Source organism: Solanum verrucosum, unplaced genomic scaffold, assembly GCF_900185275.1.
Source record: "Solanum verrucosum unplaced genomic scaffold, falcon-dt-bn FXZP01000036.1, whole genome shotgun sequence".
NCBI lineage: Eukaryota > Viridiplantae > Streptophyta > Magnoliopsida > Solanales > Solanaceae > Solanum > Solanum verrucosum.
Genome location: NW_026020253.1, coordinates 1,154,522 through 1,298,700, shown reverse-complemented (window position 1 = coordinate 1,298,700; position 144,179 = coordinate 1,154,522). Strand labels below are relative to the sequence as shown.

The following is a 144,179-nucleotide window of genomic DNA, read 5'->3' as shown; positions in this document are numbered from 1 at the left end:
ATTATACCTCAATGGTAATGTATTTTTGATTTGAAATTACTGTTATCAATCTTGTGTGTGACTCATATTTGTCATGGAATGCTTAAATGGAAAGAGAGGGAGTCATATTTGGAATTTTTAGAGGCAACAATGTATTTTCTACAAAGATTTTGATAATAATGATGGTTTAAGATCAAGGTAAATGACCGGTGTGGTTATGATGTATCGTTATATTAAGAGTGTTGGCTTCAGTAGAATACTGCGAGAAGTATGCGGGGTTTGATAAATTGAGTATTGTAATGGGGATCAGACTGGTTGATTATAGGTACAAAAAGAATCAGCGAGATAGAGTCAATTGAATGGAAATGTTTGATATAGGCAATATGGAAGGAGTATCTTGTGTTATTCGACCTTGGTTTCGTACTTTATTATGTGACCACATTCTTCGTTCTGAACATTATTTACAATTTGGTTCACTATCTATGCACATGCGTATTTTCACTTCTATGGGTGGATCCCTAGTGGTGGATCAGGTGTACCGATCCTAGGATTGTCCTCTTAGTAGGGTGACATTCTTGGGCAAACTTGGTTGTTTCAAATTTGGTGTTGTTTGGGATAGTTGAAGTATACTAGTGATTCTACACACACAACTTTGCTTATGAGAACTTAAAGAAGAGCTACCATGAATAGTTACAGTTGTATGACAGTCTTAATATTCATGTGGGAAACATTGGGTCTAGTTTTGTTGTTCTTAAGGTTGTCTATAATCACAGGTATTGATCTAGCGCTCTAACATTGTTGTTAGAGGTTCTGTATACTTGGGTATATCGCTCTCTAGGTGGTTACATGATCATTTTATTCTTTTGGTTAGATAAGCTTGATCCTCCCTTGATGAGTACCCAATGTCTAAAAATCATATTTTTATAGCCTAAGCTCGTGGAAAGATTATGTTGTGAGAATGATTGCTTGATAAGATCTGTGATGGTTGATGAACTATAAGTGTGTGGTGGTATTAATGAACTATAAGAATATGTTGTGAGAATGAATGTGAGTTTTCTCAAGTTCACTTCTAGTTGTAGCTAGTATTGATTTAAAATTTTATCATGGTTATGTGAGAAAATATCCATCATGGTGATTATGTTATGATCCAAAAGATTTCAATTTAGATTGGGTTCATGGGTTAGTCTGTGGCTTGATTATCACTCTTGATTTATAGATCTTCCAAAGTTTGATTCGAAAGTTCATTTTTTAGTTGTTGATCTTGATGTAATGATCTTAAGGAGAAGCTCATTTGGAGAAATGACTACTGACTCTAGAAGATCATATATTAGGTTTTTGATAACGGTGGATATCTTTCTTCTTCTTTCTTATGTTCGAGGACGAACATGGTTTTTAATGGTGCATAGTGTAATGACCCGGAAAGTCATTTTTGATTTTTTTTTAAAAATTACCGTTTCACCACTCCCAATAATTGCACCGAGTCATTTATGATAGGTCGGTGAAGTTGGTTTGAGAATTTTACGTTATTCGATAATTACAGTTATTTAATTAATGGGTATTTAGTAAATAATTTATTTAGTTAGTTGAAAATAATGGGTAAAACCTGAAATTTATTTAGGACCCTATACCCTTTGGCCTATATATATATATATATATTAAAATAAGTTAGTAGGGTTTATTTTAGAAAAAGAAAAGAAAAGGGTTCAGAACTTACGTGCGGCATGACGACAGCTTCCAAGTGAGAGCTTCAAATTTCAGTACATTATAGACAATATATATTGTTGTATTATGACTTTGGAAGTAGTTATTATGCAATGATGGCTAATGATGAGCCCATCATTGGTGATTGTAAAATTTTATAGGATAAATTCAACATAGAGGTAATGTTATGCATGCAAGGGCTTTCGTGGATTAATTCTAGTGGTGTATGGTTTAGGCATTTCCACGTTACTTGACTAATTTTGGATTTTTGCCTATAGTTATTACATTATGATTCAAGTTTTGATATATTGAGATAGATAATTGAATATTAAATATATTATATTATATGAATACCATTAGAATTATGATGTCCGGAGGAATTGGAACTCAACCCTAGACTTGGAATTTGGAAATATGGGAGTTAACTTGTTAAATGGCATCAACATTAGGAACTTGATTATAGATTTGGATGAGTTTTATATCATGATATGGGTGTTGTTAATAATGAAATCTTATTGTGATTATTTATTTAAATATATTGTATTGATTTGGAAGTCCAATGAAAGGGGAAGGCTCAAATCCCGGAGTGATCGTTTGATTATTTGAGGCAAGTGGGTGAGCTTTTATGGGTCTAGGCTAGACATATAGTAATATGGGTGTGTTCTTAGCTTCAAAATCTTATTGTGATTACTTATTTGAATAAATTGCATTTATTTGGAAGTCCAATATAAGGGGAAGACTCAAGTCTCGGAGTAATTGTTCAACTATTTAACACAAGTGGATTTCTCAACCCTTGTTAGGTGTATAAAATCGTGTATTTCCTTGTGGAATGTGTTGGGGTGTAATGGGACTTGGTGATGGGTTGGCTTGTCCATATTGAATGATTCTAATGATAAAAAAAGGGGTGATAAAAAGCAATGTGATTAATTATTGGTGTGTCATATGTTGAGAATGGTTTGCAAGGCTTATTGATTCATTGTTGATGTTGTATCACAATTGTGTTGTTGTGAATTGTGCATTGTTATGAAAATGGTCATGTCCTCATTATTTGTGTGAACATGTCATTTGAACTGGTTTTGAGACATGGTTGTGATAAGTGTTATGTGAATTGAGTAAGAATAAGAAATTAAAGAGGATACCATTTAGAGGGACGTGTCGCGCACCGCGATGGATACTATTATTGAGGGACGTATCGCACGCCGTATTGGATAATATTATTGAGGGACGTGTCGCACACTGTGACCGATTCTATTATCGAGGGACGTGTCACACGCCGTGATGGATTTTACTATAGAGGGTCGTGTCGCATGCCGCGATGGATGCATGGACAAATATGTCCCCTATGGGTCCCGGACTGTGAGACAGCGGGTGTGTATCATTAGGTCAAACATGCATAACTATACTTGACATTGCATTTCATTGCATTGGACATCTTTATCATTGGTGAACCTCTTGTATGTTGCTGACCTTGTGAGTGCCCTTTTGTGAAACTTGTGATTGATGAATATTGAGTTTGTTTTTGAGGATATGTAAATGTTAGAGTGTTATTGTTGAGCTGTATGCTATGTAAATTGTGAACTGTTAGGTTGGGCTGGTTTTATGCAGATTGTAGTTGTGGAGGTTCGGTTGGGGTGTCAGGAGTACCCGTATTCTATTTCCTTAGCTTGTGTTTAGAAACTGTGTGGTTTGGTAATCACCTCTTGCTACTACATTTTTGTAGGCTACTAGATCAGATCTTCGTTATACTCTCTATTCTCTCCTTATCTGAGGCTTCGTGTGGAGATCTGTGAGGTACTTGTTTATCATCTCAGTGGACCTTCTTACTCCTATTTATAATATTTTTCTATTCTAGAAACAATGCCATTTAGTACTTTTATCTTTCTTTCGATTCAATTGTAATACTTTAGAGAGTTGTACACGTTACTACTAGGTTTTGAGGTTTTATTTTGAGTTTATTATGACTTCTGCATTAGTAGGTGGTGTTAGTCTCTGTTTCTTGTTTTTACTTCTGCATTCACCGTATTAAATGGGTGTTAGGTTGACTTGTCTTGGTGGGATAACATCCATTTTTGGGTCGTGACAAAATTTGATCACTCCATGTTGGATTCAACCTTGACTCTTCTATTGGTATTTATATTGTTAGCAATCCCTTACTCATTTAATTGTTTCTGTGAGTAATTTTCGCATTATTAAAAGTGGCCCCGTTAGGTGATGTCTAAAAATTTAGTTCCTGAATGTAATTTGTTAACTTGTTTGTTTGTAGTAGAATACATTTACATTTGGTGTTGTTTTTTTTGCCCCATTTGCAGGTGAAAATATGTGTACCAATTAAAGTGACGATGCTAGTCACTTTGGGATAAATGATAACATTGGAGATATGGATGACGTGCATGTTAATATTGTCGCGAGTAAAAGAGCAATCTGGTTACCCCCTACTACTAGAAGAGCTATGTTTCATGTAAATGGGATGGTGTTATAATTACTCCGAATTTGAGGGATATTTAGAGGTCTTGCTCACGAAGACCCTCATGAATATATCCAAAACATTGTGGATATTTTCAGCCCTTTCACTTTCAAGAATATTTCACAAAAGTCCATATGCTTAAGGTTGCTTCATTTCTGCATAAGGGGAGAAGAAACCAAGTGGTTGGACGAACTACCACACGATTCCATAATTTCATGGGAGGAACTAAAGAAGGAGTTCCTTGAAATATTTGTCCCTTCTTAAAAAATAGTAAAACTTAGAGATAACATCCAAAATTTCAAGAGAGTGGATGATGAGCCTCTCCAAGAAACTTGGTTGCGATTCCAAAAGTTATTGTTGCAATGTCAGATGGATGGTATCCTAGACAACTTGTTGCTGCAGTATTTCTATCGTAGCCTTGATACAGTAAACAAAGATTTGGCTGACCAACTCATTCAAGGACGGCTAATGCGACAATCATTTTTATGTGTCAACAATGTTCTTGATTACATGACCAAGATAATCTGAGTATGGCATACTAGGGAAGATCAAGTGTCTTCTCTAAAGTTGGGTCTGACCATGAAATAGATGGAAAAGAACCAAGAGCATTATGAGAACATGGTGAAGATGATGATCCAGCTTAGCTTGCTATCTAACCATTTCAAGATCGGTGGATTCAAATAAGTGAACGCAGTTGGTATAAGCAATGGGCAGTGCTTGGATGATGCCAATTTTAAGGCCTTATACAATCAGAAACTGCAATACATGGAGAACCAAATAGGGGGTTCTCATCCAAACTACCCCAAATCAGGTGGGAACCAATGTTGGAATAACGAGAGGGATAGTGGCTTGAGAGATTGGTGATGTAGAGGAGGAAATTGGAGGTATTGTGAGGCTTACAAGTATAGGTACATACCACCATATGATCGTCCAAAACAAGAAGACCAAGTTGGACCGGAAGGGAATAAAGTTGATGACATGTTGACTAAGATTTTCAACAAGGTTGAAGGTTTTGACAAAGTGTTAAATTACTTGAAAAATGATATCTCTAGTTTGACTCAAATGATGACTTCCCACGGTATGTCAATGAAACATCTAGAAACTCTAATGTTTCAAATATCCTCTCATTTACATCCAAGACAAAAAGGAACTTTGCCTAGTAATACCATCTTGGATTGGTAAGGAGATGATACCTTTTCATGGTAACTTGAATTGGTAAGGACATGATACCTTTTCATGGTAGCTTGTATTGGGAAGGAGATGATACCTTTTCATGGTAGCTTTGATTGGTAAAGAGATGATACCTTTCCATGGATAGCTTGGATTGGCATGATGATGTGCTCTTCCATGGACAATGACTTAGCTTGGATTGGCAAGATGACGTGCCTTCCACAAATAATAAGAACAACTAAGAATTGACTACTTCTCACATTAAGTTAGCACGGTTATGATGAAACGAGGTTACTTCAAAGAAGTATTGTAAGTATGTCTTGAGATGATATTCACTTGCATTGATCATGGTTTATGAATTATGTTTTTTAACTACTATGCTTATGTAGATGTTTATGAAAGCTATCATATTTAGTACATGTTTGTACTAACGCATACTCTTGCCTATATTTCTTATCCAAATGTAGGGTCCGGCGATCTCGACTCTCATTCCCGTGGTTAGGATCTTAGTAGAGGCAAGACTTGAAGATTGGTGAGTCCTGATAGCATGCAAGGATTTAGACATCATTTCTCTTATGTTCTTTTGTTTTATGTTTTGAACATTGTTGTATGGGCTATGTCCCAAAATATTTATGTTTTAGATGGTTTTGAGACAAAGTGTAATAGACTTCCGCTTTTGTTATGAAACGTTGATGTTGTTGAAAATATTTTAAATTTCTGCTCATTTCTATTATCTTATGTTATGAAATCTAAGTGGCTTGTATGAGGCCTCTCGGGGTCTTGTATGCCTTGTTACATCTAGGGGCTACTCCTGGGTTGTGAAAGAATGTCATGTTTATAAAATGAATATGCATCATGTTTCTTATGGCGACAATTTGAGTAGTCAGTGCAATTACCGCGTCAAGCTTTAATTTTCCAGCAGTCTTTTGTACCACATGTCTAGATCCTTCTTTATTCCATTCAAGGTTTCCATGCGAAATACGGTTCAACAGTGTGAACAATTCATCATAAGTCTTTTCTAAAGCCTGTCCACATGCAAGAGAGTGAAGAAGAATTTTTGTGTTTGGTTCTAGACCCTAAATGAATGTATATACTAGTACCTCATTAGCTTGACGGTGATGTGGACAGCTAATCAATATGAATATTAATCTATCTCATGATTGATACATCTTTTTTTCCTTCTTTGCATAAAACTCGGGATTTCTCTTCTCAATTTCTCTATATTATCTTATTAAGATATTACAAGAAACATCATCCCAAGATTTGATAGAGTGTGCTGGTTGTGATGACAATCACCCTTTTTCTTTCCCCAATAGTGAAAATATAAACAAGGTTAGCCTTACATAGTCAAAAAATACCCTAGATGGAGTGTAGCGATCATTATTTACTAAAAGTTTCGGATATGCTTGGGGTTCTTCGCGAGTGATAAGTCTGAGATTTTGAATTATTTGAGGCCTTTTAGTACAACAAATACCGTCCTCAATGCCTATTTTTGTCCTTATCTAATGATATTTTGATGTTTTGCTGCTATGAAGGCTAAAGGACAAGGCAAGGATGAATATATTCAAAAGAGGCCAAAAACGTTGAAAAAAGTGAAAATTCTAAGCTGAGGATTGCCTAATATAGTGGGCAAATCGTTCAATGTGACGGGACCTAATCGATTGTTGCCTTCTAAAAGGACCCAGATAATGCTTAAACCAACGCAAGGTTGTATTCCCAAGGAAGCTAGCATAGAAATAGCCTCAAGTGTCATTGTTCACTTTTGAAAATATTCAAGGCAGGTCGGTGAAGTAATGAGCAAATGGCAATTCATCGAAATAGTTAGGTGAGGTAAGAACCCCATCACCTAAATTGATAGAAAGGCTTGACCAAACTGAAGTCTAAAATAGGCAAACAAAGTGGTCATTAGTGATTTGCCAAATGTGAAAGGCTAACTCAATCAATTTCACCAGCTGAGGTTCAAATACCTGAAGACTGAAGCCAAGAAAGGGAAAAATGAAGAAGAAGAAAACAATCCCTTGATCAAGTAGACAAGCCCAACTAACGTATCCGATCATGTGTGCATGGGATTTCTGACTAATTTTTTGGGAAATTATAAATAGCCCAAGGAGAGAAAAAATATATTTTTTTATCTCTAAAAAATAGTCTTTAGAATATCAGAGTTATTTTTCTTACTTTTTTCATATTTTTTTTGTTTTGGGAGTTTGAACAATTTTATATTTAACAATTGAGGTTTCAAATCAAAGTGGGTATTGAAGATTATTGTTGATTATCAAGATTTGATGGTCGAAAGCATTATTGGTATAAATTATAGGGGTGTGATTATGAATTTGGGTGTTAACTAATTTAGTGGGTTTAGTGTCATGATCTATCTTTCTGCTATTTGTCCATGGTTTTGAGTTATTAAGCATGGGTTCATTTCATGGGATAAGGTTGCAAACTTAGTCGTACCTTAGATCTTTAATTGATGCTTGAAGAAGATTTATTGAAGTGGGAAAATAGCTTAATCTTTGCAAATTGGATTTGATTGTTGTAGTTTGCTCGAAGCAGAAATTGTAATTTCATTTATAATTGCCAAATTTGCTCGAAAGAGAGATTTTGTAAGGTATGTGGTTGTTTTCAACTAACCTCACCCAATGCTTATTTTTCAATGTTGTGCCTTACAGAAAATGGCTAGATGTAAAGTTCCCATCACTTCAAGGACCTTTCCATCTAACTCAGAGACGACTTGTTTGCCTCCACTCACAAGGCAAATGGGAGTGGTAATCAACAAGCCCACATGGCAACACAAATCTAGTCACTCTACGCACTTCTAAGCATCTGAGTGAAAACAAACAAATGAAGGATTTTTCTAGACTAAAAGAAAGAGGTCATATGGTCGATGAGTGAACCTCTTCTATGCCAACCCTTATGAACCCCCACTTGATTATACTTGGATAAAGGACGAAGGTGCGAATGTAACTGAGAGTACGCCAACACCTACTATGGTGGAGAAGGTCGTTCAAAAAAAGAGGAGCACAATTTGCTCCAAAAAGATTCAACACCCTACTCCCAATATTACATCAAGGGTACTTTCAATCATCGCTTCAAGAGCACCTAATAGGTTGACAACTTCTGGTGAGTTTACTATTTTGGAGAAGTGCTTCTTATCTATTGTCGGGTTCATGAGTGACTACCCGATGATCAAGGAGACCATAAAATTTGACAAATTTGAAAAAAATTTACCAGAGCTCAAACTCCTATGTCCTAGTGTGAATATGTGAATTCTACGAGGCCTATGCCAAGGCACTCCCAAAGAAAAGATAGGGCTTTATTTTGAGACCACACGAAGAAGTTGAGGTCCTGGGAAAAAAAATGGTAAAATGTGACCAAATGGTGATTAATGAGATTTTGGGCATTGAAGGGAACAAGGCAGAGTTGTACATGCTTCGAATGAAGCACAACTAGGATTATTTGAAAGGGTGGCTAGCACCTTTGACTTTGGATATACTCCCCTGTGGTTAGTTGAGAGGGTGAAATTTGAGAAGAAAGATATTACATGGTCGATCATTTTTTTGGTTTGGATTCATTAGTAGCAACCTTAGTTATCACAAAATTAGTTGATCCTCCGACATCTAAAAAAAGTCTTTGTTGGGATGATCATTTATCGGGAAGAGGTGAATGTGGGCCGGATAATTGAGGAATCCATACTGATATGGGCTAAGCAAGATAAAATTGCATTGCCCTTCCTAGTTTAGATCACCTAGTTGTGTGAGTCGGATGGAGTTCCCTTCAGAGAGAGGATGGATGTGAGAGTGACTCTTGCCTCGTCCTGTAACATTCAGAGGGTTGAGGCTTATCACTTGAGGAATGACGCGGCCAAAAGAAAGTCATCGCCACCTGAAACCACACCGGTAGTGGTCCCTTCTACCTAGAGTTAGACATTGCTCATCTCACTCCTATTGTGGAGCCCTCAGGTATCACGCCTACACCGTCTATAGTTTCTGGGTCTACTACTCCACCTCCTCTTATTTCTCTTCCCCCTAAATCTCTACCACCATCGACGCAGGCCTCAATATATCGGAGGTGTAGGTTTTCCTATTTTGTGGTGTATAGGGCATCTTTCCTTGGGAAGGAGGTACCAAGGATGATTTATATCGCCATTATGGATGCTCTGACTCCCTTTCAGGCTGAGCTTGTAGATAAGTGAGTTTTTTGACCTCTTATGTGGTGAGACTTTATAACCTTACCGCTCGGGTTGAAGAGCGTGAGAAGAGGGAGGGTAGTTCTATTAAGATGGAGGAGTTAAGATGTGGATGAAAACCTAATCAATTGTGATGAAATTAAATTTGGAGAATTGAGATCTTTTAGGAATTAATCAATGGAACCCATTGATAAATTCCCGCATGCCTTGATGATCTAAGCCCAAAAGCAATGGAGGAAAAGAGATACTTGAAGGTTGAACCGTAGATTTCTCCCTTGAAGCTTGAGAGGATTCGGAGGGAATGAACTTGGATGGGATTTGGGAATTTTAGAGAATGAGAGGGTTTGGGTAGTTTCATTAATAGAAGGGTAGTTATGTAACTTAAAATTAGGGTCAAAACGACATAGTATAGGCATTAAATACATATAAAAAGACCCAATTACCCCTAAGAATAACTATCAAAAAACTTATATGACTTCGACTTACGGTCCACAAGAATTCCTACGGATCATCTTGGTTAATTGTAAGAACAACTATAGAGGGATGAAATATTGAAAAATTTGAATGAGAACCTTTCTACGAGTCGTTGATATATCGACAGTCTGTAGACCTCTTCCCATAGAACCTTTATTCCAAAACAACTACCAATTCTGAGGCAACTTTTTTCGGGCCCTTCCTACGGGTCGTAGAACCTTCAACAGACTATCCTAGTGGTCTTTAGGAAAGTTCAAAAACTCAAAGTTTCCCCACCCTTTCAAGACCTTTCCTACGACTCCCTTCTACGAATCATAGGACCTTTTATGGTTCGTTGGTGGGCTCGTAGGAATTGAACCAATGCTAAATTTCTGCACTTTTCTTCCCAAATTAGTTTTCTAGTTTCCATGATGTTTCATTATTGGAATGCAATGAATTCAAGGTGTTTTCTAAAAAAGAAAAAAACTAGACAGTCTTAAGGGTGCTCATTGTACATTAGAGGTGGAAAGAGTGTTAGAACAATTACGAGGGAGATGGTAAGTTTTCTACATTTTAACTTCTAATTCATACTTTTAAATTAATTAGTTGATTAAATATTATTTGATTAATGTGATCTAAAATTCTATTTATATTTTTAGGAACAAGAATTGAAGCATACTCTCCTTCGTTATGAGGTTTTAAAGAAAACTCCTGTGAAGAAAAAGCTTAATGAGTTGGATACGGATGAGTGGGTGGACCGAATGAACTTAAGTAAGTTGTTTAATTTAGAATTTTAAGATAAAAAATGCATATGTACATATATATATATACTATTTAGGTATAGCTCACGCCTTACGAGTCCACTGAAATTTGGACTTGAAAAGTGGTAAGGGTCATATAAGTGCAAAATCTATAGGATGGGCTCTCGGAACACTGTACAACGACTCCAATCTGGTGTAGCACGTATTGGATCGCCATGCCAAGTTAAGGTACTTGAAGGTGTTCAGATAGCGATTATATCGGCAAAAATAGCATAACTTACACATGCATTGGCAACGTGTGAAACAAAAAGAGCTGCTAAAAAAAGCATAAACAAACCATTGAGAAAATCTAAGAATAAGTGTTCAACCTCATTCATCGGCCTATTGCTTCCTCTCCTATCAGAGACACCGATGACTGTGAGGATGATGAGTTTATAAAATCTACCCATTACCAGTCATCCCTTTAATAAGCAAACATTTTAGATTTTTGTACTAATTTTGAAAGACTTTTTAAGTCTTTAAATTATGATTTGGTGTTTTTGAATGTTTGACTAAGTTTGTTATTATATATTTTGTGTATTGTGTTTCTGTTTGATATGTTATGAATGAGATGAATGAATTAAATTTGATTTGCAAGTAGACAATAGAAACTGCTAGTTTTTTATGTCAAAATTGTGGCAGAAAAGCGACGGATGAAGACCTTTTGTCTGTCGCTTTTCTAATTATTTTTTTAAAAAGAAAAGAAAAGTGATGAACTGCATCACTTAGTCCATCGCTTTGTTCTTCATTATTCTTCAATATGAAAAAAAAGTAGCGGACAACATTGCTTTTTTTAAAAAAAATTAAAAAATAAAAGGTGACGAACAACGTCTCTTTCTTTAAAAAATAAACAATAATTAGTCGAAAAAATGATATCGTCCATCATTTTGGAGTGATGCAGTCCATCGCATTTCAAAACATATTGAGGACAAAAGGGACAGAACTGATTACTTCATTTTCCATCAACTTTGACATAAAATGACACAATCCGTCTCTTTTGGCCATCATTTTTTCGGCAATTTTTAGTAGTGCAATGGGATTAGAAGAAAGGGATAGGAAATAAATGAAGTCATGGAAAAAATAATCACTAAGGTAGAATTGCTAGAAAATCATATGATGTATATGAGGGTAAAAAAGGTCAATGTCATTGAGCATATGCGGATGCATCTATAGAAGAAGAGGCAACATACCTAGTGTTTGTATAAGATGTTTGTTACATGTTGAACCAAGGGGCGGGTTCTTTCTCAAGGTGCTAACCAAAGCCCTTGGCATCATCATGATAAGAATCAAGATTGGAGAGATACAGAAGACAATGGAGAGATCGAGATAGCCAGTGGCGTAATTGTGATCACGAAAGAGTGGGAGATAGATACAACCAACAAAGTGAAAATTTGTATGTGTCTCCCTATAAAACTGATACAACTCCAAACTAACCAAGTGTTTGTGACCTCGCAGGTTTAACGATTAAAGAAATGTTGGCTTGAGTACTAAAATGAGTTGAATTATAGATAATGGAGTGAAAGAGTTAAAGGGTGATGTGTCTAACCTTACCGAAACCATAGGCTCGTATTTGAATCAATCTAGCACCTTGAAGCTCAAATGAATTGCCTACGATCTAAAATTAATCCCTAGTTAAAGGCATGTTTCCTAGTGACACTCTTCATAATCCAAAGAATAATGATCATTGTATGACATTTTTAACTAGAAGTGGTTAAGTTCTTGATGGTATGAGTGATGAACCCCAAAGTGTTTTGTGTGAGAAGTTGAAGGAGTTTATGAATACCCTACTACAAATGTTGGGGTATGTTAAGTTTATGAAGGAGTTGCTGAAGAAGAAGAGGGTTGTTGATCTGGGTATAGTGGAGGGGTCACAATATTGTAGATCTATTATAGAGAGAAACTTGGACACAAGAGAGAATATTCGAGAGGTTTCACCATTCAATTCACCGTTAAAGTGTATTTTTTAACAAGGCATTATGCGACTTTGGTTATAGTATTAACTTGATGCCCCTTGTGATCTTTAAAAAATTGGATCTAGGAGCTCCTAAACCTACTACAATGCGGTTATTCATGGCGGATAGGTCAATTAAATGCCCATTGGGTATTTTTTTATGTGTTGGTGAAATATTACAAGTTCATCCATCCGCTGGACTTTGTGGTATTGGATTGTGATGTAGACCTCTAGGTATCCATTATCTTAAGTCTCTCATTCTTAGCTAACAGATATGCATTGGTTGATTTTGAGCTAAGAGAACACATGTTCTGAATGGGTATTGAGGAGGTCATGTTCAATATGTGAAAGTCAATGAAACCACCAAATGAAGTTGTGTCGATTATTGAATTAAAGAACGGGGTGGTTCAGAGTCTTTCTAAAGAAGCAATACGTCTAGATGTTTGTTGAACCTTGGGGAAGTATTTTTGAGTTGTGATGTTAAATTAAGTGCTTCTTGAAAGGCAACCCAAGTGGTTTTCAAATCATTTAACTTCACTCTTTGTTGTTTTTGGTTTGTTTCAGGGATGAAAGATAATAAGATGTGATAAGTTTTGAAAATATTCACAAGGGGCACATGTGCTATACCTGTGAACCACATGTGTCATGCTTCTTAACACAAGTGGAGTGAAAGACTTAACCAAAATACTTTTAAGAAACATAGGTACCTGCCCACAACCTATGAAATGCAGGTGCGGAACTGCTACATGCATGTCTAGTATAGTGAACTGGCACGACAATGTTGCAAAAATTGCACTCGTGCGATACCTATATGTCGCATGTTCCCACGTGCATAATACACGTGTCAACACAAGTACATGTATGACTCCTAATGAGTTTTGTATTTTATCAACTCATTAGACTCAAGTTCATGAATTATTGCTATGTTTTGATGCTAATTGAGGGGATTTAAAGCCTTAATTATCTTGTATGCATACATTTTTTGGAAAAGTTAAATTTTATTATATGCATGGACTCGGATTATCTCATCCTTGGCTCAAACCCATAGAGTAATTTCAACAAGTCCTCACTATTGAGTCTTATCCAACTTCATTTCGCTTTCCCAGGCCATAATGGTGTTACAAAGATCAATCAATGGTGTTAAAGAGATCAATCAATAGTGGATCTTTCACCAACTCATCCACTAACTCATTCACGGACACCACTCTACACTCAACAGGTGGCTTTGTAGGTATGCACATCTTGAACTTCACCGATTCTTCTCCCATTCTAAATTGAAGTTCTCCAATATCCACATCAACAAGTGCTCCGCCTGTGGAGAGAAAAGGTTAGCCTAAAATTATAAACACCACAAGGTCTACATCATAGTCAAGCATTATAAATTCCACTTAAAAAATAAAATTGTCTACTTTGGCTAACTTGTCAAATAGTACATCAACATCTTGTTGATAGAGCAATATTTATAGCCTTATATGAGTGGGTTTGGGGTTTTCAAAACCCAAATTCTTGAAAATCAAATAAGGCGTCAAATTGATAATTTTCCCCAAATCACGTAAGGCTTTATCGAATTTATGTACGCCGACGGTGCACAAAATGGTGAAAGCTCTCGGATCCTCTTTCTTTGTGGCGAATGAACTGGTCTTCACATCATTGCAATATAGAGACACTTCGATCTGCTCCCATTAACCACCCTCACCATTTGTAGCAACTTCTTCTTGAATTTTGAGTACCCTAGAAATTGAAATATAGTGTCAATTAGTGGATTATTCACGGATAATTTTTATCATCCTTTATGGATAAGGAAGAGGACACTTAGGCTTATAACCCTTAGCGGAGTATTCCATGTTTCTTCCTCAACATCAACAATTTAGGAGGATCGTCGCTTTTCATCACCAACACTAACATTATCTATCCTTGACGATTCCTAATCAACCACAATTTGGATGGGTGTACTAGACTTCACCCATCATCAACCTTCTCACTAGAAACTGTCTTAGGCACATCTTAGGCATCCCCAAGAACTTTGCCTCTCCTTGTGACTATTTAGATTCAGGAGAGTGTAACTTTTTCTCTTGGGTTCATTTGAGCCGATAAATGATTCATTTTGGTCTCCAAGTGTTTGATTGAAGCTAAGTGGGAGCTAACAGTTTGATTCAAATACATCACTCTTCAGCTCTTTGTCTCCATTGTCCGTAGACTCAACCCTCTTTAGAACTCGATTCAACATCTCCTCGATTTTTGAACTAACCAAGTCACTCAAGCTTTCTTGATTCTGGGGAGCACTCGATTCATGGGGAGGCACATACGGATTTGAACTCTTATGATTGCATGTATCATCTCCTCTTGCTCTATCCTTCTCACACCACTTCCTTTCTTGGTCTCTCCATTGACCACCTTGATTCTCTTCCTTGGGACACCAAAGACCAAGGTTGGTCGCTTGATACCCCATTTGAGAACCCCCATCTTGGTTGTACACGTACCTAGCATCCTCATCAAATGAGACATATGCAGCCTCCTCTTCAAGGAAAGATGTATGCCCCAATGGCATTTACGCTTTTTATTTCAGTACCCAACATGTATTTAGCTTGGAGGTCAACACTTGTCATCACCTTGGCTATTTATTCATCTCGTTCCTCCTCTCTCTTTTTTATCTTATTTTTCATTTACGAAGTAGCTACACCTCCTAACTTTGTCCTATCTTGAGTGTTCCATGTCATATTGATATGTTTCATTTGGTTAAGAGAGATGAACACTCAAAGGTACGTGAGACTCCTGAAGGATATTCAAGGCAAGTTATTAACCACCGCTCGATTCACCTCATCCAATGAGCAACAAAAAATTTGGGGTAAAGCTTGGTCAGAGAACATATGGTTTAAACATTCAACCACCTTCTTCTGAAACCTTAGCCACAACTCAAGTATATCTTCTCTCATCAATTGTTCGAAGTTATTTATCTCATCTCTCAATCTCAACATTCGTGAGGGTGGAAGAAATATCTCAAGAAAAGCCTTACTTAAGTCATCCCAAGTTGTCATCAACCCTAGGAAAAGTCCTCAAGTCATGAGGTGACTTCTCTAATTAATGAGAAAGGAAACAATCTTAGTTAGATACGCTTGGATAAAGTTCCTCATCTTAAAAGGGAGGAAAACTTCCACAAAATTTCTCCAGTATCAGTTTGCATCCTCCACTGGTTGACCTCCAAATAACCCCTTCAACTTTAGTAGATAAAGCATTGAACTAGTAATTTGAAACACAACATTTCCTACCTCTGGCGGTAGGCGAAATGCTCTAGCCACACCAAACTTCATGAGTGCTTCATCAACGGCAAATTCATTTGCAAAACCAACATCACCAATGCTTTTATCATCATCCTCTTGGTTCATTAAGCCCTATTTTAGCAAAGTAATAGGAACACAAAATGTACACAAGTTCGAATCTAGAAATCAACAAAAGACGATCGTTAACCAATAGCCACTATTGATGTCATTTCTTATAAACACTTCACTATGTCCCATTTTTTAGGGTATAGGCGGAGGTATGCAAAACTGTACCCAACTTTAGAGGTTGTAGTCGAACCACAAGGATTGGGAGTTGGGATTACCATCAATTTATTTTGCAACTCAAAGCAAACTAACAAATAGAATTCTTGACATGCATAATATATATATATATATATATATATATATATATATATATATATATATATATATATATATATATAACAAAATGGGGAATCAACACAAATAAGATCTAAGGATTGGGGTTTCAACTCAATTAGGCATTGATTAATCTCAACAATATTGATTATACATGGATAATGTTTAGTTTAGGCTACATTCGATATTCTCTCAAACTAGCATATGTACCTTCTCTAGAATTCCAAGACCCTTTCCAACAAAGCACTAAACATCACTTTAGTAGATAGCTAGACTATCCCTACATCATATCATTAAATGAGAAATAAATCGAATTATCCCATCCATGGTTCAAACCCATAAAGTAGTTTCAACAAGCCCTTACTATTAAGTCTTACCCAACTCCTTATGCTTTCTCAAACTAAAACAGTGTTAGAGAGTTCAATCAATGTTTGTAACCACTGATTTTTAGATTAAAATTTCTAGACAATAATAGATATATATCATACAATCAAATTTAGAACAGATTAATCAATACACATTTTTCTTGAGTTTCTCAGATTTTCGATAAAGTATTCATACAAATGTTGTATTAACTTGTGCTTCAAATATTTCTTTAGTCCTACCAAAATACAATTATACATAAGGTGTTTCTTAAGAAAATAACACAAAATATTATATGAGTGATCATTAAAATATTCAACTAAATAATAATGAAATTGCATAAAACAAATCTTGTAAATAAATAAGTTACAATGAAAATAAAAAAAAAGGTTATGTATTATAATTGGCTAAACCAATATAAAAGTAAAGACTAAATATTCAACATTATTTTCATTCTTGGTGTTGAATTGATTTTTTGTTTACATTAGTAATAAATTGATTTTGATCTGAGCTTTGTTAGAATTACTAGTATCTATGGACTAAAGTCGCACTTGAAATAATATGTTTAATGTTAAAAACTATGAAAAAACATAAGAAATATATATAAATATACCATGATAAATATTTTTATCTATAACATAAATTTTCAAAATTATATATATAATGTCAAGTTGGTTTTGCCTCACATTGACTTTTTCAAGTTAAAACAAAACCAACCCAAGTCTAGTCGAATTTGTTTTTTCAATACCGAATCACTAGTCAGATATTTTTTTCTTGATTCACGAATTTTGGTTCGATTTTCGTCACACCTAGTGTTGGCTTTATGGTTGAGTTTAGTGATGGTGGTGATGGAAGTTTGGTGGAAGTGTGAAACCAACTTGAGGTGTATTTGATGTGCTTTCTTCTATCAAATATGGATGTTTGGTGGGAGTGTGAAACCAACTTGAGGTGTATTTGATGTGTTTTATTCAGTCAAATATGATATAATCAGATAGTATAAATATAAGAATATTACTAAATTCATTAGTTTCTCTCCTTATTTACGTTCTTAAATAATCAAACCATTATGGACCGTTTGGTTATTGGTTAGAGTTATGTACGTATTAGTAATACATGTATTAGTAATGCATGTATTAGTAATGAATTATTTATTTATGCAGTTCGTTATACAGGGTTTACTAATTTCTTTGGGTGTACGTTGGTTTGTTATATTAAAAATTAATAAACAATATATACTTCTTAAAAATAAATTATTTTTCATATTGAGATTGACAAGTTTATGATTGTTGACTGTTGCTAGAATCTTTTGCATTGTAACCAAAGTCCCATAATTCCATATTTTCACCAATTAAAAATACACAAAAAGTAAAAGGTAACGCAGAAGAAATAACCAATGGTGAGACATATTCTCATCTATAAAACATACAAAGAATGATTACTCTGTTCAATCTCATGATACCAATTACACACGATATGACAAATTCTAGCAATAAAGAAGCTCAAGTAGATGCTATGGTTGAAATGACTAGAAACATACTATTCTGTTGTACAACATCAAATTCTCAAAGAACGCAAGACTGAAAGTTGTTTCAAACTTTTTTCTTCTGGTAAAATGAAATGTTATTCTAGATCTAGAAATGTGTAGAGAGGATCCAAATGTTAATCTAAAAAGATGAGTATATTTGACTGAGAGTGAAGGGTAAAATGGTCAATTTGTATTTTTATTCATGTATTTTTTTTGTTCAAGAGATAGGAGAGCCTTTGATAGGAAAATGGATTGACTATTGTCGGTAAAGCATCATACATTTGGTAAATTTATTGTCTACCTGAAATATTCCTTTTTAAAAAAAATCAAAAGGACATTAGGCCATTTTATTGACAAAAAATAAGATAAAAAAATAAAACTAAATAGCTGGTCCATTTCCCAGCTACCAGACCCAAACAAGAAGAGAAAAAAGACACCCAAATTAGAAACTCAAGGAAGTCAAAAGGACACTTTTTAGTTTCTTCGTCTTCTTCACAAGCTTGTTCGACGACGAATAGAGGGAAGGGGAAGGCAGTTGTAACTCCAGATCTTGTTCACCTCATGGTCCAAGAGGAAGCTAGCTTGAGTAGAAGATATTGGAGACGCTCAAACTTCTCACAAGCGCCATGACTCTAACTTGTTAAAGACTCCTTCAGCTTAGCTTTATAAGTCCAAAAGGCTCATGAGTACCGCTACCCCTACTCCCTTAAACAATTGATAATTTCATATGATTTGATTCAACTCATCGCTTAACAGATTGAGCTCCCAAAAGAGCTAATAACACTATTCAGGGATGAGGGTTATCATACCTTATGAATTTAATTTTCTTTGGAAGTTGGTATATTTCTATTCAACTAGTTGTTGCTCTAGCTATACCCTGCTTGTTTTGGAATGTTCTTATGTGCAAGTTTGGGATGCTAAGTTTTTCCATTTGTATGATTGCTCTTCTTGCACTTGGAACCTATTCGAAACTAGTATATGTAGTATGATTTGTACCTACAAAAGAGAAAACTATGTTAGCAAAAATATTCAGCAACTTTGTTCCCCTCTCTTAGCGTATCTGTCACCTCAACTTGATTTGGGACCTTTGCTATCCGTACATTGATATTCTTCACCTCCATCGATATGGTTCGAGGGACTTCCCTTAATCTATCAATGATGTTCTTAAGATCTAGTTAATTTGTCTCTAATGTAACAAGAAATAACTTATGATTTATACAATGTTCAAGTCCTAATCTCATTGCAATTACTTCATCTTCTAGTACAACCCCTTCCCATGTTGTTCTTGTTTCAGCGTACACAAATTCTCCACTATCACTCCTCACACAAAAGGCTCTGAACATAGGACCTGGGTTTCCTTTACATTCTCTAGTAGAGTTGTATTTGAAAGTTCCCCTCCTAGGGACATTCCAAGTAACAACTTTTGTGACTAGAAATGGAGTATACTCCTCTAAGTACTACACAATGCAAGGACAACTCTTAGGAATATCCATTAGCCAAGGATACTTAGTAATAGTGAACAAGTAAATGTTCATATTATTTTCTGATAACATGTAGTGAACATACATCCTTCCTCCATGATAGATCACACTCCTTCTCTTCCATATATGCCAAATCACCATGGAAGGTATGATTATAAAGACAATCTTCAGTTTAGGAGCACACTCTGCTTTCCACCACTTATTAATGTTGTTCCTTAATTTTTGAAATGGTCGTTAAACACCAGCTGCAGATGTCACATAATTCGTTACTATTTGAGCACCTGGACAATCATAAAATAAGTGTTGAAATGTCTCCACAACACCTATATTACAACAATATGTAACATTTTCCACAACCCTCATTTGTATAATCACCTCACCAATAGGAATTCTCTTTTTACACATTCTCAACATTAGAAAGGAAATCTTAAAAGGTAATCCCTTGACCCAACTATTTGAGAAGATTTCTCCCCTTTCTGTAACACTCCAAAAAATGCTAGGGTGAGCTAGAGCTTAACATGTAGTCTAGTAGCCTTATGAAGTTACAACTTAAGGTAGGAGTCTTAAACTAACTTACCTAACTTGTTACTAAGGTTCTAGAGCCTATACGTCAAGGCAAGGCTCCCACAAGGACCCTTGATGAGAGCCAAGAGGCTGCCCAGAAAGCTGTCAAAAACCAGCTTGACCCATGAGAGGGAACCTATGAGGGGTAGGTTGACTTATGCCCCGTAGGTGGGGGTCGTGATTCAACACTTATTTTCCTCCCAAGGTCCCCCAAATGGCATGTTCCAGCCCCATTCCACGGACGTGCAACACGGTCTATGGACCAGCTCACGCTCTGTGGAGAGGTCTCGTGAGTTGAGACTTAGTATCCTCACAAAGACCTCAAACAACCCCTCACTGAACCAAACCACAGACTGCTAGGACGGCCCGTGGACCCATCCATGCTTTGTGGTTTAGGGTCCGTGGATCGTGCCTGGGAGAACTGTCTTGGTTCGGCCTTAGAGGAGGGTGCTTTAGTAAATCACTAATTCATTTGTTTAACGGTAGGGACGGTTGTATTTTGTTGTTTCAAGTATATTAAAGTGTTTTTAAATATTGAACAAGTTTTAACTCTCATAACTCCAAGATATTTTCCAAGTTCTCTCTTCTCTCTCTAAGAAGTTCCTCCATTGAAGAACAAAGAAGAAGGTCAAGATTAGGGTTCAAGCTTCAAGATTTTCACTCAAATTTCGTGGGAAAACATCAAACAAGGTATGGGAACCTTGATTCATGGAATACTTTCCTCCATGAAGCCCTCTCAACTCAATTTCGAAAATGGGTTTAAGATTAAAAAAAACTAGGGTTTTCATTCTAGCCATGGGTTCTTCCTAAAAACATTTTCATTATATTATTTTATGTATATTATGGATGATTTGACATTTTAAGGGTGATTTTATAGTAAAACTCCCCATGAACCCATGAACTACCCCATGACCCCAATTTCATGAATTTCTATGAAATTATTGATGCAATATGATTACTAATATGAATTGTGCTTATGTTAATTTGGTTATGAAACCTTGTCTTGTTCATGTTGATAATAGTATATCCTTAATGAAGTTGTGAGACTTGTTTCATGACCTTGAAAAGGGTAAATTGTGAAGGATTGCTAATGATTGTTGCTAGTTATTGATGAATTTATGAACTCATTTGAAAGGATGATGTTGATGTTGTTGTGTAGATTGAAAGGCTAATTCTCATGAAAACACTATCAATAATGAGATGAAAGTTACTCACCCTATAATGATGATTCTAAGGTGAAAGGTAGTTCTCACTAAAATGAATATATGATTTATTTAGTAAATTGTATTAACTGAAAGGTAAAATATGCTTTCACACATGTAAGTACAATTAATGCTAATTATGCATAATTGAGAAGAATGCTTAGTACCAAGTGGATATGGACAATGAGGAAAAGGTCCCTCCACTAATGAAATAGGTTGGGTCATCTATACTGAGATGGAAGCTCATCCACGAATGCAATAGGTTGGATTTCTAGTAGCAATCTCCCTATCCCATAACTATGTGCCAAACGTAGGACTTAGCTAGTGGATCTACTTAGAAGCTAAATATGATTAGTTCTACCTTCGTCAAGTAAGAACTCCTTCTTTCAGTGTGGGCTTATATGACACCGGATTCCATGTAGCTCACATGGTCAATGTCGGTTATGGCTAATCTTCCCTAATAATATTAATAAGATAATGAATACGATAGGAACTATACTATGACTTCTTAATGGGTTTACTTAGTAGGAGTGGGGCTATGGGACTTCTTTCCTACATTGCACAAGTAGATCTATTAGGATATTATGGAATGGTTTCCTTATGGTATGATGACATATGAATAGATGGCTTTCTTTATGTTTAGTTTATGTACTTGTATAATTCCTCATTTATGACTATGGAACATGGTAAGCTTGAAGATGATGTTAATGGATATGTGGTTTCAAAGGGATGCTTAGTAAGGTTGGTATTATGGGATGTCAACCATACATTGAACAAGTGTTCTTAGAGGTTGCTATGGTGTTGGTACGAATATGTTATGAATGTGTTGTGACTATAACTTGTCTTCTCTGTTGAAAAAAATGGATATTGGCTTTCTAAACTTGTTAAATGCATGCTTCCAAGAAAAATGTCTTATTTAGCATATTTAAATGGTTTTATGCATGTTTCCATACCTAGTACTTATTTGTTTTAACCCCTTCTTTTCTACATACTATGAGTGTAGGTCCCGGATGTTAATTCATTACTTCTTTCTTCAAAGTAAAGCTTGGGTCGACTATTCCCTAAGTTTTGGTGAGTCCTCCAGTTTGAGGACCAAATGTTCTATTTCAGTCTTAGTTTTATTAGTACTTTCTTATATTAAGACTTTCATTGATGTAAAGGGGTAAGTCCCTAATTTCATACTCTTATGTTAGATGGTTTTGGATGAGACAAGTCTAGTATTTCCATGAATTTTTATTTATGGGATTTGAAGTTTGACTTCTTTTTATAAATTTTTTAATTTTTGACATTATTTCTTATGACATTATGTGTATGATTATGCTAAGAGCTTGTATGCGACCCCTTCGGGGTCAACTATGCCATGTTACGTCTAGTGGGTAACCCCAAGTCGTGAAAAACTTGGTATCAAAGCATAAGGTTTGGGGAATAATATTTAGGATTGATGTCTCATGAAACCACGTCTAATAGAGTCTTGTTCATGAGTGTGAAGCGTGCCACACTTATGAGTGAGAAGCTATAGTTTGGTTAGGAATTTTCCCCTTTTTTATCACTCTCTATTCGTGCTTGAAATCTTAGCCCTATGATCTCTTTTCTAATCCTTTTCTTATGACTATAGGAAATGAATACAAGAAGAAGTAATGCAAGGCGTGGGCAAGAGGAGAATGTCAATGAAGGGAATCCTCCCCTAGCTCTTCTGAATCTTCAAGTGCTTGATGAAGCGGGAGCTATGACTAATGTGGAGATTAGGACGGCTCTCCAGACTTTGACTCAGGCCTTGACGACCCAGGTTACCAGAGATGCTAGAGTCCAAGCGAACCCCAATGCAGGAACAACCACCTCAAGGATAAGGGATTTCACCATAATGAATCCCCCTACCTTCTATGGCTCCAAAGTGGATGAGGACCCACAAGGCTTTCTAGATGAAGTGTTGAAAGTGGTTGATACCATGGGAGTAACTAATCATGAGAAGGAGGAATTGGCCCCCTACCAGTTGAAGGACGTAGCTCAAGTTTGGGATGAACAGTAGAAAGGGGAGAGAACTGAGAGACACGGCCCGATTGATTGGGAAGCTTTCAAATCGACTTTCCTTGATAGGTTTTTCCCACTAGAATTGAGGGAGAGGAAGATGCAGGAATTCATCAACCTTCGCCAATGAAGTATGAGCGTGAAAGAATATGGCCTTAAGTTTACGCAATTGTCTAAGCATGCTCCAACCTTAGCGGGGATATCTGCTTTGGTGGTATATGAGTGTTGTTCGGCAATGCTCATTCCAAGCATAAACATTTCATGCCTCATGGTTCATGCCGAACAAATTGAGGAAGAAAAGATTAGGTAGGCTGGTAGAGAAGTTAAGAGGATAAAAGTAGATAATAGCAATTCGTCAAAAGCAAATTTGAGGTTCAAGGCAAACCAAAGTTTAAGAAGAGGTTTTCTAATCAAGGTGCCACTAACACTTCTAATGTCAACAAAGAAAGAGTGCCTACTCCTAAGCAACAGGGTGGTAGTGGAGGCCGTTCTTCTGTCGAGAGGCCTACTTGTGCAAAATGTGGTAAGAAGCATGAAGGTAAATGTCTTGTTGGTATAGGTGTGTGCTATGGATGTGGAAAGGGTGGGAATCAACTGAAAGATTGCCCAACCTGTTCGGACAAGGGAAAATAGGGTAATCAAGCCCCTCCAAAAGGTTCTAATTCGCATGCTTCGAAGAAGAGTCGCTTATATGCTCTCTAGTCTCGAAGTGATCAACAGGGATCCTCAGATGTTGTCACCAGTATGTTACAAGTATTTTCCATTGATATTTATGCATTGTTAGACCCTGGTGCTATTTTATCTTTTCTTACACCTTTGGTAGCTTATAAATTTGATGTACTCCCCGAAACTCTAATAGAACTTTTTTCAGTGTCCACCCCAGTTGGTGACTCAGTTGTTGAAAAAAGAGTGTATAGCAATTGCCCTATTTATTTACCTCATAGAGTCACTCTGGTTGATTTGGTAGAGTTAGATATGTTAGACTTTGATGTCATCTTGGAGATAGATTGGTTGCATGCTTGTTTTACCTCCATTGATTGTAGAACTCGGGTAGTAAAGTTTCAGTTTCATGATGAGCCTATTTTTGAATGGAAATGGGGAAATTCAAGTCCTATAGGTCGATTCATTTCATGTCTAAAGGCTTGTAAAATGATTTCTAAGGGTTGTATCTCCATATTGTAAGGGTTAAGGACGTCGAGTCTGAGACTCCTCCTTTAGAGTCGGTCCCCATAGTGAGGGAGTTTCCTGAGGTTTTTCCTAATGACTTACCCGGTATTCCTCCAGAACGGGAAATAAACTTCGACATTGATCTTATACCAGATACAAAACCCATGTCTATTTCTCATTACCGGATGGCCCCGACTGAGTTGAAAGAGTTAAAATCTCAACTCAAGGATTTGCTAGATAAGGGTTTTATTCAATCAAGCATATATCCATGGGGTGCACCGGTCTTATTTGTGAAGAATAAGGATGGGTCCCTTAGGATGTACATTTGATTATCGCCAGCTGAACAAGGTCACTATAAAAAATAAGTACCCGCTCCCTAGAATTGATGATTTATTTGACCAACTCCAAGGGGTGAGTTATTTTTTGAAGATTAACTTACTTCGGGCTATCACCAACTAAGGGTCAGAGATGTTGATATTCCTAAGAAAGCCTTCCAAACTAGGTATGGTCACTTTGAATTCTTAGTGATGTCTTTTGGTCTAACCAATGCTCCGGCAACTTTTATGGATCTTATGAATGGGGTGTTTAGACAATACCTTGATTCATTTGTGATCGTATTTATTGACAATATTTTGATCTATTCTAAGAGTGAGGGAGATCACATGGAGCATTTGAGGGTAGTTTTGTAAGTCCTTAAAGACCAACAATTGTATGGTAAGTTTAGCAAGTGCGAGTTTTGGCTAAGGTCGGTTACTTTCCTCGGTTATATAGTGTCAAGCCAAGGTATAGAGGTTGATCCTAAGAAGACCGATATGGTTAAGAATTGGCCTAGACCTCTAAGTCCCACTGATATACGAAGCTTTTTGGGCTTGATCGGGTATTATAGAATATTTGTTGAAGTTTTATCCTCTATTGTTTCTCCGTTAAAAGCCTTGACTCAAAAGAAATCCAAATTTGAGTGGTCGGAAGGTTGTGAAAAGAGCTTTCAAGAGTTAAAGAACAGACTCACCACTGCTCCAGTGTTGACCTTACTTGAGGGTACTGATGGGTTTGTAGTTTATTTTGACGTTTCTCGAGTGGGTTTGGGATGTGTCCTTATGCAACATGGAAAGGTAATCGCTTACACTTTAAGACAACTCAAGGTGCACGAAAAGAACTATCCGACCCATGATCTAAAATTGACGGTAGTAGTTTTTGCCTTAAAAATTTGGAGGCACTACTTATATGGGGTCCATGTTGATGTGTTCACTGACCAGAAGAGTCTCCAATATGTTTTGTCAGAGAGATTTGAATCTCCGACAAAGGAGGTGGTTGGAACTTTTAAAAGATTATGATATGAGTGTCCTTTACCACCCCCGCAAAGCTAATGTAGTTGCCGATGCCTTATGTCGAATGACTATGGGTAGTGTGGCTCATGTAGAAGATGAGAAGAAGGAGCTAGTTCGCGATGTGCATAGATTGGACTGTTTAGGTGTCCAACTGGTAGATTCCTCAAAGGGTGGATTCATGGTTCACCATAGTTCTAAACATCCGTTGTGGTGGATGTGAAGTCTAAGCAACATCTTGATCCTATTTTGATGGAGTTGAAAAAATCGGTTCTCAACAAGTCCGTTGAAGATTTCTCCCAAGGGGGAGATGGGGTGCTTAGGTACCAAGGTAGATTGTGTGTTCCGGATGTTGATGGCTTGAGGGATCATATTCTAGAAGAGGCTCATGGTTAACAATATTCTATTCATCCCGGATCCACCAATATGTACCGTGATCTGCGGGAGGTGTATTGGTGGAATGACATGAAGAAGGATATAGCGGGCTTTGTGGCTAAATGTCCAAACTGTCAGCAAGTCAAAGCCGAACACCAAAAACCAGGAGGTTTGTTACAAGATATAGATATTCCCACTTGGAAGTGGGAGAAGGTGAATATTGACTTCGTTGTGGGGTTGCCTCGTACTCGAAGGCGACATGATTCTATTTGGGTCATTGTTGATAGGATGACGAAATCAGCCCATTTTTTTCCTGTCAAGATTTCCTTCTCGGCAGAAGACTATGCTAAGTTATACATTGAGGAAGTAGTGAAGTTACATGGGGTTCCTTTGTCCATCATATCGGATCGGGGTACTCAATCTACTTCTCATTTTTGGAAGGCATTCCATAGAGGACTTGGTACCAATGTTAAACTTAGTACCACTTTCCACCCTCAGACGGATGGTCAAGCGAATGGACCATTCATACCTTAGAAGATATGTTGAGGGCGTGTGTGATTGTTTTCAAGGGAAATTGGGAGGATCATCTTCCATTGATTGAATTTACCTACAACAATAGTTACCACTCAAGCATTGCCATGGCTCCATTTGAAGCACTTTATGGTAGGAGTGGTAGATCTCTGATGGGTTGGTTTGAAGTAGGTGAATTTTCTCTAATTGGTCATGATCTAGTTTATGATGCAATTGAAAAATTTCGACTCATTAGAGAGAGGTTGAAGACGGCTCAAAGTCGGCAAAAGTCCTATGCCGACAATAGAAGAAGGGATCTTGAATTCAAGATTGGTGATTGGGTCTACTTAAAAATCTCACCTATGAAGGGTGTGATGAGGTTTGGCAAGAAGGGTAAACTTAGTCCCCGATATGTGGGGCCATACCAAATCTTGACATGTGTGGGAAAGGTTGCATACGAATTGGACTTACCCAGTGAGTTGGCTCCGGTTCACCCAGTGTTCCATGTATCCATGCTCAAGAAGTGTATTGGTGATCCTGTATCCATTCTTCCCTTAGAGAGCTTAGGAGTTGATGAGAATCTTTCCTATGAAAAAGTTCCAGTTGAGATTTTAGACCGGCAAGTTAAGAAGTTAAGGAACAAAGAGGTAGTTTCTGTCAAAGTCTTATGGAGGAATCAATTAGTTGAGGGTGGTACTTGGGAGGCTGAGGCCGATATGAAGTCCCTCTATCCTCATCTTTTTCCTTCTACCCCTACCCCTACTTGAGGTAATTAGTTCTTGACTTGGCATTTTAGATAATTGAACTATGAGTTTTCTTTATGATATTCTTATGTGTACATGTTCTTGTGAGAATTCATGTTTAGCATGTATTGAGTTTTCATGATTTATGTATTCCTTATGTGGGGCTGCACTTTAGTATAATGGTTGCATATTCGGCTTCATGAGGTGAACTATTGAACATGTGTGCTATATTTTTTTATGATATGGCTAGATGGCTCTTTATTGATTGATTGTGTTGAGCTTGTTGCATGGAGAAGGTAGTTCCTCCTAAGATGATATGAAATGATAATGTTGTGTGCATAGTGGGTTGTAGATGTAGTTCCTACCTCCTTGTGATTGCATTGATTATGTCTTGAGGTGGAGTGATGTTCCTCTTATGTTTTGTGCATTGTTAATGTGGCATGTTGTTGGGCTGCTAGTCTTGAGTCGTTACCCCCTTGATGTGTTTTAAAGTATCATTTGGGGACGAATGTTCCTAAGGGGGAGATAATGCAACACTCCGAAAAATGTTAGGGCGAGCTAGAGCTTAACATGTTGTCTAGTAGCCTTATGAAGTTACAACTTAAGGTAGGAGTCATAAAATAACTTCCCTAACTTGTTGCTAAGGTTCTAGAGCCTATACGTCAAGGCAAGGCTCCCACAAGGACCTCCCCAAGGGCCCTTGATGAGAGCCAAGAGGCTGCCCAGAAAGGTGTCAAAAACTAGCTTGACCCACGAGAGAGAACCTACGAGGCGTAGGTCGACTCACGCCCCGTAGGTGGGGGTCGTGAGTCAACACTTAGTTTCCTCCCAGGGTCCCTAAAATGCGATGTTCCAGCCCTATTCCACGGACGTGCAACACGGTCTGTGGACCAGCTCATGCTCCGTGGAGAGGTCTCGTGAGTTGAGACTTAGTCTCCTCACCAAGACCTGGAACAACCCCTCACTGAACCAAACCACGGACAGCCAGGAAAGTCCGTGTACCTATCCACGCTCCGTGGTTTGGGGTCCGTGGATCGTGCCTGGGCGAGCTGTCTTTGTTCGGCCTTAGAGAGAGTGTTTTAGTAATTCACTAATTCATTTGTCTAAGGGTAGGGACGTTTGTATTTAGTTGTTTCAAGTATATTAAAGGTTTTTTTAAATATTAAACAAGTTTTAACTCTCATAACTCAAAGATATTTTCCAAATTCTCTCCTCTCTCTCAGAAGTTCCTCCATTGAAGAACAAAGAAAAAGGTCAAGATTAGGGTTCAAGCTTCAAGATTTTCACTCAAATTTCATGGGAAAACATCAAACAAGGTATGGGAACCTTCATTCATGATATACTTTCCTCTATGAAGCCCTCTCAACTCAATTTCGAAAATGGGTTTAAGATTAAAAAAAACTAGGGTTTTCATTCTAGCCATGGGTTCTTCTTAAAAACATTTTCATTATACTATTTTATGTATATTATGGATGATTTGACGTTTTAAGGGTGATCAATCTATAGTAAAACTCCCTATGAACCCATGAACTACCACATGACCCCAAATTCATGAATTTCAATGAAATTATTGATGCAATATGATTACTACTATGAATTGTGGTTATGTTAATTTGGTTATGAAACCCTGTCTTGTTCATGTTGATAATAGTATATCCTAAATGAAATTGTGAGACTTGGTTCACGACCTTGAAAAGGGTAAATTGTGAAGGATTGTTAATGATTGTTGCTAGTTATTGATGAATTTATGAACTCATATGAAAGGATGATGTTGATATTTTTGTTTCTATTGAAAGGCTAATTCTCATGAAAACACTATGAATAATGAGGTGAAAGTTACTCACCTTATAATGATGATTCTAAGGTGAAAGGTAGTTCTCACTAAAATGAATATATGAGTTATTTAGTAAATTGTATTGAATAAAGGGTAAAGTATACCTTCACACATGTAAGTACAATTTAATGTTGATTATACATAATTGGGAAGAATGCTTAGTACCGAGTGGATATGGACAATGAGGAAAAGGCCCATCCGCTAATGCAATAGGTTGGGTCATCTATCTATACTCATTAGATGGAAGCTCCTCCGCTAATACAATAGGTTGGGTTTCTATTAGCAATCTTCATATCCTATAACTATGTGCCAAACATAGGACTTAGCTAGTGGATCTACTTAGAAGCTAAATATGATTAGTTCTACCTTCGGCAAGTAAGAACGCCTTCTTTCGGTGTGGGGTTATATGACACCGGATTTCATGTAGTTCACATGGTCTATGTCGGTTATGGCTAATCTTCCCTAATAATAATAATGAGATAATAAATATGATAGGAACTATACTATGACTTCTTAATGGGTTTACTTAGTAGGAGTGGGGCTATGGGACTTCACTCCTACATTGCACAAGTAGATCTAGTAGGATATTATGGAATGGTTTCCTTATGGTATGATGAGATATGAATAAATGGCTTTCTTTATGTTTAATTTATGTACTTGTATAATTCCTCATTTATGACTTGGAACATGGCAAGCTTGAATATGATGCTAATGGATATGTGGTTTCAAAGGGATTCTTAGTAAGGTTGGTATTATGGGATGCCAACCATACATTACACAAGTGTTCTTAGAGGTTGCTATGGTGTTGGTATGAATATGTTATGAGTGTGTTGTGACTATCGCTTGTCTTCTATGTTGAAAAATGCATATTGGCTTTCTAAACTTGATAAATGCATGCTTCCAAGAAAAATGTCCAATTTTGCATATTTGAATGGTTTTATGCATGTTTCCATACTTAATACATATTTGTGCTAACCCCTTCTTTTCTACATACTATGAGTGTAGGTCTCGGACGTTTATTCATTACTTCGTTCTTCAAAGTAAAGCTTGGGTCGACTATTCCTTAAGTTTTGGTAAGTCCTCCAGTTCGAGGACCAGATGTTCTATTCCAGTCTTAGTTTTATTAGTACTTTCTTATATTAAGACTTTCATTGATGTAAAGGGGTAAGTCCATAATTCAGTACTCTTATGTTAGAGGGTTCTGGATGAGACAAGTCTAGTATTTCCACGACTTTTTATTTATGGGATTTGAGGTTTGACTTCTGTTTATAAAAGTTTTAATTTTCCGCATTATTTCTTATGACATTATGTGTATGATTATGCTACGGGCTTGTATGCGACCCTTCGGGGTCAACTACGCCATGTTACGTCTAGGGGGTAAACCAAGTCGTGACACTTTCCTTTTCATTTCTTATTCTCCCATGCAGTTGCAACCAAGTCGTGACACTTGTGTTTCCAGCTGATGAAAATATCACCAGTTTCAGCCGCCCTCAAATTTTCTCTTACCACGTCTTTGAAATCTGCAGCTTCTGTCCAGAACTTAAGGAATTTAAATGGCCTTGCAACTAAGGGCATTGGTCCCCCACAAGTTAACAATAATGGAGCATGGTCTGAACCAGTTCTTGCCAAATGTTCAACCTCAACATTTAGAAACAAACCTAACCGCATTTGAGTCATAAACACCTTGTCAATCCTTTTAAACAATCTCCAGAAGCTCTCCCACTCCAACAAGTAAATGGACTTCTCTTATATCTTATATCAAATAACTCACATAAATTTATAAAGAAAGCAAACTCTTCATATTCTTGTGGATAAACAAGTAAACCATCAATTTTCTCCTCCTCATGTAGAACGACATTAAAATCCCCTCCTATCATCCAAGGAAATGTCATATCATGACTAAGTGTGTAAATATCATTCCACAAGTGTGTCCTCTCCCCTGCATCACACTTTGCATAAACAGCTGTGATAACCACCTTTTTACCATCCAACATGGTTAGTTGAGTAGTCGATTGTTGGTCAGAGTCAGTAATAATAGTAATCTGGATATCATCAGGCATAAATATCCAAATCTTTCCATTCTTATTAATCTCTCTATACTTCATTCTTAACTTTCTCATGTACCTCTGTATCTGACCTTGTTCTTGAAATGGTTCTATCAAAGCTATGAAAAAAACTTGTGATGTTTGTGTAACATTTGAACTCTGTGAAAAGCATGATGAGTTCTCACAGATCTAATATTCCAAAACAATGCCTTCTGTCTCATTGGGATATTGCTTTCACCGCCCTCACAGGCAATAATCAAGAAGGTTTAGTACCGTCAGTCCTAGGTTTACTTGTCTTCCCTTTAGCATGTGTTCCAGGTGTCAAACGTACATCTTTGTAAACTTGCAACATAAAATTATTATTATCCTCTTGTCCCTGGTCTTCAATTAACTCTAACCTCTCAGGTGCATCATTAATGTTGTAAACTATTTGATCAAACACCTCTACATGATGTGACACTAAATCATGAAAGACTTGAGAAGGACAAGCCTAATTTCCTCTAATCCGTATCTGTTTATCCATATTTTAACCACTAAATTGGCCTCCCTAGTCGTTATACTGAGTTAACAAAAGGGTTTTTGTTGGGTGATCATTTAACTCACATGTATTGGACCAGTAAACTTGTTATGGTTGATGGAATTCTACCTTTGTTAATTCATGTAACACATGTGCTTTTGTAAGATTCATATTATCAATAGTTACCTCCTCCATAGCCTGCACCCTAATTCCTACAACTTGTTTCAACCACACCTCTGATTCTTCTATCCTTTCAATATCCATGTGGACAGATGACCTTATCCCTTCTTGATCATCATGTTGTTGTTGTGAGTTATTGGTGGTACTGAAATCCCCTGTAACATGTTGTTGTTGTTGATTCTTGTTGCTGGTACACTATGACACCACAATATCCCTTTGTATTGCACCCAAAGAACTAGTCCGTTGTTGTAGCATCTCCTTGGTGAGGTGATCATCCCAATCAAAAGTTTGTCTCCGATTTGACAAATTTTCATTATTTCTTTCTGAAGTTGCTCCATCCAATCTTGTTCCTCTGCGTCTACGTCATTTTTCTCCACTCTGCTCCCTCCCGCCCTCTTTCCTCTCCTGTGAAAAACTTTTTAGACCCATCTTCTAGTGTTGTTGCTTTGTTGTTTTCCCTTACATAAATTAATTTCCTTCTACTGGTAAGCTTGTTTTAGTTCCTCTTCAATCTTCTTTTCTTGACTTAGTAATGAGTCAAATTTATTGTAAGTGATCAAACCTTCTTTCACTATTAGATTACTTTCTTTGTTGATACCATGCTCTTCATTCGATGGATTGATTATCCCTTTATTAACTCTTTTTCTTTCCTTTGAAGGACTTCTACCATCCACAATTGCCCAAGCATCTGGATATTCAATACCTTTGCCACTCGTCAATGTTCTCGGAGGGAAAGCACTTGTCGAAAAGCTTTGATTATTTGACTTATCAATATGATATGTGGTGCCCTTTTCTTCTGTATCTTTGTAGTAGTTCCTTAAGTGAGGATTTAATTTCCCGCACCCCTCCTCATTGTGCCCTTGTAATCGATATTCCATATATTATTTTGGCAGTGGATCATACTGAATCTTAATATTATTTATACGTCTAACTCTAGTTGATTCATCTACAACAACCATTCGTACAAATTTGGGTAATTTTACCGTGAGTTCAATTTTCACCTTAACCTTGCACAATTTGGCCTTGTTTTATGTATTGTAGTCATATCCAGTTGTAGGGGCTTTCCTACAGCAGCTGCCAACAAAAATAATGCCTCTTTGACGAAATATATAGAAGTAGGGAAAGAGATCCAAGTTATAACTTGTGTGGTCTTTGCATCAACTCGAAAGCCTGAATCATATATTAGTGGTCTCATTGGAAAGGCTATTTCATGTTTGTTCTTCATGTAGTGTAAATTTTTTGGAAGCATATTAATAAAGTCCTCCATCAGTGCAAACCTTATCAAAATATGCCTATACCTCAATAGGCCAATCTTGCAGTCTCTCACGATACCCTACTGAGAGGGTAAATTCCTCCTAATATCGTCTAGTTTAGGCCACCCTTGAACAAATCTACCCACAAAAGAATATTGTAGGCAGTCTATCTTATTCATTCGTGTAACTTCTGCTTCCGTCCATTCTACAGTAGGCATACCATTATCATAATTGATTGGTTTATTTAGGATTGGTTCTATGTCCTTTGATACAAAAAAAATGATTCCAATGTTTTTGCACTAAAAACCTTGCCATAATCTAATGGTTTGATTATTGGTTCATTAATAGTGGTAGGCAAAGAAGAATTTGAGAGATGGGGAAATTGAGATGAGGAGGAGAACCCCACCAATGATGGTGGCTGGCAGGTAGATTGCAAATATGACATGATTAGGTCGTCGTCCATCTCTGTAACACCTCAAAAATCAGAACTAAGATTGAACACGAGAGAAGGAAAAACCACGGAGGGGTCTATGGGCCATAAAGAGGACCAGGACCCCTCAACCTTCTCGTGGTTGTCCAACCAACAAAAGGTGAAAGACCACAGACCACTAAACGGTCTCTAGAGCTCCACACGGACCGTGAACTGGCCCGTGAGGAGTACACAGAACCACCATGGATACTGTGAAGTACCACTGACCACTAGACGGTCCGTGGAGCTTTAAACGAGCAGTGAAGTGGCTCATGAAAGAGGCTTGATTGACTTTGAGGTTTTGGTCAACATCAAATGATCATATCTTTCGGCCCAAAATGATTTAGGTTTCCCGCAACCTATCAAGTTAAAGGTATTTTAGTCCTCTTTCCAACACCACCAAGTTTGCCTAATTTCGAGCCAAAGTTATAGAAGTTATGCTCTTTTTACTGAAGCCCTGTCAGGCAGAGCATCTTCATGACCCACTTGACGGGTCGTGGTGCTCATGACAGCCCAAGAAGCTTGTATTGAAGTCAATTCAATAGTGTTTAAGTGAGGTTTCACCCCAAAGTCACTGGTTAAGCACCACAGACGTCTAAATGGTCCGTAAAGATCCACATGGACCGTAAAGTCTTCCATGAAATAGACTTATCAGACTTAGAGTTTAGGGTCAACTTCAAACGATCATATCTTTCCGCACAAAATGAATTAGGTTTCACATGACCTATCAAATTAAAGATCTTTGAATCCTTTTTCCAACACAACTGATTTTGCCTAATTCTAAGCTACAAGAAAAAAATTATGCCTATTTTAGTGAAGCTATGTCTGGCAGGGCATCTTCATGAGCTGCTAGATGGGACATCATTATAATGACGGCCTCTGAATCCCCTTTTAAATTCAGTTCGACAACATTTAAGTCAGGGTCGCATTAGTCTATTCCCCTATGCATTTGATACTTAAACTACGTCGTTTTACTCAGTATAAGCTTAGAAAACTAGCTAGAAACTACCTGAAACCGTTATTCTCCTAAAATAATCTAACTTAGAACGAAAAGAAGAGAAAAGAGACGATAGTTTTCCCAAGAACGAGCAGAGGTCTTCTTCAACTTCAGCCCCAAAATCCAAAGGATTTCTCTGTAGATTTCACCATCAGGTATGTGGGATTTCACTAGTGGGTTCCTTTCATCCACTAGGTCCCTAGAATTGAGTCAGTTCCTTGATTCCACGTAACTTGTTTAGACCTAGGGTTTGTAAAATATTAGGAATTGTGGTGATCTCAGTTGTTATAGTATCCATAGTCTAAATAACATGTTTTCTTGGAAACGTTGCTTAATTCCTATTATCAAACTTAGAACACTAGTTTGTGTAAATTCTGTTTGATCATGAATTATACTTGCTAGGTTAGTTAGACAGAAAATCATGCTCCAAATTTAGAATGTCACATTCCCAGTATATAAATGTTGCATTCTCAGTAAGCATGTCAGTATTTTGCGCTATTCAGTATTTAGGGCATTTTAGCTATTCATCCAGTTAGGAGTAGATTTAGCACCGAATTGGACTAGAGTTCAGCGTACCATCATAGTCCCAGAACTACGCGCCTGTGTAGGTTTATAAGTTCCCTCTATTAGGCATTAGATTTAGTGATCACGCCACAGTCATGCCTTTATACCCCCGACAAGGTATATTGGGTCCTCTCGATGGGGTTTATACATCAAACTCCACGTTTAACTAATGTAGTTTATGTTAATTAATAGTAGCTCCCGCAATTAGACTCTTAGTGCATTGACCTGATTTTCAACAGTTACTTCAGTATACAGTTCCGCATGTTATCTTCATGATTAGTACTTGGTCATTGCATTCAGTTTATCTTTCATTTATACTTCAGTAAATATCCTTGTCCAGATTATATCATTGCGCAACTTATACATTTTGTTCACCTTAGCAAATTTATATCCTACATGCTCAGTACATTTCAAGTACTGACGCATACTTTGCGCTACATCGTTTCATGATGTAGGTTCAGGCACACAGCATCCGAAGATCACGCTTAGATCAATCCACATTTAACAACTTCAGTGGTGAGTCCTCATACTTTGAGGACAATAGACATCTTCCTATTTCAATCTTTATTTTTAGTTTTCAGTTGAGTTAGTTGGGGGCATGTCTCAACAACTCAACTTAGTTAGGGGCTTTTGAGACATAGTAGTAGATTCAGCTTGAATTAAGTGGTTGTTTCAGTTATCACTAAACTCTTACTATGTTATATATATTCAGACTAGTTGGGTTTTTCCCCATTTCAGATATCCACTGTTTTACTCAGTTTTTTTCAGTATGCTTGATATATGCCAGACTCAGGGTTAGCTTCGGATCACTCGTGATCCTAGGTCCCGTGTTACATCTAGGGGGTAGTCTTGGGGCGTGACAGTCTCCACCCAATCAATTCCATTTTCTTATTGTATTTAGGTGTTTTTTATTCAAATATAATTTATTCCAAATAATACATAGATCAACTCATAACTTATGCATGCATTAGTTATGTGGTTTTCTAATTTTCTAACCAAACATAACATTATGTGTGTTGAATTTTATACCGGACATAAAAATGCTACCAAACACGTAAAGCTTATGCAACATTTTATACATGAATAACTCAAGTCTTATCCAGTGACCGAACGGGCCCTTAATTCTCAAATTCTTGCTTGTAAATTTCTCATCTAATGAAATGAGAGTTGAATCAGAAAAAATGTACAACACATGTCTTTTCAGTTGGAACAAAATTTGTTGTGTACTTTATCTAATCTTTCAGCTGCAACATTTAGTGCTTGAGCTTCCAACAGTCATCCTCAGTGTACAAGTCTGAGAGCTTACTTGTCACGTATCTCTCTTTTTGGAAGTAAATCAGCACGTCTGAATCTGAAACTGAATCTTATTCCTATAAACAAGGCACCAACAAAAAGCATACATCAGTAATACTAGAATTCAAAGCTCAATCCTCTTAGGGGAACAACATGTTGAATATTATTACCTGAATTTCGAGAGAAGAACTTCAGTATTTCATCAATTAATATCACCTAACAAGAAAAAGTAGCAGTAGTCATGGAAGGGGGAAATCCACTTCATGATAAATGGCAAGAATATTTATGAAGTAGCACACAAGAACAAAAGCTGCTGGCAAACATGAAGGAGAAAGGTCAAACAAAATGTCAACATGAACACAGGCATATAAATTGATAATGAGCAATTCCTTTTGCCCCCCTTCCATTTTTTAAGCTTGAGGAACTTGGCCATAATGCACAGTTTTTAAGGATATAATTGATAATGAGCAATTCCTTTTGCCCCCCTTCCTTATACTGTATCTATGACTATAATACCTGGAACTAAACAGAGACACTCTATCAAGGCAGCAAGTGGGCACATACTCTAGCTGCATTTATGATGGACGCGAGCTATAGAGATCAGCGAAAGGTCACACCTTTTTGTATCCAAGAATGACACATTTGCTACATGTGGCACCAATCTTAACAATACTTATCCTCATTTGAACTATAGCATATCTCCAGTTATACAAATCACGCTTTCTTCCAAAAATTATGATAAACGAATTCTCCAGTAGGATACAGAAAAAATGATTTTTGCAGTTCACAAACATAAATATGAAAGGGAGTCCATAGTTAAGGACTTTGATGGTCAAATCTCTTACAGGAAATGAAAGGTATAGCACAACTGTCCACTCTGCCCAGCTTAACGGTGTCACCTGCAATTCTCACACATCAGGATCATTAACTAACATGTCCAGCATAAGGAGGCCATCACACAACTGAAAAAAATTATGCTTCAAGTCAGAAGAAAAAGAGACTACTTACAGAGAATAGAGCGGATAATGGTTGCACATAAAGAATGAGAATGTGAAGGATCATGGTGAAGATAATCGAAGCAACAAGCCATAGATTACTCCATGGAGGGATGACACTAAAGAACAAATTGAAATATAGTCAGTCCTGAAGGACTTACAGTTACTTTGATGTAATTTCAATATACTGTCTCGGTAGAAGGCATTCTATACAGATATTGCAAGACAACAGAGTTTGGAAACACTATAGAGCTTCAGCAACAATGTCTCTAGAAGATTATAAAAGTTCAGTCAATTTTGGATAGCATATGAGTTATGACAAGATGCAGAATGCATTCCACATCTTGAGAAGGAGAATATCTGGACCTTGTACATACATTACTTATTGAGGCCCAAAACGTGTAGATTACAAGGTATTTGTTTATCTAAAGAACAAAAATTATATTCATCACTAAGAAAAAATTGGCAGAAAAACCTAGACCCACCTTAAATAAAATCCTAACATAATATTTTGTAATAAACAGATTTTTAGAGGGATTTTGGAATGTGGGAAGGGGTTATGGATCAGTGAAGAAATCTCTTAAAAATTACTGTATTTTCTAGAATGGTTAAAAGGACTACTAAGCCGGTGAGGTAGCCAGGACTTTGAGTGGCTTTGCAAGAACTTTCAGACCCAAGCTGTAAGCATTCAACATTAGGAATTTCTGATAAAATGTCAATCAAATAATTACTGTAGACAAAGTAATTTTGACAAATTACTGATACCTTTGTCAAAAAAAAAGTAATTTTGACAAAGAACAGAACTGGAAAGTTGGTAAGAACGGCTAAATATTCAGAAGCAGTAGGACAAATGCCAATAGAACTTCCCATGAGATGCATCAAGAATTTCAAGGTTCAGAAGAAGAAAGGCATATGTTAAATCTGTGTAGCTGCAAATCATTTTTACTACAATTCTATCTGAAAAAGTAATTGCATATAAGTTTTTCTAAGCAATAGAGTTCACAATAAGTGGAAGGTGGAGGTATTGCCTTTGAAGAAATTCTTAAAAGAACAGTTTTCCATTTCCTCAAATAAAAGGATAAAAAAGTGTGGGCCTAAACTTTTTAACAAAGCAAAAGTAACAAATCAGATAAACAACAGTTTCAGTATCATGCTTACAGTAAAGATTGATTTTCACTGAGATTATTCAATGCATTGAACATCTCAACAACAACAAGCACCGTCATTGAAACAGTAGATGGGTGGCGATCACTGAATATACTGCAAGCATAATTTGTTTCCCTTGTTGAACAACTGTCAAAATGCATCTGAAAACAAACACAAACGAGTTAGTTTTAATCTAAGTCTATTCAAGGAGATATACTCCCAAGTTTTCAAAATCGTAAGTCCCTGAATCTGAATATCCCCCCCAAACCACACATTAACACTATGAAACCAATTCTTCAATGCAGCCCTCTAGATGAACAAATGGGAAGAGAAAGAAGTGTGACTCACCCATAACTCATAATTTTTCCCTTCTATGCTCACGAGGTGTTGGAGGTAGATTCTTATTAATAAAGGTTTGAAGCTGAAGGAGCTTTTGCAGGTTCATAACGTACTAACTTTTGTGACCACAGAGGTACTTGTCAACACTCCAACCTAGTGGTGGCAAATGGGTGGGTCGAGTCAGATATGGGTGGGCCAAAACTAAGGAAAGTGAAAATGGATAAAATGGGTAAACAACCGGATATTATGGATATAAATATTATCCATGGCTTCTTATTATGTGAAGAAACAAATACCCTAGATTACAAGCATTTTTTCTTTTTAGATCGAGGCTATGAATTGATTGCAGTCGAGATTGAAAGTCGCATCCCAATCGGGGCGAAGGTCGGGTCGGGAACGTAGTCGGGAGTAGGGTCTTGGGTTGGAGCTGGAAGTAGGATCTTGTGTCATGGGTTGAGGTCGAAAGTCAGAAGTCGGGTCTAATTTAAGGGAAGCTTTGAAAAAAATTCCTTGCTTTATGTAAGGAAGTCATTTTCCTTAAATTAGAGGAAAATAAATCTATTTGAAAAATATTTTCCAAAACATTTAAGCCAGCCAAACATGAGAAAATTGGAAAAAAAATTTCTTCATACCAAACACAACCTAAATAATTGTACATTATAGAGGTTCCTACACCCTTGCATACTTTTAAGGGGCATGCAATTGGTAGATATCCATGGTTTATCCATATTTTATGATGGATAATATGGGTTGTGAGAAATATAGAAAAAGAATATTATTGAATTGTTGTTGTGTCTACATCATTACATTGAGACCCAATTTATAGACACTGGACTACAATCCTTTACAAATTAGGATACTATTTACTATTCCTATTTCTATTTGTATTCCTATTCCTATTCCTATTCTAAATAGGATTGTATAACCTATTCCTATTCTAATAGGATTGTATAAACCTATTCCTATTCTAATAGAATTGTATAAATAAACCTATTCATGTTCTAACATGGGTTGATCCATATTTGACCCACTTTTAAATGATTGGATACCCGATCCTCGAACGTATAACCATTAATTTTACCCATTTTGCCAGCCCTACTCCAACCCCATCAATATAAGGAACATCTTCGAGTGAACTTACCAATTCAGTATATGGGAGTTTCGGTCCATTATCATAATAAACAAACCACCATATAAAACCTGCAACAGTGGCAAGTCCAACATATGCTGCACGAAAGAGAATTACAATCAACAAAAGTCAAGGAAAACAAATGCAGGACAGGTCAGGTATCATATAAAGAACTAACAACTACAAACAAATTTTATCTCCAAATGTCAGTGTTTACTGTATGCTAATAACATTCAAAATATTCACCCTCACTTCAGCGAGTAAGAAGTACTTTCGATATACTATTCGACTAAACAGAGGCCTTAAACTTCCAAATACTAGGTACGCAACAAAAGTAAATAAGGAATGTGTCTACCTCCAATAACTAGATAACGGAAAAACAGCCACCCACTAACCACTGCTTCATTGACCTGTCATAAACAAGTGAAAGGAGGTTTCAGATTTGACTTTTTTTCAACACCTAGCTTTCTAATTTTTGGAAAAGGTTAAAATATTAACGCATTTGCGAGGCAAGAAATTAAGATAATGAGCAAACATTTTATGGAAGATAAAAAAACAGAAAGATCACAATTAACTTTAATATAGTAAGGGCACTTGACACTTCACTGTCACAGCCAGTAAAGTTGAACAATACCAAAAAAAAAAAAAAAAACATTTAACAAGTGCAATTTCCACCTTCCATGTCGTGCTGACAAGCACGTGTCCCAAGCATTTAGGATGAACTTAATCAAATAACTAGAAATGTCATCGAAGATATTTGTGAAAGGAAAAGCTACAAATGCTTGTTTCAGAAAGATGGACACTGTTAACGAGGGAGAGAGAGAAGAAACTAGGAAAGCAGAGTGATAATTCTATTCAAACTTGGCAAACTTGGGTGATTCATAAGTTCAACCAACGACCATGATTCTTTTCTAGCAAAACAATGTATAAGAAACAATTTATATAAGTTTGTTAAGAAAGGTGAAGTACATAAGCTATCTGTACTATAACCAGTGTTGTCAAATGCAAGCTTAAGCCTTGAAGAGAGGCTCAAAATGTGTTGATGGCTTCGTCTAGCTTAATGTGCTCTTTGTTTATTAAAACAGCATCAGATGAACCAGTCTTAATTTTGTATCCTTAAATCCTGTTAGATAAATTCATTGTATAATCATGCAACGACACTGTATCACTCTGAAGGGATTCTCCAATTATTTTATGCTTGATTGCATTTACATATCACAAAGAAATCAGTTCTCTCTTACTCTAAAGATGAAGTTGGAGAAACAATGTCGTGACTCAGGCTTAACTGCCAAGGTTTGTCTGCATTAACCCGACCCCTCCGGCAAGCACAAGACATTTGGACTACATGGATCGCCTAAGATAAGTTTCACAACAAAATTCCTTTTGCATTCAATTGCCAGCTGTTCCATAGGCTGGTCCACTTAATCAACACACACACACTCTTTTAGGGACTCCGCGTACTCGCTATGATTTACCCCACCCTCGTACTAGGGGAAGTACTGATTTTGATATCACCTGCCATGGCCTAGACCCAATTGCCAAGGTATTGTTTGTTTTGGACCCCTGTAGGCCACCTCAAGACTTTGGCCTCACATTTTAGTATGAGCTTTAATGTAAAATGGGCCTTAAAAATTGAATCCTAAACACACCCTTATATAGACCCCAACATCCCATCCCACTCCTATGTGAGATTTGTCTAAGGCAAGTTTCACCATGAATCCCCTTACTAGTTCAACCACTACAGATCCATAGGTTGTTATATTCACCCTCCCTTATGGACTCGGTGTATTCACTGAGGCATGTCTCACCACCGTGTTAGGGGTGGTACCAACTCTAATACAGCCCAGGCCTAACTGCCAAGGTATTGTCTAATTTGGTATGTACTCTTTGGGATACCCAAGGCTAGTGGGCCTCATGGTTGAATAATGAACTCACCTTATATAGCCCCTAACCTTTCCCTCCCATTCTGATATGAAATTTTACTACGACAACTTTCACTGCAAATTCCCTTTCGAGTTCACCCACCATCGGTTCGTGGGCAATACGCTCAATCCCTTAAAAAACTTGACATCCTTGAAGAGATGCCCTACCACCTGAGAGATACCAACTCCAATACCAGGCCAAACTACCAAGATATTGTAACGCTTTAACCCAATCCATCTAGGTCACCTTAAGGCGCCTTTTGGGTTAAAATACTAGGGAACAAAACCGTGAGCAGTGTTTTGGGAAGCGAGAAGCGGAAAAAAGCGACGAGGGCTCGCTTCACAGAAGCGAGAAGCGAGAAGCGAAGCGCGCGCTTTTTTTAAGTAAAGCGATATTTAGTATAAAAATAAAAAAATATTAAATAACTGAATAGAGGTAATATATTCTTAGATTAAAAGTAAATAGATAGTCAATAATACTCATAAGTCATAACATATAAAGCAAAAAATCAAAAACATAATTAAATCACAAAAGAATCAAACTCCTATTCTTCAACAAGATCCTCAAACTCTTCAAGTGGAAAGAAAACAGAGCAGCAAAAGAATTGGAAAAAACAGAGCAGTAATATTAATTGAAAAAAAAAGCAGGTCAGTAATAGAGATTGAAAAACAGAGCAGCAAACAGAAATTGGAAAAAAAAAATGCAGCAATAAAAATATAGATAACACCCAGCAGCAACCAAAAAAAAAAAAGCAGTAGCAGCAGCCTCAAAGAGAAGAAGAGAAGGAGGAGAAGAAGAAGAAGAAGAGAACTTACAGCAGTGGCAACCTGGCAGCAACCAAAAATAGAAAAAAAATCGCAGATCAGTTGCAAAGAAGAAGAGAAGAAGAAAACTTACGCAGCAGAGAAGAAGAAGGAGAAGAGCAGTCGCAGCAGAGAAGAAGAAGGAGAACTCATGCAGCAGAGAAGAAGAAGGAGAACTCATGCAGCAGAGAAGAAGAAGGAGAACTCATGCAGCAGAGAAGAAGAAGGAAAAGAGCAGTCCAAAAAAGAATTTGAAGTCGCAAAGAGTATATTAAGTCGCATAAGGATTTCAGCAATTAAAAAAAAAAAAAAACTTACAATTTTAAAAAAAGAAACCCTAAACTGTTACCTTGTCAAAAAAAAAAAAAAAAAAACCCTAATTTGCGCTTTTTCAAATTAAGCGCGCTTTTTTTACGCTTTTGCTTTTCTGCGCTTCTCGCTTCTACAGTAGAAGCGAGCGCCTTTTCAATGTCGCCTCGCTTCACGAAATAAAAGCGCAAGGGCCTCGCCTCGCCTCGCTTCTCGCTTTAAGCGCGCTTTTTTGCGCTTTTTACAACACTGACCGTGAGGCCCAAAATCCTTGAGCTGGCCCAAAGAGGTCGTGCCAAAGACGAAAATACCTTGACAATTGGGACTTATTCGTGAACAGGCAATTTGTTAAATGTGATCACCCTAAAAAAGAACATGTCATGCTTTATCATTTTTAACCAGAAATTTGACCCTAAGTTTTTCATGTAATATCTATTCCAAGTGTTACAAACCACTTATAATCAAATATAAGTTTGACCTAGGATAGAAGATCACATGAATTATGAACACTCATCCTATACAATCAAACCTTGTAATAACATTGCTTCACTATAACTGCCTGATTTATTCCAAAATCGATTTTTCATGTTATATTTTACTTCTCTATAACAACATTCTACCTATAACATTAGTATCATTCATTATAGCGGTACACACTTTGTAAAATTACCCCGCCATAATATGTTGCAAGAAATATTTTTTCTTTTTGTATAACAATAAAATATTAAAATATTTATGGTAATCATCATTAATATCACACACATAGTAAATTTCAAGTGTGAATATCTAAAAGGAAAGAAATTGTATTTAAATGGTGCCCATCTGTTATGGTCATAATTTCACGAGGAAAGGCTACATGAGTTGGCCTTTTTTACATTCATACTCTTTCTATATTTTTGTTTAAATGATTAACACATACATTTCTTCTTCTTGGTACAAAATCATTAAACTAATCATTTGCATGCTTTATAACAGCTAAATGAGATTTAATTATCAATTGTCAGTATACATATATAGCACCACTTCACAATAGTAACCATGAAATTTTGAGACAAACACTGCCATTATAATGAGGTTTGATTGTATCTGGATGCTCTGCTTCCAACATCTTTCTGATATATGATATAGATCATAAATTTGAACTAAAGAAATGAAAGTTGAGTAAGAAACTTGTAAAGCAATAGTACCTGAACTTAACTTCCAGAATTAAATTATTCAGTCAAATAGCCTCTGTTTAGTTTTAAACCAGGAAGAACAGAAAGTTCCGCATCAGTTCCCAGGCAGGCTGTCTCTGTTCATGACACCTTAAAATGTATGCTTCATGCTTTGGGTTAAATAATAGACCATTAAGATCTCCTAACTTAACAAGACTATCACATAGTCCATAATCAACACAAACTTATATAAATAACAAGCCTGATTCGCCAGCAAGGTAGCATAAACAACAAAATAAATGCATGCGAAGTGGAGCTGGTAAGCTCAAAGCTAGTGTACCATCTAAGCCTTATAGTAAACAACAAAAGAGCAGTAGTAAATGTAAACAAAAGGATCATATTATATCAAACCACGACAGGAGAGAAAATAATACCTTCCGAGGTTTGGACTTCATAACATCTGAGTCTTGTTTATTAAACCCAATAGCTGTGGCAGGTAATCCATCAGTGACCAAATTTACCCATAGCAGTTGGACCTGCATATTAACAAAATCACCTAATAAATCTAAATAAAAAGTAAATTCACGAATAATTAGGGAATCACAAAGAAGGCAACCTAACATGCTTAGAAGAGAAACAAATAAAGCATCAAACAGTTGTGAGCTAGTTTGGATCAAACAGTTGCTAGGAGAGCTAAAATTTGGCGAAATCAACTAGATGGAACTTGTGTGTGATAATCAAGCAGCCCTTCATATTGCATCAAATCCAATGTTTCATGAAAGGACTAAGCACATTGAGGTTGACTGTCACTTTGTCAGAGAAAAAATAGTCTCAGGAGATATTGTTAAAAAATTTGGGAAGTCAAATGATCAGCTTCCAGATATCTTCACCAAGTCGCTCACCGGTCCTCATATTAATTACATATGTAACAAGCTAGGTACATATAATTTGTATGCACCAGCTTGAGGGGGAGTGTTAGAATAGGAATAAAGTATATACAAATCCTACTTAGAATAGGAATACTAATAGGAATAGGAATAGGAATTGGAATCCTAGTTAGACTAGGAGTCCAATGTAGTGTCTATAAATAGGGTCTCAATGTAATAATGTAGATACAAACAACAACATACAACATACCCAGTGAAATCCCACAAAGTGGGGTCTGGGGAGGGTAAAGTGTACGCAGACCTTACCACTACCTCGTGGAGGTAGAGAGGCTGTTTCCGGAGGACCCTCGGCTCAAGTACATCCAAACCAAGTAAAAGAAGAGGAAACAATATATAAAACATAACATCCAATAAGAAAAATAGTGCATAATCAACAACGGAGACAATAACATCAAGAAAATACTGTGAGAGGTGAAACGCAGTAAACAACATATGACTATAGGATCACAGACAAGAACTACAAGTGCCAGGCTAGGACTACTACAAACGCTACCAACCAATACCCTCGCAAGGAAAGACAACACGCTAACCCTACTAACCTTCAACCTTAATACGCGACCTCCACTCCTTCCTATCTAGAGTCATGTCCTCGATAATGTGAAGCTGAGCCAAGTCCTGTCTAATCACCTCTCCCCAATACTTCCTAGGCCTACCTCTACCCCTCTGCGTACCCTCTACAACCAGCCCCTCGCACCTCCTCACTGGGGCGTTTGCGCACCGTCTCTTCATATGCCCAAACCATCTCAGTCTCGCTTCCCTCAGCTTGTCCACCACAGGGGCCACTCCCACCTTCTCCCGGATAACCTCATTCCTAATCTTATCGCTCCTAGTGTGCCCACACATCCATCTCAACATCCTCATCTCCGCAATAATGTAGATACAACAATTCAATAATATTTTTCTTATAATTCTCACAGTATTATAGTGGTTTATAATAGGAACTTTGTGTAATAATGTATATACAATTCAATAATATTTTTCTCCAATATTTCTCACATAATATCATAGCATTGGTGAAATTAACTGCGAAGACTGATTTCGGTCATCATCTTATTCTGTTAAGTGCTTTTTAATAACCACCACCACCACTGGGTCTCTCAATCTCCAGCGACAACCCCAGTCAACCCACCGAAAAAGACCACCTCACGCGCCGATTAGAGGTTTGAATTTTTCGGCGAGATCTGACCATGCGCCGGTGGATGAGGTCTATTCTGACTACTTTCCTACAAATTTTTTCTTGGTTACTCTTGAGTTAAAGAAGAATATCGTTGCTATTCACCTGATCTTCGTCGATACATTATGTCCGCTAATGTCACACTCGTTTAATCTCAACCTTACTATACATCTTCTGATAATTCAGATGTCTCTAAGGTCTTACCCAGGTCTTACCTGTTTGACTTTTAAGGAATCTACCGTTACATCTACATCTCTAGTTGTAGTGCCACCACTCCTGACTTATCATTGTCGTTTGCACCCAGTACTAGTCCTAGTTGATTCATGTCATGCGCCGAACCCTACTCCTACTGCAGACTTGCCTCCTCCTAGCCAACCGATTGCACTTCAAAAAGATATACAATCACTTGAAATGTTAATCCACATTATACTTTCTTGAGTTATCATCGCTTATCATGGCTCTCAACCAACTTCATTGACCACTAGGCCACTTACTTGGATGCGGAAGTAAGCAAAATATGACTGCTTAATTCAGATAAGAAAGGGAAAAATGTGTACTTGAGATGCTTAAAAACAGAGATGAACTCTAGAAGTTATAGACTACCAACTCACAGGCACAAGAGTATCAGGAATCCCAAGCATAGCAGCCACAAATATACAGACCACTTCACCAATGTTTGAAGATATCATGTATCTAATAAATTGCTTCGTATTGTTATATATAACCCTTCCCTCAGCAACTGCCTGCACAGAAAACATAATTCAATTAACCAAAGGAATATAATTTTAAGGACAAAAAATTTAGCAGAATTTAATGAAAAAGAATATAAGCTTACTGCAACAACGGTGGCGAAGTTGTCATCTGCTAAAACCATATCTGAAGCACTCTGCAAGTTGAGACCACATGAAAGGGATTCAAATGTCTGATTTGGGAGTCCAATATAAACAATTACGGACGGACAGAAAAGTGAAAAACAAAATCCACTTTGTGATCAAACAGTGAAATTCTTGCTAAAATCATCTTGAACTGCAGAGAAATAACAAAAAGCTTGTTGCACCAATGTACAGTAGGATACAAATATTGTTTTACAAATTCACTAAATTGTTTCCAGCAGTGGCAACATTTTTCCAGTTCGGCAAATTAAATTGTGAAAAGAAATATATGAAGAAAAAATGTCACTTCACATGTTTCCAGAGCTATTCATATCATGAAATGATACAAGTCTTGAATAAGAATCTATGACATACTAAAGCATCCTTGTTGAAGATCCTTTACTCCAATATCTAGGGTTCTTTGAATTGAAAGATGTCAATAGAAATTCAATATTTTGCAACTACAACAATGTAAAACACAAGTGTCAGAAGGAATTGGTATTAAATTATTAAAGGGAATTTTTAATAATTTATCTATTTAGAAATTACGTAAAAAAATATTATAAATCATAATAATTATAATTAACGAATTAAAATATCTAAACATATATTAAAAAATTTAATTGACTCTCGAAATTCCATCTGCACCACATAAATTGGAAAAAAGGGAGTAACATATACTATGTGAAAATTACTTTAAAATTATTATATTAATAACTTAATTATCTAAAACCTTATAAAAAGAATTGGTTACTCTTGAAACTCCATGTGTACCGCATAAATTGGGACAAAGAGAGTATCATATATTATATGAAAATTATGTAAAAATTTACTATTTACCACAGTAATTAACAACATAAAATATCAAATATGAATATGTATATGTACATATGCATATATATTACTCCTTATATATAAGGGAGAGTTGAGCTCCTTATTTACCCTGGATTAGGGGCATTTTAGGCATTTCCCTTATTATCTGCATTGTTGTATTTGTACATTTTAGCTTTTAAAGTTGTACTCTGCTTTTAATGGTCAAAAAAACCTAAGCCTAACCAGCTGATTTAGGGGTGATATAGGTATTTCATATTTTCAGCTGCTGCTGCCTTTTGTACATCCTGAATAAAATCTTCAACTGCCTCAATTGATTTATCTAATCATCCTCAATACTGCTGTACATTTCACATTTATTGTGTGGTTAGTTAATGTTTTAGACTGCTGCAACTTTTTGATTTACCAAAGAGTTCTTTTTGGTCTGCTTCAATGGATAAACTCAAAAAACTTTTTGTCTGTCCTAAGAGATTAGCATGGAAAAAATTGGCTTCTCCTGTCATTTTTGGGTGCTGCAAATATCATATTCCCACAGGCTCATATTGTTCTCTAAGAAATCTGCTCTCAAAAGGTTCAACTCTCCACTATTTCAGCAAGAAAAAAGTTTTGCCTTTTCATCTTCTGGCCTCTTGGTTTCCATCGTTCAAGCTTTTGCATGTGAGGTCTTTCGCTTCGTCTTCTTCATCTTTGTTTATCAGAGTTTTTTTTGATGTGATAATTCTTCACAAGAATTTTGAGAATAATATATTTCATTTGTTATCCCTATGCCATAATTTTTCACTCAGATAGTTAACGTATGAAATAATTCAAAAATTGGTAAGAGGGGTTTGTCCTTTTGAAATGAATGGTGGATTTGGAAAAGGGGACAAATCTGTATGTATGTATAGGTAAGAATATCGATACAGTATAGATATTGAACAGTGGGGGTATAGGGAGTGGGGTTAAAGAATGAAAGTTGGGGAAGAAAGGAAAGAAAAAGTCTTTGAGAGAGACGTAATTGTCAGAAAGTACCTCGATTTAATGATGATCGAAAGTTCTAACCAAGATACTACCGTGTTCGGATTCGCTGCTTTCTTATCTTTTTCTGCTTTATCTATCGAAGTTTTTTTGGTGTGAGTTTGATATTAACAAGTTTCGAGAATAGTACTGTGCTTATAAAGAATCTATTCTTTTGGTTCTTGATTTGATATTTCTATCGTAATTGATCATTCTAAGAGGGTGCCTCTTTGCCATGATCGTCAGCTAAGTGTTCCTCGCTACTTTTGAAAATACGTATGCTGGCGTTGAAGGAAATCAGTTCTAAAGATAGACTGCACCATATGGTATGGTTCTGTTTGTTTGACATGAGAAGTGTAGAAAAGCTCTGTTCTTTATATGGTACTTTTAAGACATTGTTGAGTAGTGGCATGGAACTGTTTTAGATGGAGTATAAAGTAGATAGAGGATTTATATTAGCTGACCTGTTAGTTAGTGATTGAGCACTATTTTTGTGGGTTTTTTTTCATTGTATTAAGCTTATCCTGTTCGATTTGTTGAATTGATTAGTGAACTTTGATGTTTCAGAGTAAAAGAGTTACTGATTTCTTGGTTCGATTTGTTTAATTGGTTGGTGAACTTTGAAAATTTAGGAGTAGAAGTCTGTAAATAGAGAGGTTGGTTTTGATATACTTTGGCTTAAGAAAAGAAGAAAAGGAACCAGTAACAACAACAAGATAATAAGATAAACGAAATGGAAGAAACAAACAAGTAGTACCATAGATAAACTAATACTAACACCTAATTTCATGCAACTTAAGTATGGTACAAAACACAATAATTATTTATGAAGATAAAAGCTTTCATATGGAATATTAGGTATGTTAGACCCAAAAGGCTTTTCGCAGGTTACAGATCAAAGAAAATTAAGAATGACAAAAGCTGGACATAATCGCAATAGGAAGATATGATTTTTTGTAAAGAAAGTTCACTGTTTCTGAACTACATAGGAAAGCTTACACATTCACCTTGATGACGACACTAAAACGCATATTAAGCGAGACGAAGCGCTCAACACGTTTTGAGCCTCACTTCAGGGCTTCAACGTACCTTTGACAACACTGGTTTGTGTCTATTTGAACTAAATATTTTAGCCCAAATAAAATTACAATTTTTTTTATAGAAAATCAAATCAAAGAAGTCTAATAGAGAGAACACACAAAAAAAAGAGAAGAAAAAATATTCAAAAATAATACTCCCTTTTTCCATCTTTACTTGTCCACTATACTATTTTTTATTTCCAACAATACTTATCCAGTTTATAAAACCAATCAGTACTTTACTAATTTGTGTCTATTTTACCCTTGCTATTAAATACTATTCATTTTCAATGTTTAGATGACTGATATTTAATAAGGGTAACTTGGTAAAATTACCCCTATCATTTACAGCTTCTTAATCTCGATGTCAAGTCAATAGTGAACAATTATGGTTGGACAAAGGGAGTAATAATAAACCAAGATGAAAGATTAAAAATTTGAGCCTAATGAACTCCTCTATTTATAGCCAACAAAGGGCAGTATGAACATGTGCTTATTGTGCCTTATCAGAAAATCACAACTCTTTAAAGTGCAAAGATGTCTGCCTTAAATATAATATAAATAAATAAATATAAATGTAAAACATAGCACATATACTAAAATGGGTGTATTATAGTAATTTAATATTCAAGTTAAGATTTTTTAGTTTGGGGTACTATAATAATTAAACATTCAAGTTACCTATGTTTAAAAATGAGAGGAAACTTCTATATTTACCGCCAGCAAAGGGTGGTATGAACATGTGCTTATTTTGTGTCTTATCAGAAAAGTCACAACCCTTTAATGTGAAAAGGTATCTGCTTTAAATATAATATAATCTAAATAAATAAATAAATATAAATGTAAACCATAGCAAATATACTAAAATGGGTGTAATATAGTAATTTAATATCCAAGTTAGAATTTTTTTAGTTTGGGGTATTATGTTTTTTTTTTTTATGACAAGGGAAACCCGCAGCCGCTAGCCTTTGGGTGCGCACAGGGTAAAAACTCCGCTCTATGCAATAGCTCACAACGACATAGGAGAAGTAACCCGCATTAGGCAAGCCTGGTACGACGAGCTCGACCTAGAAGGCAAACCCCTTGCTTTCGCTGGCAAGAGGTTTCGAACTTGAGACCTCCAACATGGAAGTCCCAAGTCCAAACCACTGGGCCACCACGAAGGGTTAGTTTGGGCTATTATAATAATTAAACATTCAAGTTACCTATGTTTAAAAATGAGAGGGCACTTCTAAATTTATAGCTAGCAAAGGGTAGCATGAACATGTGCTTATTGTGATATATGTGCTTATTGTGTCTTATCAGAAAAGTCACAATCCTTCAAGAAAAGTCACAATACCTTGAAAAATTCACAATCGTTCAATGTAAAAAGGCGTTTGCTTATTAAACATTCAAGTTACATACTGTTCACAAAAAAAATTCATAGCGCTAAAAATTAACTTCAATTGGCCTAAAGTGTCAATGTAAAAAGGTGCACCTAATTGGCCTCTCAACTCCTTAGCTCCATTGTTTTTAGGGATTTAAGTCACATAAGTAGGACTTAAGCTTTTTACTAACATCTCCTAGGAATGAAAATTTTTGGTAGTTGTCATTATATTTGTCTTGACTACCTCCCAACACTTGATGAAAAAACACATGGCACACCAATCATATCCAGAAGCTTTGATCACTGCACATAGAGTTGAGCATTGAAGGACTTCCTATTCCTCAGTCGAAATTGAAGGGTAATTACTCATATTATAGCTAGGCCGCCATTCTCAATTACAGAATAAAGCTTCTAATAAAAGGTGGTTTTTCCCTTTGATATCTTCTGGCACTTCCATAATCAAGTCAAGCTTTCTAGGACCTCCTATTCCGCAGTAGAATTGTTCATATTATAGTTAGGCCGCCATCCTCAATTTCAGAATAAAGCTTCTAATAAAACGTGATAATCTCCGTTGTGATATCTTCTGGCACTTCCATAATCCCTCCCTCCACCACCAGTTAATAAATAATATTGTTTCTCTTGTGTACATTGACAATTCTTGAAGGGAACTCCGTCTTCCTGTCTCCCTGTTTAAGCGATAATGCCTTGGATCTTTTCTACATGTTATTTCTTCCTTTCTGGCATACTCCTTAAATTCTAGACAAAGATTAGCTTTCCTGAAAATCTCCTCCTGATTCAGACATATCTTTATTGTTGTATAGTATCCAATTATGAGATTAGATTTAGAATAAAAAGTTTCATCACTAATGTTACCAGTTTCAAAAAAAAAAAAAAAAAAGTTCATCACTTCCATATTACTATATGATTATTTAAGCTCCATTCTTTCAATTTACGAATTTTGAGCTTACTTGCAAGAATGTTATCTGGCATTCCTTCTGTAACAATGGAGGTCTACTAAGTCTTAACTCTGTCATTGAATCTTTTGGTCTCCAATTGCCAATTTTATTACATGAAATAGGACTTATTATATTCCCAGGAATTTTGAATTAACTCTTGCTAGGATTTCTTGCTTAATCCTGCAAAAGTTGTCATTCCATTCCATATAATAATTAGCCTATCAACTCTGGAAGATATTTCCTCTTTATTTCCTTTGGTCCATGTGTAACTGCCCCTTCCAGCTCAGCTCAATAGCTTCAACGAAATATGAGAACCCCCCCCCCCCCTCCCCTGAACCCCCATCTCCACCAAACATCATGTCTTGCTCTGTTTGCAATTTGGAGCATAAACCCCTGTTATGTACCAACTGAACTTCTGAGTTTGGGACAAACATGTGCAATTATCTTCCCATAGTAATGGCGTAAGACTTGAAAGCCACAACAAAATGTATCATATTCTCCCCCATATTGGATCTCCAGTAGTTATAAATTAATCATTACTACATGATTAGAGAAAAAACTCTAAGGAGATGCGGGATAACTCAAGTCTATCACCGGAAAAGAAGTGGTCTTTTCTGGCCTCAATAAATGTATCTGGGAGCCTTCTTTGTTGTTGATATAACATCTTTTTTCACCACTTCAGCTACCCAGGCAATTTTTTTATTTTCTTACAACTAGATACAATCTCCTGAACCCTCAGAAAGAAAAAAGAATTCCAAACTCTTCCTTTCGGGAAGGAAGGGCTAGGGAAACCTATGGTTTGATACATAATCAATTGTCCATTGTTATTTTACAGACAAACAGAATAAGTTTGATAAATAATAACCCTCCCCCCCCCCCCCCCCCTCTTCTCCATTGTACTTCCTCAAAACAGTGATTGGAAAATGTAACTCAATCCGTATTCTTATACCATGAGGTGAAAAAGGCAAGAAGACCTTCCCGGAACAATGACCAGAAATTCAATGTTGAGGGACTCAATATCCAAACTCTGATATTAAGAAGAAAAAAGAAGAGAAGATATATTTTTATAAAATGACCGAAAACTTATGTTTAGAGGAAGACTTAATACCCAAATACTGATCCCCTGAAGACAGAAGAAGCTTTAGAAAATGTTTTACTTGTAAATTCACCTGAAAAATGGTCGGGTCGAAGGAGAGATGATGCCACAAAAATAATCACCAAAAGCTGGCATGGTGTCATCAGAAATAAAACTAATGCCATTAGAATGGTAACTGAAAAAGTCAACTATATTATGGAAAAAGGAAAAACTTGGGCAATTATGCCTTCTGCCAGTAAGTGGAAGCTACTTATGTTTACTTAAAGATTGTAGAGACTCTGATTCCATATAGTGAAAGAGAAAAACTCTTGCTGAATTGATTTTAGACAAAATATACATGAGTATCCATGATATAGGAGTTCAGACTACATAAAATAAGAACAGTTTAAGCTAAGAAAACTTTCCTAATAACTGGATTCCTAATGATGGGCATCCATAAAGAATAACCATATTACTGAGCTAGAAAACATAACAACCTTAAATCTCTTGACTATCTAAAGGGGAAGCTTTAGAGTGCATCTGGGAAATCTGAAATTCAATTCTCAGTGGAAGTATTAATATAAATCAGTAAAGACTTCTAGCTAGCTTTTTTAATTCATCACCAGAAATAAGCTACACAGAAAAAGCAAGTACCTTTGCAACTGCAGTTCCAGATCCCATGGCAATTCCAATGTTTGCTTTCTTCAGTGCAGGTGCATCATTTACTCCATCTCCAGTCATTGCAACCTTTGAATTAAAATATATATAAAAAAAAATATATATATATATGAAAAGAAAAGAGAACGAACTAAGTTTGTTAACACAGGAATAATTCAGAAGAGAGAGATTTCATAAGCATGGAACTAAAAGCAGAGGTTGCTTCCTGCAATTTTATAGTGCATTTCAACAGAAGAATTTAAGCAAGATTAGGTAATCCAAACACTTAAGGACAAGGCAAAGAGACCCCTGTCCATTTAAATAAGGATGAAAAAAGTTTCACGTGCAAAGGATTAAAAAGAAGTAATAACAGAGGTAACAACTCAACATGGTTATGGTCCATTTCAATGATAACAATGTTAAGCAAACTCAGGTAGTGAAATGCTTGAGAAGAAGGCTATAAGATCAGAACAGATTTACACAAGGACATGAGAATATTTATATAATAGGTTCAGAATCTTACATCATTCAATACTGAAGATGTAAGCTCAGAAAATTGGACATGAAAAGGCACAACATATCAGAGAAAAGCCAAGGAGCATTCGAGATGCCAAAATACCCCTCATCATAGAGATAAATAAGCACACAGTTAACGGGCAGAAGGAGAAGTCTCCCCAGCATATAGACAAAGTGGTAATGGTTTGAAATCAAATGATTGGGTGTACAAGTGCAATTTCACCAGCCTCACTACATGCATCACACTACCTGTTCAAAACAGCTTATCATGATTCATACTTTACCTAAAACTATTGTACTCTTGACAAAGTTACAAGCCACATTTTTATGTGGTTCCTTTCTAGTATAAACAAAATAATTGTGAAAGGCCAAACTAACTTGAGGAAAGATCAAAAGCAACAACCAAAAGAGGGGAAAGGTACCACTTCATTTTGATTCTGTAATGCTTCAACCAGCATCCTTTTGTGGGATGGTTCGACCCTAAGAACATGGAAATCAACCATTATAAATGACAAAAGGATAAGTTGGAAACTAGGAGTCAATAAGTTTTATAGACATAAATTAAAGAATTTAAAGGGGATCCAGTAACAATAAGAAGCAATGTTATTACCTGGATAAAATTGTCATTCGTTGTAATGCCACTGATTTCTGCAATGCCGGGAGTTCTTCAAACTCAGAGGCAGTATAAGAAAACCCAGTAAAATCTCCCAAGTGATCAAAGGCACCAATTTTTTGGCACAAGGATTCTGCAGTTGTCTAAAATTATGTAGATATTAAATTGGGTCCAGAGCAGATCATTGCAGATTGAGATATTCATTATCACAGGACTATTCATTTTACCTTGTTATCCCCAGTAACAATGATTACACGTATGCCCGCATTCATACATGAAAGGATGGCATTTCTTACTTCATCCCTTGGTGGATCAAGCATCCCAACCTTTAATTAAGCAAATATAAGAGTAGGTACATAATCATATGGTCAACATTAAAATGAGAACCACTTAAGTGGATAGGGGCAATTAAAGCGCTGCACAACAGAGCACGGAATTTTATGAAGGAAGCGCAAATGAAGAAAAAGATAGAAAGATCGATATATGTCTGATAAAGAGTAATCGATATTCTTTCTCAAAAAGAGAAATTGATATTAACCCAAGCAGTGATAACTTAAATAAAATATAAACAACTACAATCAGGTAAAATATTTCTTGTCAGTGCTGCACTTCAAGACATAACCCATGGGCGATGAAGCACATGCGTTCAAGTCTTGATGCCTGCACCTAAGTGCAGCCCAAGCAAGGGACGTGGGAAGGGAACAACTTGTTTTGCACCTAACTTCAGGATTCAAGCGAGGCTTTGACAACACTATATTTATATGCAAAAAGTTATTATGTTTACAAACTGCAATTATGTGAAATATATGAGTGACAACAACATACCCCATGAAATTCCACAAAGTGGGGTCTGGGAGGGTAGAGAGGTTGTCTTTGAAAGACCCTCGGCTCAAGTGAAGCAAAACAAAGTGGTAATAAAAAAAAGGGCAATGAAGACTTTATGACAACTCATATGAAAGCAGTGCACAGCATACAAGCTAGATACAGTAACATCAACAAAATAGTGCAATCCCCTAAACATAATAAACAACAGATGGTAACATATAACAAAAGCAAGAAATTACATGAATAAGGATGTACTACGACAGACAAGGCACTCCAGACTACCACCAAACCTAATACCATCGAAAAACAAGACGACGCTCAACTATCTACTAACCTTCTACCCTAATCTATGGCCTCCATACCCTTCTATCTAAGGTCATGTCCTTAGTTAGCTGAATTTGCACCATGTCTTATCTAATCATCTCTCCCAATACTTCTCCAACCTAACACTACCTCTCCTCATACCCACTACATTCAACCTCTCACACCTCCTCACTCACTGAGACATTTGCATATCTCCTCCTCACATGACCAAATTATCTCAATCTCCATTCATTCATCTTGTCCACCAGGGAAGCCACTCTTACCTTATAGCAGATATCCTCATTCCTAATCTTCGTGTTTCTAGTATACACACATCCATCACAGCATCCTTATTTTCCCTACATGCATCTTCTGAATATAAGAGTTCTTGAGGGGCCAACATTCTGCCCCATACAACATAACTGGTCTAACCACCACACTATAGATTTTACCTTTGAGTTTTGGTGGTACCTTTTTATCACACAAGACTATGAAAGCAAGCCTTTGTTCATCCACATCACACCAATATAATGAGTGACACCATCGGAAACCACATTTCCTTGGAGCAAAGACCCAAGATACCCAAAACTATCTCTTAGGAACGTGCGTATCAAGTTTCACTTTCACGCTTGCCTCATGTGTTGCATCATTGAATTTACAATCCAAATACTATATTTTAGTGTTGCTCAACCTAGCGCAACTTCTTAGTAAGTCTCATCAATCAGGATTATGTTATTTAAAAATCACATACACCATGGCACCTCACCTTGAATATATCGTCAACATATCAATCATCAAGGCAAATAGAAACGGGCAAAGTGTTGATCCTTGGTGCATATCTATCTCGACTTGGAAGTGCTCCAAGTCTTCTCACACTATCTTTACCCGAGTCTTGGCTCCATCATACATGTCCTTCATCGCCCTAAATATAAGCCACGCGAACACCTCTAGCCTTTAGGCATCTCCATAGAACTTCCCTCCAGACTTTGTCATAGGCTTTTTCTAGGTAAATGAACATCATATGTAAGTCTATCTTCATTTCCTTGTATTTCTCCGTCAATCTCCTGACAAGATGAATGGCTTCTATAGTTGATCACCACGGCATGAATACGAACTAGTTCTCGGATATGGACAAACTATTCCTCACCCTTATGACCACCTTTGTCCCAAACTTGAATAGTATCACTTAATAGCTTGATACCCCTGTAATTGTTGCAATTTTGGATATCACCTTTGTTCTTGTATGACGGAACCATTATGCTCCACCTCCATTCTTTGAGCATTTGTCATTTTAAAAATGAGATTAAACAACCCAATCAACCACACCATGGCTTCCCCACCTATACTCTTCCCAAATTCCACAAAAATCTCATCTGATCAAGTTGCACTTACCATGTTAATCGTACGAATAATACCCTTAAATATTCAACCTAAGACACCTACAATATCAAAAATCTTGACGTCTCTCTTAGTGCTCCAAATTACCCAACTCAATGTCTCTGCCTTTTCTTCGTTCTAGAATTTATGAAAGTATGCTTGTCATCTTCGTCTAATGAGTGTCTCTTCCACTAGCACTTTACCTTCCTCATCTTTGATGTACTTCACACTTGATCCTGGTCTCGAGCTTTCCTCTCTCTTGTCTTGGCAAGCCTGTACAACTTTTATCTCCACCTTTGTCCCTTAGCTTGACATACAAGCATTCAAAAGTTGTCATTTTTGTTGTCATGACCACTAACTTTGTGTCTTTACCTTTCCACATTCGCTTGTCTTTCCATCAACTTTGCATAAGCAGTCTACTTTGCTTCCACTTAGCCATGGACTTCTCCATTTCACAACCAATCTATTCATTGACCAACAAAGTTACCCCTTGAAACCCCTACCACATCTCTAGTTGTTTCCCTAATGCAACTAGCTGTCCTATCACATGTTGTTCGCATCCCCACTACTCTATCAAGCCCCCATCAACGTCAACCTCTCCCCCATCTCCCAAGCCCAGGTAAGGGTAAAGCCACCCCATTTGATCCTCGATCGGTCATATAATGTCCTCTTCTTCCCATCCCTAATAATCTCTAAGTCCATTGCCAAGGGCTTATGTAGGAGAGTAAGATTTTCACTTTGGATAACCTTGAACTCCTAACAAAGGCCTCCACCACCTTTCCTAAAAAGTAAGTAATCTATTTGAGTTTTGGCCACCACACAGCCAAATGTAACCAAGTGATTTTCCTTTATCAGAAATCACAAATTACCTATCACCAACTCGAAAGCTTTAGAAAAATCCAAAAGTGACTCTATTTCTAACCCCAAAACAGAATCCTCCCTGCTTAATGACAAAATCAATAGAAGCTACCCTGAAGTGACCATTAAAATCTCCACCAACGAATAGCTTCTTGGTGTGTGGTATACCCCTCACAAGTTCAGCCAAATTCTCCTAGAAGTGCTTGAACTCCTCCTCCAAGCCCAGTTGTGACGTGTATGCACTAATAATGTTCAAAGTAATCCCTCTACTGACTAGCTTAAGTGAAATATATGATTGAGAACTACCAAAACCATTTTGAATATTTTTATTTAGATGCAAAGTACCAGTCAAAGTGTCATTTTTCTCAAACGAGATATGTTCGTTATTGCAACAGTCAAAGTGTCATTTTTCTTGCAAAGAATAAGAAGCCATCAGATCAATTACTTCAACATGAACAAATTCACACATATCACAAATGGTTTTGACATTTTGACCAAATCTTTTCCCAGAGGAAAGTTTGAAGAATGTAGCTTCATTGCCGTAGTGGCGTTTCCTCCACATAATTGGAAAGGGGAAAATTGTTGAATTTTTGTTCATGCTACTTATTTTCTTTCCTATGTGGATAAAAATATACCCTTTGAAAACCCCACTTTCAGGCCTTATCTGATTTCTAAGGCCCCTTAAACAGTGTAGAAATTTCTGTCATATACCAGCTACCTTATTTTGAGTCTCTCGATTCGTTCACCGTTTGATCAAACTGAAATTTGAACTGTGAGTTCCTAACGTTCTTTTCTTTGATCTGAATAGTAGAGATCGGATTCAGTGGTATATAACCATAAATTTTCAGTCGGTGTATTAAATATACTCCAAAATAAGGACTGGTTTTTCAGTGAGTGGTCATCAGTTTCTAGACTGTCCTTGTAAAACTCAATGGGTTGCAGTAGTATCTTTGCTTCGGTGTATTAAATATACTCCAAAATAAGGACTACTTTATAAGAATTGAGGACATGAAAACATTGGTAGTACTTGATAGAGTAGTTTCAGTAAGTTCAATTTGGATAGTTTAACATCTTAGGACTTGATGAACTTAAAACTCTGATAATGAAGCTTTCTTACATATTAGAACACGTAGGTGCAAAAAGATCATGATTAGTATCGATTTCATGCATTAAGGATGAATAACTTTTAAAAAGGTATTCCATACATATACACACACACACCAGCATAAGATGATCTCCCCTATCGCATGGATTGGTGCCACATTCGCGAGGAAGGAACAGATCTCTACATATTTCAACAGTGAAAAATCCAAACCTAAACTTTGCCATTATTGGAGTGATATGTTCCCAATCATTCATGTAATTTCACCCTGACACCACCAGATTTTTACAAGTGATTTTGGTTGAATTTAATTCATAGATTCGTGAGATTTGAATACCAAATTTGGAGGGTTTTGACCTAGTTCCTTAAATGAGTTAAATAGGGGATCTGACCATGAAACTGGACATTAAATGAGAAACCAATCATAAATTTGAACTCACAAGCTTATAGGTAATCAGATTTTGTAATTTGTTCCGAGATTTGACCAGGTAGACTGAGTATTAATTTTTAGGCTTGACTTTGACTTTGACTTTGATTACAGGCACCAATCAAATCAATCAAACGCCCCTACTATTTCAATCCTTTGTACCTATTCGACTCTATTCAGGTCCATCTCTTTCCAATATTAGGCATTGGACATAATTTGGTTGAAATTGGTAAAAAGGAAGTATTTGATGTTGAAAATTGAGAATTTGGTTGAAATACTCCTAAAATCTATCCTCCAAATTGCAAATTCTTTTATTTCAAGTTCATAGTTGAAATAATGGACTAAACTGTAAACACCTGCTTGAAATAATCTCCAAATATCATTTTATTTGATAGATTGTTTTAAGTTAGTATTCTATAAATCATGCAAAAAGTAAATAAACAAATCAAAAAAGCTGTAATGCTTTTAACATACAAAAGTAAGGCATATAGAAGAGAGAGCATACCAACCCAATAAACGTAAGGTCATTTTCATCATCAAAGGAGAGCGATTGTTGACCCATAGGCATTCTTTTCAAGGCTAGAGCTAAGCATCTAAGAGTTTCTTTTCCTGCAAAACTGGAGGGGAAAAATGTTATGCATCACCTATATATACTTAAATATGCATTAATACAGCATATTTTCAAATAACTACAAAAACCCATTGACACATCAGAAGCTTAAAGGTAGAAATATGCACATCCATGCATCTAGAGGACCTGCCAGATAAGTCTGATGATAACTACCATATTTATGTTTAGTACACTATCAAAAGTGGCACAAGTACAAGGTTATACAAAATACTCAAGTTTGTCTGAAACATCGATATCACCATATCTGATACAGATTAGCAAATTCCATCTCAACATATAATATCTGCAACAACCATAGCAATGGCAATACCGAGAGTAGTAGAGCCTCTTGAACCTACTTAAGACACAATTTTACCTACTCAACCGTGAGAAGGAAATAGAGAAATCGATGAGGAGTCGGACACCATAGCGAGGTGGATGAAATGGATGCTCACATCCAGTGTCCTATTTTTTTTTTTTTAGAAGGTAACAACTTGTTGTCTATTCCAAAAAATCAGAAGCTGCCATAACATATTAAAGGTTCCTAATTACATTTGTGGAGAGTAGCTGGAAGATCTTCAATCCTATAGAAAAATTTACAAGGAACCTGAAACATATGTAACTTGAAACATATGTAACTGATTCTAGATCTTCCATGTACTCTTGTTTACAGCAAAAAAGAAACAAAACTAAGCAGTTTGAACTTAATCTTCTGGATGGAAGTACTCTTGGCCCGGAAGCATCTGAGATTTCTACAGTGCTTGTTCAGTGGAGGCAAATCTCCACAACCACTTCATCATAAGGCATTAGTTCTGGATTTTTAAATTCCTTACCCTGAACCCCCTGCCCGTTTACTCTTAAACACAGTATCCCACTTGACCAAGTAGAATTTCCTAGTGTCACTATTTCCTTCCCACATGAAGTTTCTTCTCACAGAATCTAGTCTATCAATGACACCATTGGGAATAGGTAAAAGCGACATTATATAGATAGGCATAAAGTCCAAAACATTGCTAATGAGTGTTAATCTTCCTCCTAAAGAATGGTACTGGCTCTTCCTGTTCACCAACCTTTATTCACATTTTTCAATCACCCCATTCCAGATGCCTATGGATTTGCTTTTGGCTCCCAAAGACATCCCCAAGTATGTAGTTGGTAGGTCTCCTATCCTTCCACCCAAAATGCTAGCCAGAGAGTAAATCAGGGACCTATACAAGAAAATCTTGTTCAAATTGATGTGAAGTCCTGAGATAGCTTCAAAAAGAACAAAGATTACCCTTAAAATCTTGAGTTGTTTCATGTTTGCATCAGGAAGACAAGAGTGTCATCTGCATATTGAAGGCTAGTAATCTCCAAATCAACGCCCACTCTACTGGAGACCCTAAAACCTCTCAGCCACAACTTCTCTTGAGCAATTTTCAACATATTATTTAGCTCCTCCATAGCAATAATAAAAAGGAAAGAAGATAATGGGTCTCATTGTCCTAAACCTCTTTGTGAAGAGAAGAAACCTGTATGAGAGCCATTTATTAGAACTGAGAATTTCACAGTGCTGATGCAAAACTTCATCCATCTTAGCCATCTACCTCCAAAACCCCTTTTAGAAAGAGTCTCCATTAGGAACTTCCAATTGAGGTGGTCATAAGCTTTTTGAATGTCCTGCTTACATAGGATGCCTGGGACACTACACCTAGTTCTAGCGTCAACACACTCATTTGCCATAAAAATGGCATCCATTATTTGTCTCCCTTTTATGAAGGCCAAATGTTGGGGTCCACCAGTTTATGTATAACCATTTTTATTCTCTCAGTGAGTAATTTGGAGGTGATCTTGTACACATACCAATCAGGCTAATAGGTCTGAAGTCGGTGAGCTCCTAAGCACCTATTTTTTTTGGAATTAAAGCCATATAAGTAGAATTGAAGCTTCTCTCAAACACACATCTCTCGCTGATACATTCTTGACTTGGTAATAATGTATTAGCGAAACTTAAAGATAAGTTTTGTAGAGTGGCTATAAGACCGACTGTGTTGTACGGAGTGGAGTGTTGGTCAGTCAAGAACTCGCATGTTCAGAAGATGAAGATAGCAAAATGAGGATGCTTAGATGGATATGTATGCATACTAGAAGAGACAAGATTAGAATGAAGATATACGGGGTACACAGGGAGAAGTTGTTGTGGTGGACAAGATGTGGGAAGCAAGACTAAGATGGTTTGAGCATAAGAATAGGAAGACCACAGACGCCCTCGTGAGGATGTGCGAGAAGTTGGCAGTGATGGGTTTCAGAAGAAGTAGGGGTAGACCAAGGAAGAATTGGGGAGATTAGACTAGACATGACACATCTTCAGCTCACCAAGGAATAACCCTAGAGAGGAGATCATGAAAAGCGAGGATTAGGATAGATGGTTAGTTGGTTGTAGAATGTTTTCTCTCACAACACTTGGTGGAGCAGGATTCTAGAGCATTTATCGGTTCCCTTACCAGTATTGTCACTATTATGCTCGCATTATCTTATTCTTCAAATTTATTACTACTATCATTTCTTTCATTTTGGTTGTCTTAAGTTTGTATTGTTTGTGCTTTCTTTTCTCCAATATTTTCATCATAGCTTTACCCTTGCTTTTCTTTCAAACCATTTTCTGAAAACGATTTCCTTGAGTCAAGGATCTCTCGGAAACAATCTCCCTTTTTTCCCACAAAGGTAGAGGTAAGGCCTGCATACATCCCATCCTCCTCAAACCCCACTTATGGGACTATACCAGGTAAGTTGTTGTAACAATAAGAAGATTGCAATGTCAGAGAAGCATAATTTTGCTAGAACTTATACGAAGTAATTGAACTCTAAAAACTAAAGCATCCCTTAATCAAAGAAATACATGTAAAAGGTTGTTCAATGTCTATACTTTTTTTTTTTGAACAGGTAACATTTTTGTGTATTAATAACAAACTACAGAAAGGGTGTGTAGTCTCCCATATTTACATCCAGATGAGCAAAAAAAATAAGCTCCTGGTCCTTAATTTTCTCGTAAGGAATCGAGTACATCATAAACTGATTCTAACTCCTCAATTAAGCTATGTTTACACCAAAAAAATAAAAGCCCTAAACATTTCAACTTTAGTTTCTGTATACTAATGGTTTTGTCTTCAAACCAAACTTTGTTTCTTTCTCCCCACACAATCCATCAAATGCAAGCTGGGACAATTTTCCATCTCTCTTTCTGATTAGAGGGATTGGTATCACTGTTCCAGCATTCCAATACATCAGATACTCTTCCCGGCATAGTCCAGTTAATGCCCCTCAAGATAATGAAAATATTCCACAACTGATCAGTCCAGCTACAGTGAAGAAAGAGATGAGAGATTGTCTCTGCTTCCTTACCACAGAGAAAACACCTTGAGCAAAGATTGAAACCTCTCTTCATGAGTGTATCTTGTGTGAGTACAACTTCTCTGGCTAGCAACCAAGAGAAGCATGCAACTTTGTGAGGGATCTTACCCCTCCAGATCATCTTCCAAGGCAAGGTCCCACTCTGATTGTTTGAGGTTGTGAGTACTCGGTATGCTGCTTTCACTGTAAATTTGTTCTCCTTATTCCTTAACCATACCAAGCAATCTGCCTCAGTTGATGTACCTTTGAACTGTTCTAAGGTTCCGAAAAAGCTTGCTACTCTGTCAATTTCCCAATCATTTAAAGCTCTTCTGAAACTCAACTAATTACATATTATGAAATCTCAAAGTTCTTGTAAAATGTTCTAAAAGAAACTTAACAATTAGCATGGGCCATAAGGCTTGAAATGGTCTGTCTATTAATTGGTGTCTTAGTACAACTCTGTTCAGATAGCACTGCCATTTCAGCCAACTTTTGAGTTATGTGCACATGACTAATCCACCAGACACCTACTACCTAACACATGTACTAGATAGCTTTATCCACCAAGACTTGGGTAGTCCAAGTAGTCTTGAAAGAATTCACTTAGTATTGCCTCTGTTTGTATTAGAACTTTGGTGCCTTATATAAATTTCACATACAAAGGAAACCATACATTTGAGTAGAGAATATCTAACATTCCCCATCACAAGACAAAGAAAAACAACTACAATACATATGTCCTTCCATCTTGGATTTGTGCCTGATATAGTTATTAATTTACCCGCCCAAGGCTCAACACAATGCAACAAAACACAATATTTAACTCCTAGATACCTCTTATATCCTATCATCATTAAATTCAATTTTTAACACTTGCAGAGAGGTAAAATTATTTTTTCACCGGTGGAATGATAGTCAACTTGCACACACCTCAACTATTCCATTAAGTGCCCATACCTCTCACCTGCACAAGTACCGAGTAATTCTATCCACCAAGGTTTAGGCATATGGGAAGAAATCACTTAGGCATACCAACTATATATTTTGTGATGCTGATGTGATCAAGTTGGACTACCTTGGACAAGCTCTAACTTGATTGCAAGTGATTTCAAGGCTTAAATCAACCTTAGTAAATGTGAGATCATACTCGTTGGTGTAGTAGATAATATTGGCATGCTTGTCCATGACTTGTAGTGCTGGGTAGGGGCTCTCCCCCACTACCTACCTAGGATTGCCTCTGGTGTGTCTAACAAGGATCTCACTGTTTGGAATCCTGTCATTCAGAGGGTAGAGAAGACATCGCTAGGTGGCAGAAAGATACTCATCCAAAGGAGGCAAAGAAGTGCATATAAGGAGCACGCTATTGAGAATCCCTAAATATTGCATGTCCATGTTCAATGCACCTTACTATGTTATAGGTAAGAAGGAGAGGTTGCAAAGAGATTTTCTTTGGGATGCGGCGGACGGAGCAAAGAAGTTTCACTTAGTTTGATGGGAATCTATGGCATCTCCTAAACAGTACGGAGGATTTGGGATTAAAAACTTGAAGACTTTCAATAAAGCTCTTCTATTTAAATGGTTGTGGAGATTTGGGGTTGAGGGAGAAGCTTTATGGAGAGGGGTTATAGCTGGAATATACGGTGAAATGGAGGGGGAATAGAGAACAAAAGTGATCACTATGCCTTTCGAATGTGGTGTGTGGAGGAATATAACGAAGGGGTGGGATGCTTTGGATGATAACATTACTTTTAGGGTTGGCAGGAGAGTGGAGTTAGTTTTTTGGGGGCAACAGTGGTGTGGAAGTTTGGTGCTTAAGGATAAATTCCCCTACTGTATATGGTTTCATGCCAAAGGGAGTTATTTGTTCAGCAAGTTAGGAGGACACAAGGGGATGGAACTTTTAGAGATTTGAGGTTTAAAAGGAATTTCCAGGATTGGGAGGTGACTGAACTTCAGAGATTGCTAAATTACTCCAAAAGAAATGTGAGAAGTTGACAGACCCAATGATTTGAGTAGAGAAGTTGGGGAATAACAAAGTGTTTTCTGTCAAGTCCTTCTATAAGAAGCTTCTGGTAAGAGTGGAGGATATTTTTCCATATGGTGCGGTATGAATAACGAAGGTGTCAATGAAAGGTGTGCTTCTTCACGTGGCTAGCTACTGGAGGGGTGATTTTGACATCAGAAAACCTTAGGAAGCAATAGGTTGTCCACATGAGTTGGTGTTTCCTATGTAAGGAGACTGGTGACTATGCGGATCATATTTTATTATATTGCAAATTAGCCACGATGTTAAGAGAAGATATGTTTACGTGGCTTGGTGTCACTCAGGTAATGCCAAGATCAGTGAAGGAGTTGATGATTAGTTGGAAGAGTGGAGCTAGGAGAAGAAGCCACAATGCATGGAATGTTACTCCTCTAGCTTGGTCATTTCAAAAGAGAGAATAGGAGAGCTTTTGAAGGGCTGGAGATGAGCTTTACTCAATTGAGAAGTAGTTTTTGATCCCTTATTTTCTTTTGGTGCACAAATGTAGTTCATGTTTGTATAGAGGATTGGATGTCTTTTGGAGAGAACCATATTTTGTAGGTCTCCTTTTTGGTATATCTCTTATATATGGACAAGTTGGCCTTGTTATTATCAATGAAAACCTTACTTGATAAAAAATAAAATTATCCATATATATCAAGCTCCCAAGGCTTTGGTCTAACTGATAAGAATCTTGTGCGTGATGTGAGATTATGGGCATAACGCGACAACAATATGGTATTTAAGTGGAGAAGGGTGAAGAGGTGGGCCCATTATCCACTGAGTTTTAAATAGTGTGTGGACCGCGAAGATTTCTTGGTTATCAAAAAGATTACCCTCCACAACTATCATTCCTTTTACAGATAAGTGAAATCAGAACTTCAGAAAGTATCTGTAATATTACAGGTTTTATGTGGCTGTTCACTCATAATGCATGCCTCACTCACTGCAACCTACAGAGAAGGGGAATGATGCTATGCATCATATGCTTTATATGTAATAGTGAGGTGGAAAGCTTAATCACCTCTTTTTGCATTGCTCAATTGCCAACCAGAGTTGGTCACTTTTCTACAGGTTATTCAGGATGATATTTCTCATACCATACACAGTTAAAGACTTACTCAACTGCTGGGCTTACAAGGGGATCAGAAAACTATTGAGGAAGATATGGAAGACGGTGCCTGCTTGTGTCTGTTCAGTAATATGGAAGGAAAAGGGTACCAGATGTTTCGAAGGGAAGGAAGATACCATACAAAAACTGAAAGACAAATGTTTATGGCTGATGCTTTTTAGTGTAATCTACCGGATGTAAAGGATGAAAATAGCATGCTAGAAGGAGTTCATCCTTTTGTATTTTGTAAAAGGCAGAACTCATCAGCAGCCCCTTAAAGTTGGCATCAACTTTCACTTATGCACATCAAGTAGGTCTTGTTCATTTTAGGCACCTGCAATAGGGTCCCATTGTGTCATTTTGACACTTTTTTTACAATCATCTAAAATAACAGTGTAATACACTCGCGGACGACATGGCATGATGATTAATTAAAAGAGGACATGTGGCATTTGAGAGTAAAATAATAGTTTATAAAATAAATTATACGAAAAAAAAAAAAAAACTAATTTTCAACAAAAATAACCTATTTTCTATACCCCGCCTCCCCTTTCTTCGCGACATTGTTCCTTTGTTCTTCTTCCACTTTTTTTTTTTTTTGGTTTTCAATAATTTATAATTCATTTTCATTTTTCTTTATCGCTTCAAATTTGGTTTGGAGGACTATTTTATCGATAGTGATTGACTGGCGAGGTTCCGGCAGAAATGAAAGGATTCTTCCTTCATTTTTCTTTCAATTTTTCGTGTTTTGTTCTTTCATGTTCTTATAAAGTTTTTCATTAGTGTGACGGTTTTTTGGTTTTTTTCCCATGTTTTGCAAGGTTCTCCATAAAGATTTTTATGGTGGAAGGTGGAGTAAGTGGTAGGGATAAAAAGTGCAAAAGAAGAAGAATGAAAAAAAATACAAAAAAAAAAGATGCTCCTCAAACGCTAAGAATGGGTGCATCACACACAATGTGCTACGTCAGCAAAAAGTGTCAAAATGACACAGCGGGGCCTTATTTGAGGTGTTTAAAATACACAAGGCCTACATGAGGCGTCTAAGTTATAGTTGGTGCCAACTTTAAGGGGTTGCCTATGGGTTCCACCTTTTTGTAATGAAGGATCCCTAACCGATATTATGCCTTGCCCCATCTGAGTGCTAGGTTGCTCTAATTTTAATATAATGTTAACTTACCTATTCAAAAAGCAAACAGAATACAGGTTTCCAATCTGAACTATCTGGATTCAAATATCCCATTCACGCACGTGCCAGACTTGTAGAAAAAAATACAACCATCACAAAAAAAAGAAAAGGCCTAACCTATTATACTTTGCTTCCAACTGAGCTCTAATATGTGCAGAAAGAGGGACCGTAGAACCATCATCATTACACAGTATATTGGTACATCTTGAAAGTATGCTTTCTGGAGCTCCTTTTGAGAACATTATCTCCATCTGCTTCCGGTTACAAAGCACACTCATCATTTTGCGATCACGTGAAAATTCCAATAAAGAAACCTGCAAGTTATGGAATAAGTAAAGACGAATATAATGACATGCATAGCAGTAAATCTGGTGTTTAAATGCTTTTCATGTGTCAAAATCATATAATCAAACAAATTAATAAAGCAACTTGATTTCCAGGAGAAGGAAAATGAAAGGTATTGATTCTAAAAACTCTAAAATTAGCCTTTCATGATTTCTTCAAATGCAGATAAACAATGCATTTATCAGCAGTGTAGAGCAGCACATGTTAGGAGCCAAGAGAAAGGGGAAAAGGGTGAGAAATTTAAGAAAATCTAAGGATAAATAGTTTATAGAACCCTGGCATGCTACTATAAACAGCAAAGATCGCACAGACACAGTAGCCAAGCGCAAAAAGGGACAAGTTCTGACTCATTCATGTAACAGTTACTTGCAATCTTCCTTGGCAGAATTATGTTCTATGCTGAACTAAGAGGGCATTTGGATTGGCTTTTCTAAAATAAGTTATAAGCTAGTAAAAGTTAAAAATCGTAAATTGGGAATACCCAACTTTTAGCTTTTAGCTTATTTTTGTACTTTTTTGGCCTATAAGTGCTAAAAAACACATTTTTCTTTTCGAAACACCACAAAAAGTAGAAAAAGATCTTAAAGACAAAAGAACATAAGCTAAGCCAATCCAAACAGCCTCTAACTGATTAAACAAAACAAATTTACAATCTAGACTGAATTAGCTAACAAATCTAAGGGTAGCCTACGCAGGTCGTTCAAGATCTTTCACGTTTTGGGACCCTAATATTGCGGACTACTTGGAATTTGCAAAACTTGCAATGATTTTTTTTCTCTATAGGTCGTCCAGCTTTTCTCCAGACCCACGTAGCGGAAGTTGGAGCTCTGTAATGCTCTTTTAGATTTTTTTACTTGTAAGAATCTTTACCTAGAATTCCTCTTAGCTTTTTGTTTTCATTAAAAGTTCAGAAGGCATATGCAAACAAGAAACAACAGTTGTCGCATGATGTCTTTAACGAATGTGAGGATCCAAATGGTGAAAATAATTACATTCGCCGTATTTCCCACGAAAAAACTATTGCAAACATTTGACTGCTGTAGTAAGCATTTCATAAAAGGGAGTTACTATCATCTCAAAGGGAGGCAACATTTTACTACAAACCACTTGGGAAAATCATTTGGAACACTTTTGTAAGACAAACATGATCCCTAATGTGTTCGGCAACATGAAAAACAGTCCTATACGGAGAGCTCAAACATGACTTTTTTCATGTTTCAGCAAAAGCAAGTTAGTTTGAAATTCCATAAGAATGTGAATGCAAGTCTTAGATTTTGATTATCTCCAGCACAAAATAAATAAAGTGGAAACACACCTCACCTTTTTAAATTGGCTTTCCCAATACCGATTACAGTAAGAGGCCCGTTCATGCTTGCTTAGCATATTTAAAGCAGAGGGCATTGTATCAAAACCAGGAAGACCAATCTGACAATAATTGATAAGAGAATAAGCATAGAGTTACATCTGATTATCAGTCACATAATCAATTTATGTGCTGTAATATGTACATATACTAAACAAATACTTCCTCCGTCCCTTTTTAATAGACCTATCGGAATTTGAAATGTTAATTTGACTTACTATACAAGAAATGGTGAAAGGAAATAATAAAATAATGGTTGCATAGCCAGATTGATAGGAATAATCAATTAATTTAAAATTTGAAGAATTAGATAAACTATAAAGCTTGAAAATTGTATGGCATTATGAAATAATGTTATCAGTAAAACAATATTAAACATTTGGGACTTCTACAAAATAAAAAGAAATGCCATATAAATTGGAGATAAGGAATAAATAAAGAAGCGACACGCAAGCCAAAGTCCAGACTAACTTTTTCTGCCAGCAAACGGAGGGCAACTTCAGTTGATTCACCAATCTTCTCATAAATCCTCTTATCTGGGTTGTATTGTATAACAGACTCATTGCATAGAGCTGAGCACATTGCTATATGAAGTAGACAAGGATACTGAGCAGGAATCTCTAGCTGCACAGAACACCAAAATTAAATAAACTACTAAATATACTATGGAGAACAGAAGCAAGTAGCAAACAAATAATTTTATCCTATAATGCTTCTAGAGTATTTAACATATATAGTGTCCGACATGGAAAAGGATTATAATGTACTTTGTATTAATAGGGCTTAGTGTAATAATGTAGTTAACGCATCTTATTATTATTTCTCGTGTTTTTATTTTACACATGGTATTAGAGCGACCGTAAGAAATCTCAGGAATAGAATAGTCAATCACCATGCCTTCTTTCCTGTGACTTCTAGATTTTCCCTGTGCCATCTCCTTTTCTGCCAGTAGTCAAGGTCCAGCAAGATCTGGCGACCAAACCCCAGAAAACTGCTTCAGCAGAACCCCCAATGATGCACCCTCACGTGCTTGACAAAGCTCCAATGCCTCTGGCATGTCCAACACATGCTTCAGCGCGTGAGGCAGTTTGCAGCTAATTTTCAGAGCAGTTCTTCTTTTTGGTTGGGATCATACCATGATTTCGAGCCCAGCATACTATTTTCTTCAAGTTCCGATCACTTTTCATTTTTCCAGTGAATTTTCTGACGTGTTTGTGCAGTGTTACAGCCATTCAATAACTTTTCTAGTGAAGTATGTAATTCTCTGCATGGTAGACCACCTAAAATGCTCATGTTGCTAATACTGCACCGGGTGTAATTAGGGGTTTTCTTTAGAGAAAATTACAGCCCAATACCTTTAGGCCATCTAGTTCACAAAATATGTACACAGTGTATAAGTAGTGTATACTTTATACTAATACACATATAATATGCATACATTTGCATATAATATACATACTTATACATATAATAAACATACCTATATGTATAATACATACGTATTCACACCATATATAACTGAGTGTTTATGTAGTGTATACTTCAGCTATCCTTGGTAAACTACATGGCTAAATGGTTCCTTTATCTTTTTTGAGGCTGTAAATGGTTCCTTATCTGAAGGAGGATAAATAAATTCCTTCTGTATTGAGCAATTAAGCAGACATCTCCATGAGTAGTCTTAGTTGCTCAGACTCAGATTTTTGTTCCTGGTAATTCTTTTGCTTGTGTTAACATTCTTATACCCTTGGACTGTGAGTCCTGGACTCCAACACTTTTGATCATATTTCTGGTAATAAATTCGTTTGCTTATGTTTCACATTCTCCACAAGAACGTTTTTCTCCATAATGGTATTGAGGATGAAGTTTTTTTTTATTAATGACAAGGGAAACCCACGGCCGCGACCCTTTGGGTGCGCACAGGGTAAAACCTCCGCCCCTATACAATAGTTCGCAAACCACACAGGAGAGGTAACTCGTACTAGGCAAGCCCGGTGCAACCTTGACCCAAAAGGCAAACCCCTTGCTTTCCCAGGCAAGGGGTTTCGAACTTCAGACCTCCAACATGAAAGTCCAAAGCCCGGGCCGCCTCGAAGGGTATTGAGGATGAAGTTTATATGGAGGAACCACCTAATTTTGTTGCTCCGAGGGAGTCTAGTAGCTTCATATGTCTATAGCACCAGTCACTCTATGGCCAGAAACAGTCACATAATAATTTAGGAGTTTGGCATGAACTTGTAGTAAAACTTATCACTCTATGGTTCATCAACATTCTGCTCCAAATCTATCTATTTATGGTGGTTATCGTTAGAATAGGAATAGGTTTATACAATCCTATTAGAATAGGAATAGGTTTACACAATCTTATTTAAATAGGAATAGGTTTATACAATCTTATTTAAATAGGAATAGGAATAGTAAATAGTATCTTACTTGATAAAGGATTGTATTCTAGTGTCTATAAATAGGATCTCAATGTAATAATGTAGACACAACTACAATTCAATAATATTTTTCTCCTATATTTCTCACATGGTACCAGAACCATGGTTAGAGATGGTGTTCATCTTGGCGGGTGAAGTTCTAGCCGCAACCTTTTTGACAATAATGAAGATTTTTGTTGGAGAAATTGTTTCAGAGACCTCTCTGTCAAGACGTAAATTTGATGGAGGAGATTATGGAGAAGAGGTGCAAGATCCTAAAGATTATGTGAAGAAGGTGGACAATTTTATTTTGTCAGAAATTCAGGCCAAGGGAGAGATTTGTTGGGTTTTATTTGCCCTGACTTTCTTACCATAAATAGGTTTTCGTTTTAGGAAATTTTTTTAATAATCCTTTTCTTGTAGGAAAAGGTTTAGGACTCTATAAATATAGGTTTGTTCCTTCTAACTTAATTAACATTCACAATGTAGTCCTAACGTTTTGAGAGTTTTGGTTATGGGGGAGAATTTGTGAACCTCCTTGTATTCCGCCCGTCTGGCCAACAATTATGTTAGCAAAAGTTGGGTCACCGTGTATCTTTCCGGTGACTATTTTATCATATTTGATTTATGTAAGCACCGTGTCATCATTCCGGTGACTATTCTTTTATATCTAACTTGTAGCACCGTGCCATATTTTTTTTGAAACTGGTAACTTTTTCTATATATGTTAGAATCCGAATCATACAAGAGTTGTAGCAGCCCCATATTTACAAAGTACTACCTACATCTATGATTCTATGATCCTATGTCTATAATGAGTCTAAAACATCAATGATAGAGACAGGATCATTTAAAAGTAACAGATTACACCAAAAACACAGTAGCAAGATGCAATTAAGCTTAATCTATTGCATACTGTTCTCTATGCTCTCAAAACACCTAGAATTCCTCTTCTTCCATATTGTCCACCAAATGCCTGCTGGGACTATCCTCCACCTGCCTCTATTCTTGGCCAACAACCCAGCTTGTTCCCAGCTTGTTAAGGCCTCAGGCCTCTGTAATTTTCCCAGGAATGCTCCATGCTATTCCTCTTGAGGTTCAAAAACAATCTCCATAGTTATCCTGTGATTCTACAATGTAGGAATAGATGATTCACAGTTTCTGCCTGCTCCCCACACAAGAATCCCCTGGGGCTTAAAATTACCCCTCTTTTCATTAGGTTCTCTTGGGTAAGCACGGCCTCCTTTGCCAAAAGCCACACAAAGCATGCCACTTTATATGGTATTTTTTTTTTTTGAAACTGGTAACTTTGTGTCTATTGATAGAAACAGGTCAATACATGGGATGTACTAGAGCCATATTTACAAGTAAATCCAGATCCTATGATCCCATGTCTATAATGAATCTAACACATCAATAATAGATACAGGATCATTAGACCGAATTTGATTACACCAAAACCATAGAATCAAGATACAATTCAATTTGATCTGTTGTATACTATTTTCTATGTTCTCAAAACACCTAGAATTTCTCTCCTTCTAGATTGTCCACCATATGCTGGCTGGTATGATTCTCCATCTCCGTCTGCTTCTTGCCAGAACCCCAACTTCTTCCCAACTTTGAAGGGCCTCTGTAACCTTTCCTGGCATAGTCCAGGAGAAACCTTTAAGTTTTATGAATAGCCTCCAAAGCTGACATGTGATCTTGCAGTGAAGGAACAAATGTCGAACAGTTTCTGCTTGTTCTCCACAAAAAACGCACCTCGGACATAAAATTATCCCCATTTTTCATCAGATTGTCTTGTGTAAGGACAGCTTCCTTAGATAGGAGCCAAATAAAACATGATACCTTGTAGGGTATATTCACTTTCCATATAGTTCTCGAGGGCCAGTTGACATTCTGTTGATTGTGACTATTCAACCATTTGTATGCTTTGCCTACCCTGGCCAATAGTGTTAAGGAAATCTGCAACTCTTTTCCCAGTCATTTACTTGTCTTCTGAAACTAATTTCCCACCCATTAGGTGTCCACATTCCTGCAATTGTTCTTTGTTGATTTAACATTAAGTTGTGGATATCTGGGTAGATATTCCTCAGAATCCCCATCTCATGCCAGTCATCTCCCAAGAAGCTTGTCTTTTCCCCATTTCTAACCTAACTGGTTGGCTGTTGGTTGTGGTTCATTTTCCTGTACGCTTTGCTCACTTTGTATGTGCCTTTCTCATTTCCCTTCCACCATAGTTCATCTTCATCTGTTCCCAACCCACTGAATTGCTCAATCTTGTTGATGAGATCTGCCATTCTTGGTATTTCCCAATCATTGAATTGCCTTCTGAAGTTGAATCTCCATCCCGCTGTTGTCCATAATTCTGCCATGGTACTCGGTTGGTGTAGTACTAATGAGTAGATATCTGGAATAACCTTTCTAAGTTGCCTTCTTCATGCCATTCATCTTTCCAGAACCTAGTTTTAGCCCCATTGTTCACCTTGATCTTGAAGAAGCACTTCAGTTCATTCCGAGATCTCTGATGGATCTCCATAAGTTAACTCCACAAGGAGTTGTAATGTCCTTAGTCATCCATCTGTCTTCCTCCTCATACTTAGCTTCTATGACTCTTCCCCATAGTGCCTCTTTATCATTGGCATACTTCCATAGCCATTTTATTCTGAGTGCCTTACTATGAGTATCCAGATTCTTTATCCCAAACCTCCAAACTTCTTGTCAATTATCAGAGATTCCCATTTGACCAAGTGGTAGCTTTTCCTGTCTTTATTTCCTTGCCACAAAAACTTCTTCCTGATTCTGTCTAGCCTACTAATGATTTTTGCTGGTATAGGAAACAAGGACATCATACAAGTTGGCAAGGAATCTAACACGGAGTTGATGAGGGTTAATCTACCCCCTAGTGATAAGTACCGTCTTTTCCACATTGCCAATTTCTTCTCACATTTTTCAACCACATTGTTCCAGATTTCGTTAGACTTTTGAGTTTGCCCCTAAAGGCATACCCAAGTACATTGTTGGCAGACTACCAATCTCTCCTCCCAGAATTGCATTTAGGGATTGCGTGGTTGTGACCTCATTGATCGGATAAAGAAAGCTCTTTCCCCAATTGATGTGTAATCCTGACATCCCTTCAAAGAGAACCAATATCACCCTCAAAATTTTTATTTGTTCTTCATTTGCATCACAAAAAATAAGGGTATCATCTGCATACTGCAAATGAGTCACCTCCAGATTATCCCTTCCTTCTCTCGCTACATTGAAACCTCTCAACCACCCATTTATATTTGTTGTTTTGACCATGCCATCTTTTCCGGTGACTGTTTTGTCATATTTAATTTGTGTAGTACTGTACCATCATTCCAGTGACTACTTTTTCATATTTAATTTGTGTAGCACCGTGTCATCCTTTCAGTGACTACATTTTTTTTTGCATATCTGATTTGTGTAGCACCGTGCATCTCTCCGGACTACTTATCATAGTTTATTTGTGTAGTACCGTGGATTTTTCTGAACTATTTTCTCATATCTGAGTTGCATAGCATCATGTGTCTTTTCACTGACTCCTCAGTTTTGATTTGCATATTTCCATTCGTCTTTTCAGTGACTCCTCAAATCTGATTTGTGTAGGGTTGTACCATAATTCCAACCCTACCCGTATAAGTTTTCTTTTTCAGTAGGGTCGTGCCATAATTCCGACCCTACCCATATTATTTCTCTTTTTCAATGGGGTCGATCAATCAATTCGCACTATCCTATATAATTTCTATTTTCTAGTTGGGTCGTGACATCATTCCAACCCAACCCATATAATTTTATTTCTTAGATTGTGACCACTTTTAGCCATCAAATCTAATACTCCGGGCATATGAGCATGTTCCGGCCAGTTTTTCGGTGACTTGTCTAATATCGACTCATCTATTGATTCCAATCCATATACTTTATACAAGATCTTCAGCACTTTGTTGCTCAGGGGAAGTTTAGCAACCTTGTATGTCGATTATGTGAGTCACTCTACGGTCTGAGTCTGAAACAGTCTTTGCACATTTGGTTTGGGAAGTTCAACACTGTAATTTTATCACTCTGTGTTTTATCGGCATTATGCATCAAATTCAGTATTTCATAAGAAGATTAAGCACATTGAGATTGACTGTCAATTTTGTGAAGTTAACTGATCAACTTGCATATATCTTACCAAGCCCATCATTGGTCCTCGTATTAATTACATATGTAACAAGCTAGGTACATGAATTGTATGCACTAGCTTGAGGGGGGGGGGTTAGAATAGGAATAGGTTTATACAATCCTATTAGAATAGGAATAGATTTACACAATCCTATTAGAATAGGAATAAGTTTATACAATCTTATTTAAGTGAGAATAGGAATAGTAAATAGTATCCTACTTGGTAAAGAATTGTATTCTAGTGTCTATAAATAGGATCTCAATGTAATAATGTAGACACAACTACAATTTAATAATATTTTTCTCCTATATTTCTCAAAGTTATTGTTGACAATATCATTATCACCAGCAATAATCAGGACGGTATTACCAAATGAAACATCTCTTTCAGCACTTTCAGACTAAAGACTTCGAAAGACTGAAGTACTTTTTAGGTATTGAGGTTGCTCAGCCAAGATCAGGTTATTTCGCAACTAAAGTATGTCTCAGAAATTCTACTGAAAGAAAATGTACACGATCTCATCAAGAAGCCACCCACTTCCCAGCTTTTGCATGTGCAAAGGTTGTGCAAATCATTTAGACTTCATACATGGGAAAAATGTATTTCTTTTCCAAGAATCTCGGAGTGTAGCAAACTCATCATAGAGAGTTTAGCAAACTCATCATAGAGGGTCCTTAGTAGTGTTGTCAAAAGCATGCTTAAGCCCAAAAGTGAGGCCCAAAACATGTTGAGCGCTTCGCCTCTCTTAATGCTAGCTTTTGTGTCTTCATCAAGGTTCTAAGGCATGCTTTTCCTTGCGAATGGACGTCTTCTTAAAAGGCGACACTAAACAATTGATATTTCACTTAACGTAATTATTTTTTAATTTCTTTGTTCATATATGTCATTCATGAGGGAGGAGCTGAGAAGATAGGAAAAATATTTAGCAGGGAGAAATGACAATATTGAGGGGCTTTTAAAAATTCTCAATGCAAAAGGAAAATTCAGAACTTTTGAGGGTCAAAAAGCCTCCTTCAGCATCACACCAGCACAAGGCAACACATTGTCTTTAGGAGACCATCTGCTTTCCCTTGCATGTTGCATCTCCAAATGACAAAAAAAAAAAATTTGGGAAAAAAAAATCTGATTTTTTTTGGGCAAAATCCTTCACTTATGATGATAATAGAGATGCAAGGAAATACTTATCAGGTCTTAAACTGTTTAAGGGATAGGTTACAATCATTGCCTGCTAACACAACAGCAGTAATGCTTGCAATCAAAACAAACGAAGTACTTGTGCTTCAAAATTGAACTCTGGAAGTCTGTCTACAAGAACAAGAATAACAAGGAATACCTGAGCTCCCAAGCTGTCAACTATAAAACCTTCTGGTGCGTAAGTTGTTCCACTAACAACGTATTCAGAGTTCATTGGACCATTATTTAATGAATGAAGCACACAAATCTGAACAGAAAAAAGTATTACCAAAAATTCATTAGCCAGTGAACAGTTTTTTTTGTTTTTGACAAAGGTAACTGGTTTTGTACATATTTCATCAGCACTAAGGCTGGTATCCAAAAATTTACATCAAAAAAACTACATCCAAAAGAGTAAGATCAGAAACTATCTCTAGGACCTATTTCATCTTATAAAGATCCTAAGATGTCTACTACACCAATAACAAAAAGTAATAATGCACTAACGCAGTTCATTTTAATCCTACGCATGGGGCTGTTGTTGCCCTCAAAACACCTAGAATTCCTCTTCTTCCATATGGCCCACCATATCACTGCTGGGACAGTTCTTCATCTGTCATTGTTTGTGCTGCCACTACCCTTTATTCCAGCTTACTAGAGACTGACCTATTCTTTCAGGCATAGTCCACCCTATACCTCTGAATCTCTAAACAGATTCCATAACTGACCTACCACTCTACAATGAAGAAACAACAACAACAACAACAACAACATACCCAATGAAATCCCACTAAGTGGGGTCTGGGGAGGGTAGAGTGTACGCAGACCTTACCACTACCTCGTGGAGGTAGAGAGGCTGTTTCCGGAGGACCCTCAGCTCAAGTACGACAACCCAAGTAAAAGAAGAGGAAACATTATATAAGACATAGTATCCAATAAGAGAAACGTGCATAATCAACAAAGGAGACAATAACATCAAGAAAATACTGAGAGAGGTGAAACGCAGTAAACGACAACTGGCTATAGGATCACAGACAAGAACTACAAGAGCAAGGCTAGGACTACTACAAACGCTACCCACCGAAACCCTTGCACGGAAAGACAACACGCTAGCCCTATTAACCTTCAACCTTAATACGCGACCTCCACTCCTTCCTATCTACAATGAAGAAACAGATGGTTAATTGTCTCTGCAGATTGTTCACAAAAATAGCATCTTTGATACATATGTATGCCCCTCTTCATGAGATTCTCCTGAGTTAGAACAGTCTCTTTCACCACGAACCAAGTGAACAGTACTTTTCAAAGAAACTTACAGACTATTGAGCAATCCCTGATATTGCAGGTACCAGAAGTTGGAAAAGGATAATGTGTGCTCTTCAAATCTAGATTACGGTTGCATATGAATTGGAAGTGGGTCGTATTTGGTTGGAAGTTTGGGGGACAAGAATTTCATTTGTTGTTTTTGGACAATATTGATAATGGTTGGTTGGCGTTTTGAAACGTTTAATCACTAGATATTATATATGTTAGATATAGGATGGATGTACAGGGAAGTTATGGTGTTGTATGTGGATCATGGTTTAATTAGTTGACCCGTAATTTTGGTTACGAGAATTTCTTGATGCTATCACATTATTATGAATTAAGTTTTAATATATTTTTATATATAACTAAATATTACGAGTATTGTATTATATTAATTCCTTAAAATTATAATAATTTGACGTATTGAGACTTAACCCTAGGCTTGAGATTTAAGAAATATGAGACTTAACAAGTTAGTTGGCATCAAGATTAGGAGCTTGGTTATAGAATTGAGTCTGTTTACTTACAAATTATCCATACTTGATAGATTGGGAATGATCTGAGGCATTGAAGAAAGGAAAAGAATTGACGAATTAGCTTACGTGGCTTTGGTTCTTTGGTGGAGGTAGGTTATGGTTTATTCTATGTGTTAGATAGACTCTTAATAGTGGTTGATAGTCATAAAGTGATATTATGAATTTCTCTAGGTACTTGGTTGTTGTGGTTTCGATAATTCATGTGTTGTTGTGATTGGTCTGTAATCCCAAGACTGCGAAATCCATAATCTTTAACTTGTTCTATTAAAAAAATGCCTTGAATAAATAAGGCTTAATGAAATATTGTTAAGGAAGTGGAAAGAGATGATAAAGAATGACAAATAAATTAACTATATATTTGGATCGGGTTCCACGAGCCGGCACGATATATTATTGGATCGGGTGTCACATTCCGACACGGTATTATTGGATCGGGTGTCACGTTCCGACACGATATTATTAGATCGGGTGTCACGTTCCGGCACGATAACATTAAAGGAAAATATAGTAAAGTAAATGTACTCAATCTCAAAGAACCTAATTCCCAAAAGAGAGTGGTGTGGAGGCATGAGACATCATGTGTGTTCTCGATATTGTGCACTGCTTTGCACTTGTTTCAGTGTTGTTGTCACTTGTTCATGGCGGCTGTTGTTTGTCACCTGCTAAGTTGCTATAGTTGATATCATGCTATTATTTTATGCATATTGGTTTTTATTTTGAGTCGGCCGATGATATCTACTCACTACATGTTGCCCTGTACTGACCACCAACTTGTATGTTCTTCATTTTCCTTTTGTGGAGTGCAGCGAATGTACCAACGACTAGACTCGCCCTCAGCTCTAGCCAGTCTCCAGCATATCAGGTTCAGGGTGAGCTTTTCATTCAAGCTCGTGTGTGATTTTCTTGGTCATGGCATAATGTCCTTAGTTTTCAGACACAAACTATTTTATTCATTTATTTTGGTGTCTTGATACTCTTAGACATAGTATTTGGAGATTACATGTCCTTGACGTGATGACTTTCAGATTTTGGGAAACGATATATAATAAGATTTAAGCTTCCGCATTATGGTTAGTATTTCGTAAGATGAACGATAAATATGAGTTGGGGTTGAATTCATTGGTTCGCTCACCTAGGAGGTCCAGTGTGGGTGCCACTCATGACTCGTTTTGGGTTGTGACATCTTAGAGGCCCATAACTCAATGCTATATGTTATCCCTGCTCTTATAACAGTTTTACAAAATTATTCTACAGAACTTGCAATTTAACTTTGACAGGTATCCTCCTAATGCGTAACATTTCAATAGACTTCTCAATTTGAACCATCTTATCTTAAATGTATGTGTTACATCTTCATCTAAGTCATGCCATTCTCATGGAACTTCGAGCCAAAACATATGAATTGACTGTATTTACACACCACAACCCCTTCTAATGTCACATAATCTTCACCTTCTTGTGGTTGCTTGAATCGCAGTGCATATATTCTGTTGCACTTCTACTTATGCTAACATCCTCACTTTCTAGATCGCTCCTGCCTAGAATTTTCAAGTGCTTACAGTAACCCCTTCCCCCAAAATATAATATTTCTGTAGGATAGGCCATTTGGGAAGAAAGGGAATGCGGAAAAGGTTCAAAACTACAGAAATAGTATATATAGTTTACAATGTACCTTTGACACAGACATCATATTTGTTGTGAGAGTGCCAGTCTTGTCACTGCAGATTACTGTCGTGCAGCCCAAGGTTTCTACGGACGGCAAGGATCTCACAATAGCATTTAAACGAGCCATTCGCTTTGTCCCAAGGGCCAAACACCTGCCATAATCAGATAAAAGTACATAGGATTCTCTACCTTTCTCTTCTTTTTCTCATTTTTTCTTGAGGGGTGAGGGGATAGAGGAGATTGAAAATGAGCATAAAATAAACGTAAAAGAACAAAAACGTATCTTTGAGCAACATACCTAAACAATAACAAAGCATGATAAAAGAAGCATATTATTCAGTGACTATCTCTGTTTTTATCGTACTTGGGATTTTTTTAGGTCAAACTTGGTTTATTGACTGCCACAAGTACTTCTAAGGAGAGTAAAAATATTCTCCTACCCATGCCACTAACAATAAGACCAGAGACTCATGCACTAGATACATGAAACAGGAGAGGAGATGTAAGCAGATGTATGGGATACAAGTCACACTTTGTCGATTTCCTGACATACAAACCATTTGTCCAGAAGTAATTGATGGAACGACATTTTACATCTATAAATCTCTATACTACTTATAAAAGGTTCAATCTGTGTTAGTACTTTAGCATATGTTTTTTAAGTTTTCCAACTACCACACTGCAGCTATACTTGATCAACTATTTCAAACATACAGAAGGAAGGATAGTCTTTTTCATTTTAGCAAAACTTGAACAGACTTCATGATTGTGTTTTACAATAAGTTCCCATCAAAACTAACATATGTTTGTCTTAAGTTATACTTTGAAGTGAAGATAACTGCATATAACACAGACCAAAAAGAGAAAATTAAATATAAAAAATCAGTACATAAATGGAGAACTATGTTTTTTTGGATAAAGTAAAAAATTATATTAACAGCATGGGCATAAAAAGACGTCCATATACAAGAAGTATACAAAGAAAAGTAAGAAACCTACAAAAAGATATGATTTTCTACGAACACCCAATTATCGATATATAAAGAGACCTCACGGGTATAAATGGAGAGCTAACTAAAACCACTATGGTGCTACTATTACGAAAACAGATGAACTGTGAAAACATTTATTTTTAGCTTTACTAATATACAAAGCTAAAAGAGAATAGTGTTTAATCAAATGTTCAATACATACTCTCAGTACATACATTAGCAGGTTCAAGATATGCAGAACAAAGTACACAACCGCATAAAGATTCTTCCACCACAGAAAATAAGATAGGAAGTGAACCATGACACGTGAGATAGCTAAACAACTGAGAGGAGAAAGTCTTGCAGTCTTTTCCCCATCAGCATCTACCTAAAATCAAAAGTTAGCCTAAAAGCTTACTGTCCTTTTTATTTAAACTGGGGTTTCACTGCATATAGGAAAGATGAAACCACCTCATCACTTATCAGCACATAAAATGTTTTAAAGCAATAACTTTCTGGCAGCATATCAGAATGGACAGAGAACTTAAACAAAGAGCATTATGGCTACATGTAATATGCAAAGCACTAACTCAACAGATAAACAAAGAAACTTTGAACAAGCATGGATTATCTTTGAAGCCAATAACAAGAAATACACAGTTCAATTGACAACTCATTTTATGGCATACTAATCAGAATATAAATCTTAAGCCACGAGACACCTGTTAAAAAAAATTCAACGTTTATTCTCTGTGCAGAGGACTAACTGTGAAGTCACTCTTTTTGTTGAAACACACAATGACTTTTGCATCTGGCTCCAGCAGTAACATTTTGGTGGCATATTTCTTGGTTCTTCTACCCTCTTAAGTTTGTTTTTTTTGTTTGAAAGCATTATGTAAAGATAATGACATCCATGCAAGTATCCCAACTGGAAAATACCCAGATATCTTATACCAGGCACCAATTAAGAATTCAAAGAACATGGTTACACACACTCACGTTGTAACAACAGCAGGAAGCCCTTCAGGGATTGCTGCAACAGCCAGTGCAACTGCAATCTAAACAAGGAAGAGAGAAGTACGTGTCATCAGTTGTATAGTCAGAACCAAAATCAGCCCATGTAAAGAATTCGAATGAAGCAAGGACAAAAAAGGACCAACCACAGAAGGATAACAAACATAATATGCTCAACTAAACAACAAATAATCCCACGAATATATCACTCATGAGGAAAATAACTGTTAAATACTTGTGATAATACAAATAAAACAGTTTTTAAATAAAGTCTCTAGAACAGCTTTTAAACAAGAGCAATGCCAAAGGAACTCCAAAACCAAAAACTGACTTGAAAAGAATAATAAGAGAGAAAGAACTTGAAAAAAATGAAGCACGAAGAAAGAGCCCCCTCAAATGAGAAGTGTGGAAGCAAAGCAAACATTGAAGTACTGCAGTAAACTAAAACAACATGATAACAATTTAAAATTCAAATCATCCTAAGCTTAAGCAACTTAATTAGACTAAAAACTACTACAATAAAGAAAGTAAATTTCAATGCTCCTTCTTTCCTTTAATTACTGCAATTTAAAAACTGTTCCTCCTCAATTTTTGCTTTGGTGGTTGGTGCTGAATTCTTTTGATTATTTTTTAACTTGCAAAATTTCTTCTTCTTTCTTTTTCTTCTTTTGGTTTCGTGGTTAAAAAACACCCTCAATAATCTTGTATTGCTTGGAAGCTCTTCTGAAAGTGTTTTTTCTAGACAATGATAAGATTTGCCAGAAATTGTTGCAAGGATTTTTCTTCCATCACAACATCCCAAAAAACATAGGTTTCAAAATATGGTTTCATTCTCACAGACCAAATTTGATAGTTTATGTTGGTAAAAATTTGTGGGGTATTGAAAGAGAGACTATTGGTTGCCATGGTTGAAAAGTGGGATGAAAATAGCCCTGACGGGTTAAAGATGATTGAAAGTAGCCTTTACGGGTTAAAAAATGGGTTGTAAATAGCCCTTGCAGGTTGAAAATAGTTTTTTAGAAGAACTCACAGATCCCGTAACATCAATGAGGCTCTTGATACCATTTTTTGGTTTTTTAGAAATATGGACAGCAAAAAAAGGATTGGAAATGTCTTTCGATAATTTTATCAATCACAAGAGAGTTTTAAATAGTCAACTTTAAACACAAAATCTGCATAATTTAAAATTTAAGAAACTAAACTGTCTCAACTAACTAGAACAACCTGATAACAATTTAAAATTCAAATCATCCTAACACTAGCGACTTAATTATGCTAAAAAATATTGCAGTAGCTAGAGTAAATTTCGACAAATAGTACCGTTAATTAGAGATATCATATCTCTCCCATGTGTGATTCTTCCTAACAACTATCAATTAGGTTAAAATAGTGCCTCTACAGATGAAAAAAACTAATTAAAAGTGCAAAACAGACGAAGGCGTCCTACATAGATTAAACATGCCAAGATTCTGGTAAATGTACATTAACTAATGAAAATAAAATATGTCAGGTAATACCTAGCATTTTATTTTTATTTTGAGAAGGTAACACCTCAGGTAATACCTAGCATTGAAACAAAATCAGTCATATAATAAAACATAACATCATTTAAGTGCTCAGTGATAATAAATAAGCAAGGGAAAGGTCTATTATCAGACACTTAAAAACTTCAGTGTAGCTGTACTTTAACATTTAAACCCACGTGTGAACTTGCATGATCCAGGCAAAATTGATTAGTAATGCTTTTAATGAGATTCCTATACCTTAAAGTAATGTATTGCACCTCGCAAGAAGCCACCATGGGCAGGATCACTAAAATGCCCAATGTTTACCACCCAAACTAGCACACATATTCCTGCAATGATCTAAAAGAACGAAAGAATAGCTTCAGAAGCAAATAACATAACGAAGATTGATGAGAAATATGGATGAACAAATAAGTTTCTAGGTCGCATTAGGTGGTAAGTGAAATCTCATGAACTGTTAGACAGATAAGAAGTATGAGCTCCTAATTAAATGTTTCACTTCACCCCATTTAGCAATACAGCATACCCATGTTTATTGGACAAGATATTATGAAATAAGAGAAATAGGGCACATTTACTTCCTTAAAGAACTTTTGTAGCTTCCTTCATTATCTCAAATGCTATTCTTCCTTTTATTATGCACCCCCCCCCCCCCCCCACCCCGGAGTCATCCCTCTTGTTCTCAAGCAGCTCAAGTCTTTTTAGTTTTTTTAAACTGGTGGCTGAACACAGAAGGTTTTAGTGAGAAAATCAGTAACTGGTAGAACTCTTTCTCCTTCTATAGGAGGCCAGACTACATCCTAGCATGTAAAATGAAAGCACTGAAAGAAAAGCTCAAAGAGTGCAGTAAAATTGAAAAAGGAAATCTGCAGATTCAAAGGTCCAAACTGCTTAACAAAATGGCAGATTTGGATTCTTTGCTGAACAAAAGAGCACTGACAGAGGAAGCGGCTACTTTGAAGGCAGAGATCGTTATGGAGTACGAAGAACTGATCAAAAATGAGGAATGTGCTTGGAGACAAAGGTCTAGAATCTTGTGGTTGAAGGAAGGAGACAACAATACAAAATTCTTCCATAATTCTGCAAATGCCCACAAAAGAAGCAACCATATTGACCAGTTGGAAGTAGAGGGAAAGATCATCACAGAACCAGACAGAGTAAAGGAGGAAATCATACAGTTTTATGAGAAACTGTATTCTGAAACAGAAAGATGGAGACCTGATGGAAATTTAGTGAATTGTCCTTCAATATCAGAGAAAGAAAGATCACAACAACAGGCCAAATTTGAGGAGCAGGAAGTCTATAAATGCTTGAAGTTATGTGCCATTGATAAAGCCCCAGGACCTGATGGTTACACTATGGGTTTTTCATCAAATGTTGGGAAATTGTTAAGCAGGACATCATGGAGGCCTTCCATAATTTCTATGAGCAGGAAATGTTTGAGAAGAGTTTCAATGCCACCTATATTGCCTTGATCCCAAAGAAGAAAGGAGCAAAGGAACTTAAAGACTTCAGACCAATAATCTTGATAGGCAGTTTCTATAAGTTGTTGTCTAAAGTTTTAACAGAAAGAATCAAAGGGTGATGTACAAGCTGGTAGACTCCCAACAGATGGCTTTCATCAAAGGAAGACAAATCATGGATGCGGTGTTAATAGCAAATGAAGCAATAGACTCTAGAGTGGGTCAAAAGAAACCAGGCATCCTATGCAAACTGGGCATTGAGAAAGCTTATGATCATGTTAACTGGGGTTCCTTCTCAATATACTCAGGAAAATGGGATTTGGAGAAAAGTGAATTAGATGGATACATTTTTGCATCTCAACAGTAAAGTTTTCTGTCCTCATTAATGGTGCTCCTGAAGGTTTTTTTTAAGCCCAAAGAGGAATCAGACAAGGGGATCCTTTATCTCCATTCCTCTTTATTCTTGCCATGGAGGGACTTAACAACATGATCAAGACAGCTAAAACAAATAGGTGGATCACGGGATTTGAAGTGTCTACAAACAATGAGAGGAGTTTGGAGGTAACACATCTCAAATATGCAGATGACACTTTGATTTTTTGTGATGCAGATGAGGAACAACTAAGATACCTTAGGGTCATTCTGGTGCTTTTTGAAGGTATGTCAGGTCTTCACATCAACTGGGGAAAGAGCCATTTATATCCCATAAACTTGGTCTCTAATATGGAGCTTTTGGCCTCAGTGATAGGAGGCGAGGTGGGAGCACTACCTGCTATCTACCTGGGGATGCCATTGGGAGCAAAATCACAGTCCAAAGAAATTTGGAATACTGTCTTGGAGAAATGTGAGAAGAAGTTGGTCAGATGGAAAGCACAATATTTATCAAAGGGGGGCAGGCTCACTTTGATAAATGTAGTCTTGGATGCCCTTCCTACGTACATGCTAACTTTGTTCCCAATACCTGCAGGAGTAGTACAGAGATTGGATAAACTAAGAAGGGATTTTTTCTGGCAAGGAAACAAGAAAAGAAAGGGATACCATCTGGTAAAATGGAAAGTTATGATCACGGGAAAAAAACAAGGAGGATTAGGCATCAAAAATTTGAAGAACCAAAGCAAGGCTCTAAAGCTGAAATGGTTGTGGAGATATGCTCATGAACCACACTCAATGTGGAGTAAGGTGATTAAACTGAAGTAAGGAGAGATCGATTCATGGGTCACCAAGGAAGCAACCAATCCCTATGGTGTTACTGTTTGGAGATCAATTAGGAACTGGTGGCCTTTCCTAAGGAATCATACTACTATAACAGTACACAATGGTATCAGGACACAATTCTGGAAAGATAGATGGCTTGGTAATCAAAATTTGTCAGAGATCCTCCCTGACATCTTGGTAATCAATCTCAGAGGCATTCAATGGACAATGCCTAGCAAGATTGTTGACACTCTCTCAAGTTGGGAGGAAGCAGGAATTGAGGCAAAGAACAGAAGTTATTGGAGGACAATTCCAGCATGCATCTGGTGGACCTATTGGAGAGAAAGGAATGCTAGAAGCTTTGAGGATAGAAGCAGATCCCTACAAATGATCATTGTATTCTGTTATTATGTTTTTGGTGTACAAAGAGTTCCCCTGTAGATGCAGAAGCAATCCTAGAAGTATTAGAATCATGCTAGGCTTGCTGTTTTTGTTCCTACATTTTCATACGTTTTTGTAAAGGGGCTTTCAGTACTACATAAGTACTGGTTTATAATACAAATCGTTACCTTCTCAAAAAAAAAGTTTGAGTATTACTTGGAATAAACAGCTTTTAGAATCATCACAATATTAAATGAAATAAAAACACTGTAGTTGAAGTAAAGCTTTTGCATGTCTTCTAACTATAGTCTGTATAGAAAAGGTAATACCCTTAAAAGTATGATTAAACATGGATACCTACGAATACCTTTACCTCATCATCTTCTGCAATTTCTATCCCACTGTAGTTGAGATACAGAAAAAATGCATAAAGTAGATAACCATACTAAAGAGGGTTCATTTCAGCAGTGTGATTTTACACCCTCTATACAATTGCTTCAATCTGCTCAACCTCTGTGCAAACTTCCGAATTACAGGTTGCCAAAATTTTATATCTCTAATCTTGGGCTCAAGTGGCATCCCAATTATTTTATCGGTCAAACTTGCACCCGCAAAAATCTGCCAACTTCTAGAGGTCATGTATCGCCAACTAGTAATAGTATGGCTCTTTCGCATGTTAATGCGCAGCTTCCTACTGCCTTGGACCAAACAAATGTTCTAAAATGGTGTCAGATCTGTCTAACCTATGACAAGGAGGTTTAATCTAGTGGTAGAACACCCCAAATACGACAAAGAAATTAGGGATTCAAGTCACAAAGGGAAAGACAAGTGAGGAACCAAAATCCTCTTGAAGAGAGGGAGAGTGGGTGGTTTAGGAGTGGGGAGATGGAGTGTGGATGGGAGGATACGGTAGTGAAAAGAATTATCTCGCTTGTGGCTCATGTAATTTATATGCGCCACCTACAAACCATAGGCATAATAGACGTGCACCCTCACAAATTGTCATGGAATTATATGCACAGAATTTAGAAGCTTAACCTATTAGAAAAGAGAATTTTATTTATTTATGTGTACAACAAATTTCGTCACGTGCTATTCTGATTCTTTTTTCTTGGGTCAAGTAATAAGAAAATTTGTGTTGATGGTAGGTGGTGAAACTTGAATTCAGAACCTCTACCTGCTCTTGTACTATATTAAATTAGATAAAAGTTAAGTTGTTCGAATGAAGAGGTATAAAGACTTAAACAAAGTAAATATCAAGTGTTGAGGAATGGAGGAGAATGATAATTGGATTTATCAAAATTTCCAAGCTTTAATAATTTTTGGGAGTCTCTTAAAAGGAAATGAAAATAGGTCAGAGTTATTGATAAACATAGAACAAGAGGAAGGGTGTCAAATGGTGACAAAAGAGAAAGACAAAAGGAGTATAGAATGTGAATACGAGGGTATTACAAGAAAGGAGAGGAGAATGACAGAAGAGTTCTTAGTGCTCATGCTTATTGAGTTTCCAAGTGATCTTGACTTGGTATGGGACAGATTTTGTCTTAGCACAATTTCCTACCGCGTGTGAGGTGTCCTCCAGGTTGTTACATCTCACCCCTCATCGTCACACTGTAGTCCCCTCACTGTCAGTTGATTAGCATCTCAAAACTATTGAGAATTGAAATGGAGGTCGATGACATAGTTATCGCTGGCATGAATCAAGAGGCCATTGATAGTTTGAAATGACATCTCAGCATTTTCATACCAAGGACCTAGGTAAATTAGGTATTGAGGTCGCACAATCCAAGTCAGACATTATCATTTGAAGCGAAAGTATGCTCTCGACATACTTAAAGAGATGTGCAACAACAAATTGTCGACCTATCAATACATCTATGAATCTGAATGTTTGAGTTTCTGCCAGGTCAGGGAGCCTTTCAGCAATCTCGAGAGATACAGGATATTAGATGGAAAACTAAATTATCTCATTGTAACGCGCCCAATATCTCCTTTTCAATCAGTGTTGTTAGTCAATCTATAGATTCTCCATGTGAAGCTCATAGGATGCAGTAGTCTGTATTCTTCAGTATATTAAATCTGCTCTAGGAAAAGGACTACTGTACGAGGATCGAGGACATGCGAACATTGTTGGGCATACAAATGTTGATTGTGTTCTAGCTAGAGGGTTCAGTAATTTAATATCCTAGAAGAGCAAGAAACAAAGTGTGGCTGCAAGATCAAGTACCGAAGCTGAATATACAGCTATGGTAGTTGCGACTTGTGAACTAATATGGATCAAACATCTATTGAAAGAACTAATCTGAAACTACTCCGACACTGATAGCCTTGTATCCCAATGTTGGAATGGAAAACAGCTGGTGTCTCAACTTTAGAAGACCATGTTTTGATTGGTAAATTCCAAGAATGGCTCTCTTGCTGCTACAAGATCTGGACCAGTTGGCTTTATTTACTGATGAAGCAGCTCAATTCTTCTAGCTGAGGCAACAGAATTGTGTTTTTTTCAATAGGCTCTTGCTACAGTGATTAAACAAGGTGCTGGAAAGTACTCGCTACTAGCATTGGATGTTATGGAAAACAAAAGCTCGTCAGCAGATGGCCTTTTTTATGTGGCTGTTAGCTCATGATGCCGGTCTGACACAAAGCAATTAACAGAGAGGGGGAATGAGCATTTGCAGCAGATGCTACTTATGCAACAAGGAGGACAAGTTCAGCAGACATCTCTTTTTCGCATTGCACAGTGGCAACGCAGCTATGAACCTGTTTTTCGATCTTTTCAACTTGTCTTTTGTCATATCTCTCACTGTGAAAGAACTGTTGACTGTTTAGTGCAAAAGTGGGATAAGGAGAACAGCAAGAAGCCTGTGGGTTACACAGTACCAGCTTGTATCTATTGGGTTTTGTGGACCAAACGAAATGCTAGGTGTTTTGAAGGGGAAGTTGTCTCTGCACAAAATTCTTTGGTTTCTGGCTTTCTGGCGTAACCTACAGGATATGTGAAGGATAAAAGCAGTATGTTAAATTTCATCAATTCACTACAGGGATTGATTATTGTATAGAACTATAGATAGGTGCCCTCTTTTTGTATATATATATTCAAAATGCAGATGTAATCTTGATTAATTTGTCAGATAGCAGTATTAGTAACACAAATTATCATGCCAGCTTATATAAAATCCTAAAACTAACACAACAAATCCTAGTATCATTAATGCACAGAGACCACATGAGGGTTTCTATTTAAAACTTCCTAGAGTACATAAGAATTAAAAAAGGAGTTAGGTGAAGGTGAAATCTAGGAATAACAAAAAATTATCTCAGAAATTGTAACAGGGGAAGGAAATAAAAGTCCATACCTTTGCCAAAAAAGTGCCAAATTCATCCAACTTTTTCTTCAATGGCGTCACCTCCTGCACCAATAAGACAGCAAATCACTGTTACACCAAAATAAAGGGTGTTGTTAGTATGGATCAACATTTAAAGCTCACATCTTCAGTCATTAACATAGAATCACGTATACTGCCCATTGCAGTATTAGATCCAACCCCAATAACAACAGCCCTTGCCCTTCCAGCGACTACTGTAGTGCCCTGGCAATCGAAACAGAAATTTGACTTATTGCCATTGTTTGAAGACTGTTGTATGCAGCTATGACAAAAATAACAAACTCAAAACAACTTTCTGGTGAAAGTAAGAAATATGAATATAACCAAAGAAATGTCTTTGAAACTATAACCAGAAGATAATTTAGTTATCTTTATTCAGTTCTGCAGGTGCTAGAACCTGACATCTATTATTGGTTAACTTTATTTTATACCAAATAGTAGTTCTTTACGAGGGACTAAGGGAATGAAGGTTAACTGATCAATTCTCAATCTATCATCCAGATCTTCTTTTAATGGAACAGTCTACAACAACATACCCAGGGTCCCACAAGTGGGGTCTAGAGAAGGTGATGTGTATCTTATTGCTATCTTGTGAAGGTAGAGACGGTGTTTCCAATATATCCTTGGCTTAAGTGAAACATTTTAAAGCAAGTATGAAAAGGGAATACATTAGTGCAGAAGCCACAATTGAAATAATGGAGAAAAAACACTAGCAACAGCAAATAGGACGATAATCGAAGCAAAAACAATAACTATTAATAAAAAGAGAAGATTACAGCCCAATACCTTTTAGCCACTTTACAAAATATGTACACAGTGTATAGATTATATTTAATACTAATATACATATACATGTAATATATATACCTACACATTCACATACAGATACACATACATATACAATCTATACATTCCTATACATATAATAAACAAATTTATACATATAATATACATATGTATACACCGCATATGCACACCATATACAACCGAGTGTATATGTAGTGTACACTTCGGCTATGTTTGGTAAACTAGATGGCGGAATGGTATATATTGATAACTATCCTAATAAAAAAACAAATTATAAGATAACAGGACAGTAATAATAAAAATACTAATAAGAAAAACTAGACAATGCTCGACTACCTACTAGCATTCTACCCTAATTCTCGGCCTCTATTTCCTCCTATCTCGGGTCATGACCTCAATTAGCTAGAGGAGTGTCATGTCTTGTCTAATAATCTCATATCAATACTTCTTTGTCCTACTTCTAACTCTCCTCAAACCCACCATGGTCAATCTCTTACACCTCTTCACTGGGGCAGCTGAGCATCTCCTCCCCATATGTCTGAACTATCTCAGTCTCGCTTCCCTATTTTGTCCACCACGGAGGTCACTCCCACCTTGCCCTGAATATTCTCATCGTTAATCATATCTCTCCTGGTATCCCCACACATCCATCTCAACGTCCTCATTTCCGTTACTTTCATCTTTTCGACGTGCAAGTTCTTGACTAAGCAACACTTCATCCCATACAACATAATTGATCTAACAACTTCTACATAAAACTTACATTTAAGTCTTGATGCACATTCTCATCACACAAAACACGGGATGCAAGCCTCCATTTCATCCATCCCGCTCCAATACAATATATAACATAATTGTCAATCTTCCTAAATCCTAATTCCTTAGATTATTGACCCAAGGTGCTTGAAGTTTTCTCTCTTACAGATGGATTTTTTATTGATTTCCACTTCCACACCTACCTCTTGAGTCATGTCACTAAACTTGCACTCTATGTACTTTGTCTTAGTTTGTCTCAACCCCCTTTAAACTCCGGGGTCTGTCTCCAAACCTCCACCTTATCATTAACTTCGCCACATGTCTCATCAATTAATATTATGTCATCTTGCAAATAACATACACCATGGCACCTCCCCTTAGATAAGTCATGTCAATCATCTAAATAGTTCAGATACTAGACCATCAACTGCATATATTTTCATTAAGATTTAAGGCACTTAATGGGTCTGAATAGATCTTAATCATTTAGATCTAGAACAGAGTCTTAATACCATTACGAGGTATTCTTGTGTGGATAATATTCACCATCACTCTATTCACAATCACCAGCCACCACCACTAACCACCTCTGTCATCACAACCACCACCACCACTAGGACTGAAAATGAGCCCAAATATAGGTAATCCGCCCAACCCACACAAAACTTTATGGGTTGGGCTTAGAATAATTTAAGTTGGATCAATCTCAACTCATTAAAGTCTTCACCCATTTTAAAAGGATCTTCAATTTAGCCCAATTTAATCTCTAATTCAACCCATTTTAATACTCTTTATTTGCATTGAATGAGTCATCTTAATATATGTGTATTTGGTTAGTATAATGTTTTGTGACTTTCCACTTCAAAATTAAGAACTTATTTTGTTTTTCTTGGGTTGGAATTCAGATTGTGGTTATAAAATGTAAATAGCAAATTTTAAAATCAATGAGATTAAGAGGGTCAAATTGGGCGGGTCATGACCTAACCCGATTTTTAGCCCATTTGAACCCAACCCTTTTAAACCCAAAGTAAATTTGGCTGGGTCATAAATAGCAAATTTTAAAATCAATGAGATTAAGATGGTCAAATTGGGCGGGTCATGACCTAACCCGAATTTTAGCCCATTTGAACCCAACCCTTTTAAACCCAATTTCTAATTCCCCATTTGACACCCCTAACCACCACCATTGTGAACCACCATTACCGTCGTCAATCACCAACCACATCTACCATCACAACCACCATCATCACTAACCACTATTGTCAGCTACAACCACACTTTACCTCCTTCATCCTTATAATTTTATCCATTGTTGCCGCCACCACCCCCGTCTCTATAGCCGCCACTACCTCCACCACCACTATCAACCACCTCCCACCACTAGAGTCAATTCCTACTACCAACAAACTCTGCCATCATAACTAGCACCATTGCCAACTACCACCATACAATCTTCGATCACCACCACCACCGCCATCACCTCCACCACTACTATTAGCCATTACCCCCATTATTGTCGATCTTTACTACCAACCACCTCCATCATCATAACTAGCATCACATCATCAACCACCACCAACTACTAACATTAACCAACTTCAGCATTACAACCACTAACACCACTACAAATCGTCACCATTACGACAGTCACCACAACACCAACCACCTCCATCATCACAACTATCACCACCATCATTACTAGAAGATTAACAACTACTATTACCATCACCACCAACACTACAAACTATCTCCCCCATCTCTAGCAAACATAAGTGTTTTATTTCTTTTATCAACTAATGATTTTATTTATTAATTTTTATTTGAATTATATAATTATTATGTACATATAAATAAATTATGTATATTCAGATATTGAAAAACAAACAGTCTTTACCATTCCGTGTTCAAATCTAGAGACAACATCTTAATCATTCAGATGTGCATTCAGAGCAGACATCTAAATCTTAATGAAAACAAAAAATGCCTCAACCCCTCTTGCTGACCTTATACTGCTCCACCAATCTCCATAAGAAATGACTGGCTTCCATAGTTGATCGCTCTGACATGAAACTAAATTAGTTCTCGGAAAGACACCCTTCCCCATCCTCATATCCACCACCCTCTCCCAAACTCTCACAATGTGGCTTGGCAGCTTGATACCCCTATAGTTGAAGCAATTCTGAAATCACCCTTGTTCTTGTATAATAGGATCACTTCATTCTTCAGGCATTTTTGTTGTCTTAAAAATGACATTAAACAACCTAGTTATCGCTCCATACTTGCTTGCGATCTTCCAAAGTTCCACTGGGATCTCGTCTGGTTTGGTCTCCCTCCCCCCTTCTCATGTTATGAATAGCGTCCTTAACCACCTCAAAATTTAAACCTCTACTGTATCCAAAATCTCGACAACTCTCAAAGTTCTCTAAAACACTTGGATCATATTTTTTGTTCCCCTCTTCATTCAAGAGTTTATGTAAGTATGTCTGCCATCTTTGTATAGTGTATACCGTTTCCACCAATACTTTTCCTTCCTCATCTTTGATGCACTTCACTTGGTCATCCAATCTATCATCCAGACTTGAGCTTCTTCTTTTTTTTAAAATAAATATTACAGATTTAGAATTTACTCCATTTGAAATTAACAATGATTTAGAAAAAATAATAATAATTACAAAAACTTCAGGAAAAAAAGAAGTCACAAGTGGGAAGAAGAGAGTAGTTAATACCACAAAACCTACAAATGGTGAGACGTGGAAGAGCTTGTGACAAGTGAAGAAGATGCAAAAATACCATGCACAAGCAAGTTATCAATAATACCCATTACTTCCTAGAAAAAGACGCCATCAGAATGCTAAAGTCATCGTTTATAAGCATGTTTTTCAGGGACTCTATATCGACAAGAGTTTTTGTCCTTTTGACATGTCTCATAAGTAACAAGGTAAATCGCAGCATCCATTCAGCATCCCACAAATTCAAGGATGTACTTCAACCTAGAGAATGTTCAGTCTCAAATGCCCATTTTTTTAATTTTTAAATAATTAGGTTAACATTTATCAAGGCTACTGAATAAACCAAGCGACAGTATTATCATCTCCCATACTACATTGTCAAACACATCAGCATGATGGACCTTTTAAGAAAAATTTATGCTCCAAGCTCGGTTTATATAGTAGTCTCCACAGAACTGGTTTTAATAACTTACAGAAAAGAGGATGCTTGTCTTATCCTGGTATACTGCATTTGTAGCAGTCGTTGCATCAAGCTCTTTTTCCACAGAGCAGCTCTCACCTGTCATCAGAACAAAAAGAAGATGGCATAAAATAGGAACGAAAGGCAGCGAAAGCAACTAAAGAGCCTACAATGAATTCTATATACACAATCAAAAGCAGCAAATGAAAAAAGGTACACTGATTGGCAGAACTGATTCAATTTTACTTTCCATGCAATCTCATTGTATCAGTGAAACATTGTAGTTAGAGCATATAAAACTTGAAGCACCATATAATAGGCAGATACAAGTATAACACCTGCTAAGAACTCCGAATATTTCAAGAAAAGGTTTGCATATTGGCATTATAATAGTTTCTGTATTAGTAATTACTATCCCAAAGTTAGTAACCCATCCCTCATTTGTAAAGTAACGCAAATCTAATCTCATGTCCCGTAATTAGTATTTCTATTTTTCTAACACCTAATAATTGATAACTTATCAAACTGATAACTTACAAGAAACATCGTGTACAGCTTTCATTCTTTAGTTATGACTTCCTTTAATTTGATATTAACAGCTATTAACTTACTTAAGATTTAAGATTGTTATTTTCATCAAACAAGGATTTATGACTGTTATTGTCAATAACATCAAATGATTACTTTTTTTTTTTTTTTGATAACCGAGAAATCCGTCTATGACCCGCCCTTTGGACCAATCATAGCCTTTTAAACTCGGTGGATAATGGGCCCGCCTCTCTACCCCTCTCCACTTAAATACCGGGCTTCGCTTTGCATGGTGTGGGGCTTGAACCTGTGACCTAAGCCACAAATCCTCCACCTTTTTCCACTCGAGCTAAGCCTTGGGGGCCAAATGATTACTTATTTTGATCACTTCAATGTTAATTTTTGTAGCATAAGGTCTTAGAAACATACTACTCCTATAAAATATAAGTTGTTTGTGATGAAAATATCATTGATCATCTTCTTTTATTTAAGATGGTGCATTTGGAAATATTATAATAGACAATTAAACATAACTTTAACCTCCCAACATTATTATTGTTAAAGAGTTCACTGCATTCACATTATTTATGAATTCTTTTAACTCATGCTGTGCATTCTCAACAAAACAAATGGCAATGGAAGGTCAAATTGCATAATCTGTTAGGCAATTAAAGGACATTATCATCTGTAAGGCCAAGCGCACCTGTTAAAATTGCCTGATCAACACGTAAGTGATCGCTCAATATCTCGATCATTCTCATATCAGCTGGAATTTTACACCCAACTTCACATTTCATGGAAAGGTCACAAAGAAAAGATTAGTGCAAAATAAAAAGAGGATGAGTATGAAATCTTATACAATTTCCAGTTGATATAATTAAAAGACTCAACATACCACTCACTTCTACAATATCTCCAGGGACAAGGTCTGCTGCAGGTAATATCGAGAAACAACCTGATAGATCAAATTTCACATGATAGTTGAGCACGAAATGTTGAAAATGTTAATCAACCAAGGACAAGAAAAAGAAATAACTGAAAGTGATATGTAAAGCTCTCAAGATTTTGTTTAGCAGCAGGTAAAGGTATTTCACAATTTCAAGCCTCAATGTACTGGATTGAAGGATGATGTGCAGATTTCATATGGAGATCAGAAGTCCAGCTAAAGTCTAGCTAGCCCAACATGGAGTTGCAAAGCAAGGCTACAGTGTAGTCATAATGACATAGAGCTGGTGCTGTTTTTCATTTTCCTTTTTTCTTTTCTTTTTTTTCTTTTTGGCAATGATCTCATTTTCCCTTAGGACCTTCTGTTCTATGTTCTAATATACTTTGACTTGGAACGCCCACCAATGACAGGCCGTTTATCTAAAATTCTCTTCTCCATTTCTCCAAAGAAGAACAGTTATTTGAGCTTGCAGCCTCATCCTTGACATACATATACATACTAAAGAGACTGTACAGAGCTTTGGATAGCCTACACAAGTAACGCATTAGCACATCTCTATACTGTTACCCACAAGGAGGTCAAAATGTGGATTTTCACTTAATTAAGAGATTCACAATCATGACTATTTATATGCAACAAAAAAAGGACTTTGTCGCACATGCTTCAATAAAACAAAGATCATAACACCAAAATATGAAGCACATTCAGGATGCAGGTAATCAAGCACCACTTGAATTGTTTTAAACAATACAATCTTGTCTTACGTAAATGAGGTTTACACAAACTAAGACTAAAAAATATATAAGCCAGAAGAAAGAGACACAATGAACATGATCAGAATCATATTAGACGCTTAAAAGACTACCCATAAGCACTAATGAAAAAAAACAGCTTTCAACAATTGAAAAGGGGATTCAAAAGTAGGAAGAACTCAAATTACCATTGCGCAGGACAGTAGCAACGTCAGCTTGGTATGCACGTAGCTCCTACAATTAGGAAACAACTCTGTGAGTAAAAATTTTCAAGCATAGGTGATGAACACGACAGATCATAACTAAAAAAAAAATTGATTCACCTTATGAATATCAACATTTTCCTCCATGTAACATAGATAGTCACAATGCCAAATACTAACGAAGAAAGATATACCATGACAGTAGAGGTGGAAAAAAACCCATCTGAACTAAAATAGGCTGGCTATCAATAAAAGATCTGGTAGATCAGAATGGGCTGACCCAAAATGACCAGTCAAATAGATTTGATCAGGATTGGATTCAGACCATGTAACCAGGCAGATTGAAATTCAACCCAACCCATGAGTCATTTTCTGCTATGTCATTCCTCTTCCAGATTTCTCAACCAGACTCTTCTGTTTTGCTCTTCCTATTTATTTCTGCTGTTCCAGGAAGCTTGTGCACTCGTTCTATCTTTATCTATCCTTTTTTTAAACTTTATATCGATTGTTCCATTTTCTCGTTCTTATTTTTGTCTAACCCAATCTTTTTATATTTGAAAATATTTCATCTACAGGTTAAACTCAGCAATGAGAGAGTTCTCAGAATGCATTGAAGACATGGACCTCATTGATCTGCAATTAAGTGGTGGAAGGTATACCTGGTACAAGGGTGATAACCATATCACAGCATCCAGGATAGACAGGATTATGGTCTCCACAGAATGGAATAATCTTTTCACCAACATAAAGCAAACCACTATGCAAAGAGTGACTTCTGATCATGTTCCTATAGCCTTGTTGTGTGGACATTGGGAACAATCTAAATCCTATTTTAATTTCGAAAATTGGTGGCTGAACCAAGAAGGATTTGTTGAAAGAATCAAGGTCTGGTGGAATGATTTTGAGTTCTATGGGAAGCCAGATTACATCTTAGCATGCAAACTCAAAGCCCTCAAAGGGAAATTGAAAGAATGGAGCAGATATGAACAAGGTAATCTGAAATTGCAAAAGAACAACCTTCTCAATCAGATGGCTGAGTTAGAATCACATCAGAGCAACAGAATTTTAACTGAGGAGGAGATGGAAAAAAAAATCCACACTTTTCATGGAGTATGAGGGGTGTTTGAAGAATGAGGAAGTGGCCTAGAGACAGAGATCAAGGGCTTTGTGGCTCAAGGAAGGGGATAGGAATACAAAGTTTTTCCACCAAACAGCTAATGCCCACAAGAGATACAACCATATTGATCAACTGGAAATACAGGGAGAGACTATAACAGACTATAACAGACTATAACAGAGCCAGACAGAATTAAGGAAGAAATTATTTCTTTCTACAAAAAGATGTATATAGAACCTGAAGGTTGGAGACCCTCTGTAAATATCAGCAACCATCCTACCATTACAGAGGGTGAAAATGAAGCATTGCAGGCAGATTTTGAGGAACAAGAAGTACTTGAGTGTTTAAAAATGTATGCTATAGACAAAGCCCCTGGTCCTGATGGATACACAATGGGATTCTTTCTAAAATGTTGGGAGATCATTAAACATGACATTATGGGGGCTCTCCACAATTTTCATTCAACTGGGATGTTTGAAAAGAGCTATAATGCAACATACATAGCACTGATTCCTAAAAAGATAGGAGCAAAGGAACTCAAGGACTTCAGACCCATCAGCTTAATTGAAAGCTTCTATAAGCTAATGTCCAAGGTTTTGACCGAAAGGTTGAAGAGAGTTGTGGATAAGTTGGTAGACAAACAACAGATGGCTTTTATCAGAGGCAGATAGATAATGGATGCAGTGCTTATAGCTAATGAAGCAATTGATTCTAGAGTGTCCCAGAAGAAACATGGTATACTGTGCAAACTTGATATTGAGAAAGCATATGACCATGTGAATTGGGATTTCATTCTAAGTATGCTGAGACAAATGGGATTTGATAGCAGATGGATCAGTTGGATCAAGTTTTGTATTTCAACTGTTAAGTTTTCAGTACTCGTCAATGGGTCTCCTGAAGGCTTTTTCAGTGCACACAGAGGAATCAGGCAAGGGGATCCCTTATCACCCTTCATGTTCATCATAGCTATGGAGGGGCTTAACAATATGTTGAAGATAGCCAAGACAACAGGAAGAATACAGGAATTTGAAGACAGTAAGGTTGCTAGGAATAGTATGGAGATCACACACCTACATTATGCTGATGATGCACTAATTTTTTGTGGGGCTGAGGAGGAGCAGTTGCTGATTTTGAGACTCATACTAGTCTACTTTGAAGCCATATCTGGACAACATATAAACTGGAACAAAAGCCATTTGTATCCAATTAATGTGGTTCCGGATATGGAACACCTCTCACAAACCTTGGGAGGAGTGACAGGTACTCTGCCATCAGTATACTTGGGCATGCCTTTGGGGGCAAAGTCTGGAGCCATAGACATTTGGAACCCAATATTGGAGAAATAAGAAAAGAAACTAGCCAGATGGAGATCACAGTACCTCTCCTTGGGAGGTAGATTAACTCTGATAAACTCTGTTCTGGATGCTCTCCTTACATATATGCTATCTATCTTCCATATTCCCCAATCAGTAGTTCAGAGTTTGGACAAAATTAGAAGAAACTTCTTGTGGCAAGGAAATAATGAAAGAAAAGGCTTTCACTTAGTCAAGTGGAAGAACATCATCAGAAGTAAGATGCAAGGTGGATTAGGTATCAAGAATCTCAAAAACCATAGCAAAGCTCTGAAGGTGAAATGGCTATGGAGGTACCATCAGGAGGACCAAGCACTATGGTATAGGGTGATCAACAACAAGTATGAGGAGCTAAATAAATGGGCAACCAAAGAGGTAAATACCCCCAATGGGATTATCCTTTGGAAATCCATCAGAATATTTTGGCCTTTTCTCAGTAATCAGTCTACTGTCAAGGTACAAAATGAAGAAAAACTAGTTTTTGGTTTGATAAATGGTTGAGTGGTATGAGCCTCAAAGATCGTTTTCCTGACATCTTTACATTGGCTCAACATCAACAGAAGACTGTCGCTGAAATGTGGACACAACAAGGCTGGGATCTGATCCTCAGAAGAAATCTGAATGACTGGGAAATTCCCAGAATACTTGAATTGTTTAAGGTTCTGGAGAATTTTCAAGGTATACAAACAGGCGAGGATTATTTATGGTGGCAAGGGCACAACAAAGGTAGTTACAAAGTGAAAGAAGGATACAAACAGATAAGTCCTGGTGGCATTCAAGACTTCAAATGGCCTTGGAAGCAAATCTGGAGGACCAAAGTGCCACACAAAGTGGCATGCTTTACATGGCTACTAGCCAATAAAGCAGTTTTGACATTGGATAATGTGGCCAAGAGAGGAATCTCTCTATGTAACAGATGTTCCTTATGTGGTAAGGCTAATGAGACGGTGAGACATCTCTTCTTACATTGAAACTTTACTGAGCAGTTGTGATAGATTTTCCTTAATCTCAGAGGCATATCTTGGTGTATGCCTAGCAAGATTGATGAGACTCTATTCAGTTGGGAGATGGCTGGAGTTGGGGCTACAAACAGAGAAAGATGGAGGATGATCCCTGCTAGTATTTGGTGGACTATATGGAGGGAGAGAAACGAGAGATGTTTTGAGAATAGGAACAACAACTTGCAGAAAGTAAAGCTTAAGTGTGTTTTGTTGTTCTGCTTTTGGTGTACAAATGTCTACTCCAATGAAACTGAGTCAATCATAGATGTTTTAGGATCCATTTAGATTTGGTTCAATTTTTGGATAGATTATACTTCCTTTCTTCTTTTGTAAATATGGTTTTTCAGTACTACCTAAGTACTAAATGAAATACAAATGTTACCAGTTTCAAAAAAATAATATTTCATCTATTATAAAAAAGAATGGTGTTTGATATTATAACTTAACAGAATATTCCAAATTTCCAATCAACAAATTATATTATCAAGAACTATTGAGGTGAAGCTAAACTAATATCATTGTTTTGTTTCAAACTATCTGCTATTGTAAATACGGCTCATTCTTCTTTGCTAAGAAATAAACATTTGTGGTCTAACTTCATCATATGAAGATCAAGCCACCATCAATGGAATAATCACAAATTCCAACAACATAATTTACGAACTGAATGACCCTGGGATTATCTTACCAGCTCTTACAAATATGAACCTTAACCTGGTTGACCAAGAAACTGCAAAGAATTTGACTTCTGCAGCCTGAGCAGCCTAAGAATGGTGTGAGAAATATTTGAGAAGAATATTATTGAATTGTGTCTCTACATTAATACATTGAGACTCTGTATAGACACTACATAAGACTCCTTTTCCAACAAGGACACTACAAAAAAATCTTTTTCTAAGTAGGATTCTATATACTATTTTTATTCATATTCCTATTCTAAGTAGAATTGTATATATTAATCTTGTTCCTATTCTCATTCTAACACTCCCCATTAAGCTGGTGCATACAAGTCGTATGTACCTAGCTTGTTACAAATGTAATTAATACGAGGACCGATGCAGGGCTTAGTGAGATATTTGCAAGTTGATCACTCGAATTAACAAAATTGACTGTCAATCTCAATGTGCCTAGTCACAAAATTGGCAGTCAATCTCAATATGTTTAGTCTTCTCATGAAATACTGGATTTAATGCATAATGTCGATAAAACACAAAGTGATAAATTCTTGAATTACAAAGTTAAACTTCCCAAACCAAGCTTGAAAAAATTGTTTTAGACCATAGTGACTTACGAAATCGACATACAAAGCTACTAAACTCCCCCTAGCAACAAAATTAAGTGGTTGCTCCATATAGACTTATTCACAATGCAGCGGTCGCCGGAAAGTGCTCAAAAATCTGGTATAAAATATATGGATCATCTTGGAATCAATGGATGAGTTGATATTAAACAAGAAAATCATTGAAAACTGGCTGAAACATGCTCACGTGTCAGAGTATTAGATTTGATGGCTAAACAATCTGAGAAATAAAATTATATGGGTAGGGTCGGAATGATGGCATGACCCTAGTGAGAAAGAAAATTATGTGGGTAGGTTCCATACCGACGACACGACCCTACTGAAAAAGAAAAATTATATGGATAGGGTCGGAATGATGCCACAACCCTACGCAAATCAGATTTGAGTAGTCGCAGAAAAGAAGCATGGAACTACACAAATCAAATCTAAGTAGTCACCGAAAAGACACACAGTGCTATGCAACTCAGATTACGAGAAAGTAGCTTGGAAAAAATCATGATACTACGCAAACTAAATATGAGAAGTAGTCCAAAGAGATGCACAATGCTACGCAATTCAGAAATGAAGTAGTCACCGAAAAGGTGGCAAGGTGCTACACATATTAGATATGTGAAAGTAGTCAGCGAAAGGATGGCACGGTGCTACACAAATACGTTATGAGAAAGTAGTCACTCGAAAGAATGCACAATGCTACACAAACACTGACGGATATGGGGGTTGACACAAAGCAACCCTAGAAAGTCATCGAAAATTGATGCACTATGACCTGTCTGACTGAGTTTTTTTTTTTTTGATAACCGAGAAATCCGTCTGTGACCCGCCCTTTGGACCAATCACAGCCTTCTAAACTCGGTGGATAATGGGCCCGCCTCTCTACCCTTCTCCACTTAAATACCTGGCTTTGCTTTGCATGGTGTGGGGCTTGAACCTGCGACCTAAGCCACAAATCCTCCACCTTTTGCCGCTTGAGCTAGGCCTTGGGGGCATCTGACTGAGTTTTCTTCCCTTGAATATAGGGTTCATGCATATAACATTGGCCCCACTTTTGTTAACATAATCATTGGCCAAACGGGCGGCATATATGGGTAATAGCCACATGCTGGCAACGAAAGCTCTTTGATTCTCTACCAAGTACCAAGATTGTAGAGGCTCTGATACTATGTGAAAAATATTTGAGAAGAATACTATTGAATTGTGTCTATTATTACATTGAGACCCTATTTATAGACACTACATTAGACTCATTTTCTAACTAGGACACTACAATACAATACTTTTATAAGTAGGATTCTATAAACTATTTCTACTCCTATTCCTATTCTAAGTAAGGATTGTATATATTATATCTTGTATCTATTCTTATTCTAACAAATGGCAGAGCAATAATAGTGTAAAATAATAGGAAAGAAAAAGTTGGGGTCATGTTGGGTGGGTTGGGTTAACCCGATAAATTACACATTTTGACCCAACTAAATTTTGGGTTTTGGTTATGAAACATTTATTAGTTTTTTTCCCTAGGTGGATTCTAGAGATCCCTTTTGGGTGTCTAGAGCCCCTTTTCCTGTGGTTCTCTGCCATCGGAATCTCTTCCCTTTCTTGCCTTTGTTTTTAGGTAGCATTTAGAACATGGAGAACATGTTGTATTTCAGACAGTGGGGAAATCTTATGATCTTACAGAGTCAATATCTGCTTCAGAGAGATGGTTTGAGTTGGTGGAGAGTACCAGGCTGTTTACCAGGCGTATGATATTGAGTAGGGGATCTTTACTTTGGTTATGCAAAAGATTAAGGCAAGCTTCTGAAAGCAGGGGGGAAAACTTCAAAACATGGACATGCAGAGACATTTCAACATATATTTATTGCCCCCTGAAGTTCAATAAGTATGGGCGATTTATTTCTGTTATTACAGTGAATGGGCAGAGTAGATCAGTAATTATTATTCTAGAAAATACATTTAATGAGGGATGGGGGAGTCTGGTGACAAGAGTGGAAAACTTCATTGAGAGAAAAGTAGAGAAGAAAGGGGAATTTATTACAAAAAGGGAATTAAATCTCAATACAATCGCTGGGAAGGGGAATTACAAGGGAGCTCTGCACAATAGTAAATGGAGCAAGAGAGAAATGAATGTAGCCAGTGAGAATTCAATGCTGACGGTGTCTTCAGATGTAGATGACAGCAACCTGTTACGAAGATGTCTCGTTGGCAGGTTTTGTGGAGAAGGAGATATGCCAATTCGAAATGAAGTGCGCAGATGAGCCCAACAAACGTGGAAAGGAGCTCATAATGTTCAGGTGTACGACATGAGTGGCTTCCTCTTCCTCTTCGAATTTCAGACCAGAAGAATGGCTGAACATGTTATCATGGGTGAATGGAAGAGACAAGGTCTGACTTTGAAGCTGGAATGGTGGTCTCCAACAGTAGGAGCCTTCCCAGATGAAACAAGGTTTGATTGGTTTTGGATTAGGGTTTTAGGGCTACCATTGCAGCTCTGGAACCAACAAGGTGATGGAAAAGATAGGTGATGAATGTGGGGGGTGGCTAGAAACTGAAGAGGAGACAGAAATCAAAAATCATCTGAGATGGGCAAGAATCAGAGTTAGAGGGCCAAGGGAGAAGATCCCCACGAAGATTGAGATCGTCGATAATGGTTTGAAATACTCACTGCCGGTATGGGTGGAGTCGCCGGCGACATAGATTGATGGAGGTGGAGAAGAGAGCAGATCGAGGTGATAGTGACATACTGCTTGATGGTACAAAAGACAGACCTATGCTGCTAGAAGACAGAAATAGAGTGTTAGAAAGAGGAAAAGGTCCAGCAACAAAGAAAACAACAGATATCGAGGTTTACAAGGAAGGGGTACAAGAAAAGGACAACAGTCACATGGCTAGTGGAGGTGGGCCCCCTGAGCACACTTTAAATCTGAATAAAACACAAGCCCATCTCACACAACAATTAGGCCTTTCTAGCAAGCCCAAAACTGCTATGTTCACTGAGCCTTTTTCTGATTTCATGAACTCAAATTGGGGAGAAGCAAAACATCCTTTTAAGCACTCTATAATGGATTGGGAACTGGGAAAACACATGTAAATGGAAGAAGGAGACCCAAAAACCAGAGAATCGAGGAGGCTCAGGCAGAGGACATGACTCAAGAAGAAGATAGCATAGCTTTTGAAGGGGAGACAAATAGTTACTGTATGAGCGGGGCAGATTCTTCCTTTCTAGAAAGTTTTGAGAATCAGCTGGTCACTTACAATGAACCAGAACCATTGAGCATCGAAGAAAATCTCACAGACGAGATGATAGAGACAAGGGCTACAATCTGGGTACACCTTAATGTGATCAAATTAGGGCAACCCTTTGGAGCAGCTATCAAGGGATGTGAAAAAGAGGCTTATGCTTTGTGCATGAAGCTGGATCAAAAGAGATATTTGGAGAGACACACAGGAAAGGGTAAATCCTCAAATAGCAACAATAACACAATTCCAAAAGAGCTCAAGAATTTAATGTTCAAAATGAAATTCAAGGATGGCGAACCTAGAATAAGTGGGAGGAGACTAACCATTATGCATAGATGAGGATAAAGATCGTGTCTTGGAATGTGAGGGGACTTAATGACGAAAGAAAGAGGGGGGTGGTAAGGAATTTGTTTAATCAATGGAGTGCAGATGTGTATATTTTGGTAGAAACAAAGTTTGGGGGAAATATAGATAGACTCATACATAGTATCTGGGACAATAGATGGGTGGGAGAGATACATTTAGAGGCAGATGATAGCCGGGGGGGAATAATTATTTTATGGGACAGGAGAGTTTGGAAAGGGGAAATGGTAGAACATGGCAACCAAAGCATTAAAACTGTCAAGTTCTCTGTTTTGGCGAATGGTGAACCTTTAGGTTTTTTTGGTTTTGAAAGGGGTCTTAGACAAGGTGACCCTCTGTCTCCTTTCCTGTTTATACTAGCAATGGAGGGATTTGATAGCATGATGAGGATAGCATTACAAAATAGATGGATAAAAGGGTTTGAGATAGGAAATATAAGAGTATGTCACCTACAGTATGTGTCATAGTATGCAGATGACACAGTGATATTTTGTGAACCAAAGGTTGAACAATTAGGTTACATCAGAATGATTTTGACTATTTTTGAAGCTTCTTCTGGCTTGAAAGTTAACTGGGGAAAAACCAGTTAGTTCCCAATAAAAGAGGTGCCAAATATCCAAAATATTGCAATCATTTTAGGGTGCAAAGTTGAAAATATGTGAACTACATACCTTGGTATGCCTCTGGGCAGTGAACACAAGGCAGGGGAAATTTGGGATGGAATATTAGAGAAAACTGAAAAAAGATTAGCTAGGTGGAAGGCACAGTGCATATCACTAGGAGAGAGGCTCATCCTTATCAACTCTGTACTTGATGCATTTCCTACGTATGTAATGTCTCTATTTCCCATACCTCCCAAAGTTATGAAAAAGATGGACAGACTTAAAAGGGATTTTCTGTGGCATGGCTGTAAAGAGGGCAAAGGATATAAACTAGTCAATTGGCAGACAACAATGCACAGTAGAGAACAAGGTGGCTTGGGCATCAGAAATCTAAGAGCACAGAACAATAGTTTATTGATGAAAGAACAATAGTTTATTGATGAAATGGCTCTGGAGATACAATGTGGAGGATCATGCATTATGGAGGGAGGTAATTAGACACAAGTTTGGTGAACTCAACCCATGGTGTACCAATGTGAGCACTGATACTTATGGAGTTGGAGTCTGGAAGACCATTAGAGCTCTATGGCCCAAACTGGAAGGGAACTTGCAGAAGAGAGTTGGAGATGGGAAAAGAATAAAATTCTGGAAGGATGGTTGGAAGGAGCAAAGTCCATTAATGGAGATTTTTCCAGACCTGTTTATTCTAAGCAACAACCCAGATGGCACCATTTATGATATGTGGAGTGCACAGGGATGGAACTTATTCTTCAGGAGATTGCTAAATGACTGGGAGATCGATAGAGTAGTCAATTTGCTAAATAGGATTGATGATTTCAATGGCACTACTGCTGAACCAGATACATTAAGATGGAAGCACAATATTGATGGGCAATTCTCTGTTAAAAGGGTTTATAAAATGAAAGAAAGGGTACAGAGTAGAGGGCAACCAAAAATATGGAGAAACTTATGGAATAGTCCATCCCCAACCAAGGTAAAATGCTTTACTTGGTTGGTGGTTAAAAGACCATGCCTGACACAAGAAGTTTTGAAGAAAAAAGGGGACATCATAGTTTCCAGGTGCTTCTTATGCAATGAGACAAATGAAACAAATAGTCATCTATTTTTGCACTGCACTTTTACAGCACAACTTTGGTCTCTATTTCTCAACATAACAAAGACAAGCTGGACTATGCTGAAGCATATTGCAGATTTGCTTAGTTGCTGGATGAAAAGAGGAGGCAGCAAAAGTCAAAAGAAGTGGTGGAGGATCATCCCACAATGCATTTGGAGAGAGAGAAATGGGAGGTGTTATGAAGATAGATCCAATTCCATCCAGAAAGTTAAATGGAATTGTATAATATCTTTCTACTTTTGGTGTAAAGAAATAGGTTTAGAGGATATAGATCAGTTTGTAGATTTATTAAGATCTCTGTAAGTATCTTGTTTTCTAGTTGCTGTTTTTTTTTATCTAACACTTTTTGATGGTGTCCAGCATGTCCTTAATGCTAAGGAATACACATTTACCAGTTTCAAAAAAAAAAACATTTATTAGCTTGACCCATTTTGACCCGCCCAAAATTAAACCATCCCGCTCATTTGCACATATACGTGACAGCATAAGAAATTACTAAATCTTAGTTTGCACCTTTTTTTTTTCTTTTTTCTTCTTTGTTTAAATTAGGTGATCTCTAGTCAAGCAGCTCCAACTCAAAGTCAGTCTTAGATGAAACATCTGCTAGTAAAGCAGCTCCAACTCAGAGTCGATCTTAGTTTGGAGCTCCATTGGTGTTTTCCGGTGGTTTAACTGCATAGTTTCGCCAACAAGTGGAGGTGATAATAATGGCCCATTGGTAATGTTTAAATGAAGAAGAGACTCTGGTACGTTGAAATGAAGAAGAAAGAACAAAAAAATGAATAAAAGAAGAAACAAAAAAAAAGTAAAGAAAAAGTAGAAAGATAAACAATAAAAGATTGTATTATGGCATCATGTGTAATTAGTGTATGATGTCCAATCTAAAAGTGACACCTGTAAATTAAATTTATTTTAAGCACCTTTTTGCCCTCACGATCTTCCAGAAAATTAAATATACTTGCTCTTCCATGTCATCCCCATAAAGTTGAGTGTAAATGACTTTTGCAACAAGTCCAAGGGAAACTTGTGTATTTTTTCCATTATAATACAATGTTTAAGCACATGGAATAAAACAACAACATACCCAGTGAAATCCCACAAAGTGAGATTAAGCACATAGAAGAAGAGTTTCTAAATTCATTTATACATCCTCTAGTGGGAAATGACCCGAAGAAGTAAATAAAGCCAGGATATACAAGAAAGGGGACACATGTGATCAAGAAGATAAGAACTCAACCTACTAAACAGAGACAGAAATCAAAAGAATAACCTGAAAATTAGGACGCTAGCACAGCAATGTCACTATTTCTACACTCAACTGAATATCATACCTCAAGAGCCTTTTCAGCATTTGTTTCTGTGATCACCCCGACCGCTGCATTTGCAGCCAATATCATCAAGATAACCTGTAAACATAACTTGTGATTATGGTAAAACAAGGAGGAATACATAAATGATATGAATTTTGTTCTTCAGCAGTACCACCAGAAGACTTTTCTTGGCACTTTGTAGCATACTTTCTTTCAATAAATATGGAGATCATGTTCACTGTATTATAATGAATTATTACTTCAGAATTATTTTTGCCAAGCCGGCTCTTCCTATTCATATTTTTCCGTGCTGCTATTATATAATCAAAACATGACCAATTCATACTACAAGCAAAACAGTACATCAAGCGCTAAAATCACAAAGGAAACAATGATGAAAAAGTTTAGATTACAATGTTCATAAGTAGCTTATGTCTTATAATAGAGTAAGGGGTCAAAAATACCCCTCTAACCAACCCTCATTAAATACTCTGGCACTATAATAACTGTTCTGGATTGCCCTGTGACGGCAATAACTGAAATACAGTGACCAAAGATGTAGAATTTCATGAAACAGAAAAGAGATGTAGACTTGTCTCTGCTTTTCCATGTCTGGTAGACTCTCCCCTAAACAAGGGAAGCCTTTCTGATTCTCCGAGATCCCCAGAAAAGAGCCTCAATGTGCAACCTTGAGCTCTCAACCCATTTGAACTATATTTCTCGTTTGGACAACGTCTCTGTGATGTCAAAAAACTACCCCCCCCCCCCGGATCTAAAATAACTATGATCATCCATGGTAGATAAAAGGCTTTAAAGAAAAAAAAAATGAAAATGGCTGCTCCTGCAATCAAATACCACCAGAGAGGGGTAACCAGAAGTCCGTACTCCTTAAGGGACCCTAGCTGATCTCCTTGAGAAAACAAGGCCTGGGAGCAGAACTGAAAGTATTTTTTAGTAAGAGAGATATGTGGGTCATATTGTTATTTAATCATTAGACATTTATGTTTGGTAAAAGAAAAATTCCCCCGAATTATACTCCCACTCCATCCCCTAATGGCAGTAAGAAAGAGAAGTCAAGTTTGCTTACCGAAGGTTCAATGAAGGCTGATAATACCGTTTCTCCATTAGCAAGTGCCAAAATAAAGGAAATAAAAGCAGCTGCAATTAGAATCTTAACAAGCAAATCGTTAAATTGCTTCAGCACCAACTTCCAGAAAGGAGTGCCTGCAATAGATAATAATAATAATAATATTAATATTACGTATCAAAAGATAATTGTCCCAATTAATAAGCACAATGCTTAAAATTTATTCAACTGAATTGAATTGTTGAAACCAGAAATAGCTTGGTTCAGTCAATAAGTAATGGTGTGGGTCATGAAACACCAGGATTCAGCTGAAGCCCCTGGACCTAATAGATTCAGATAGGTATTCATATTTTACACATATGCTGGAACATGGAGAGAGGTTTGGCAACAATGTAAGGAGAGGAAGTTTGAAGAAGTCTAGGTGCTTCTTTTATTTCCCTGATCTCAAAGAAAAGTGGGTCTTTGGAATTACAGGTCTTTAGACCAATCAGCTTGTTAGTATGTATAAGAAACTGAAAGGGATGAATTATGCCCAGCTTCATTATTCACAGAATGCTTTATAGCAGGAAAGAAAATCTCCAATTAGGTTCCCATTGCAAATGAGTACCTAGACTAAACAAAGAGAAGGAAATCGAGGGATCATTTAGCAAACAGGACATTAATGAAGCCCTTTTATGCCGAGCTCCATCAGTCAAAAAATAATTTTATCAGGAGAGGCGAATCTCAAGTAAGTCCTGATTGCTAATTTGTGCCTAGATTGAACACAAAGAGGAGAAAATCGGGGAATCATTTAAAACAAGACATAGAAAATCCCTACGACCCCATTAAGTTGGAATCTCCTCATCTCAGTTCTAGAGAAAATGAAGTGTGAAAGTAGAGAAAGAGGACTTAATGCACAAATGAAGTCCTCAGTCTTGTTACATGGCCAGGGTGGAGGCTTCTTTCAATCTTCTTGAGGCCTTGGACAAGATAATCCATTTTCACCCTTATTATAATTGTGATGGATAATCTTAGGCCTCATTTGTTTGCACTTAATGGAGGTCTAAATTTGAATGGTGACATTAGATTATTAACTGCAATTGTTTTTTCTACTTAAGAATCTCTTAATGGGTCAGAAAGGGTCAGAATGAATCAGATCTACAACAGAGTCTTAATCTCATTCAGATTCTTTTAAATACAGACTTCTATTAAAGTTCGTTCCATATATTTTCTTTTGCAAAAAATTCATGCCTCTCTTTCTCCAACCATCAACTATCCAAGCCCTTGCCCCTTTTAATTTTAACAACATTTAATTCTTGATCGTATTGCTTGGTCATCAATAATTGATAAAAATTATTTGCAAAAATTAGTAAAAGATGATGAGAATTTTCTTTTAATAACTTCTAACAATTATTTTTGTTATGTACAGAAGATAGTTTCACTTTATTTTTAAAAAATTTAAGATATATATTTATATCTTCGAAAATTTTAACTATTATTAAATAATAATTTTATTTTTTCTCAACTAATGTTTTTTTAATATTTTGTTGATATAATGTTTAACTACAATTTTATTTTAAGTATAGTATTTATTGTGTTTACATATTGATAAACTATTTATATTCAGAAGTTTAAAACAACCGGTCTTAATCATTCAGTGTTCAGATCTAAAAACAGAATCTTGATCATTTAGATGTGCATTTAGCTTCAGATGTTTTAATCTAAATGAAAACAAATGAGGTCTTAGTAGAACTAAGGATGAAAGAATGGGGTGGATAACTAGCTTCACTGTAAGAAGGATCCATGACAGTAAGTGAGATTTCCAGCATCCACTTTGCAGATGACACATTGTTTTCGCGTGAATACAAGGATGATCAGATAAAAGATATTAGAGTAGTCTTATTGGCCTTTGAAGCAGCATGTTGATTGCATGTCAATTTTTGAAAAAAGTAGCTTTTCTTCTAGGAGGAACATCACAATATTCTAGTTGAGCTACTCAACATTCTAGGGCAGTACAAAGATCTAAACACATATGAGGACAATCTATTTTGGAATCCAGATGAGCAAGGCAGATTTTCAGTTGGCTCGGCTTATAGAAGCTCACAAAGACCTGGTACCCATATAGGTGGATGGCCTTGGAAGATGATTTGGAAAGTCAAGATACCACTCAAGATAGCATGCTTCACTTGGCTGTTAGCCAATCAGGCTGCACTCACTCAACACAACCTCATGAAAAGAGGCATGCAAATCTGTTCCAGGTGTTGGTTTTGTGAATGTGAGGTCGAGACAATAAATCATCTCTTTCTACATTGTAGAGAGGTTGCGAAGTTGTGGCAGATTTTCATCAACTTAAGGGGCATCAGTTGGACTATGCCAAGGAACATCAAAGAAGCTCTAGCTTGCTAGAACAGAGATGGGAATCAGTCAGGACACAGGGAGAGATGGAAGATTGTCCCTGCCTGCATTTGGTGGTCTATATGGATGGAGAGGAACCACAGATGTTTTAAAAACAAGAGCTGCTCTATGCAGAATTTGAAGTTGAACTGCATGGTTCTTTTCTTTTTTTGGTGTAAACATGAATATCCTCAAGATGCAGAGGATATTCCTAGTATTTTAGAGTTCTTATGACATCCATAGGAGTTCTTTTCTTTTAGCAACTTTTGGATGTAAGTATTACTAGAATACTCCTTATGTATGTTAGAATAGAAATAAGTATTTCCTACTTAGAATAGGAATAGGAATAGGAATAGAATAGGAATATGAATAGGAATCCTAGTTGGAAAAGGATTCCAATGTAGTGTCTATAAATAGGGTCTCAATATAATTATTTAGATACACAATTCAATATTATTTTTCCCATATATTTCTCACATGGTATCAGAGCATTGGTGAGAAACTTCAAGTCACCGTGTCAAATTCCGGCGACGACGGTTGGGACTGATTTGTGTCATCTTTCGTTCTGAAGGTGTTGTGCGAAAGACAACACCATCACGAGGCTCGGGAAGCTCAGGCGACCAAACCCCAAGAATTTCCACCGGAAAACAACCCCCCACGCGCCGTTCGGAGGTGGAAGTTTTCCGGCGAGATCTGTTCACGCGCCGGCGCGTGAACACTGCTCCGGTCATCTTTTTTCGAGCTGTTTTCTTCTGTTGGGGTCGCCCAGTATTTCCGACCAGAACCCATTCAGTTTTCTCTAGATTCGATCACCGGAATTAGGGTTCCGGTGATTTTCAGGCAGTTTCCGGCGAAAGCAGACCACTGCAGGGCAGTTTCCGGCAAGTTCCCTGTAAAATCAGAATTTTCAGGCCACTGTGGGCAGATTCCGGCAGCTTCCAATATTTTCAGACCACTATAGCAGTTTCTGTCAGTTTCCAGCATACATACCAGTCTATGGAGAATCGACGAAGGAGAGAACATTTTGGAAAATTTCAATCCAAGTGTAGTCATTGTCATAAACCTGGGCACACTCGTGACGTATGTTATATTTTGCATGGTCCACCACCCAGTTATGATCCTATTGTTCTAAAGGAATATAATGAGCTTCTTCGAAATCGTGCAAGTAAACAACGTTTTGGAAAACCTCGATCCAAGTGTAGTCATTGTCATAAACCTGGACATACTCGTGACATATGTTATATTTTGCATGGTTCACCACCCAGTTATGATCCTATTGTTCTAAAGGAATATAAAGAGTTCCTTCGGTATCGTGCAAATAAACAAACGTCTCCACAAGTAGTTTCGGTTGCACAACCTGATGTTTCTGTTGTGGGTAATTCATTTACTTGTGTGTCACAGTCTAGCACTCTTGGATCATGGGTCATAGACTCGGGGGCTTCTGATCATATCTCTGGTAATAAATCACTATTGTCAGATATTGTTTATTCACAATCTCTTCTAGCTATTACTTTAGCCAATGGGATCCAAACAAAACCAAAAGGGGTTGGAAAAGCCAAACCCGTATCTTCTGTCACCCTAGACTCTGTTCTTTATGTCCCTGGTTCTCATTTTAATCTAGCATCGATTAGTCGTTTGATGAAAGCCCTACATTGTAGCATAACCTTTTTTGATGATTTTTTTCTCATGCAGGACCGCAGTACGGGACAGATGATTGGAACAGGACATGAATCACAAGGCCTTTACTATCTTACCTCTTCAAATTCCTTAACAGCATGCTCCATTACAGATTCCCCAGATCTAATTCACAAACGTTTGGGACATCCAAGTCTATCCAAACTGCAAAAGATGGTGCCTAGTTTGTCTAGTTTATCCACATTAGATTGTGAGTCGTGTCAACTTGGGAAACACACTCGTGCTACATTTTCACGTAGTACTGAGGGTCGTTCAGAGTCTATTTTTTCATTAGTTCATTCTGATATTTGGGGTCCTAGTAGAGTCAGTTCCACCTTAGGATTTCGTTATTTTGTTAGTTTCATTGATGATTATTCGAGATGCACTTGGGTTTTCTTAATGAAAGATCGTTCTGAGTTATTTTCTATATTCAAAAGTTTCTTTGCTGAAATACAAAATCAGTTTGGTGTTTCTATTCGTACTTTTCATAGTGATAATGCCTTAGAATACTTATCATCCTAGTTTCAGGAGTTTATGTCTCATCAAGGAATTATTCACCAAACATCTTGTCCATACACTCCTCAGCAAAATGGTGTAGCAGAAAGAAAGAATAGGCATCTCATTGAGACTGCTCGCACTCTCCTCATTGAATCCCATGTTCCACTGCGTTTTTGGGGTGATGCAGTCCTTTCATCTTGTTATTTAATAAATAGAATGTCGTCTTCTTCTATTCAGAATCAGGTTCCACATTCCATACTATTTCCTCAGTCACATCTCTATCCTATCCCCCCTCGTGTCTTTGGGAGCACATGTTTTGTTCATAATTTAGCCCCAGGGAAAGATAAATTAGCTCCTCGTGCCCTTAAATGTGTCTTTCTTGGTTACTCTCGAGTTCAAAAAGGGTATCGTTGTTATTCACATGATCTTCATCGATACCTTATGTCCGCTGATGTTACGTTTTTTGAGTCTCAACCTTACTATACATCTTCTGATCATCCTGATGTATCTATGGTCTTACCCATACCTCAGGTTTTACCTGTGCCAACCTTTGAGGAATCTACGATTACTTCTACATCTCCAGTTGTAGTGCCACCACTACTAACTTATCATCGCCGTCCACGTCCAACCCTAGTCCCAGATGATTCATGTCATGCGCCGGACCCTGCTCCTACTGCGGACTTGCCTCCTCCTAGCCAACCGCTTGCCCTTCAAAAAGGTATACGATCCACTCGAAATACTAACCCACATTATACCTTCTTAAGTTATCATCGTCTATCATCACCCCATTATGCATTTGTGTCGTCTTTGTCCTCTATTTCCATTCCTAAGACTACAGGTGAAGCACTTTCTCATTCTGGATGGAGGCAGGCTATGGTTGACGAAATGTCTGCTTTACATAAGAGTGGTACTTGGGAGCTTGTCTCCCTTCCTGCAGGTAAATCTACTGTTGGTTGTCGTTGGGTTTATGCAGTCAAAATTGGTCCAGACGGTCAGGTTGATCGACTTAAGGCTCGCCTTGTTGCCAAAGGGTATACTCAGATATTTGGGCTAGATTATAGTGACACTTTTGCTCCTGTGGCTAAAATAGCATCTGTTCGTCTTTTTCTATCTATGGCTGCCATTCGTCATTGGCCTCTTCATCAGTTGGACATTAAGAATGCTTTTCTGCATGGTGATCTTGAGGAAGAAGTCTATATGGAGCAACCACCTGGTTTTGTTGCTCAGGGGGAGTCTAGTAGCCTTGTATGTCGATTGCGTAGGTCACTCTATGGTCTAAAACAGTCTCCTCGAGCTTGGTTTGGGAAGTTCAGCACAGTAATTCAGGAGTTTGGCATGACTCGTAGTGGAGCTGATCACTCTGTGTTTTATCGTCATTCTGCACCAAGTCTATATATCTATTTGGTTGTTTACGTTGATGATATTGTTATCACTGGTAATTATCAAGATGGTATCACCAATTTGAAGCAACATCTCTTTAAGCACTTCCAGACTAAAGACCTTGGCAGATTGAAGTATTTTCTAGGTATTGAGGTTGCTCAGTCAAGATCAGGTATTGTTATTTCTCAACGCAAGTATGCCTTAGACATTCTTGAGGAGACAGGAATGATGGGATGTAGACCTATTGACACTCCTATGGATCCGAATGTTAAGCTCCTTCCAGGACAGGGGGAGCCACTTAGTAATCCTGAAAGGTATAGACGGCTTGTTGGAAAGTTGAATTATCTCACAGTGACTAGACCTGACATCTCTTTTCCTGTAAGTGTTGTAAGTCAGTTTATGACTTCCCCGTGTGATAGTCATTGGGAAGCAGTTGTTCGTATTCTGCGATATATAAAGTCAGCTCCCGGTAAAGGACTACTCTTTGAGGATCAAGGCCATGAGCATATCATTGGATATACAGACGCTGATTGGGCAGGATCACCCTCTGACAGACGTTCGACATCCGGATATTGCGTTTTAGTAGGAGGTAATTTGGTGTCGTGGAAGAGTAAGAAACAGAATGTGGTTGCTCGATCTAGTGCAGAATCAGAATATCGAGCAATGGCGACAGCAACTTGTGAGCTAGTTTGGATCAAACAGTTGCTGGGAGAACTAAAATTTGGCAAAATTGATCAGATGGAACTTGTGTGTGATAATCAAGCGGCTCTTCATATCGCATCAAATCCAGTGTTTCATGAAAGGACTAAGCACATTGAGATTGACTGTCACTTTGTCAGAGAAAAGATACTCTCGAGAGATATTGTTACGAAATTTGTGAAGTCAAATGATCAGCTTGCAGATATCTTCACCAAGTCCCTCACATGTCCTCGTATTAATTACATCTGTAACAAGCTAGGTACATATGATTTGTATGCACCAGCTTGAGGGGGAGTGTTAGAATAGAAATAAGTATTTCCTACTTAGAATAGGAATAGGAATAGAATAGGAATAAGAATAGGAATCCTAGTTGGAAAAGGATTCCAATGTAGTGTCTATAAATAGGGTCTCAATGTAATTATTTAGATACACAATTCAATATTATTTTTCCCATATATTTCTCACAATGTATTCTTTTGTTTATAATACAAGTTACCTTTCTCAAAAAAAAAAAACAATATCGTGTGCAGTCAAGGCTCTTTTGAGGCTTGCTTAAGCCTTTTAGCTCAGAAAGCTCACCAAGGGTGCATCTTTGTGTCGCTTAAGATGCACTTCAGTGTAGGCTGGGCAAACTAAGGCATGTGCCTCATTGCCCATGAGTTCTAGCTTTGAATAAAGAGGCACTAACCAATAAAGATTGGTACATTATCAACATCAGGCATACCACTAGGAGCAAAGCATAAAAGTGAAGTGCAGGGTGTAGAGTGGTATAACTTTTGAAAGAATCTTAACCACCTGAAAGATGTGTTACCTATCCTCCAAGAATGACTGACTTAGATAAACATGGAGTTGAGTACCATCTCGGACCTGTTAATTTCTCACATAATTATACGGGACATTTTCTGGAATAGAAAGAAAGGAAAAGGGGAAAAGTGTGTCATGCAAAGTGGAAAAATCTGTGACCACAATAGGAAGGGGGAAGGGCATCGGACACCTAAAACACCACAATATAAAGTTGTCTTGGGAAGTGGGTATGGGGATTTTGCAATGGCAAAAGAAAAGCTTAATTGAAACTAAATGATCAGAATGAAAGGGAGTTACCCTCTAAACCAGCAAGGCAATAACCACATTTTGAGGAGTGAACCTATGGAAACACATGAATCAAAGACAGATTTTAAAAAAATAAAAAATTAAGCCGAGGATGGGAGAAACTTTCCAAAATACATCTTTAAAGTAGGGGTGGCAACTTGCAAGAGAGATGGATTTTGATCTGATGTTTGGATTTTGGACACTTGTCACTCAAGAGAGATTTCTAGATCTATACAGATTTCAAGAGAATCCTGAGGCCATGATGGCTCAGAATTGTAAAAACAACCGAGTTCAGTGTAGCAACGTTAAGTTCAGAGGAAAATGCAATTATTAGGACTGGACAAGAAAAATAAATGCTTACTTTACTGCAAATCATTCTGCATTTTATCATCACCAAAATGAAATAATATAAAAGAGAAAGGTATGCATTGTATCATCATCAAATAAAATAATATTGTTATTTATTTGACTTTCTTGAATATTTGGGGTGCATACAGCATATAACATAATTGTGTAGACTGTAGAGTAATAACGAATATGGTTAATTCTTATCTTGTGTACCATATGCTCCTCTAGAAAAAGCTCTTGTAATACAATATCAGTCGAGCAAGAGCTTTCACTGTTTTTCCTATCTTTGTCACAAATGCTAATAAAACATGACTCCATCAGAAGTCCAGGCTTTTTACTATAGCAATAAAATAAAACACAAGAATAAAATCTCCTTAACTAAAGCGAAGCTGGCTTACTGATTATGCATGTCTATTTCTACCCTATTTTAGATGCAACCTAATTATATGTGTCTGATAGAGAGTGGGAGAGGGAAAGGAAAGAGAACTTACATTTTTCTTGAGGCAACACTGAGAAAATTCATGAAACATGCAACCAAAGAGAAAATTGATCAGAGAAGACAAAATCAGGCAAATGACAAGCATATAGAGTAACACATAACAAAACACATGCATAATTATTTAAAAATTATGACATATTAATCTGATTCCAGTACTACTTTGTGTTGAAGATAAATCTTACCACAACAGATACCAATTAGAAAGAAAAAACATTTTTATTAGTATGAAATTTAAAAAATAAATTATGGCGTCAGAGACAGAGAATAAAATTGAGTGATTCTTTAGGCGTATCCAGTGGCCTCTCCTCAAATAAACAACGCATCACCCTGGTCATTAGAACATTATTTTGTTCATGACAATCCAGTATCATAAGGCCGTGCAAAACATGTCCTCACAGTCTCAAAGAATACTGCTTACTGGTCAACGAAGTAGACACAAATCATGGAACACCACTGTTCAAATCCAATATAGACAAAAACACTCTAAGCAATCACTTCCAATCTACCTAAAGTGTGATAACAGAATTATCCATACGATTGCAGGTAGGATTGCAGGCACCAGGTGGAATAGTTGAGATGTAAGTTGATGCAGACACCATTGTTATCATACCAATTATAGTTGAGATGCAAGCTAATAGTATAACTATAACATTCTGTAGCTTCATAACTCTTGGGTCCACAAACTTGATTATATTCTCACAACCATACCGGTTATGACAACCAACATTTACTAGTTGCTCAATCAACTCATCAACTTCTATCCATTGTTAGCTAAAATTACAACACAATTGGAAGATAGCAGCTATCTAAGCATCATAACAACATTTGGAACCGAAATTTCTTGGACATAGGATGATCTCATAATCTTGCAAGAATTTTGGTAAAATTTACTAAACTAGAAGATCCTGACTCTATGAATCTTTTGTTCTTCTCAAAATAACCTGGCCAAAAGAAACCTCACCAACCTTAGGGACCAAAGATAGGAATGTCAACTTCCACTAGCCCAATGTACAGTGAAATTAAATCGTGTACATGCCTAAATTGTTCCGCTTACTGAATTTAAGGGCACAAAGTAGTCAACTTGCATGCATTTTTTTCCTGGTTTGTTCCTGTAACCTCAAACTTCTCAAAATTCATAAACAAATAGAGATACAAGATGGCAATACAACATGGAGCCTAGGCAATTAAGTTTGTGATATTATAGGTACTACAACTTATATTTTTTTATAGTAAAATAAGCAAATATTTTCAAGATGCAGACATGCACATGAGCTATGTCGTTCAGTCATCTGAAAATGTCACCGTCGTAAGAACATAACACATGAGAAGTAAGGGAAACAATGATTACCATTTTTGCCATATGAGTGTGCATGTTGTGTAACCTGGGAAACAAAAGAAAAAAAAGAATTAGGGGTATTGAATTGGATCCTTCCCAACTAGTTTGGCTACTGAAACTGCACCTCTAAATCCGTAAGACCTTTAGTTGGATCCACGGCAAAGAATTCAAGAACCTGGAAATGGAATTGCAGCATTGTCATACAAGGTATATTCTTGTTTAACCAGAAACGGGAGAATTTAGGATACCTCTGAAACAGATCGGGCGTAAGCGTCCTCCATTGAAGGAGGCCAGGTCAGGTCAGGTCAGTTTCTTCTGAAATTGAACAGTGTCTTTTGACTCTCAGTCGATGATCTTGTGCAACTGGTGCCTGCTGGGATGATCTTCGGCAACTCTAGTAAAGCGAGATCTGATAAAAGTTACTGCTTTCTTCGCACCACACACAAAACGTTATTATTATTTTTATTGTTATAATTAGGAGAGTTCTTACACATAATCACTTATCTAGTCTAGTCTAGTCTAGGGTTTATATGGATGGGTGCATTTCATAAAAATTGATTAATTTTGCTTCATAATTTTATTCTCTATTTATATTTTTCATCTAGAGGCTATTCGATAATAATAAAAATTATCATTATATAACCTTTTATGTATTTACAAATAAGTTACTCTCTAAAAAAAATTCTAGGTTAAAATATTTCAAACTTTTCCCGAAACAGTCTTTTCAAAGAAACTTTTCCCGAAACAGTCTTTTCAAAGAAACTTTTCATGATTCTAGGATCTTCATATTAACCTCCTTCTTATTTAAGTTTTCAACATGGGAAAAAATTTGTACCAAGTGGCACTTATGTGATGTGTTGACATAGTGTGTCATCACACTCTCTCCCACTTGATGTTATGGCGATCACGGCGCATTACTATTTTGTGAACTTTCAGATCTTATCTTTGTATTGCCTCAAGTCTTAGTTTTGCTCTCATGTGGCCTCCTCTAGTGATTGTCGCTTCTAGTGGACGAGAAATGTGGCGGTGATGAGGAAAAAATATCTTGATTAATGCTCTTTAGACCTAATTATATTGCCATGAATATACCTAAAGTTTCACATAAGGTAGTCGTTATGTTGCATGAAAAATCAAACATTATGTGGAAAGCTTCTCAGCTCATACATCTCATCATATAGGCAAACTTGCAATACGAAAAACTTATCAATAACAAATCGAACATAAAGAAACTGAAGAGGGTAATTTTCGAACAATGTGAAATCAAGCGAGTGTGCACAATTGGAGTATTGGATATAAGGCACATATTAATAAGGTTGTCAGTATTGGAGCCAAATGATTAAACAATTTCTGATAAATTAATCCCCAAATCCTTTCAACCCAAGACACTTCTCCCTAAATCTTCAAGTACAAGTTATTCTCACTAGTAAGAAAGTTCTTCAGTACAAAAATATTCAGAAAAGTGAAAAGTAGTTTTCTCTCTCCACAAAGGACTATTTATACTTTTTCTAAAAAACTTAATAAAAATGCCCTTTAAACCAATTCGATGACCTTAGTTGTGATCGGCGATGCGCCGAATTGCTCTCTTCATCGCCAAATCAACTTCTCAAAGTTGGTTTTGGTCTTTAGGTCCCTGTTACTTTCGGCGAGCTTGATGGAGTTCATCGAGTAGCTTCAGCAATGTATCTTCTCATCACCGACCTAACATGAATCCTTAGGATCTAAGAACTTTCATTTTCGATGGGCTTAGCTTCACTTAACGACGCCGAAGTGACTTATGTGAGCTACAGTTTTGCCTATTTCCTCATTTTTCCAAGTTCTTGGCTTCTTTTGCTTTCATTTGTCTTCATTTTGTCTTTAAGATCTCATAGTTGAGCTCGCCGAGTGATGTCGGCGATTTACCGAATGGCCCTGCACATCGCCGACCTGCCATTTTTCTGGAGATGTTTTTAGGCCAGTCCTTTCGGCGAGCTTGATCTGGCTAGCCAAAGTGACTCGGCGATTCGCCGATCGGTTCGGCAAGTTTATCTGCAACATGAATTCTGAAAATTTTCCTGAAATTATTTTAACTCTTTTTGATGTGTTTTGCAGATATGGCTAGGACCAATTGGGACGAAAGTGGAATGTCGCCCCGCAAACGAGCACGGGGCATCGTAATCAATGAGGGAGCTACTACTTCCTCCAAAAAAGGTAAGAAAACACCTCTGAAGGGAGGCAAGGGAAAAGGCAAAGCGCCCATAGCTAAGAGACAGGATCATAACTCTAGCAGTGATGGGGGTTCTGTGAATTCTCAGGCCTCATTCTCCGATCTAGAGGATGACCAACCAATTCAGACCCGGTGAGCTGAGATTTGTGCCAAAGTTCGTCAAGATCCGTCTAGAATCCCAGAGTCAACCCCCCTGCTGCTGATACAGTGCCAGCTCCGGCACAGACGGTGGTTCCAACACCACCAGTTCAAGGTCCTCCTCCCCAGCTACTTAACAGGCTAAAGGCCGAGGGACTAAGAACCAGTCTGGAAGAGAAGAGATTGTCCACGGATGGTGTGGTGGATAGGTACCCTCTTTTGTGGGACACACTCTGGTACCACAGGTTTGACTTATTCACCAATCCTCGTGGCCCATATATTCCCACCTGGGTCATTGAGTTCTACACAACTTATGGTGATTTAGTACCCCAAGGGAAGAAGAAGGCTAGTGCATTCAGATCAGTGAAGTCCGTGAAGGTTCGGGGGAAGACAGTGGGATGCAGTAGCGATCACATTAATGTTGTACTTGACAAGACCACAGATGTTGAGCACGCATATGAGAGTATGGTCACCTCACAGACGCTAGATGACCTCAAGGGCTGGCTGTCTCCCCTTATTTCTGACACTACCCCGAGGTGGATTGAGGCTGGATCCCCTATTGAGAAGAAGGATTTGAATATAGCAGCTCGGTATTTGTTCGGGTTTATTAGAAGTTCTATCATGCCCTCGTAGAATGATTCTATCCTCCGCCACCCAAAGGCGGCTTGTCTTGGCTCCATCATCGCCAAAAAACGTCTCAACTTGGGACTTATTATAGAGTAGGAGATGGCCATGAGGGTCAAACAGCGCCTGACGTCCCTACCATTCCCAATGCTTATTACAGAGTTATGTCGGCGGGCTGGAGTTCCCCTTGACGAGAAGAGGGATATTGAGGTCGCACCCACATCCTCTATGGACGTCCGGCGCATTGAGGCCAAGTACACACGGGATGAGGTGGATTGGAGGAGAGCATCTCCGATGGACACATCCTTGGAGGTTGACATTGATTTGATACTTGCAGAAACATTTTTGCCTACTCCGGCATCCGAGCCTTTAGATACATCTACTTCCACTCCTTCTCAGCCTCCCAGAGTTGCTTCAGGCACCACTACCGCCAGGCCTCTGATCACTCAAGCCATGCTCCTTAAGATGGGGCACCTAGCCCATTCTGTAGATGTGCGGGCTTCCCAGCTAGAGGTCGAGGTGCCTTGGATGATTGAGCGAGTCATCACAGTTGCACTCACACCTCTCCAGGCTGCCATTGATGCTCTCACTGCAAGAGTAGTTACTTGTGAGAGAGGACAAGGGGTGACTACCGGGGTCACGACTTTGAAAGTCGAGGTTTCTGAGCTTAGGAAGGATGTGGACCATTTGAAGTCCACATACTTCACTTCGTTGTTTGGATCAGTAGAGGCCCCCGAAGATTCGAGTGTTGCGATTCCAACCCGTGCTGAGGTACCTCCGGCTACCACCGGAGATGATATTATGGAGGATGATGCTGCTGTCGAGTCTGAGGCTGAGACCGATGAAGAGAAGCTTGGGGAGCGAGAGGTTATTTTATATGACGATCTGGCAGATCTAGAGGGCGCCATGTATGAGACTGTCCGACAAGCTTCTTTGAGGGATACGTCCATGGTAGTGTAACAACCTTAAAAAATGAAATAGGAGGAACTAGATCTTCTCATGTGTTTTGGAAGTTGGTAATTTGTTAAAAAGAAGAGTTTTGGCTTTTAAGGTTTAGTTTGAAGAGTTTGAGGTCGAACGTCAAGAGACAACCATGACGTTCGGAGACTAGTCTTTTGAGCTAATGTGTTTTAGTGGTGTAATGTTGCCCTAGTCTTGTTTGAAAGGGGTTTAAGGAGTCAACGTCAAGGCACGTGTTAAACTCCATGCTATGAGACCTACTCTAGGTTGGTTGAGGGTGCTAGACAAGGAGCCAAGCCAAAAAGGGTAAACCTTAGCCAAAAAGCCAAGGTTGTCCCAAGTTGGCTGCTCACTGCCCCAAAGACCACGGGCACCACCACGACTAGTGGTACCCTAGATGGTTCGTGTACTTGGGTGTGAAGATCACTTGGTCTCAAGGGAGGCAAGGCAACTTTGCCTAGGTGTTGCCTCATTTTTATGAGCTCCACCACGACTCGTGGTGTGCACCACAGATCGTTGGGCCCTTGAGGGCTTGACATGGTGGAGAGGCCCACTGGTCAAGGGACCACAGGCACCACCACGAGCCGTGGTGCCCTTCACCACCCGTCTAAGTGGGCGTGGTCCCTGACAGGGCTGCCTCATTTAGGGGCTTTTGGGTAATTTCTTTTAAATGTTTTAATGTGTGGGGTTTAGTTTTAAGTCTTAAAACCTTCCTTAATTCATTATTCTCAAATACCCAAATCAAAACCTCCAAAGTTCTTCTCTCTCAATATTTCTCTCTCAACTCAAAGAAGAAGAAGTGGGAACTAGGGTTTGGATTCAAAGCTTTCTTCATCAAATTTCTTTGGGAATTCATCAACTAAGGTATGGTGGCTCTTTATCTGGGGATAGTTTTTGCCCTAGAGCCAAATCTCAAAATGGTTTTCAAGGATTTCAAAAGTTATGAAAAACCTCAATTCTTCCTCAAACTCATGGGTTCTTGCATTAAATGGTTTCAAATGATTTATTATGATTATATTATGCTTTAATTGATGTTTTTAGGTGAAAAACTCCATGGACCCATGATCTCCCTAAATTCCTAAATTTGGCTTATGAAGTGGGTTTGATAATTATGATTGTATATTGATGGAATTGTGTTTAGATTGATTTGTATTATTGATTCCTATTGTTATCTATATCTTTTGTTGGTGTATGGATGAGTTGAGAATTATGGCCTTGTAGGCAAGTCATGGGTAAATTCTCTTGTGATGTTAGAATTGTTGGGAATCGGATAATGGTGATTATGGCTTTGGAGAATGGTAAGTTGACCTACTTTCATGCTATATTGAAATTGTTCTTGTTTGGATTGATCTACTTGTGGTGGAGGTGTTTACTTATTGAATGTGTATTGATTATGGCCTTGAAGGCATTATATAGGGAATTGAAGTATTGTCTTAAGGTGTGTCTACATATGTGTGCAATATAAGGGTTATGTACGTGGTGTTCAAGAATAGTATGATGGTATATTATACAATGTGTATATATTGTGATTGAAAGTATGTTCTCTCTTAATGTTTATATGTGATGATGATGGACTATGAAAGGTCTCTATATGGTAACGTTGTCTCTCGAATTGGTAGACCTAGATTGGTAACCTCTCTTTAAATGAATGAATGAATGTCTAGGATTGGTAGACCTAAAGTTGGTGCCCTTCTATAAATGACTAATGAGGTATTCTAGACTATGACTTGAATCGGTTAGACCTAAGTAGGGTGCCCTTTCATTGTGAGTCTAGATCCCTAAGTAAATGTAAACCTTGAAGCGGTAGACCTTATGATGGTGCCTCCTTCTTGCCTGAAATGATAGACTTGGAGTTGGTGGGCCGAAACGGTAGAAACCCTCTCTAAGAAAGTCAATGAGCTATCATTTATGAACCTTGATCGGTAGATCCTTATGGGTCCCTTCTTGGTAAAGTATTATGGGTCGATAGGCCTAATCATGGCACCCTCTCTAGTACTCATATGTGAATGAAATTACTCTATGGGAACTAAGGCTAAGCACCGAGTGGATATGGTTAAGATGGTAGCTCTTCCCGAGTATGAGGCAAGAGTACAATGAATGTCTTTGGATATTCCATAAACCATGTGCCTACATGGGATGTGTATTAGTTCTACCCTTGGCAAGTAGAACACCTTCCACAGTGTGGGGTCTTATGACACCGGATTCCATGCCTAGCTAGTATGGTCTATGTTGATTAATGCCTATTTCCTTCATATTGGATGTGCACTCTAGTTACTTGATATGTTCTATAACGTGTAGGTAGTAGTATGTGATGCTATCTACACATGGCACGAGTAGGCCTTGAAGGTACTAAAGTGAGTTCCTTAAGTCTTTAATGACTATTATGTGAAGTCCCCTATATGCATGAATGTCTCCATAAATGTCTCTACTAATGAATGTTGACTTATTGGTTTATGTTGAAAGGGAAAGGTCCTTATCTATGGTAGCCTTGAGGAACACTTAGGTGTGGCATGAAGAGGTAGTATGGGCTGCCCCTCCATGTCTTACTTAGGTGGGTCTTAGGGTAACTTTAGGAGGAGGGTCTAAGATGATGAAATGGTCTATTTGACAAATGTGTATATGTGTTGAAAATTGGTAATAGTTAAGCATGCTTATAATATGGATATTGTCTTGTATGTGGATGTTGACTTGTAATGTGTCTCTTATACATGTGGTTTATGGATATTTATAAAAAATGGCATAAAAGCTTATACTTTAAATAAATGTCCCTTTTTGAATGTTTTTGCATAGTCATCATACTTAGTACATAATTGTGCTAACCCCATTCTTTTCCATGTTTTACTACAAGTGTAGGTGTTGGCAAGTGAAGTGCTTTGCATAGTGAAGCTTGGGATTAGAATTTCTCTCAAGACTTTTTGGTATGTCCTCATATGTCGAGGGCACAAATTCTATGTTCTAGTTTCTTTTAGTAGGACTTTGTAATAAACTTGTAGTATTCTTCTTTATTGTAAGGGGTCGTGTCCCTAGTATGTTTCTTTGTGACTTGGGTCTAAGTTGGCCATGTGAGACTAGTATTCCGCTTGTGTATACAAACTTCTTTAAAATGTTGTTGACTTTCAAGTCTTATGAGTTTGTTTTAAAAGGTTTTAATTCTGCACTATTTTATTGCCTCTGTGATGAATGAATGCTAAGGGCTTGTATAAGACCTCTTCGAGGTCGAATATGCCGTGTCGCGACTTGGGAGTGCTCTCGGGTTGTGACAGGTAGGCTCCAGTGCAGCAAGTGTTGCTGTTACCCCGGGAACTGATGCCCAAGACCAGAGTGTGATCTCAGGCATTTATTCCCCGACAGACGGAGCGACTGTGTAGATAGGATCATCCCTTACCTCCCTCTCTGTCATTTATATTGATTTTTGTTGTTTTTGTTACATTTGAGGACAATTGCTTTTCTTTTGTGGGTGGGGTGAGGTATTTCCATACCTACCTCTTATGATTTTGTTTTATTTGTGCATATTAGGTTTTGATCTATATATGTTTTTTTATTTTAATCTTGTGAATTTTGTGGGTGGTTGATCTTGTGGCTCCTTGTTTTGAATGAAAATGGTTTCGACCAATTTTAAAAAAAAATTGTGCCACCTCTTTTGTGTGTTGAGATTGTGGTTGTTCTTGTGCAAATTTGAGTGTCGGTGAATATCAATACCAATGATTTAAATAGTGCTCTTAATTGAACCAAATGAATGTACGGCTACGATGAGGCCAAATAAAGTTGCATAGACAATGTGTGGACGTTTTACATCTCGTTATGACTAGCCGCTTATCGAATGAATCTCTTGTGGTGAACATTGCACACTAGCAAAAGTGTGGAGTCTTGTTTAATATTGGTGCCAATGTCGTATGTGTTGAGGTTACTTTGAACATTGTGTGATGACACCTAGAATTTGCCCCGTTTGACTAAGTGATGCAAGCACTTGAAATGATCTTACGCAACAATATTGAAGAGTGAAAACAATTTGACAATATATCTTTTTTGTGGCCAACCTTGTGAGATGTGTGAACCTTGCTTGAACCCCCCCCCCCCCCCCCCCTTGAACTTTATCCTTTTCTTGCAAGAAACTTGAAAAATTGTGACCCCTCTTAATCCATTCACCCATAACTTTCATGAAGTGTGGTTTGTTTGAATAGCCAACTTAGGCCAAAAGCCTAAGTTGGGGGTATGGTGAAAAGAGAAGGAAAATCAAGAAGTGTGAGAAATTCCCCTTTGAGAATGGTGTTGAAAATGGAACCCTCCATGTAAAAAAAAGAGAAAAAGAAGAAAAGAAAACGAATGAAAAAGTGGTGAAATTGCAAAAGAAATGGGGTATCTGGTAATCCATTCGAAAGTGAATAATGGGGTGAATTATGAGCATATTTGAAATGATAAAGAAACGGAAGTAAGAGAGGGTCCGACCACACTTCATTAGGGTAGCAGTCATTGGGCCTAATGACCATACCTTTACACTCAGCCCCATTACAAGCCTTGAAAAAACCTTTGTGATCTTGAGTGAGCTGAAACGAGTGTTGATTGGAAAATAAGGGCAAACCTATGGGTGAAGTCATGCATATGTTCATCTTTGTGAGTGTGAGAGTTGTATGTGATTCCGGAACTATAAATTTTTGAAGAATTGTGTGTGAGTATGAAATCATCTTTGTTGTGAGGGCTTTTGAGTACCTTTATTGAGCTTGAACTTGCATTTGAAGCAAGTATTGTGAATTTGAGCATCTTTGATAATGGTGAGTCATAATTTGAATCATTGAGTGCACAATTGATCATTGCATGAGTAAGTTGAGTCTTGTTGTATGACATTCATGTTGAGTCTTATGCAGCATTGTTTGAGGCATTGATATACTGTGAATTTATGGTGTTTATAATACATTTCACTTAAGAGTTGTGTGTGTCTAGGGCCATTTTGTATTGGTATTAATGTATTTCTATCATGTTTGCAGGAAATAAGTTCAGACATGGAAGTTGAGAGACACAAATGAACAATGTGCAGAAAAAGGCATCTATGGACGTGACCTACGGACCATAGTTCCAGTCACACCCCATAAATGGTAGACGTAGATGGGCATGCAAGGTTGAAGGAAAATCAGGGAATTCTTTACCAAGTGTGGAACCACGGTTGTAATCGACAGACCGTAGATTGACCTATATACCGTCCTGTTGTTCCGTCAAATGATTCAGAGAGGGGGTTCTAGTACCTGATTTTGAAAATTTTAAGTATGGAGCTACAGAGGAGGATCCACGGACCGTGGATTGAACCACGGTCCGTACTGTTCATCCATCGATTGTGACAGAGATGAAGATTTTTGAAGTTGGAAAATTTGCCTAAGTCCTGAACCACGGAAGGGACCTACGGACCGTAGGTCAATCCACGGTCCGTAGGTCAGTGTCGAAGATCGAAACTGCGTTAAGAAACATTATTTCCTTATTTCATTTCCTTTTTAGTTTGGACTTGTTTTTTTATATATATAGGGCATGTAAACCTCGTTTTTGTGGGTTAGACTTTATTACTTTGTTCTAGTTTTTGGCTTGGGAGATTATTTTGCAATTTTAGCAATTATTGATTTCCTAAGTTCGTTTTGAAGATTTTGACTTTGAAATTCAAGTTGAGATTCTGGGTTTATTCTTCTCATTACGTAAGTTCTTGATTTTTTCATCTAAAAATATGAATTGTGTTCTTGCTACTATGGGTAAATAAATCCACAACTAGGGTTGTGGGAACCATGAGCGATTAACAAAGTATGAATAATAACTAAGTAATTCTTGAATTGTGTTATTGCATGGATTGATAATTCTTTCGTTTAGAAATCTTTTAAACGGTGGCCAACGTTAGAAATCGCCTCGTTACTACTTACCGGACCAAGGAGGTAATTAACGAGAAAAGAATTATCAACATAGATTTAGTGTGATACTATCTAATAATCTAATGTCGATTGGTGCGAGGGTGACAACTAAGCCATACATCGATGTGATGTGTAATATGAGGTAACGGTAAGAGTTAGTAAATTATACAAACGTAGCAGGGACCAAGGTGTGCGGTGAAATTCTCTAGTTGCCGGACCAAGGAATTAGTGATACCTAACTTATCACTTTGCATGTAATACACTAGGAAAGGATTATTATTACTAGGATTACCGCGTTATGAGCTTATGGGGAACACGTACACCCTAATTTCTCTCTCATCTTGATAACACCTAAAGTTTGAATCTTGTTCACTAATTGTTCACATAATTTCCAGAATTTGTTTCACAAATCCCCCCCTTTTAATTATTTGTTTCGGAAGTATGTTGACTAAACGAATATAATCGCGGGTTAAAGTTAAGTCTAAACCATATTCCCCGTGGGATCGACCCCAAACTACAAGTTGGGTTCTTTACTTGATAACGATCGCTTATACTTCTTTAGGGAGGTGTAATTTGAGCGTATCAAATTTTGGCGCCGCTTCCAGGGAATAAGGCATTTAGATTAAGTTTAACTACATTATTGAACTTTAGTCAAATATTTCCTAATTTTACTTTTTTCTTTTTCTTTTTGTTTCACTCAAGTTCCTACTCTAGTGTATGCCAAGTACACGGAGTCAAGGTGAGCCACTGACTCCATACGATCTACAACTGAACAGAACTTTGCGAAGGATGAACAATCAAGGGGTCCCATTAATTCCTATCGGAGGAAATTTAGGTGATGGAGCTGGGTTGTAGCCTTCGAGGGTTCGTGATGGGAATAATCAGGTTCAAGGTGAAAACCTATTAGGAGATGCAGTGAGGGCACATAATCCACAAGGACGAAGACTGCCTGATAACTATAGGATCAACTTTAATGTTGCTGAATCTGACGGACCTCTTGTTCTACCCCCTCTACCTCTGGGGCATACATTTGTGGTGACTAGCAGTTTGATGCAAATGCTTATAGCGAGGGTTTGTTCTTTGGTTTGACATCGGAGGATCCACATGCGCACATAGCCAAGCTGATGAGTGTGTGCAAAAGTTGTGTGGGTCGATCAGACTTAGACATGGATGTCATTGGATTGCGAGTTTTCCCTCTATCATTGACCGGTGATGCTGATGTGTGGTTTAATGAGCTCCCTTATAACTCAATCTATACAGAGGACCAATTAACTGAGGTGTTCCTGGCAAGATTCATTCTATTGTCAAAGAAGCTGAACTACAAAGATAAACTCAACAATTACGTAGCACTACATGGAGAGTCTGTGAGTGGTTCCTGGGATAGGTTCACTGCTTTCATAAGAGGCATCCTGAATCAACGCATTGATGATGAATCACTGAAGGAATACTTCTACCGAGGCCAGGATGACAATAGTAAGGGGGTGCTAAATACTATCGCTGGAGGTTCATATGGTGAGTATACTTTTGAGTAGATCATTGAGAAGCTGGAGAAGATTTCCTGGAATAATAAAGCGTGGAGTACTAGATAGTCGGACACAGAGAGAAACACGTTTGCAGTCCAAGCTACAACTAACCAATCTGCCGATGATATTCGTGAGGAGATGGGTCAGATGATGACCGAACTAGGTTTGGTGTTGAAGTATGTAAGCGGAGGTACAGAAAAGGTAAATGCGGTTAATTTCTTGACCAAGACTCCACCACCACTAGATGAGGAATACCACTATGAGGAGGATGCTTATTTGGTGAATGATCAGATGGGGGGTTTCCGAGCCAACGCCCAAGGTTCCAACTCGGATAATTGGCGCCAAGGGCAAGGAAACCAAGGTCGAAACTATGGAAACTACAACCGATAAGGTAACTATGTCTGGGATGGGAACTATAATCGTGTCAACAACTACCCGAAACAACTATGGCAACAGAATCGATCGGGTTGGGCCTTATATTCCTCCACAAAATCGGGAATCTTGCAATAGAGAGACTGGGGTAGTATGTCACGGATTGAGGAGATATGTAGAAGATGATGAAGAGGTTTGAGTCGACTGATGAGAATGTGAAGGAGAAATGAAACAACTCGTCTGGACTTGGTCAAAAAGTTGATGCCCATGCAGTGTCGATCAAGTAACTTGAGAAGCACATAAATCAGTTGTCGACTACAGTAAATCCACGTCAGCCCGACACACTTCCTTGCAACACCATCCAAAATCCAAAGAACGATAGGCATTGTATGGCAGTCACTACTTGATGGGGTAAGCAGACCATTGACCCACCTATGACGTCTGGGGTTGAAGTTGAGGATAGTAAAAATGATGATGTGATTGAGGTACATGGAGAGTCTGAGAATGCGATAGAGAAGGAAGTGGAGATAACCCAGAAAGTTATTCCCATGCTTAGACCTCCACCTCCTTTCCCACAGAGGTTAGTGAAGAAGACTGAAGAAGGCAAATACCGCATGTTTATTAGTATGTTGAAGCAAATTTCCATCAATGTGCCGTTGATAGAACTTTGGAGCAAATGCTTGGGTATGCAAAGTTTATAAAGGACTTGGTAACTAAAAAATGGGCCGTGAGTTTTGAAGATGAGAATAAGTTATTGTAACACCCCAAAAATTCTATTACTTAAGTTAGAGCCTCACCTTATGAATAATGACTTAAAATAGTTAAAATGATGTTTCTAAACCTAAATTAATGCAATTGACTTGGTTTGGAAGAGTAAAAGTCTAATCGTCAAGAAATGACCACGTCGTCCGAAAACTAGAGAAGAATGTGTTCTAGTGTGTCCTTATGTTTTGGGCAGGCTTGGGAGTGTCGTATGATGGTATAATCTTGTAAAAAGGTTCAAATTATGTAAATATATGTTTATAGGGTCAAATCGTTCGAATACGATTCCCCGGGGCCACCCTAAGGGGACCCTAAGAGGACCCCAACCTTGGCCAAGCAAGTTGCCAAGGTAGCTTGCAATTTGCACTTGGTGGGAATAGCTCCGCATCGCGGACTAGCTCCCCCAAGGATAAAAAAGTTAGTTCACGACGCGGTCGTGTCGCGGACTCTACTGTCTCAAATTTAATTCCAACTATCTTCAGAGAACAACAAGTCCGCGACGAAAATGCAGAAATTCAGAAATTGATTTTTATTTCATTAAAGAGTCCAACTGAGTGAGGGGTATTTAGGGTACTTTAGGGGACGTGTCTATAATGATTTTTAAGTCAATTTACCTCATTTTTATCACTCAAACACAAAACCCCAAAGATCTAAGCCTAAAGTTTCTCATTTTCTCTACTCTCTCTCTCTTCTCAAGAACTAAATTGAGGAAGATTGGAGCTTCAAGAAGAAGTCCAACTCTCCAAGGTTTCAACTCGGATTTTCGTGGTTAATTCGTCAATACGGTATGGTTGCTTATCACTCTTGGGATTCCTTTCCCCAAGAGGCCTCTTCAAGATGAATTTCAAAATCTTCAATTTCTAGGTTTCAATCCAAAAATGTGGGTCTTCTTTTTAAAGTGAAATTGATGTTATAAACTGACTTTGATCGATGTTATATGAACAATTATGGATGAATTTATGTTGTATATGTGGTTTCTTGAAGAATTCCCCATGAGACCCATGTTTCTCCTTCTTTTCCTAATTCTAACCCTAGTTTGTGTTGGATATTGATTGAAGGCTATGAATTGAATGTGATGTTATGTAATTCATGTTTGTATGATGATTCTACCCTCGGTTATGTATAATTTTTATGAAATTAGGGTTGAGTCTTTGAATGAAACCTTGAAGGCTATGAAGGGAATATGTCAATTGCTTATATTGATGTTGATTATGTTGTGACTTCATGAATTACCTTATATTATGGATTGGTTATGAATTAATTGGTAATTGAACTATGAATGTCCCAAGAAAGGGAAGAAGGTATGAAGGTTGGTTCTTCTTTGAACTCAAGTATAAAAGGTGAATTACTTAGATTGTAATGATGCTATACCTAATGTGTTGTTGTGGTGTTAATGACGTAGTTTCCTCATCCTTAACCCTCTACACTTGAATTACCTATGAAGTATGTATGTATGTTATGGTATGATTGCTATATGATTGAAAGGTAGTTCTCATGATTATAGTGTAATGTAAAGTGAAAGGTTTACTCACTTGCTAAGTGTTTCTAAAGTGAAAGGATTGTTATTCACTTATGAATACATATGAGCTATTATGGTAAGATGTCTACATAAGAGTCTAGTAAAGGCTAATGTGAATTTATGTGATGACTAAAGATGATTACAAAAGGGAATTAGATGCTTAGCACCGAAAGGGCATGTAAATGAGATCGGGGTCTCACGTTTAGTAATTCCGACTCCCTACATTGGTTTCCTTACGTTTAGCAAGTCGGATTACCCACGGTATGTGTTTTCTCATGAGATGGAAACCCTCACGTTTAGTAAGTTAGGGTTTCTATAAGCAATCTCCTTGACCCTAAACTATGTGCCCACATATGACTCTAGGTTAGTGGATCCACCTAGATAGCTATGTACGAATGGTTACACCTTAGGCAAGTGTTAACCCTCACTTTTCGGTGTGAGAGTAGAACACCGGATTCCATGTAGCTCTCATGGTCTATGTCGGTTAATGCAATATTTCCCTAATATAAAAGTAAATGAAGGTATGAAAGGTGTGAACTCTTACTAGGGCATTCTTAAGGGTTTCTACATAGTGTAAGAGAGGGTATGAGTCTTCCCTTGCACATTGCACTTGTGGGATCCTAAAGAGATGGTTGTAGTAGTATTCTCTTATGATTATGATGATTATGACTTAACTATGTTGAAGCTATGTTATGTATGATCATTATGAATATGGTATGATGAAATATGATCTTATGAATGTATGCATGAATGAGGCTGCTTAATGTGATATTTGGCTTTGAATAGGGTTATGGGATTCTATTCTTTGCATTACACTAGTACTACTTGGGTTGTCTACGTGTTGGGATGATATTATGTTGGTTTGGACTATGATGCTTACTTGGTGTGCATATTGGATTTACTTGGTAAAAAACATGTTTTGACTAAATGTCCTTTTATGTATGTTTCAATGGTTTTTATGCATAGTGGCCATACTTAGTACGTGTGTTGTACTAACCCATATTTTCTCCCTTTTCCCCAAACATTTAGGTTCGGGCCATTGAGGATTTAAGCTTACTTCTCAAGACACTTGGAGTTGTTTCCCCTAGTTGGTGAGTCCTCAATTTTGAGGACAAGACCCTATGTTCTAGCTTCTATGTTTAATTCTTTGCTTATGTTGAAAGACATTGTTGTACTTTCCTATTTCAAGATTTCTTATTGATGTAAGGGCTAAGTCCCATTTTTGATACTTCTATGTCTAGATGGTGCATTGTGACGAAGTTAGATTCTGTTTTTCGTATATGAAGTGAAGTTGAACTTCCAAAGTAAAAGTTTTTAATTTTATGTTATTTTATTCTATGATACATGTTATGACGAATGCTAAGGGCTTGTATAAGACCTCTTCGAGGTCGAATACGCCGGTAACGACTAGAGGGTCCTCTCGGGTCGTTACAAACTTGGTATCAGAGCATGAGGTTAAGAATAATGTAGGATTCATGTCACAAGATACTACGTCGAGTAGAGTCTTGTTCATGGGTGTGAAGCGCGCCACACTTATGAATGAGAGGCTACGAGATGCTTAGGAACTTTCACTCTTTTCTTTTTCCATAGTTGTGCGTAAGAGTCTTAAGTCTATTTAGTCCTTTTCTTCTAATCCTTCTCTTGTGCTTATAGGCAATGAATACAAGAAGGAACAATGCAAGGAGGGCCGGTGAGGAGAATGTGAATGAGGCGGTTCCCCCTCAAGCCCCTCAAAACCCACAAGTTCCTATTGAAGAAGGGGCTATGTCTAATGTAGAGATAAGGTCGGCTATTCATAATTTGACTCAAGTGTTGGCCACTCAAGTTGCTAGGGATGCTATGGTGCAAGTGAACCCAAATGGTAGGACTACCGCTTCTAGGATAAGGGATTTCACAAGGATAAATCCCCCTACTTTCTTTGGCTGCAAAGTGGAAAAAGATCCACAAGGGTTCATTGATGAAGTGTTTAAGGTTCTAGAGTCTATGAGTGTGTCTTCTCAAGAAAAGGCGGAGTTAGCCATCTATCAACTCAAAGATGTGTCACAAGTGCGGTATGGACAATGGAAGGAGGGGAGATTTATTAGAGAGGGTCCTTTATGTTGGGCTACATTCAAGACGACTTTTCTTGATAGGTTTTTCCCCTTGGAACTAAGGGAGAGGAAAATGAAAGAATTCATCAACCTCCATCAAGGGGGTATGAGTGTGAAGGAGTATGGCCTCAAGTTCACTCAATTGTCCAAGCATGCTTCTACTTTGGTGTCAGACTCTAGAGCTATAATGAACAGATTTGTTATGGGGGTATCCGATCTTGTGGTGAATGAATGTAGGTCGGCTATGCTAATCCCAAGAATGGACATTTCTCGTCTTATGGTTCATGCTGAACAAATTGAGAAGCAAAAACTTAAGCAAGTTGGTAGAGAATTGAAGAGGTGAATGGCCGATGATGGAAATTCTTCTAAGGTTAGGTTTGATATCCAAGGTAAGCCAAAGTTCAAAAAGAGGTTTTCCAACCAAGGTCCTCCTAACACTCCAAGGGTCAACAAAGGTAAAGTTTATACCCCCAAGCCTCAAGAAGCAAGAGGTGGTGGTCCTTATGTTGAGAAGCCTATTTGTACAAAGTGTGGTCGAAAACATGAAGACAAGTGCCTAGTTGGCACGGGTAATTGCTATGGTTGTGGTAAGAGCGGCCACATGAGGAGGGACTGCCCTATGCTAAAGGCTCAAGGAAGGGAAAATGCTCAAGCACAAACAAGTGGCTCGAATCCTGATGCTCCTAAGAAGAATCGCTTCTACGCTCTCCAATCCCGAAGTGATCAAGAGAGCTCTCCGGATGTTGTGACCGGTATGTTACAAGTATTTTCAATTAATGTTTATGTATTGTTGGATCCCAGTGCCACTTCGTCATTTGTAACCCGTTTAGTGGCTATGAAGTTTGATATGTTTCTTGATGTCTTAGATAAACCCTTTTCGGCTTCTACCCCGGTGGGTGATTCCATAGTTGCTAAAAGAGTTTATAGGGGTTGTCCCATATCATTGCCCAATAGAGTCACTTTGTTTGATTTGGTGGAACTTGATATGTTAGACTTTGGTGTTATATTGGGTATGGATTGGCTTCGTGCTTGTTTTGCATCCATAGATTGTAGGACCCGAAATGTGAAGTTTCAATTTCCTAATGAACCCATTTTAGAATGGAAGGGAGGAAATTCCGTTCCTAGGGGAAAGATCATTTCATGTCTAAAATCTTGTAAGTTGATTTCTAAGGGTTGTCTCTATCATATTGTGAGGGTCAAGGATCTTAAGTCCGAGATTCCTCCTTCGGAGTCGATCCACGTAGTGAAGGATTTCTAGAAGTCTTTCCCAATGACTCACCCGGGATTCCTCCCGATCGGGAAATAGATTTCGGCATAGATTTATTGCCGGATACACAACCCATTTCAACTCTTCCTTACCGGATGGCCCTGGCGGAGTTGAAGGAATTAAAATCTCAACTCAAAGATTTGTTAGATAAGGGTTTCATCCAACCTAGTATATCTCCTTGGGGTGCACCAGTGTTATTTGTGTAGAAGAAGAATAGATCTCTTCGTATGTGTATTGATTACCGACAATTAAATAAGGTGATCATTAAGAACAAGTATCCACTCCCTAGGATTGATGACTTATTTGATCAACTTCAAGGAGCGAGTTACTTTTCAAAAATTGATTTGAGGTCGGGTTATCACCAACTTAGGGTGAGAGGTGTTGATGTTCCGAAAACAGCCTTCCGAACAAGATATGGTCATTTTGAGTTCTTAGTGATGTCTTTTGGTCTTACAAATGCCCCAGCGGCTTTCATAGACCTTATGAATTGTGTGTTTAGAAATTTTCTAGACTCATTTGTTATTGTCTTTATTGATGACATCTTGATATACTCTAAAAGTGAGGATGATCACCTGAATCATTTGAGGATAGTATTGAAAGTCCTCAAAGATCACCAATTCTATGCTAAGTTTAGCAAGTGCGAGTTTTGGCTAAGATCGGTTGCTTTCCTTGGTCACATTGTTTCTAGTGAGGGTATAGAAGTTGATCCAAAGAAAATCGACGCGGTCAAAAGTTGGCCTAGACCTTTGAGTCCTTCCGACATTCGAAGCTTTTTTGGTTTGGCCGGTTACTACTGGAGGTTTGTTGAGGGATTTTTATCTATTGCATCTCCATTAACGGCCTTGACTCAAAAGAAGTCCAAGTTCGAATGGTCGAAATCTTGTGAAAAGAGCTTCCAATTGCTGAAAGATAAGCTCACCTCCACTCCGGTGTTGACCTTACCGAAGGGCACCAAAGGGTTTGTATTATATTGTGACGCTTCCCGAGTGGGTTTGGGTTGTGTCCTCATGCAGCATGGTAAGGTTATAGCTTATGCCTCGAGACAACTCAAGGTGCATGAGAAGAATTATCCAACTCATGACCTTAAGCTAGCGGCCATAGTCTTTGCTTTAAAGATTTGGAGACACTATCTCTATGGAGTACATGTGGATGTGTTTAGCGACCACAAGAGTCTTCAATATGTTTTTAGCCAAAAAGAATTGAATCTCCGACAAAGGAGGTGGTTGGAACTCTTAAAAGACTATGATATGAGTGTCCTTTACCACCCCGGAAAGGCAAATGTGGTTGCGGATGCTTTGAGTCGTGTATCTATAGGTAGTGTGTCACATCTGGAAGAAGAGAAAAGAGAGTTAGCCCGTGATGTACATAGGCTAGCCCGGTTGGGTGTTCGACTTGAAGATTCCCCAAAAGGAGGTGTTATGGTCTGTCATAATTCCGAGTCATTGGTTGTTGTTGACTTGAAGTCTAAGCAATATCTTGACCCTATTTTGATGGAACTAAAAGAGTTGGTTCTCAACCAAGCAATAGAAACTTTCTCTCAAGGAGAAAATGGGGTGCTTAGGTACTAAGGGAGATTATGTGTGCCGGATGTGAATGGACTAAGATAGACGATATTAGAGGAGGCCCATGGGTCCCGATACTCCATCCATCCGGGAGCCACCAAAATGTATCATGACTTACGTGAGATTTATTGGTGGAACGGAATGAAAAGAAACTTAGCAAATTTTGTGGCTAGGTGATCAAATTGCCAACAAGTCAAATCCGAGCACCAAGGACCGGGGGGTCTAACTCAAGATATTGACACCCCCACTTGGAAGTGAGAAGAGATTAATATGGACTTCGTGGTAGGTTTGCCTCGAACCCGTAGGCAACATGACTCCATTTGGGTTATTGTGGATAGATTGACTAAATCAGTCTATTTCCTTCCCGTCAAGGTTTCTTATTCGGCGGAAGATTATGCTAAGTTGTACATTAAGGAGATTGTGAAGTTGCATGGGGCCATATGTCGATTATTTCGGATAGAGGTGCCCAATTTACTTTCCATTTTTGGAGGTCTTTCCAAAGTGGGCTTGGTACTCAAGTGAAACTTAGTACCGCGTTTCACCCTCAAATGGATAGTCAAGCGGAACGCACCATCCAAACCCTAGTGGACATGTTGAGAGCGTGTGTCATTGACTTCAAAGGTAGTTGGGATGACCACCTACCTTTGATAAATTTTTCGTACAACAATAGCTACCACTCGAGTATTGCTATGGCACCCTTTGAAGCACTTTATGGTAGAAGGTGTCGATCTCTGATTTAGTGGTTTGAAGTAGGTGAATTTGCTCTTCTTGGTCTTGAAGTAGTTTATGAGGTTACGGGAAAAGTTTGACTTATAAGGGATATGTTGAAAACGGTTTATAGTCGGCAAAGTCTTATGTCGATAATAAAAAGAGGGATCTTGAATTTGAAGTAGGTGATTGGGTCTACTTGAAGATCTCACCCATGAAAGGGGTGATGAGGTTTGGTAAGAAGGGGAAGCTTAGCCCCCGGTATGTTGGCCCTTATGAGATCTTGAAGCATGTCGGAAAGGTCGCTTATGAATTTAAATTTCTCCTTGAATTGGCTTGGTTCACCCGGTATTCCATATTTCTATGTTAAAGAAGTGTATAGGTGACCTGGTGTCCATTCTCCCTCTAGAAGGTTTAGAGGTAAATGAGAACCTTTCTTATGAAGAGGTTCTGGTCGAAATGTTAGATCGTCAAGTTAAGAAGTTGACGAATAAAGAGGTGGCTTCCGTAAAAGTCCTATGGGGAAACCACCTAGTTGAGGGTGCAACATGGGAGGCCGAGGCCGATATGAAGTCCCGCTACCCTCATCTTTTTCCTCCTACTCCTAGCCAAAATTGAGGTTAGTAGTCTCTCTTAATTAGGTATAAATTGAAAATCATGTGTATTTATTATTATGACATGATTTCCTTGTATGTGCATATTTTTGTGTAAATTCATGCTTAAGTTGTATTTTGAGTTTCCATGAATTTTGTTTCTCATGGTTGAAATTGCACCCATAGATGTTGTGTGATGTTGTCTTCATGAGAGTTTAATGGGCATGCTTGATGTTGTCTTGTTAAAGAAATGTCTTGTTGATTGCTTATATATATGTTGATGCTCATTGAATATGGAGAAGGTAGTTCCTCCTATACTTATGTGAAGTAAAGAGTTCTGAGCATGGTGATGCGGATTAAATTCCTATCTGATATGATGATATGATGTTGTTGATGTGCCTGGGTGTGGTAGTGCTAGATTGAGTCATTGTCTCCCTAGAAAGAAGTCCAAGTGACATTCGGGGACGAATGTTCCGAAATTTTCTTGACTTAGGTTAGAGCCTCACCTTATGAATAATGAGTTAAAAATAGTTAAAATTTTGTTTCTAAACCTAAATTAATGCAATTGACTTGGTTTGGAAGAGTAAAAGTCTAAACGTCAAGAAATGACCACGATGTCCGGAAACTACAGAAGAATGTGTTCTAGTGTGTCCTTAGGTTTTGGGCAGGTTTGGGAGTGTCCTATGATGATATATTCATGTAAAAAGGTTTAAATTAGGTAAATGTATGTTTATAGGGTCAAAACGTTCGAATACGACCCCCCGGGGCCACCTTAAGGGGACTCGAGGAGGACCCTAACCTTGGCCAAATAAGCTGCCAAGGCAACTTGCAATTTGCACTTGGTGGGAATACCTCCGCGTCGCGGACTAGCTCCCGCAAGGAGCAAAAATTTAGTTCGCGACGCGGTTGTGTCGCGGATTCTACTGTATCGAAATTTAATTCCAAATATCTTCAGAGAACAGCTCTGCGTCGCGACTTGTTCCGCGCCGAAAATGCAGAAATTCAGAAATTGATTTTTACTTCATTAAAGAGTCCAACTAAGTGAGGGGTATTTAGGGTACTTTAGGGGGCGTGTATATAATGATTTTTAAGTCAATTTACCTCACTTTCACCACTCAAACACAAAGCCCCAAAGATCTGAACCTAAAGTTCCTCATTCTCTCTACTCTCTCTCTCTTTTTAGGAACTCCATTGAAGAGGATTGGAGCTTCAAGAAGAAGACCAACTTTCCAAGGTTTCAACACGGATTTTCGTGGTTAACTCGTCAATAAGGTATGGTTGCTTATCACTCTTGGGATTCCTTTCCCCAAGAGGCCCCTTTAAGATGAATTTCAAAATTTCCAATTTCTTGGTTTCAATCCGAAAACGTGGGTCTTCTTTCTAAAGTGAAATTGATGTTATAAACCGACTTTGATTGATCCTATATGAACAATTATGGATGAATTTATGTTGTATAGGTGGTTTCTTGAAGAATTCCCTATGAGACCCATGTTTGTCCTTCTTTTCCTAATTCTAACCCTAGTTTGTGTTGGATGTTGATTGAAGGCTATGAATTGAATGTGATGTTATGTAATTCATGTTTGTATGATGATTCTACCTTAGGTTATGTATAATTTCTATGAAATTAGGGTTGAGTCTTTGAATGAAGCCTTGAAGGCTATGAAGGGAATATATCAATTGCTTATATTGATGTTGATTATGTTATTACTTCGTGAATTACCTTGTATTATGGATTAGTTATGAATTAATTGGATATTGAAGTATGAATGTCCCAAGAAGGGGAATAAGGTATGAAGGTTGGTTCTTCTTTGAACTCAAGTATGAAAGGTGAATTACTTAGATTGTAATGATGCTATACCTAATGTGTTGTTGTGGTGTTGATGACCTAGTTTCCTCATCCTTAACCCTCTACACTTGAATTAGCTATGAAGTATGTATGTATGTTATGGTATGATCGCTATATGATTGAAAGGTAGTTCTCATGATTATAGTGTAATGTAAAGTGAAAGGTTTACTCACTTGCTAAGTGTTTCTAAAGTGAAAGGATTGTTACTCACTTATGAACACATATTAGCTATTATGGTAAGATGTATACATAACAGTCTAGTTAAGGTTAATGTGAACTTATGTGATGACTAAAGATAATTACAAAAGGGAATTAGATTCTTAGCACCGAAAGGACATGTAAATGAGATCGGGGTCTCACGTTTAGTTAGTCCGGCTGCCCACATAGGTTTCCTCATGTTTAGCAAGTCCGAATTACCCACGGCATGTGTTGTCTCATGAGATGGAAACCCCAACGTTTAGTAAGTTAGTGTTTCTAGAAGCAGTCTCCTTGACCCTTAATTATGTGCTCACATAGGACTCTTGCTTAGTGGATCCACTTGGATAGCTATGTACGAATGGTTACACCTTAGTCATGTGTTAACTCTCTCTTTTCGGTGTGGGAGTAGAATACCGGATTCCATGTAGCTCTCATGGTCTATGTCGGTTAATGCAATATTTCCCTAATGTAAAAGTAAATGAATGTATGAAAGGTGTCGAATCTTACTAGGGCGTTCTTAAGGGTTTCTACATACTTCGCTTCTTATCAGT

At 37.5% G+C, this 144,179-nt stretch overlaps 2 protein-coding genes across 6 annotated transcripts; one reads left to right on the top strand and one right to left on the bottom strand.

The window, feature by feature from the left end:
- Positions 1-36,540: 36,540 nt before the first annotated feature.
- LOC125833096 (calcium-transporting ATPase 3, endoplasmic reticulum-type) lies at positions 36,541-121,811 on the bottom strand. 5 transcript variants are annotated; one of them, XM_049512241.1, is made up of 34 exons: positions 121,630-121,811; positions 121,506-121,556; positions 121,394-121,427; positions 120,038-120,055; positions 111,486-111,622; positions 110,420-110,494; positions 98,967-99,012; positions 97,976-98,035; positions 97,784-97,864; positions 96,566-96,651; positions 91,903-92,004; positions 91,771-91,824; positions 85,614-85,715; positions 83,836-83,894; positions 81,873-82,017; positions 78,517-78,624; positions 71,043-71,195; positions 70,529-70,633; positions 68,981-69,177; positions 61,067-61,178; positions 55,897-55,995; positions 55,667-55,812; positions 55,479-55,536; positions 54,538-54,630; positions 47,544-47,594; positions 47,320-47,451; positions 45,022-45,123; positions 40,754-40,808; positions 40,411-40,496; positions 38,943-39,091; positions 37,798-37,903; positions 37,635-37,688; positions 36,960-37,005; positions 36,541-36,866 (listed from the first exon to the last, which is right to left on the bottom strand). In XM_049512241.1, exons 1-34 carry the CDS (start codon positions 121,660-121,662, stop codon positions 36,799-36,801), a joined length of 3,003 nt encoding a protein of 1,000 aa, XP_049368198.1. In that variant the 5' UTR covers positions 121,663-121,811; the 3' UTR covers positions 36,541-36,798. The 5 variants fall into 5 exon arrangements, 3 of the variants coding, with proteins under 3 accessions (XP_049368198.1, XP_049368199.1, XP_049368200.1); XR_007443287.1 differs by lacking the exon at positions 37,798-37,903 and having other exon boundaries at positions 36,779-36,866; XR_007443288.1 differs by lacking the exons at positions 36,541-36,866; positions 36,960-37,005; positions 37,635-37,688; positions 37,798-37,903; positions 38,943-39,091 and adding an exon at positions 44,621-44,663.
- Positions 121,812-137,020: 15,209 nt separating this feature from the next.
- LOC125833114 (uncharacterized) lies at positions 137,021-137,797 on the top strand. The gene is made up of 2 exons (XM_049512259.1): positions 137,021-137,415; positions 137,692-137,797. The coding sequence occupies exons 1-2, from the start codon at positions 137,021-137,023 to the stop codon at positions 137,795-137,797; spliced, it is 501 nt and encodes a 166-aa protein (XP_049368216.1).
- Positions 137,798-144,179: the final 6,382 nt, after the last annotated feature.

What these genes read in the sequence shown, in the direction of transcription:
- LOC125833114 (XM_049512259.1), top strand. Translation starts at nt 137,021, where the DNA reads ATGAATACAAGAAGGAACAATGCAAGGAGGGCCGGTGAGGAGAATGTG. An exon ending in AAAGATGTGTCACAAGTGCG is followed by an intron (nt 137,416 to 137,691) that starts GTATGGACAATG and finishes GAATGAATGTAG; the next exon opens with GTCGGCTATGCTAATCCCAA.
- LOC125833096 (XM_049512241.1), bottom strand. Translation starts at nt 121,662, where the DNA reads ATGGAGGACGCTTACGCCCGATCTGTTTCAGAG. An exon ending in AGACAAGCATCCTCTTTTCT is followed by an intron (nt 92,005 to 96,565) that starts GTAAGTTATTAA and finishes TTCGATTGCCAG; the next exon opens with GGCACTACAGTAGTCGCTGG. An exon ending in TTGACAGCTTGGGAGCTCAG is followed by an intron (nt 71,196 to 78,516) that starts GTATTCCTTGTT and finishes TGTTCTGTGCAG; the next exon opens with CTAGAGATTCCTGCTCAGTA.